Source organism: Macrotis lagotis, chromosome X, assembly GCF_037893015.1.
Source record: "Macrotis lagotis isolate mMagLag1 chromosome X, bilby.v1.9.chrom.fasta, whole genome shotgun sequence".
NCBI lineage: Eukaryota > Metazoa > Chordata > Mammalia > Peramelemorphia > Peramelidae > Macrotis > Macrotis lagotis.
Genome location: NC_133666.1, coordinates 631,569,456 through 631,695,859, shown reverse-complemented (window position 1 = coordinate 631,695,859; position 126,404 = coordinate 631,569,456). Strand labels below are relative to the sequence as shown.

General features: G+C 40.3%; 4 protein-coding genes across 4 annotated transcripts in view; 2 read left to right on the top strand and 2 right to left on the bottom strand.

Annotated features, from left to right (window-relative positions):
• The first annotated feature begins 4,892 nt into the window (after positions 1-4,892).
• LOC141500578 (disintegrin and metalloproteinase domain-containing protein 10-like) lies at positions 4,893-83,757 on the top strand. The gene is given in 17 exon segments (XM_074203883.1): positions 4,893-4,970; positions 4,972-5,059; positions 8,399-8,546; positions 10,582-10,700; positions 13,429-13,587; positions 16,059-16,150; positions 27,746-27,871; positions 29,873-29,965; positions 40,348-40,516; positions 44,558-44,718; positions 53,288-53,459; positions 54,303-54,447; positions 59,665-59,848; positions 66,826-66,925; positions 72,881-73,101; positions 79,003-79,099; positions 79,253-83,757. Coding segments are annotated over 17 exon segments (2,274 nt in total). The 5' UTR covers positions 4,893-4,913; the 3' UTR covers positions 79,396-83,757.
• A 10,197-nt stretch (positions 83,758-93,954) lies between these two features.
• Positions 93,955-99,145, bottom strand: MICOS13 (mitochondrial contact site and cristae organizing system subunit 13). The gene is made up of 4 exons (XM_074203881.1): positions 98,995-99,145; positions 97,657-97,831; positions 97,199-97,250; positions 93,955-94,203 (listed from the first exon to the last, which is right to left on the bottom strand). Exons 1-4 carry the CDS (start codon positions 99,021-99,023, stop codon positions 94,109-94,111), a joined length of 351 nt encoding a protein of 116 aa, XP_074059982.1. The 5' UTR covers positions 99,024-99,145; the 3' UTR covers positions 93,955-94,108.
• A 2,828-nt stretch (positions 99,146-101,973) lies between these two features.
• Positions 101,974-104,485, top strand: RPL36 (ribosomal protein L36). The gene is made up of 4 exons (XM_074203884.1): positions 101,974-102,073; positions 102,256-102,358; positions 104,129-104,263; positions 104,345-104,485. Exons 2-4 carry the CDS (start codon positions 102,266-102,268, stop codon positions 104,432-104,434), a joined length of 318 nt encoding a protein of 105 aa, XP_074059985.1. The 5' UTR covers positions 101,974-102,073; positions 102,256-102,265; the 3' UTR covers positions 104,435-104,485.
• A 375-nt stretch (positions 104,486-104,860) lies between these two features.
• The window catches only part of LONP1 (lon peptidase 1, mitochondrial), a 27,558-nt gene continuing 6,014 nt past the window's right edge, over positions 104,861-126,404 (bottom strand). Inside the window, exons 4-18 of the mRNA XM_074203882.1 lie at positions 125,251-125,485; positions 123,265-123,326; positions 121,685-121,814; positions 121,035-121,118; positions 118,401-118,621; positions 114,505-114,643; positions 113,370-113,548; positions 109,948-110,035; positions 108,735-108,857; positions 108,519-108,635; positions 107,507-107,647; positions 106,980-107,145; positions 106,048-106,256; positions 105,765-105,929; positions 104,861-105,227 (exon numbers count right to left, since the gene is read on the bottom strand). Coding sequence (XP_074059983.1) covers positions 105,057-105,227; positions 105,765-105,929; positions 106,048-106,256; positions 106,980-107,145; positions 107,507-107,647; positions 108,519-108,635; positions 108,735-108,857; positions 109,948-110,035; positions 113,370-113,548; positions 114,505-114,643; positions 118,401-118,621; positions 121,035-121,118; positions 121,685-121,814; positions 123,265-123,326; positions 125,251-125,485 — 2,230 coding nt within the window. The 3' untranslated portion in view covers positions 104,861-105,056. The remainder of the gene's footprint in view (positions 105,228-105,764; positions 105,930-106,047; positions 106,257-106,979; positions 107,146-107,506; positions 107,648-108,518; positions 108,636-108,734; positions 108,858-109,947; positions 110,036-113,369; positions 113,549-114,504; positions 114,644-118,400; positions 118,622-121,034; positions 121,119-121,684; positions 121,815-123,264; positions 123,327-125,250; positions 125,486-126,404) is intronic.

Genomic DNA, 126,404 nt, shown 5'->3' with positions numbered 1-126,404 from the left:
GAAATCCCATCCCTCCTGGTTTCTAATAGAACAATAGTGTTCCATGACATACATATACCACAGTTTGCTAAGCCATTCCCCAACTGACATTTACTTGAGTTCCAATTCTTTGCCACCACAAACAGGGCTGCTATAAATATTTTTGTACAAGTAATGTTTTTACCCTTTTTCATCATCTCTTCAGGGTATAGACCCAGTAGTGGTATTGCTGGGTCAAAGGGTATGCACATTTTTGTTGCCCTTTGGGCATAGTTCTAAATAGCTCTCCAGAAAGGTTGGATGAGTTCACAGCTCCACCAATAGTGCAATCATGTCCCAGATTTCCCACAACCCTTCCAACAATGATCATTATCCTTCCTGGTCATATTGGCCAATCTGAGAGGTATGACGTGGTACCTCAGGGAAGCTTTAATTTGCATTTCTCTAATAATTAATGATTTAGAGCATTTTTTCATATGGCTATGGATTACTTTGATCTCATCTGTAAATTGCCTTTGCATATCCTTTGACTATTTGTCAATTGGGGAATGGCTTTTTGTTTTAAAAATATGACTCAGTTCTCTGTATAGTTTAGAAATGAGTCCTTTGTCAGAATCATTAGTTGTAAAGATTGTTTCCCAATTTACTACATTTCTTTTGATCTTGGTTACATTGGTTTTATCTGTGAAAAAGCTTTTTAATTTAATGTAATCAAAATCATCTAATTGGTTTTTGGTGATGTTCTCCAACTCTTCCTTAGTCATAAACTGCTCCCCTTTCCATAGATCTTACAGGTAGACTAGTCCCTGATCTTCTAATTTGCTTATAGTATTGTTTTTTATGTCTAAGTCCTGTAACCATTTGGATCTTATCTTGGTAAAGGGTGTGAGGTGTTGGTCTAATATAAGTTTCTTCCATACTAACTTCCAATTATCCCAGCAATTTTTATCAAAGAGGGAGTTTTTATCCCAATGGTCTGACTCTTTGGGTTTATCAAACAGCAGATTACTATAATCCTCTCCTGCTTTTACACCTAGTCTATTCCACTGGTCCACCACTCTATTTCTTAGCCAATACCAAACAGTTTTGATGACTGATGCTTTATAATATAATTTCAGATCAGGTGGGGCTAAGCCACCTTCGTTTGCACTTTTTTTCATTAAGCTCCTGGCAATTCTTGACTTTTTATTTCTCCATATGAATTTACTTACAATTTTTTCTAACTCATTAAAGTAATTTTTTGGAGTTTTGATTGGTAGGCCACTAAACAGATAGTTTAGTTTTGGTAGAATTGTCATTTTTATTATATTAGCTCTACCTATCCATGAGCAGTTGATATTTGCCCAGTTATTTAAATCTGATTTAATTTGTGTGAGAAGTGTTTTATAATTGTTTTCAAAAAGATTCCGAGTCTGTCTTGGCAAATAGACTCCCAAATATTTTATATTGTCTGAGGTTACTTTGAATGGGATTTCTCTTTCTAGCTCTTTCTGCTGTTGAGGATTTATGAGGGTTTATTTTATAACATGCAACTTTGCTAAAATTGCTAATTGCTTCCAGTAGTTTTTTGGATGATTTCTTGGGATTCTCAAGGTAGACCATCATGTCATCTGCAAAGGGTGAGAGTTTTGTCTCTTCCTTCCCAATTCTAATTCCTTCAATTTCTTTTTCTTCTCTAATTGCTGATGCTAACATTTCTAATACAATATTGAATAGTAGTGGTGATAATGGGCACCCTTGTTTAACCCCTGATCTTATTGGGAATGCCTCTAGCCTTTCCCCATTGAATATAATGCTTTTTGATGGTTTCAAATAGATACTGCTAATTATTTTAAGGAACAGTCCATTCCTACACTCTCTAGTGTTTTTAATAGGAATGGATGCTGTATTTTGTAAAAAGCTTTTTCAGCATCTATTGATAATGATGATATGATTTCTGTTAGGTTTGTTGTTGATATAATTGAGTATACTAACAGTTTTCCTAATATTGAACCAACCCTGCATTCCTGGAATAAATCCTACTTGATCATAATGTATTATCCTAGTGATGACTTGTTGTAATCATTTTGCTAAGATTTTATTTAGGATTTTTGCATCTATATTCATCAGGGAAATAAGTCTATAATTTTCTTTCTCTGTTTTAACTCTTCCTGGTTTAGGTAACAGTACCATATTGGTTTCATAGAAAGAGTTAGGCAGAGTTCCATCTTTCCCTATTTTTCCAAAGAGTTTATATAGAATTGGAACCAATTGTTCCTTATATGTTTGGTAGAATTCACTTGTGAATCCATCAGGCCCTGGAGATTTTTTTAGGGAGTTCAATAATGGCTTGTTGAATTTCTTTTTCTGAGATAGGGTCGTTTAGGTATTTAATCTCTTCTTCATTTAACCTGGGCAACTTATATTTTTGTAAATATTTATCCATTTCACTTAGATTATCAAATGTATTGGCATAGAGTTGGGAAAAATAATTTCAAATTATTACTTTAATTTCCTCCTCATTGGTGGTGAGTTCACCTTTTGCATTTATGATACTAGCAATTTGTTTTTCTTCTTTCTTTTTTTTTAATCAAATTGACCAGAGGTTTATCAATTTTATTGGTTTTTTTATAATACCAACTTTTCATTTTATTTATTAATTCAATAGTTTTTTTGCTTTTAATTTCATTAATTTCTCCTTTAATTTTTAGAATTTCTAATTTGGTATTTAATTGGGGATTTTTGATTTGTTCTTTCTCTAATTTTTTTAGTTCCATGTTTAGTTCATTGATTTCCTCTTTCTCCAATTTATTCATGTAAGCATTTAGAGCTATAATATATCCCCTGAGAGTTGCTTTGAATGAATCCCATAGGTTTTGGTATGTTGTTTCATTATTATCATTATCTAGGATAAAATGGTTAATTCTTTCTATAATTTGATTTTTGCTCCACTCATTTTTTAAAATGAGGTTATTCAGTTTCCAATTTGTTCTGGGTCTATATCTCCTTGGCCCAGTATTGCATATGACTTTTATTGCATTGTTATCTGAGAAAGATGTATTCATTATTTCTGCCTTTCTGCAGTTGATCATTAGGTTTTTATATCCTAGTACATGGTCAGTTTTTGTATAAGTTCCATGTACTGCCGAGAAAAAGGTATATTCCTTTCTATACCCATTCAGTTTCCTCCATAAGTCTACCATATCTAATTTTTCTAACAATCTATTTACCTCCTTAACTTCTTTCTTGTTTATTTTATGATTCAATTTATCTAGATCTGATAGTGGGAGGTTGAGGTCTCCCACTAATAGAGTTTTGCTGTCTATGTCTTCCTGTAGTTCTTTCAGCTTCTCCTCTAAGAATTTGGACACTGTCCCACTGGGTGCATATATATTCAATATTGAAATGACTTTATTGTCTATGGTACCTTTTAGGAGGATAAAGTTTCCTTCCTTATCTCTTTTGAGGCTATCTATTTTTGCTGCTGCTTTGTCTGAGATAAGGATTGCTATCTCTGCTTTTTTTACTTCAGCTGAAGCAAAATATATTTTGCTCCAACCTTTTACCTTTACTCTATGTGTATCTCTCTGCTTCAAATGAGTTTCTTGTAAGCAGCATATTGTAGGATTCTGGTTTTTAATCCACTCTGCTATTTGCTTACGTTTTAAGGGAGAGTTCATCCCATTCACATTCAAGGTTATGATTACTAATTCTTTATTGCCCTCCATGCTATCTTCCCTCTGTTTGTATTTTTCCCCCTTCCCCCCCTTATCCATATTCCCCAGTATTTTGTTTCTGAATACCACCCCATTCAGTGTGTTTGCCCTCCTATATCACACCCTGCCCTTTCTTTCCCCTTTCCCTTTTTCCCTTCCCTTCCTTTTGTTATTTCCCCTTTTTCCCCCACTCCCCTTTCCTTTCTCCATCCCCCCTCCCCTTTTCCCCTTTTAATACTTGAAAGGTTAGATGTTTTATAAGCTAACTGAGTATGTGTAGGTTGACTTTAAGCCAAGTCTGATGAGAAGATTCAGGTGTTTATCCTCTGCTCCCTTCTTCCCCTCTATTACCATAGGCTTTTTTGTACCTCTTAGTGTAATGAGATTTACCCCATTCAATCCCCTCCTTCCTCTGAAATGATCTATTCTTTATGAAGCTTTGTTGACTCTTTGGAATCCCCATTCTCCATCTTAGATGTTTGCTCCCCAACTTCTAAAGTAGTTATGCCTCCTGTTATCAATTATCTTACTCCCATCTACTCCAGTGAGGAAATGTCCTATCTCTTTTTTTGATTTTTCTTTTCTTCCCAGTTCAGTTTAAAAGGAAATTCACCTTTTTTTGTTATCCAACTTAGCCAACTCTCCACATTCACTTCATTCTGAACTTTAACCTCCTGACTCACCTGTATAGTCATTATTTTTAAGCTAGTCTAATTTTAGAACATTTCTTTTTAAAATCTAAATTGGTTAATTATTTTTTAAAATTGGCTCAAAAGGACAGTACTCAAAGCATTAGAGTGAAGTTAAAAAGTGACAAATTTTGACTCAGTGTAAGCACAAACTTCCTAACAATCAGGTTAAGCCTTCCTAAATAGGTTAGGAGATAGTGAATTCTCAATTACTGGTGGACTTCAAAGACTGGGAGACCTTTGGTATTGTCCATAGGATTCCTGCTGAGTTATGGGGAGATCTAGGTGCCTTTTGTAACACTTTCCGTTTGGAAACTAGGATTCTAAGAGTTAATGAAGACAGGATTTGGAAAGAAAGGCAGGTAAGGAGTTCCTGGAAGGGGAGGAGGTGAGCAAGTTAGGACAGGAAACTAATCATCAGGGTGGAGGCAAATTCTTGGTATTGTCTTACAGAGACAGAAGGTAGATCCAGATAGTCATGGTGGGCCAGAGTCAAGAAGGTTGCTGAAGGAATGTCATTCCCTGCACTATTTTCAGGATAGGAGCATCCATGGTCTGCCTTAGTTGTGACATTGCAATAAAGAATCTTTCTTTGGAGAAAGCCAGCCCCACCAGAGAGATCATCCATGTCTGTGTTCCAGTCTGCCTCTTTCCTCTTGGTATTACACATCTCTGCATCACAAGTTGCAGGTTCAGGTGAGACATCTGGCTTCTTGACTTCTTTTTGATGGTTGGACTTGACAAAGGGCTTCCCTTTAGAACTCTTTTCCAGTTTTTTTCCAGAAATCTACTAGAGGGAACCTGATCTCAGTGCTGTCTCAGCTAGGGAAATGAGTCAGACTGAATTATTTTTACTCACTTGGGGAATGAGATACTTCAGGGCATCTCTCGGATTCCTGGAAGAGTTGTTGTTCAGTCTTTTTTTCAGTCATGTCTGACTCTTGGTAAATCCATTTGTGGTTTTCTTGGCAAAAATGCTAGAGTGGTTCACCATTTCCTTCTTCAGTTCATTTTACAGATAAAAGAACTATGGCAAACAGGGTTAAGGGACAAGTTAATAAATGTCTCAGGAGTCTCTAAAGACTCAGGAGTCTTCTTGACTCCAGCCTCAGGAATCTATCCACTGTGCCACTTAACTGCTTACTTCTGGGAAAGTAGAATTTCTTTGAGAATGTAGGAGTTGGAATAGCCAGTCCAATGATGACTGATTAATTCAAAGAAGTGATGTCCATGTGAAGGAGCAGAAAATGGGATGTTCATGTGGTATAGTAGAAAGAAAATAGAATTTGAGCTCAGAAGGACCAGGGTTCTAATTACTCTCCTTGTTGGCAAGTGGTTTCCCTCCTCTGGACCAGTTCAGTCCTCCAGAGGAAAGGGAGATTTGCATAGTAGAGGCACTGACTAGAAAATTTAAATCATGACTCATCTTCTAACTTTCTTTAATAACCTTGAGAAAAATCCTTTTCTTTTCTGGACCTCTGCTTCCCCATCTTTAAATTGGTAGATTTGGACTAAATGACTTATAAGGTCCCCCTCAGTGATTTAAAAGTCCCTCCTGTCTCTGAAGTTTGTGATGTAAGACTTCTCTTTCTGGAACCCTTGGGCTCAACCAAAAGTGATCCACTAAGTTGGGGTCACTAAGTTGGTGGCCACTAAGTTGGTTTGTTCTTGTCCTTTGTTATCGAAGAAGACCAAAATGACATCACTATTTTTGAGGCCAAATAGAATGTGTCCAACTGTGGTTGATTAGACCAATATGATCTCAGAATGCTCTACTTCAGGTCAGGCAAAAATAATCCCTGTAAACACCTGAGGTAGGAACTTTAAACTCATATATCACGTTTCTTTTGAGCTTTTTCAATTCTGCCTTCCTCATAGAGTGCAGCACCCTCACTGATGATGGCATGACATGCTGGGTGGTCCTGTGCCAGTGTCTCCCTTACTGTACAATCACTTCTACAGTTCTTTAATGAGACCTTCAGGATGTCTCAGTATCACTTCTTCTGACCCCCTTGTGAGTGCTTGCCCCGTGTCAGTTCTCCATAAAATAGTTTTTTTGGGCAAGCAAATGTCTGGCATTCTAACAATGTGTCTAGCCCATCATAGTTGCCCTTTAGTAATGTGCTATGGTAGAGTACTAACCAGTTTAGCTCCAGAAAGAACCTCAGTATCTGGTATCTTCTTCTGCCAAGTGATCTTCAGAATCTTCCTAGGACAATTTAAATGGAAGCAATTCAGTTTCCTGATGTGGTGCTTGTAGACTGTCTAGGTTTCACAGGTATATAGCAAATGAAGTCAGCACTTGGCTCTGTAGACCTTCAGTTTGGTAGTCAGTCTCACTCCCTCCACTTGGGTCTTGATTTGTAGCTTTTTCAAGTTGAAAAATTTTCCATCAATGTGGTAGCTGACTTTGAGGTCATGTTCATCCTCAGAAAAGAAATTTAATAACATGACTGAAAACATCATGCTAAAAGGTATGGGAGCAAGGATACACCTTGTTTCACTCCATTGGTGACTGGGAAATCTCAAGAACATTGTCCCCTATCCAGAACCTGGGCATGCATGCCGTCATGGAACTGACGTACATAATTTGATAATTATGTCAAAATTTGGTTGCCTGGAGAAGACCCACTAAGTACTTGCAATTCAAAGAAGAAATGTTTGAGAGGAAAGATCATATTGGTGATGAACCTATTGAGAGAGGTTATGATGGACTTGGGAGGTGCATTCTGTCACCAGATAGCAAATGTTGATGTTTACCTGGCTTTGATGATGTGCCACGATGCCTCTTGATAAGGGAGGAATAGAAACCCATTTAAGGCCAAGAGACTCCCATAGCAGCCAGACCATCTCCAATAGTACTGTTCCTATAAACCAGACCCTGGGATGGAACGATTCTGGTAAAGGTAATTGGTGAGTATCTTCCTCACTATAACATAATTGTGCAACTCATGTCTTCAATCATCTGGTTAGCTGGAGTGATCCTTTTCTAAACTGAAAGACTAAGTAGGCTCAACAGCAAGCAGGATAGAAGTAAAATATTCAGGAAGACTCAGTCCCTAGATTGGCCAATGGGATAGGCAAATAAAAAAAATTGGGGCTCAAAGTCAAGAGAAACAATTATAGCTCTCTCAAAAATAGAATAAAGTGTTTTGAGAGATAATTAGGTCTTGATCAAGTAAGGATAAGACTAGATGGTCTCAAAGGATACTTCTAAATCTGGAGTATTACAAAGGACCCTTCAGTCTTAGTCTGTGTTCTAAAGTCCCAAAAGAACTGGCATTCTATGTTCTAAAGTTCCTTCTAGCTGTGACATTTTTTGTCCCAAGAATCCTCCCAGCTCTGATATTCAATATTCTAGAGAAAAGAAAAGATCAAGAAGGGGGTGATCAACAGGGTCAAAGGTTGCAGAGAGGTCAAATACAACATAGATAGAGAAAAGGTCATTGGATTTGGCAAGTAAGAGATCATTAGTAACTTTGGAGAGAGCAGATGGGCTAACCCAGATTGAGGGTTACAAGCTACAAACCTGTCCTTGAACTAGGGTGATATCTATCCACAAGCATACAAAAACTGTTGTCAGAATGGGCAGCTGAGAACAATTCATGTCAATAAGCCATGAAGGTGGCTGAAGCAGATGTTGTGGAGTGCTTAGAGCATGGTCAGACATCAAAATACCAAGGTCATTTTTTGCAAACTAGGCCATTGTCAGTTATCACAGCTTTTGTCTTGCCACTGGACTTTGCCACTTGACTCTGGAAGAGAGAGTAAGGTTAATGACTTGTGAAACTCTGCCTCATTCAAATTCAATTCACACACACACACACACACATCAAGACATCACCATAAAATATTATAAGTCCTATTTGAACATCAACATCTAAGATTACTTTCAGTTCTGACATTCTGTATTCTACAGTTTTGCCCAACTTCCTTGATGTAGTATCCATGGTCCCTTCTGGCCCTGAAATTTTATCAATCTATGTCTGTAAACACTTTAAAAATTATTCCTTATATTTCCATCCTCATTATGAGGCCAGACAGAATGCTCCAGACCATTCATCCGATACCATGAGCAAGTCTCATACAACAGAGCTGCCTTGGATCAAGAGCTTTGGAGGACTCAGAGAGCCACTGATGGAGGGGAAGAACCAATCCTACTTGATTTCCAAGCATATCAAAGGTCAGTGGCACTTGAGAAAAAAAATCCCTAATATTCAAATGATTCTTTTACCTGAGTGACCCTATATGGTCCTCATTATAGGTACCCAGAAGCCCCTTCCTTCTATCAGGAGTGAATCATGGAATACTAGAACATCAGAACTACAAGAGATCTTAGAGAATGTCTAATTCTGGGGTACTTTGCTTGTTTTTATTATTTTGATAACTGTGCTTCAATAGAATTAGTTTCTTTTGTAATCATACTAATTTTATTTTGTGCATTTAAAAATGTTATTCTGAGAAGGGATACATTGACTTCATCACCATACAGGTCCTAAGCACAAACAATTTATAAATGAGGATAGTTAGGCTCAAAGCAGTCCCACAGGCTGGAAACATGTGTTATCTCTGACTCCTCATGCTCATCCCATATAGCTAATCATTTGCTAAATATTGTTATCATAATTGCTTCCTATTGTACAAAGGTAATATTTTTCTCATTGGTCCCCTTGTCTCCTGTCTCTTTCCACTTCAATCTATTCTGCACTCAATTGCCCAAGCAATTCTTTTAAATTACAAATAAAACCATGACAACCCTTTACCTCTCCTTCCCTTCCTGTTCCCACTATCACCCCATCCCCACAACAAACTTCAATAACTCCCTATTATCACTATCACTCAGATAGATCCTGTGCTTATAATTTTGCTTAACCAGGAGCTTTAGGTTTTCTCTTATCTCAAGGTGTAATGAATTTCAACTTGTTTACTCCTTTTTGCTGTCCCTTTGTGTATAAGAATGGCATTCCTGACCCACCATCAGAAGAAGAGTATCTTGAGTTCCTTTCCTAGTTCCAGTGGCTGTCTTGAGCCATGCACACTTTGCCAAGCTTACATGTGACTGAGTGATGCAGTTTAGGATTTGAACTCCCCTGGCTTCAATTCATGATCTCCATGCAGATGACTCCCAGATCTCTATATTCAATCCTAATCTCCTTCCTGAGCTCATCACCAGTTACCTATTGGACTGTTAAACCTGGATGTTCAGGAAACATCTCAAACTAAACATGTCCAAAACAGAACTTCTTTCCTCCAAATCCACCTCTTTTCTGAACTTCTGGGGAGTCAAAAGTCCTATATCCTTGCCATTGCTAAAAGGAACTTTAGAGACCAACTAGCCAAATCTCCTCCTTTTCCAGAGAAAATGAAGTATAGGAAAGAATCCTGACTTGTCTGAGATCATACATAGATAGAGACTGCCTTTTCACTTCTACCTGCCAAAATTCTCATCTCCTTTCAGGGTTCATCTGAGATGAACCCCTTCCCTGATCTCCCAACTCATCATCTCTCCCTTCTTAAATTGTCTTCTCTTGATATCTTTGTATATGAAACATCTTCCCAGTAGAATGTGAGTCCCTTCAAAGCAAGGCCTGTTTCATTTTTTTTATCTCTGTAACCCTAATTTTGAGCACGATGCCTTATACATATTAGACATTCAATGTTTGTTGAATTAAGTTGAACTGAATTGAACTGCACTGCCTCTGACCTAAGACTCAGCAGACCTGACCCAGTGTTCTTTGAATGAATAAATGAGAAGTTATTAATTAAATATTTGATATGTGTTAAAGTGCTGGAAATTTAAATTAAATTATAGAGATAGTCTCCACTCTCAAGTTGCTTACTCCCTCTGGAGTTGAGGGAAATAACACATAGGAGAGTTCAGCTGCAGGGCAGATAGAAAGCCCAAAGGTCTTAAGGGTACAGCAACAGGCTGATGGCAAAGTTCAGCAGTAGGCAGCTAGCTGCAAGACTCAGTGGAGAGCATTAACTTGGAGTCAGGAAGTTCACATTTGATCCCAGAAATTTCCTAGCTATGTAACTTTCGGTGATTACTAACCTTTGTTGGTCTTCATTTACTCATCCATACCTGAGTGGGTCCCTTCCTGCTCTTAAGGCTTATGAACCCTAGGATTCCACTCCAACCCCCAACCTCTGCCAAGAACTAGGGGTACCATGGGAAAAGCACTGACATTGAGGGATCTGTTCTTTGGGCTTTCCAGGACTTTTAAACTCAGTCTGAAACGTGATGACAGTATCTTTGCGGAAGATTTTGAACTCACTGGGGTGAGGCACATCAACTCTTTCAATGTGTCTTTCCTTTATTCTGGAGAACTGAGAGGTAAGAACTTTCTCTCATTAAAAGTCTAGTTCCTGAGCTCCAGCATAGATGTAAGTCCACCTCCAGAAACAACCATCATCAGTGCATAAGGAAGGAAGAGCAAAGGAGCAAAAGTTCTTGGAACTGGCAGCAGAAATGAAAAACTCTGTCCTACCTCATTTGTTGGAAGAGACTCCTCTCTTTTTAAACACCATACTCCTGGAAAAAGTCATCTATGCTCAATGCCTCCATTTCTTCTCCTATCACTCTCATAGAAACCCTTTGCTATCTGTTTCATCTGAAACAATGATCTTCTAACTGGCAAATCTAAAGACCTTTTCTCAGACCTTGGCCTTCCTGACCTTCCTGTTCCTCCTGGATATTTTCCTCTCATCTCTGGATTTTTCTCATTATCTCTGGCTGTCCCTACACCTGGAATGCTCTCCTTTCTTCACTTTGCCTACTGACCTCCCTGGCTTCCTTTAAGTACCAACTAAAATCCCATTTTTACTGGAAGTTTTCCTTATCCCCTTCTTAAAATTTTCAGGGCTCAGTTATGCTCACTAACTGGGTGAACCCCACCCCCCTTAGGACTCTGTCCTGAGCTCTCTTCCCTTCTTTCTCAACACTCTCTCACTTAGTGACTTCATCAACATCCCTGGATTCAATTCATGATCTCCATGCAGATGACTCCCAGATCTCTATATCCAATCCTAATCTCCTTCCTGAGCTTAAGTTCTTCATCACCAGTTACCTATTGGACAGTTCAACCTGGATGTTCAGGAAACATCTCAAACTCAAAATGTCCAAAAAAAGAGCTTCTTTCCTCCAAATCCACCTCTTTTCTGAACTTCTGGGGAGTCAAAGGCCCTATATCCTTCCAGTTCCAATGACCACCCTGAGAGAAAAGAGGGGGAATTCATTAACCTCCTTGGAACCCTATCTATGAAGTTACCCAAAGACTATCATCCTTATATAATGCTATCTGATGATGAACTTAAAGCATTATAAGGGCAAGACAAGTTTTCTAGCTTCCAGATCATTTGTCATCCTGAGTTTCTACTTAGCATAAGGGGAGATATCTAGGGATCCTGACACGTGTTATCCCTGACTCCTTATGCTCATCCCATATAGCTAATCATTTGCTAAATATTGTCATAATTGCTTCTTATTGTACAAAGGTAATATTTTTCTCATTGGTGAGTGTAAAGTGAAGGCTGAATATTGTTATAAAAAGAAATCAGCCTTTTTTACCAGGATGACAGTTTGAGAAATTTATTATACTTTGATACTATATACAATGATCTTCTGGTTCTGCTTGCTTCATTTTGCATCAGTTCATAAAGGTTGTAAGCAAATACAAATGTAAAATTCAATCCTGGGGCGGCTAGGTGGCACAGTGGATAAAGCACCAGCACTGGAGTCAGGAGTACCTGGGTTCAAATCCAGTTTCAGACACTTAATAATTACCTAGCTGTGTGGCCTTGGGCAAGCCATTTAACCCCATTTGCCTTGCCAAAATCTAAAAAAAAACCCAAAAAACCAAAAAAAAATTCAATCCTGTCAAGACTTCCTGTATATCCTTATTTAATCAAGGGTAGTGGGATGTTTCAAGAGCAAATCTCATCCACCTTGCTTCACAGGTTCTTTATTCAGAGAGATCAAAGGAATGCTTTGGAGGCTTGTAGAGATTTATACCTTTTTAGTGTACAACCTTGCTGATGGGAGGCTATAGGGTCAAGTCCACATATATTTGATTATTGGTTTTCCATATATTGCTTATTGGTTTCCCAATTTCCTAGTCTGTTTCTCCCCTTTGTCTGGTACATTCCATATCTTCCATTTCCTGCTGTCCACAAGCTCCTGTATGCACCTGTCTTCTAGGTCTGTCCCCTAGCCTGGACAGTTCTAGGAACATAGAATAAAGCTGGCATCATGCCAAATCTGAGGCTTATATAAGTATCATCAACTATAAACCAGGTGTGTAAACTGGCTACCTGGATTCCTTATAAAGACTATACATCCAGCCTTGATTATATAATCATTACTGAGAGAATCTCCAAATATGAGCCTTTTATTGGATCAAGCTGGACCATTGTGATTAAGGGGAATTATATTCACACCTAGGTCAAATAGTTTACCCCACATAGATCTTTTCAGTTTTTTTCTGAAAGTATCTACTTGTCTAATCTTATAGCACGATAGTATGTCATCATAGTCATTATGTAGACAAGAGGGGGAAGGGATTTGGAAGGATAAGTGGGGGGGGGGGGTTCGTTTATCAGTGAAGAAGTCACAAGACTGACTCAGGAGTCAGGAGTGTTAGAAAAGTCCTTAAATTTTAATTCAAAGCTACTGCAACACAAAATTATAAGTAAATTTAGAGTTCTTTAAGGAGGCAGAAGGGTTAAATAAAGAAGGAACTAGCTACAAATGAGAACATCAAAGACAGTACAAGCAGGGAAAGAGGAAGGAGAGAAGAAAAAGAAGAATGCACAATAGCTGGGCTGATTAGCTAAATTCTGCAGTCTTGGAGAGAATGGACAGATATTTTAAAGGTAGTATAGTCCACCTCCTATGTAGGGAGGAGTTGGGGAGGGGTTAGGGCAGTACCAGGAGGGAACATTTGTCTGAATTACAAATCCACTAGCTAGATATTCCCATTCTTATGGAGTTACTATGTCATTCACAAGCACTCCAGAAAACAGCATGGCAATAACATCTGAATTTCTCCAATGTCTCATAACAGATGAACCAGGCTCATCCTGTCATGGTTCCATCATTTATGGTCTCTTTGAAGGCATTATCCATGCCAAAGATGGCACCTACTATGTGGAACTAGCAAAAGCATTTTCTGGTAATGAAACAGGGCCAAGACTTCTCATCATTTACCATCAGCGGGAGATAGGTGAGTCTTAGTTCCCTTGCTAGTTTCACATCAACCCATCAGAAATGCTCAGAGACCCTCTGGACTGCTCAATCATGCACTCAATTTTAATTTGTCCTAGAAACTCCCTTAATCTGCTATCTACAATTAAATTCAATGCGATTCAATAAATATTGTTAGGCACTGACTGTATACACAATTGGAGCTCCCAGGGCATCCCGAATAAAACTATAGTTCACATCATATCCCTTTGCCCTCAAAAGTTGTTGGGAGAGGAAAGAATAGGGCTCTACAATTGGTGCCATCTCCCCCCCCCCCCAACCATGCCTATTCCTATAAAAGATCAGATAGAGCCCCAGCATTGGGGGGGAGGGAGAGTGGGAATGATGGACCTCATTGTCCAGTTGCCTCAAGCTCAGAGTGGTCTTCTGGACTTACTGCATTATAACTTGTTTTATAACTGTTTGCAGATATAGCTTACAGCTCTCCCCAAGTAGAATGGTCAGCCTTGGGAGGTAGTGAGTTCCTCCTAACTACAAGTGTTCAAAGTAAGGCTGACCATTTTTCAGAGATGATATAGAAGTGGTTTATAATTTGTGGAAGGGTGATCTAGCTGACCACTGTCCAAGTTATCTTCCCAACACCAGTTGCTATGATTCTGCAAAGTTCCTTGTTTTGCAAACTATGAAAAGCAACATAGTCCCTGCTCTTAAGGAGCTTACAAACTTACTGGGGCTAAAAAACATCTGCCATTAACTGGCAGTTTCTTCATCTGCAAAGAGAATTGCCTACATTTTAAGCAATTACAACTTTTGATCCTGTTGACTCAACTATTAAGAGTTCTGGGGGCAGTTAGGTGGCACAGTGGATAGAGCACCAGCCCTGGTCTCAGACACTTGATAATTGCCTAACTGTGTGACCTTGGGCAAGTCATTCTTAACCCCATTGCCTTAAATAAATAAATTTTTAAGTAAAAAAAAAAAGAGTTCTGGCAGCTCGGTGGTATAATAGAGCACTGACCCTGGAGTCCTGAGGACCTGAATTCAGTTTAAGCTTCAGACATTTATCAGCTATGTGATTCTGGGCAAATCACTTTGCTCGGTTGCCTCAAAAAAAGTTCTGAATAAGTTCATCTTAGAGGGTCTGTTCCTGATATCTTCATATTTCAAATATTCTACATGTCCTACACCTCTACTATTTCCTTTTCTAGTTCTGTTTATTTCAATGATTCAATGAATCATATTATGAAAAGAGCACATGACTTGAAATCAAAAGAAATTTGGGTTCAAATTGAAGATCTGAAACTTACTAGCTGTGTGATCCTGGATTAGCTCTCTAAGCCTCAGTTTCCTCATTTGTAAAATGGGAACAATAATAATACCAACACTACTTACCACACAAGGTTGGTGAGGGAAAACTACTTTGTAAAACTTAAAACACCATAGACATCTTAGATAATATTATTTTCTATGACGACGCCAATGCAGATACTCCCTTTACAGTCATAGACTATACCTTATCCAAAACTCCTCCTCCTGTGTAATTCTTGTCCATATCCTTTTTCTAGGTCTTCCTTAGACAGCTTGATTTGCTTTGCATATGCTCTTCTCTTAGTCTCCTAACACATCACGGACCCCTTTTAAACAGTAGGTTTCTCCACTTAAATTTCTCACTCTCATTCCATGACCATCTTGCCTACTGATCCTATCACACATGCCTTGATTACATGTTTTTTATGCTGTGTCTTCAGACACCACTGGTGGCATGCTACCACCTACCCCTATTTAGGGGTCTTTCCAAGATGTTAGAGGTCTCTTGAAATTGCAGTTCTTCAGTTGTAGCCATCCCTTCATTTTCCATAGGAGAACAGGGATGAGGGATTGGAAATAGACCTCTATTTTGTTAGTTTAGGGCATTCCTTGTTGAAAAGGCTCCTTCTTTTCCCATAGGTCATACCTGGTCTGAAACTATAGAGAGTCTATGTGGAACCAAATGACCTGTCCAGGGTCACAAAACCAGGATATGTCAGAAGTAAGACATGTAGGAGCAGTTTGTGTGTGCGATTTCCCAAATACAACCCCAGCTATTTCTTCATCTGTAAGATGGAGTGATTGGTCATGCTGCTGTCTAGGGCCTCTTCTAGTTTAAAAGCCTATCAGATCCAATGTCTAGGCTCAGTTGGTTTCAGGCCAGAAGTGTATGTTCCTGTTTCTTCAGAAGGAAAGTTTCATCTTAGCTATGGCCTGTCAGGTAAACAATAAACCAGTGAGAAGAGGAAAGCAAGGCTGGGAGAAGACAATATTCATTAAGCACTTCACAGACATTTCCCATTTGATCCTCACAACAACCCTGGTTTTTATCCACATTTTACAGAATCTGTGAGATAACATTTGAACTCAGATCTTCCCCACTGCAAGTTTAGGATTCTGGGCCCGCTGGCACCACCTGCTGGCCACCTGTCACCACTCCCTTTGTACTTTTTTCTACTTTAGATTATTCCCTTCTAAACAACTCGAACTGTCCTTGTTTGGCCTTAAAGATGCATCTGTTTCGGCAGTCTCGGCCTCTTGAGCTCAATTTGAAGGTAAGTTTAAACAATGTCTTGATGTAATAGAAATATCGCTGACCTGGAAGGCAGAGGATGACGATTTGGAGTCTGTACTCTGCTGCTCACTAACCCCTCTTGCAAATCATCACCTTCTTATAAAATTTTAAAAGTTTCCCCAATTGCCTATTAAAACCATTTTTATTACTTGTTTTTTTTTTAATTTTGAGTTCCAAATTATTTTCCTTCCTTTCCCTCTAATTGAGAAGGTAAGTTGTTTGATTCAGGTTATACATGTGCAATCATGCAAAATATATTTTCATATTAGTCATGTTGTAAAAGAAAAAACAGACCAAACAAAGCATAAGAAAAATAAAATTAAAAAAAGTAAATCTTCACCACTTTAGATTTTTTTGACCCTCTATTTGTCAAATGTGGAGTTGAACAACCTAAGTTCCAAAGTCCCTTACCCCTAGTCCTGACATTCCTTCCATCTTCTAAAGTCAATCTATCAATATGCTTTGGGATCCTTAGAAAAGGGGATTGAGAAATACAATTATTATATGAGGGACTGCCTCCCCAAATAGGGTTGCAAATTCTCTCTAATTTTATTTTAACATTAGGGTTATAAATATTAAAGGACAGCCATATATTTTTGGAACACTCAGTTAAGGGCTGGTGATACAAAGGGGAAAACAAGAAAGAAAGAAACAGTCCCTGCCCTCAATGAGCCTGCATTTTATGGGAGGAAGGTAACATGTATACATAAAGAATGTACAAAAGAAATATAAAGTAAGGGTTTGTCTTGCTAAATATTTAACAGTATGCTTTCCAAAGAAAATACTTTTAAATTTAATCTGCATTATTAACATTTTCTCAATCATTTTCTTAAGTCTCTATCCAGCAAAACAATAAATCAAGCCCTGGTTTATAACATTTACTGCTTTCCAAGGAATAAATGTTCTCCCTGAAAACTTAAGTTCTTACAAGGTTTTTATTTGAAACTGACTCCAGAACATATCTGTTAAATTTCAGCTGAATTTCAAGGATGGTTAAGGATTCTGAGTTAGATGGGAGAAGGGTTTGTATTCCAGACATGGGGAACAGGCCAGACAAAGACACAGAGGCAGGAGACAGAATATTGTGTGTGAGGAATAGCACAATTTGGCCAGGCTACAGAGCACATGAAGGTAAATGTCAAAGGAAAAACAATATAAACATGACTTTTATGCTCTGTGTTTTAGGCATAAGTCTGCCAGAAACCTTAAGTGATCGTTATTCTAAATCCAAGCATTTCTAGCTTTGAAGAGAAAGATTTCTGTCTGACATAGTCCCATCTTATCCTCCAGCTCCCTCATCTCTCTCTCTACCCCAAAACCTCATCTATGAAAGGAATTGAGAGGAAACCAAGTCAGTAAAGAACATTTTCAAAGCTAATAATAGTAATAACTAATGAAGAATGATGGTGCCTTCAGTAGCATTAGAAAAGTGGTACTTGTGGGGATGGAAGAAAAAGATTATGAATTCTGTTTCATACAATCATACATGTTGAGTTTGAGATACCTATTGGATAGATATCCAGTTTGAAATTTCAGAAATGTATGAAGTAAAGCCGTTCTCGGATTAAGTCCTTTGGTAGCCTTTGTTCTGTTCAGATATATTATGGCAATGTTTGCATATAGAAAGTCCAGGAATTCACTGAGCAGTTTGCAGGGGCATCTCACCTTTCAGAGGGGCTGTGCCTTCCCCAGTTGCCATTTTGTGCTTGAGGGAAGGAAAAGGGAACTCTGGCTGGATATGTAGATCAGAGATAGATTTGCATAGCACTTATAGTTGAACCCATGGGAGTTGAAGAGGATCATAGATATAGAAGTGGAAAGAATATTAGGAATAGATTGTTGAATCCTATTCTCCCTGTTTTACAGATGAAGAAACTGAGGCTCAGAGTGATTAAGTTACTTTCTCTTTTTCACACAGCTAATAAGTGTCTGAGACAGAATCTGAGACCAGGTTACCTGACTTTCTAAATTTAGTAATCTATCAAGAGAGTAAGAGATGGACAGAGACTAGGGAAGGAGGGAGAGGGATAAAAAGGGACACAGAGAGAGATAAAGAGAGGACTTCCAAGATACAGCCTTGGGGATACACTCACATATTTAGGGTTTAGGATATGGATGATGACTGAGCAAAGGTGATTGATAAGGAATAATCAAACTAGTAGGAGAACCAAGAAAAAGCACTGTCATGAAAACTCAAAGAAGAAAGAACAATCCAGTAGGAGATGTTGGTCAGGAAGGATGAGAACTAAAAAAAGACCAATATCAATAGATCTCACATTTGAGAGTAATTGTGGGGAGTACAGTTTCAACTGAGTGAAGAGTTCTGAAATAGATTGCAAATGGTTAAGAAGTGAACAAGAAGAAAGAAGTATAAATTTTTTCTCCCTGGGAGTTTGATTGGGAAAGGGAGGAAACATATAAGATGATAGCTTGAGGCAGAATCAGATGAAACTTTTTTTAGAGATGCAGGAAACCAAGAGTATATTCTAAAGACCCTCTTATCTCTAACTTCCCATGTTCTAAAATCCCTCCAATTCTGAAATTCTATGTTCTGTGTTCTAAGGATTTGATTTCTTTTTTTTTTAGATTTTGCAAGGCAATGGGGTTAAGTGGCTTGCCCAAGGCCACATGGCCAGGTAATTATTAAGTGTCTGAGGTCGGATTTGAACTCAGGTACTCCTGACTCCAAGGCCAGTGCTCTATCCACTGCGCCACCTAGCCGCCCCAGGATTTGATATTCTTTATCCTATATTCCAAATATTGTAACATTAGGTGATTTTCATTCAGGCAGCTCACAAGCTTTCATTAAGCATTTATTATTTGCCAGACATTGTACTGAGGAGTCAAAGAAAAGCAAAGACCAGTTCCCTGCCCTCAATAAGCTCACATTTTAATGGGGGAGAACAAATTAAAACTATAATGTAATACATACATATGTACCTAAACATACACACATAGATACATGTATATATACACAGATGTGCGTGTGTGTGTGTGTGTGTGTGTGTGTGTGTGTGTGTGTGTAAAGTGGATGGTAATCTCAAGGGGACTGGACTGGTCAAAGTCCAGAAAAGACAAACAGAAAGTAAGAATTGGGCTCAGTCATGAAGAAAGTCAGTGAGATCAGTAAATGGAGATGAAGAGAGAGAGCACAAGTTCCAAGGCAGCCATTGAAAAAAAGAGGAGAAAATGGCAAGAACACCAGTGTTGCTGGACCATAAAGTATGTGGAGGTAGGAAGGGCTTTAAATGCTTTTCCACTGAAGCCTTCTGCTTTCCACTGATAGCCTGCTGCTATCTTCATACTCTTAGGAACCCGGTTTCATTTAAACACTTAAAAAAAGGGATATTGTACAAGAAATGTGGAACCTACCAAGAGAGTAAAGCAAACTGGTTTTATCAAGGGGAAATACTTACTGAAGCAAGGGGTTGACAGGGATAATGGCCCTAGGACAATCTGCAAGTTTGCTGGATGAGTCAGATGCCTTGTTGGGGCTAGAAGGAATGGATCATCTTTTCTCAAACCAATAGTCCAGTGGGGTTTTATAGGAATTTTTACCTTGGTTGAGCCAGACTCAATTCAGTATTGGGGGGGGAAACCAGTGAGGAGTCTGCACCTGAGGCTGGTCAATTCATGCCAGTGAGCAGAGGGAAGACTCCAGGGAAATTGGTTGCTGATTGATCTTCAAACTCCCCACAAGTGCGTAAAGGACTTTGCGTGGTTTCTGTTGAACTTCCTTAGTTCTCTTTGTTTACTATGGTAGAAAGGCTTTTGAGTCTTCAAAAATCTAAATATAATATATAATAACAAATGTGCAAACATTTCCATACAATATCTCATAGTGTACCCTCCTCTATACCCCTTGTCTCTGAGAAAATGGGCTTAAATATATGCACTGTTGTTACATAGCTCCTACCAAGGTTATATCTAAATGGGGATTACTAGTCAGTTACCTCTGAACTGAATCCTGAAGGTCACTCCTTGCTCCTCCTAACATTTATGCTGAGCTGGGAAGCCTGGATGCCCAGAGTCTAACTTTGCTGATTTTTTGAAGCTTACATGGTGGGATACTCCAGATTATCCCACTTTACCTAAACAAAAGGCAAGATCCCTTATGAAAAAGCTCTAGGAGTGTTGGAAGGTTATGGTGCTGGATGCTTAACTGAGAGCCAGTAGTTCCACGAAAAGATAGCCCAGGGATCTGAAGACAGTAGAGCTCTGGTCTAGAAAACTTCAATGGGATCTGAAGACCATAGCAACAAGAGTTCAGGCACTTCCAGGTTGGAGGAGGAGAAGAGGGACTGAAATCTTTTAATTTTCTGAACACAGATACTTCAAGGAAAGTAGAGTGAGTATAAAGAGCCCAGGAAATCAATATAATTTCAACATCCATTGAATGAGTCCAGGAAGGGCCTGAACCTGGTCATGGCACAAAGTCCCAAAACAGAAACTGAGTCTAGAGATATAATAAATAAATGGAAGAAGACATCAAACATTATAAAGAAATATTGTGTATGGGTCAAGAGACATAAGAAAGTATCTTTATAGACAACTATAAGCAGAATTTTGGGGGTGGGGAGTAACTTGGTACAAGGTCTACAAGAATACTTGGAGTAAAAAAACAAGAGATACAGTTAAAAAAGTAAAATAAGAGTTCTGGATAGAAAGAAAAATAGAATACTAAATAGCTTTGAACAGAAGATGGAAAGCCTGACCCAAGTAGCAAATAGAATTCAGTGACATTAGGAGAAAATAAGAAATATTAGAACAAAATCAAAAGATTGAGAAAATAGATGTCTTCTATCAAAAATAACTAATTTGGAATCAGCAGGGAGACCTCTGCCAGAGCAAGCATGAAACCCAGGCCCTCAGCCAGTTGTGACACTTAGCAAGCCCAGATCCAGGAAATGGAGCTGACAAGCAGGAGCCTCTAGGCAGCCCTAAGTGCTCAGCCCACTAAAGGTAAGGGAGTGATGGGAGACTTCTGAGGTCTGTCCTCTATCCCTGCAACAGGACTCTGGGGCTCTGACCACATTCAGATCCTGATCGCAGTCTAAGCCCCAGATAAAACAGGGACCCCCCCCCCCACCTCAGCCCTGTGGCAGAGGGGTGTGCTTGTGGTCATTCACAGACCAGGAGAGCAGTCAGAGCCTCACATACTGAGATACTTGTGGGGGTGTCCCAATAAAACTCAAAAACTCAGGAAGTACCCCTAAAGCAGGCACAGACTGGGGAAATGAATAAACAGAAAAAAAAAAAGAAACCTGACCACTGACAAATACTTTGTCTATGATCCCAAGGAGGATCAAAATACTCAATCTGAAGATGAGGAAGTACCAGCTTCTGCATCTAAAGACTCCAAGAAAAATAAAAGTTGGGCTCAGGCTATAACAGAGCTCAAAAAAGACTTTGAAAATCAAGTAAGGGAGATAGAAGAAAAATTGGGAAAAGAAATGAAATAGCAAAAGTCAGCAGCTTAGTCAAAGAGATCCAAAAAATGCTGAAGGAAATAACATGTTTAAAACCAGCTTAGGCCAAATGGATAAAGCAGTTCAAAAAGTTATCGAGGAGAAGAATGCTTTAAAAAAAGCAGATTTGGCCAGATGGAAAAGGAGATAAGAAAGCTCTCTGAGGAAAACAAATTCTTCAGATGTAGAATGGAGCTAAAAGAAGCTGATAACTTTACAATAAATCAAGACACAATACTTCAACACCAAAACAATGAAAAATTAGAAGAAAATGTCAAATATCTCATTGAAAAAACAACTGATATGGAAAACAGATTCAGGAAAGATAATTTAAAAATTATTGGGATATATGAAAATCATGATCAGGAAAAGAACCTTGACCTCATTTTTAAAGAATTCCTATAGGAAAATTGCCCTGATATCCTAGAAGCAGAGGGCAAAATAGAAATTGAGAGAATCTACCAATCTCCCCCAGAAAGAGATCCAAAAAAAAAAACCAACCTCCAGGAATATTATAGACAAGTTCCAGAACTTCCAAGTCAAAGAGAAAATATTACAAGCAGCCAGAAGTACACACTTCAAATATCGTGGAGCTGCAGTCAAGATCACACAGGACTTAGCAGCAACTACACTAAGGACTCGTAGGGCTTGGAATATAATATTCCAGAAGGCAAAAAAGCTTGGAATGCAACTGAGAATCAATTACCCAGCAAAACTGAACATCCTCTTCTGGGGAAAAGATGGACTTTCAATGAAACAGGGGAATTTCAAATGTTCCTGTTGAAACTGCCAGAGCTGAACAGAAAGTTTGACCTTCAAGTACAGGACTCAGGTGAAGCATAGAGAGAGGAGGAGAAGGGTAAATTATGAGGGACTTAATGATGATGAACTGCATGTATTCCTGCATAGAAAAATGATACTGGTAATACTCATATGAACCTTCACATTTAATAGAGCAGGTAGAAGGAGCTTTTATAGATGAAGCATAGGAGAGAGCTGAATTTGAAGATTTAATATATTGTAAAAATAGAGTCAATGGCTAAAAGAGAAATGTAATGGGAGTAAGAGAAAGGAGAGGTGGAGGTGGAATAGGCTAAGATATTTCACATAAAATATTTTTTTTTGCAATGAGTTTTGCAATGATATAGAAGGGAGGAAGGCAAGGGGGAATGAGGAAACCTTCACTCTCATCAGAAATGGCTCAGAGAGGAAACAGCTTACACATTCAATAGGGTATAGACATCTAGAGTAAAAAGGAGAGAAGGGGAAACAGGGGGAAGGGGGGAATGTGGGTGACAGAGGAGAGGGTAGATCATAGGAGAGAATAGTCAGATATAACAAATTTTTTTTTTTTTTTACTTTTTGCAAGGTGCTAGGATTGGGTAGCCTGTTCAGGACCATGGGGCCCAGTAGTTGCTGGGTCTCTGGGGTGGCCTCTTGGCCCCAGGACTGGTGCTCTTCCCCCTGAACCTCTCAGCCACCCTACAGCACATTTTAGAAGAGGGACAGAGTGAAAGGAGAGAGAGAAAAAATAATATATGGTAGTGGGGAGGAATGGATGGAGGGAATTACAAGCAGCAACAGCAATTATGGAAAAATATGGAAGTAACTTCTGTGATGGACTTGCGATGAAGAATGTGATCCACCTGAGATAGAGCTAATGGTATCAGAACACAGCTGAAAAACATTTTTTTCTCTTTCTTTTACTTTATTTCTCATGAGGTTCTATATTTTTGTGGGGGAGGGGGTATTATGTTTACTCTTTTTTTTTTAGGTTTTTTGCAAGGCAAATGGGGTTAAGTGGCTTGCCCAAGGCCACACAGCTAGGTAATTATTAAGTATCTAAGACTGGATTTGAACCCAGGTACTCCTGACTCCAAGGCCAGTGCTTTATCCACTATGCCACCTAGCCGGCCAATGTTTACTCTTAAACAAGAATATTTTATTAATGTATTAATAAAGTGATATTAACCAAACAAAAAAAGAAACAAGGAGGGATGGGAATTCAGGGAAGCATGGAAGATTTTCATGAACTGGTGATGAGCAGGATGAGTGGAACCAGGAGAACATTGTGCACCCTAACAGCAACATGGGGGTGATCATCATCCTTGATAGACTTGCTCATTCCACCAGTGCAACAATCAGGGACAGTTTTGGGCTATCTGCGATGGAGAATACCATCTGTATCCAGACAGGGAGTTGTGGAGTTTGAACAAAGACCAAAGACTATTACCTTCAATTGGGGGGGGGATGTTATTTTATTATGTAATTTTGCTGTCTTAAGAGACTTTATTTTTCTTCCTTAAGGATATGATTTTTCTCTCATCACATTCAACTTAGATCAATGCATACCATGGAAACAATGTAAAGACTAACAGATTGCCTTCTGTGGGGGGGGGGGGGGAGCAAGAATAGGGGTAAATTTGTAAAACTCAAAATAAATAAAATCTTTCAAAAGGAAAAACACAAAAAAATAACTTAACTAATTTGGAAAATAAGAAGAAAGAAGAAATATTGAATCCCTGAAAACCATGACTGAACAATATGTGTGTATATGATATTTTAAGAAATCACAACTAAGCCCTGCCTATATCTATTTTAACCAAAGAGCAAAATGAAAATGGAAAGAATGTACTACTTATTGAGCTCAAAATGAAAATGTCCCAAAATATCCTAGCCAAAATCCAAAACCTCAGTTCAAAGAAAAAGTATTGCAGGCATCTGGAGAGAAAAAGTTGATAGACCTACCCAGGATCACTGGCAAGACTCGATAACAATTATAGTAAAGGAGAGAATATTGGCATACCACATTCTAAAATGCATCCAAGAATAACTTTAGCAGACAGCTAAGTGGTGCAGTTGATAGCACTGACCCTGGAATACGGAGGACCTGAATTCAAATCTGACCTCAGACACCCATTCAGACAGATACTTAAGCTATGTGACCATGGGCAAGTTACTTAACCACATTGCTTTGCAAAAATAAAAAAAGAATAACTTTAAAATGAATTATAAATAAAGAATGACAAATTCAAGACTATATCAATAGCTATAGGGGAAAGCTGTAGAAATATGTATTTTTCTTAGTTTGATCAATGGTATTTGTATAAAACTAAGAACAATCATTGAGAAATGCTAAAGACCTTTCCATTATATTAGGGATAAAGTAAGATAGTCCTTTATCCCACTATTTTTAAAAATAATTGTAGAAATAATAACTATAGAAACAGGATAATAAAGTGACTAAATACAGGCAAAGAGGAAAGCAAATTATTGCTTTTTTGCAGATGAGATGATAGTCTTAGAAAAACCTAGAGATTTGGCTAAAAATGATCAGAAAAATAACCACAAAATCACCCATTTTTCTATGTAATAGCAATCAGAAGGAAGAAAAAAAGCAAAATATGCCCCAGAATTATATGAATACAACTAAAAAATACTCTTTATAGAAATAAAGCCAAAACTGGATAATTGTAGATAAATGTTGGGCTGTGGCAACATAAGAAATTGCAATACTATCTGAATTTATTGTGCCATAACAATCAAAAATACCAAAAGGTTATCCTCATAGCATTTGAAAGTGGTAACAAGTTAATCTAGGGGAACCAAAGGTCAAGATTTTCAAGAGAAATAATGGAAAAAATTGGGAAGGAAGAGAGCTAGAAATAGCAGATATCAAATTATACTACAGAGCAGAAATCATCAAATGTACTTGATATTGGTCAAAAAGTCAAAAACTTGATCAGATCCAGTTACACAAAGTCCATAAGGAGATGAACACAATAGCATAGTTTTCTTTAAACACAAAGATACGTTCCCTACCCCCATTTCCCACCTAATGACTGGGAAAAAAGGAAATCAATTAGCCATAAAGTAAATTTAGAGTAAATCAGCACCTCATGACATATACCTCAATCATTGTTTGTCCTTTGTTTTAAAAGAGGACCAATGACATCATGGGCTATTATCTTGACTTTTGAGTGAATTGGATTAAAATGAAGCAGAATTGCAAAAAGTCATGGCCTCATTCTTCCAGAATTATCAAAGTTCATGGGCAAGGATGACTGGTGATGGTTTGGGATGCAGTGAATGGCCTTGACATCTTCTTTGCACAAAATGTACCTTCAACCTGATTTAGCTCATCTGTCTAAATAGTTTTCCTGGGGTGTAGTCACTGCACATGCTATGACTTCTTGGGGCCACATGTGAGAGTTGAATGCTATATGAACAAAGTATATACCTAAGGGAAGCAGCATAAAGACCCAATGAAGAGAAAAAAGGGTTCCATCCAATCAGGGTGCCATGTTCCCTAATCTGCCTCTCACTTTACACCAAATTCTTTATATATTTAGAGATTATGGCCTATATTTTTAGGGATGTTTCATACATCTTTTTTTTTTTAGTAAATACTTTCAACTAAAAGCTAAGTAACCTGAATTACCTGATCAATAATGGGGAGGGGTCTCATGAGGGGCTGTACTAGAAAAACACTCCCAACACTTCAAGGTTACTCCTAGAACATGGGAAGCTGTCAATGCAAATTGGGGTTGGGGGGAGAAGATCTTGGGCTGGGGGTCAGAGTAGAGGAGTATGGTTTACATAGTTTACAGTGACAAAATGCTTTCCATAGATTTATTTCATTTTATCTTCTCAAAAGACCTGAGGGAGAGAATGCAATTAACTTCATTTACATAGAAGGGAACTAAGGTTCAGAGGTTAAGTGACTCTCTCTCAGTAAAAGGGCTTGAAATGAATTTTAACCCAGACCTTATGATAAGTCTAATTAGTCCTCTTTTTACTGTGAGATGTTCAAAGAGCACTTCTACCTCTGGTGTGAGGGCTGCTGAGCCCTTTCCAGGGCTACTTACCCACCTTTGGTGGCAACCTGTTAACCAACTCTTACCTGTGGCTCCAAGAAACCATAACATGCTCAGTGGCCACACCCCAGTAAAACCATCTTGGCAGATGTACTAGACCAGGTTGAGGATAATTGACAGGCAGCAAACCTGTCAGTGAGTCAGGGGGATGGATACCCTGAGCAACTGAAGACTTTCCCTGCCAGAATGGGGACATGAGAACATTTTGTGCCAAAGGACCATGAAGGTCACTGAAGCAGGTGCTGTGTAGCATTTAGAGCTTGGTCCGACATTAAAGATGCCAAGGTCATCCATAGCATCCTAGACCATCACTAGCCATCCTGGCTTTTGTCTTGCCTCTAGACACTAATAATTCCAAAAGATTGCAGCTGATAACTTTGTGCAATTCTGCCTCATATTATCCAATTCACTTACAAGTCAAGCTATCACCCATCATCCACTATTTTTCTGCTTTACTATCAGGAAAGAATAAACTGAAAAAGATAAAGGTAACCATATGCTCAAAGACAACATAGCCAGGTGAGAGACAAGGCTGACAGCCCTCCCCCACTTCATTCTGTGGGCCAACTCAAATCGGTCCTTGCTTCCTTGATTGAAAAAGAAAAGAAAAAAAACCCTGCTTGTTAACTAATTGTTTCATCCCTAGGGCCTGGCACATAGCAGTCCTTAATAGGCCCTTGTTGATTGACTAATTGATGGAAGGGAAGATGGGCAGATTCTTTTGTATCCATAAGCAGAGGATACATAAACTCCTCTGATTCTTCAGTCAATTAAGAAGACTTGGTCAGCAATCACTGCCTCACTCTTAGTCAAATTCATCAGTAATATCTGGTCCTTAGGATCCCTATTTCCTTAACTCAAGCACCACCTTTACATGGAGACATTCCTGATCTCCTCAGACCCCAGTGTTCTTGCCTCCAAAATCACTTTGTAGTTATTGGGTTTATATTCTGTAATTACTTATATATGCAGGTACTGTCTCCCACAAAAGAACAGAAGTTCATTTCAGGCAAGAATGGTTGTATTTTAGTCTTTGTCCAGTGCAATGCCAACACAGAGCAAGTGCTGAATCAATGCTTGGTAATGCATGGGAAAAGGAAGAAATGGGAATAAGCATTTATGGAGAGCCAGGCACTGTGCTATCCACTTTACAAGTCCATGATAGATGAAGGTTCAGGGCCTAATGTGTACCAAAAATTCTTATTGACTAATTCATTCTCATCTCCCCAGGAGGAGAAAGCATTACCAAGACAGAGAAGGAACCTTGATGACTCCAGGACATCATGTCTCATGCACTTCAAAGCTGATTTTTTGTTTTACAGAAGATTTGGGAGCCTGGAATCTGTGGTTGCTCAGGTGAGCTCCAGGAAGGCTCATCTACCCCTCTGAGGCCTTTTAGAATCTGAGAATTGGGAGAGCCATCCCAAGGGGAGAAGAGAGCAGAGGGCAGTAAGATGGATCAAAAACACTAGGATGACGGGGGTGGGGGGTGGGGGAAGCTATGTAACGCAGTGATAGAGCACAGGCTCTGGAGTATGAGTTCAAATCCAGCCTCAAACACTTAATAATTGTCTAGCTGTGTGACCTTGGGCAAGTCACTTTTTTTTTAGGTTTTTGCAAGGCAGTGGGGTCAAGTGGCTTGCCCAAGGCCACACAGCTAGGTTATTATTAAGTGTCTGAGGCTGAATTTGAACCTAGGTCCTCTTGACTCCAGGGTGGGTGCTCTAACCAATGTACCACCTAGCCACCCCAAGGGCAAGTCACTCTTAACCCCATTGCCTTAAATAAATAAAATTTTTAAAAAACCCATTAGGTTAAGAACTGAGGAGACCTAGAGATCTGAGTCATGATGCTGCTATTTATATCTTTGTGACCTTCACTGTTTTCAGGCCCCACATCTGGTCCTTAATAGCTTTGTATCCCTAAGCAAACTGCCTTATCTGTCTCATATCCAATTTCCTATTTGGAGAAATGCTATAATATTCTTTGCTGAACTGACCTCACATGACTATTGTGAGGACAGCACTTTGTGGCCCTTTGTCCTACAGGGACAAGAGCTTTCAGTCTATTGTCTAGACTACATCTGTTACCTAAGGACCAGTCTGACCACATTTGGGGAGCTATGGTATTAGAAGGCTGGTCACCAAAAAATGGGGTTGGGTTGTTTTGTTATTTGTTTTTTGGCCACAGCTACCTATGAAGACCAACTACAAAAGTGTGGATCTACAGCAGAGAGTACTTATACTCCCTTTTTGAAAGGTAATGAGATGTAGTGACTAAAAAGTTAGCCTCAGAGCCAGGAAGACCTTGATCCGAGTCTCTCCTGACATATACTGATCTATGTAATCAGTGATCTAGGCAACCCTCTAATGTTCTAAGTTGTGAATAAGGTGCCTATCTTCAATGGTGGAAGGACTTTTCCTCCTCTGGGAGTTCCCAATATCACTGACATCATAGATCTAGTCCCTATCCCTATCCTCCAGTTCCGATACAGCTGGCATCATTGTTTCTGGGAATGTAACTATCACTTCAGCTGCTAAACTGGCTGATGTCTGGCTAAATCGTGTGGATAGCCTTATCACGGGACTGTAGAAGAGGGAAAGAACAACTATTTAATAAGGGTTCCTCATATTTATATGGGTGCTTACAGCTTGGCATTTTTTATTTATATTTTTTCATCTTATCCTTTCAAGAAGGTTTGTGAGTTTGGTTTTATCAATCAATTGACAAACTTTACTAAGTTCATGTGGGAAAAGTTGGATTTGGAGTCAGAGGATCCAGGTTCAAATTGTTGATGTACTATATTTATTAGTTGTCTGATCTTGGGTAAGTCACTTATTTCCTCTGGGTCTCAATTTCCTTATCTGTAAAATTAAAAGATTGGACTAAACGACCTCTGAAGTTCCTTCTAGCTCTAAATCTGCTTTCCTATGAGCTCTCCTAGATAGGAAGGCTAGGAAAGTATTATCCCAGACTTCCTAGTCTAGGAATGCTAAATTGGAGAAGTTATGTGAAGTAAGGAAAATAACCCTAAACTGGGAATTAATTGTGCTAATTCCTCTTCTGGCACTGCTTTCTGTATTACCTTGGGAAAGACATTAGCTTTCCCTGAACCTCATTTTCCTCTTTTGAAACATTAAAGAGTTGGAGTATCTGATGTCTAACATTCTCTCTAGCTTTCAGGTTCTTCAACTTATTTCATCAGATCTTTTAATGGCATAGCAAATATGCCAGAAAGTGGCAGGTCTGATCGAATTTCCTTAAAACAGAGCCAAAAGGATAACCTACTTCTTGAGTTTCTCCAAATGTTTCCTGTGGAAATGGTTTGGCGCTGCTAATTTTTTTTCCCTTTGGCAGATTGCCAGCTATGTAAAAGCTGTGAATACCATTTATGAAAAAGCTGATTTTGGAGACATCAAATACATAGACTTCAAAGTGAAAACTTTACATGTAAGTAATACTAGCTTGTTTCTATGGAGACCAACTTTCCTCTCCACCCTCATCCTGACCCTGTTCCTGACTTCTAGATCTTCTCCTCACCATCACCATCATAATTCATCAGCCTGCTTTGAAATATTCTCCCTTTGGATGTTTACATCCAGATTCTTGTTGCATCTCCTGGCTATGGGCCTTCTTTTTTTAAGGAATTCAGTACCCAGCTCAAGAGAGGCCTCCTCTCCATTCCACCTTTAATTTCATCCTTGGTGACTTCAGTCTTCAGTATATCCCTTTAGACATTCTGACTTGAGTTTATCAGCCTCTTTAACTTCTATGACAACCTCAATTACCTACAAGGATGGAAAGACCTTTGAGCAAAGCATCACCCCAAACTGTTTCACTTTTTAAAAATCTTGATCTCTAAAATTCTTCTTGATTATAATCTTTGGTCCTCTCTAATGATCCCACTCCTTCTAAACTAGGGCTCTATATTCCACACAGCTTCTAATCTATCTTTCCCTATTCTCCCACTCCATTATCCTCACTCTTGTATCACTTTGCTGCCCTTCAAAGTCTTCAAAGATACAAAGGAGGGGCAGCTAGGTGGCGCAATGGATAAGCACTGACCCTGGAGTCAGGAGTAACTGAGTTCAACTCCGGTCTCAGACACTTAATAAATTACCTAGCTGTGTGACCTTGGGCAAGCCACTTAACCCCATTGCCTTGCAAAAAAAAAATTTCAAAATTCAAAGATACAAAGGTAAAATGAAACATAGGGGTTACATGAGTAAAGGGAATTTCAAGCATGAGAAGGCTATAGGAATTTGGGGGGGGGGGGGGTAAAGATCACTCCTAGAGTGAGAAATCTAATGGGAATTGGTAGAGAAAGAATTCCAAAGTCAGAAGAGGGATACAGAGAGAAAAGAAAAGATGAATCACATGAAGGACTTTTTTAAGGTTTGGGAGACAAGTGCATGCTTATCCACAATGGAGAAGGACCTAGTAGACATGGAGATGTAGAAGATGAGATGGATCAAACTCCCAGAGGAAATCTGAATAGATGGGATCAAGATTCAAGTAACAGGTCTGGTCTTAGCAAAAAGAAAAAAAGCCAGATTATTTCCTCCCTAAAGGCTCAGTATATACCAAGGAAGATACTGAAGAGTTTTGAGGTTTAAAACAGGGCTGTCCAAAATATGGCCTGCGGGCCACATGTACCCCACAAAGAGATTTTATGTAGCTTGCCTGTGGGTTTTAATTTTCACAAAGGAAGGGAGCAGCTAGTGGTACAGTGGATAGATTACTGGCCCTGGAGTCCTGGGGACCTGAGTTCAAATATGATCTCAGACACATAATAATTACCTAGCTGTGTGACCTTGGGCAAGTCACTTAACACTTAAAAATTGCCTTGTAAAAAAACCTGAAAAATATTTTTCACAAAGGAAAAATAAAATAATAATTTGCATGGAATGTATATTAGATTTTTTAATTCTATCACTAATAAATAATCTTATTGATGTTCATTTTCTTTGGTGTTTTTAAGCTGCATTATGAACAGAACATATCACACAATTTTTAATCAATCCGTGGGGTGCGTTCTGTCTATATGACTAGAAAGTATGTACTTATCTTTATAATGTTGTGTTGTCTTTTTTTTGTTTTGTGTTTGCTTTCCTGCTTCGTGCCTTCGGGCATCATATTGATGATATGTATTTCCTCATTTTCTAAGAAATTAAAAGTACCATGACTTTTTATAGAGCTTGCTAAACCTAATTAAGAGAAGACTACAAATTAAATATTATATTAGTGTGCTGTACTTTTTTATTCTGGATGCATCCCTTGAATAATTATTTTAATGTGACCCTAAGATAACCTAAGGTTGGACAGCCTGGTTTAGAATAAGGAAGATCTGAGAGATTGTCCTTGATTTTCTTAGAAAATTAGGGAGTAAAGCTATCTGATGAGAGGACATGTCTAACTGCTTTTCCATTCATCTTCCTTCTTCCCTGTCACTGTCTTCTCTTCCCATCTATTACCTATTTAGCAATCTTCATGCCATCCCCTGTCCTCATTCTTAGGGGCTTCAGGATTCAGTTGATGTCACTTCAGCATTCAGTTCCACACCCTGAACTACCTTAACTGTGGGTGAAGGCTGAGCTCCAATTGTGATCCTAGACTATGTTCTTTTCTTAGTCAGTTAAGTCATACAATTGTGCTATTGATTACAAACAATATTTGAAGAATTTTCAGCCAATCAACAACCATTTATTGTGCCCACTATGTGTATAGCACTGTACTATGCACTAGATATACAAGAAAAGGAAAAAAAAAACATGATTCTTACCCTCAGGGAGCTCCCATTACAATGGGGAGGGGATGAAATGCAAGCACCTGTATACATACAACATACACACACACACACACACACACACACACAAACATACAACACTAGCAGTGGAGGAGGAGTAAGAAAGGCAAAGTCCTTAGCTGAGGTGATAAGTATAAAGGTGCTAGGGGAGACTTGAGGAAGGATGCAAAGGCTTGAAATAACCATTGTGGGGATAGTAAATGGATTAAGGATGTATACAAGGCCTGACTTACCATAGGGGGAGCCCAGGTGAGATTATCTAACATAAATTTGTGGGGCAGATAGGTGGCACAGTGGATAGAGCAGTGGCCCTGGAGTTAGGAGTTAAAATCTGGCCTCAGACATTTAATAATTACCTAGTCATGTGACCTTGGGCAAGTCACTGAACCCCATTGCAAAGTTAAAAAAAAATATTCCTCTAACATAAATTTGTAAGGGATCTATGCCCTCTGGTCATCTCTCTATCTCCATTCAGAAGCTCAAGAACAGATATGAATATGAATTCTCCACTTTGAGGAGACATGATCAGTCACTGATAGGATAAGAGAGAAAAGAAGTCTTGCAGAAAATGCAGAGTTGTCCACCAAATGATCAAGATAGGAAAAAGAAGAGAGTTTAGAAGCAATAGCTTGGGAAAGAGCTGAAGGGGAGAGGGATTGGAGGTCTCGTGAAAATGAAGAACAGTGCTAGTGTTTCTAAGGCAGAGAGAGATAAAGAAAGAGAGGGAAAGTAGCAAGAAGTACAGCTAATGGGGGCAGCTAGGTGGTGTAGTGGATAAAACATTGGCCTTGGAATCAGGAGTACTTGGGTTCAAATCTGGTCTCAGACACTTAATAATTACCTAGCTGTGTGGCTTTGGGCAAGCCACTTAACCACTTAACCCCATTTGCCTTGCAAAAACCTAAAAAAAAAAAAAAAAAAAAGTACAGCTAATGTCCACTCCACACTCTCACAACCCTAAAAAATGCAGCAGATCGAGGGGTGGAGCCAAGATGGCAAGAAGGGATCCAGTCTTAGGCACTCTCTGATAAAACTCATCAGCTAAGGACTCTAACTAAACTTTCGAGAGACAGAACCCACAAAGGGACCCAGTGAAGCAGTTCTCCTACTCAAGGTAACCTGGAAAAGAGCAGAAAGGCTCTGCTCCCTGGGGTTGGAGGGGTGGCCCACCAGAGGGGTGGCCTGCCAGAGCGAAAGAACTTAAGCCTCCTGGAGGCAGCCCCAGGGCGCTGGGAGTCTTAGCTCACAGCACGGGGGGAGTCTCCTGAGCTGCACCCCGAGGAGCACCAGGCACAAAGTGGGGGAACAGCGGGGGACCTCTGCCAGAGCAAGCACGTGGACCCCAGCCTTCAGGGCACACAGGGAGCAGCTTGGTCTTTCTGCAGCCCAGAGCCGGAAACAGAAGCAGGCAGAGCCAGTAAGCAGGAGCCTCCAGGGCATGAGCCCATTGAGCTGAGGGAGGGGAGTGAAGAGAGACTGCCTAGCTCTGTCCTCTGCCTCTAAAACAGGACTCTGGGGCTCTGACCACATTCAGATGCTGATTGCAGTCTAGGCCCCCCCATAGAACAACAGGGCCCCCCCCCCCACCTCGGCCCCGTGGTAGAGGGGGGCGCTTATGGTCATTCACAGACCAGGAGGGCAGACAGAGCCTCACACACTGAGACCCTTGTGGGAGTGTTCCAAAAGCTCAGGAAGCACCCCAAAAACCAGGCCCAGGCTGGGGAAATGAGCAAGCAGAGAAACAAAAAGAAGACTATTGAGAAATATTTTGCAAATGAGCCCAAGAATGATCAAAATAGTCTGAAGATGAGGAAGCACAAGCTCCTGCATCTAAAGACTCCAAGAAAAAAACAGAAATTGGGCTCAGGCTATGATAGAGCTCAAAAAAGACTTTGAAAATCAAATGAGGGAGTTGGAAGAAAAACTGGGAAAAGAAAGGAGAGAGATGCAGGAAAAACATGAAAATGAAGTCAGCAGCTTAGTCAAGGAAATCCAAAAAAATGCTGAAGAAAATAGCATGCTAAAAACCAGCTTAGGTCAAATGGATAGAACAGTTCAAAAAGTTATTGAGGAGAAGAATGCTTTAAAAAGCAAAATTGGCCAGATGGAAAAAGAGATAAGAAAACTCTCTGAGGAGAACAAATCCTTCAGACAAAGAATAGAATTCAGGGAGATTGATGAATTTAACAGAAATCAGGAATCAATACTTCAAAACCAAAAAAATGTAAAATTAGAAGAAAATGTGAAATATCTCATTGAAAAAACAACTGATATGGAAAACAGACTTAGGAAAGATAATTTAAAAATTATTGGAATACCTGAAAGTCATGATCAGGAAAAGAGCTTTGACATCATTTTCAAAGAATTACTACAGGAAAATTGCCCTGATATTCTAGAAGCAGAGGGCAAAATAGAAATGGAGAGAATCCACCGATCCCCCCAAGAAAGAGATCCCAAAAAACCAACCCCCAGGAATATTATAGCCAAGTTCCAGAACTCCCAAGTCAAAGAGAAAATATTACAAGCAGCCAGAAGGACAGTTCAAATATCATGGAGCTGCAGTCAGGATCACACAGGACTTAGCAGCAACTACATTGGAAGCTCATAGGGCTTGGAATACAATATACCAGAAGGCAAAAGAGCTTAGAATGCAGCCAAGAATGAACTACCCAGCAAGGCTGAATGTCCTCTTCCAGGGAAAAAGATGGACTTTCAATGAACCAGGGGAATTTCAAATGTTCCTTTTGGAATGGCCAGAGATGAACAGAAGGTTTGATCTTCAGATACAGGACTCAGGTGAAGCATGGAGATTGGAGGAGAGGGGGGAAATATGAGGGACTTAATGAGGATGAACTGCATGTATTCATACTGCATAGAAAAATGACACTGATAATACTCATATGAACCTTCTCAGTTAATAGAGCAGGTAGAGGGAGTTTTTATAGTTGAAGCACAGGAGAAAGCTGAATTCAAAGATAAAATGTGGTGTAAAAATGGAGTCAATAGAAAAAAAGGGAAATGGAATGGGAGAAAGAAAAAGGAGAGGGGGAATAGTCCAAGATATTTCACATAAGATTTTTTTTTTTATTACAATGAGCTATTGCAATGATATGGAAAGGGGGAAGCAAGGGGGAATGAGGGAAGCTTTGCTCTCATCAGAGATGGCTAGGAGAGGAAACAGTATATATACTCAATGGGGTATAGGCATCTAGAGTAAGAAGGAGTGGGGAGCAGGGGGAAGGGGTGGGGATGTGAATAAAGGAGGAGAGGATGGACCATGGGGGGAGAATGGTCAATATAACACATTTTCTTTCTTACTTCTTGCAAGGGGCTGGGATTGGAAGGCCTGCCCAGGACCATAGGGCCAGGTGGATTCTGGGCCTAAGGAGTGGTATGGGGGCTCAGGGCTTCTTGGCCCCAGGACCAGGGATCTGTCTGCTGAGCCAGTCAACAACCCTACAGCAGAGTCAGAGTGAAAGGAGAGAGAAAATAGAGTACATGGTAGTGGAGAAATAAGAAAGGAGGGAGTTGCGATCAGCAATGGCAATGGTGGAAAAATATGGAAGTAACTTTTGTGATGGACTTATCATAAAGAATGTGATCCACCCATGACAGAGTTGTTGGTGTTGGAACAAAGACTCAAGCACATTTTTTTGTTATTATTATTTGGGGGAGGGTGCAGGGCAAGTGGGGCTGGATGGCCTGCCTGGGGCCACATAGCAGGGTGATCTTTGGGTGTCTAGGGCCAGATTTGGACCCAGGTGCTCCTGGCTCAAGGGCCAATGTTCTGTCTGCCACCCAGCCACCCCTACTATTATTACTATTTTATTTTATTTTGGGTCTTTTTTATTTTTCTTCTTTTTGGTTTTTGCAGGGCAGTGGGGATCGGGTGGCTTGCATGTCACACGGCTGGGTGATTGTTGGGTTTACGAGGCTGGATATGGGCTCAGGTGCTCGTGGCTCCAGGGCTGGTGCTTCATCCATTGCGCCACCTGGCCATACCTACAATTATTACTATTATTTTTTTAAATTTTTTTCTCTCCCCTTTACTTTTTTCACCCAAGCAAGTCTATCTATATTCATGGGGGAGGAGGGGTATTTTGTTTACTTGTAAACAAGAATATTTTATTAATGTAAAAAACATTTGTACAAAATGAGAATAAAAAAATAAATTAAAAATCAAAAAAAAAAATACAGCAGATCAAAGAAGTCCATGGACACTGTGAGCAGGACTTAGCCAGGAGTCATAGAAACAGGAAGACTCCACTGGTCTCTTCCTGAAATCCAAAATAATCCTGAAAATCCAAAAATGTGCTTCTAGGTCAGGCTAAAAAATACTGCAAGTAGTCAGAAAGAATTTGAATCCTGAAAAACCACAATTAGGTTTGAAGCCACCACTATATAGAAGTTGGGAACAATACTCAAGAAGGCAAAGGATATAGACACTTATAACCAAGTTTAACTAATCCCATTTAATTCCACAGGAAAAAAGTAAGAAAATAAGTATTTATTAAGCCCCTATTCTGAGTCAGACACTACTAAGCGCTTTACAAATATTACCTCATTTGGTCTTCACAACAGTTCTAAGAGATAGGTGCTATTATTCCCATTTTCAGTCAAGGAAACAGACAGGCAGAGGTTGACTTGTCCAGTGTCACATTACTAGAAAGAGTCTGAGACTGGAGCTAAACTCACATCTTTCTTGGCTCCAGGTCAGTATTCTATCCATGTGTCACTCAGTGAAAGGAAAACACTGACTTTTAGAAGACTTCCAAGCATTCCCAATGAAAAGACTAGAACTGCATAGAAACTTTGTAACACAAATCCTGGAGTCAAGAGAAACATGAAAAGGTAGACATGAATGAACATTCACAAAGGACTAAGCAAAGATAAATTGCTTATCTTCTAATATGTAAAGATGATTCATGTTGCCTCTGAACTTTGGATCATGAAAAAATTCTAATTGATCAAAAGGTCTTAGAGTGGCTCTGTTATATTTTAATGATCTTAGAAAACTGAAAAGAGAGGAGAAAAAGGATACACTTGAAGGGGAGAGAGGAAAAAGATTGGGAGTATTATCTCACATCATCAAGGTGTAAAAGATTTAAGTTTAAAAATGAAGAATGATGGGGGAAGTGTGTGAGACTTGAACCTCACCTTCATCTGCAATGGTCAAAGGAGGAAGAATACACACATACAAGAGCTGGGTACAGAAATACATTTAACTCAGTGGGGAAATGAAAGGGAACAGAGAGAAGGGAGACTGTGCAGACACGGAAGGAACAGGAAACAGCATGAGCAAGGTATGTCAAACCACCGACTACTTTGATCACCACCTCTGAAACTCTGGTGAAGAAAGGACAGCACCCTGAATTCAAGAGCCTTGGAACAGCAATGCTTCCAAGCACATTGCCCTGAAGCATTCATCCTGAAAACCACACTATGGAAATGCATAGGTCAACTATCTCAGGCTACAACCACATGTACTGAAGACGCAGAACATAAAGTTCTTGTCATCAAAGTACTTGGCACTGTCAGATGGTTTAATATCAGATACCAATAAGGTCTTATTAATGGAAATGACACTGAAGAAAAAGCATCTACTTTGTAGCTGTACCCTAAGGACATGAGACCTGTCCATCTGTCTGACTTGTAATTAAAATCTCCCATCTGTATTGATTCCCCTATTAGAATGTGAAGAACCTGAGAGCATGGGATGTTTTAATTTTCTTTTTTGTATACCCAGGGTTATATAATAAGACTTAATAAATGTTTCATTCAGTCATTAAGGATTCAGTTTGTAACAAAAATATTTGTAACAGTTGTTCTGGTAGTAGTAAGTATGGGAGTCTGTCACCTAGGAGAGCTGAAATTTTACTATAATATTCCTGGCAGTTTTCATTTTAGGATCTCTTTCAGGAGATGATTAGTGAATTCTTTCAATTTCTATTTTACCCTCTGCTTTTAGAATAACAGGGCAGTTTCCTTTATGTTCTTGAAAGATGATGTCTAGACTCTTTTTTAGAACATGGCTTTCAGATAATCTAATAATTTTAAAATTATCTTTCCTGGATTTATTTTTCAGGTCAGTTGTTTTTCCAGTGCAATATTTTACATTTTCATATGGTTTTTCATTCTTTTAGTTTTCTTTTATTGATTCTTGACTTCTCACAAAGTCATCACTTTCAATTCTATATTTTAAAGAATTATTTTCTTCAGTGAACTTTTTTATCTCCTTTTCCAGTTGGCCAATTCATTGGCTTTTTGGACCTCTTTTTTCCATTTGGGCCATTCTGGTTTTTAAGCTGTTACTTTCTTCAGTATTTCTTTGTATTTCCTCCACTACGCTGCTGATTCCATTTTCATGGTTTTCCTGCATCACTCTCATTTCTCTTCCCAATTTTTTCCTCTATCTTCCTTACTTAATTTTGAGCTCTTCCATGACCATATTTTTCTTGGAGACTTTGGATGTAGAAACTTTGACTTTGTTATCTTCTTCTGAGAGTTTCTTCATCTTCCTCTTGATTATAGTAACCAAACTATAGTAATGACCTATGTTTAGATATTTTTCTCCTGTTGTTTGCTCATTTCCTATAACAACCTATTATTTGATTTCAACTCCTTTGTTAAGGTGGGATTCTGCTTCTAGGGTGGCTAACTTACTGTCCCAAGCTTTTGGGGGTTTTGCAGCAGTTTTCAGAGTTACTTCTAGGGATCTGCTAGTTTTCAATACTTCCAAAGTCTTATGATCTAAGGAGAGATTTGTACCACTCTCCAGCCCTGTGTTCTGGTCTGTAGGTGACCACAAACATTCCTTTCTGTCTTGGAACTATGAGGAGGGTCCCTGCTCTGCTGCAGCAGTAAGCTCTGTTCTGCAACTCAGATCAAAGGATGAGCAATGCAACTGTCTCAGTGATAGCACCTTATTGTCCCTGGGCTGAGAACTCTTAGAAGAAGCTGAAGGCCTGGTCCTTTGACCTTAAAAGCACAGACTGTGCTCCTCTTTCAACCCTGTGTAGCAGACTTTTCATGCTGACCTTCCAAGATATCCTTTGCAATCTCTGGGTTGAGAGTTGTGGAAACCACCACCACTGCCACTGACCTAGTCTTCCCATTGTCTCTTCCTGGATTTGGGGGCAGGTTCACTTTGGTGGGGTCAGCGCTGTTCTATACTCTTCCCTCACCTCGGAACAACTGCTCTTCCAAGTTGTCTTGGACTGGAAAATTATTTCATCAGTCTTTTTGTGAGTCCTGCTATTAAAGATATTTAGAATGGTTTGGGTGAGAGCTTGGGAGAATCCCTGCCTATACTCTGCCATATTTGTTCTGCCCCTCAACAATATTGTTAAGACAAAAATTTTGAGAACACTGATCAAAACAATGATCAACCACAGTGCCAGAGGACTCATCCTGAAATATGCTGCCCACCTCCTAATAGATGATGGGTTCAGAATGAAACATATTTTTGGGAAACTTTTTTTTAACATGGACAATGCAGAAATTTATTTTGCTTGACTGTAGATGTTTGTTTTTCTTTCTTTCTCAATGGAAAGGGTAGAGAGGTAGCAGGGAGAGAAAGCATATTTTCATTGAAAAAAATAAAATTTACTATTTGAAAAGAAATGATAGAAGATTATAATACAATTAAAGAATTTCAGAGTTCATAAATATAGAAATGGAACACTTGTGAGTGATAGCAAGATCATGTATTGACTTTGATGGAGTGGAAGAATAGATCATGAAAAAAATGAGTAAACTGAGTAGCTAGGAAATTTGTATGTTTGAGGAAGTATCAGTAAATAAGTTGAAGTTTCCTATTATGAAAACAAGAGTTAGGGAAAGGGTAAGACTATCAGTCAGGCACTGAACTCAGAACCAGTAGATAACAAGCACCAGTATAGATGGCTTAGGCCAAAACCATCTCACCTGTAAGGGATGGCTTTGATGATCAGAACCACAAGTGTGCCTCAACCCTTTAATAACACTCTGGAGGAGGGAATTATCAATGTCCCTTCTTTGTTTTCAGGTTGTAGAGGAAGATGACCCCACCAGCTCCATGTATTCACCCTTCATTGGTCCAGAGAAGCTCCTGATGCTACATGCTCAGTCCAACTGGAATGGTTACTGCCTGTCCTACCTCTTAACAGACAGAGACTACAGTGGAATCCTTGGAATTGCCTTTAATGGCCAAGCTGGTAAGCTGAGTCAAAGGATTCTGGGGAGATGGGATGGTAAGGAGCTTGACTTAGATAAAACAAAATGCGATATAAAGAGGAAGTGGTAGATAAAGTGATTTAGTGGAAAGAGCATGGAGTTAGAAAAAGTAGATTTGAAACCAATTCCGCTATTTATTGCCTAGGTGACCTTGGGTTGATTACTTCCCATCTATGGACCTCTCTTCTTCCATCTATAAAACAAGGGGGTTTCTAGCACTCAGTCCTATGAAATTTGAATGGCTAGCCCTTGATACGACAAGTAATATGAAACTATTGAAGATTTCAATGCAATGAAATGAAAAAATCAGAGTTGAATCTTTTTTTTATTTTTTTTTATTTTTAGCAACTTTTTAATTTATTTTTTTAATCTCATTTTGTACAAATGTTTTTTTAACATTAATAAAATATTCTTCTTTACAAGTAAACAAAATACCCCTCCTCCTCCCCCATGAATATAGATAGACTTGTTTGGATGAAAAAAGTAAAGGGGAGAGGAAACAAATTAAAATAAAAAAAATAATAATAGTAATAATTGTAGGTATGGCCAGGTGGCGCAATGGACGAAGCAACAGCCCTTGAGCCACGAGCACCCAAGTCCACATCCAGCCTTGTAAACCCAACAATCACCCAGTCATGTGACATGCAAGCCACCCGATCCCCACTGCCCTGCAAAAACCAAAAAAAAAAGAAAGAAAAAAAGACCCAAAATAAAATAAAATAGTAATAATAGTAGGGGTGGCTGGGTGACAGAGCACTGGCCCTTGAGCCAGGAGCACCTGGGTCCAAATCCGGTCCCAGACACCCAAAGATCACCCCGCTATGTGGCCCCAGGCAGGCCATCCAGCCCTACTTGCCCTGCACCCTCCCCCAAATAATCATAACAAAAAATGTGCTTGAGTCTTTGTTCCAATACCAACAACTCTGTCATGGGTGGATCTCATTCTTTATGATAAGTCCATCACAAAAGTTATTTCCATATTTTTCCACCATTGCCATTGTTGATCGCAACTCCCTCCTTTCTTATTTCTCCACTACCATGTACTCTATTTTCTCTCTCCTTTCACTATGACTCTGCTGTAGGGTAGCTGAGTGGCGCAGCAGACAGATACCTGGTCCCGGGTCCAAGAAGCCCTGAGCCCCCATACCACCCCTTAGGCCCAGAATCCACCTGGCCCTGTGGTCCTGGGCAGGCCTTCCAATCCCAGCCCCTTGCAAGAAGTAAGAAAGAAAATGTGTTATATCTGGCCACTCTCCCCCCATGGTCCATCCTCTCCTCCTTTATTCACATCCCCACCCCTTCCCCCTGCTCCCCACTCCTTCTTACTCCAGATGTCTATACCCCATTGAGTATATTTGCTGTTTCCTCTCCTAGCCATCTCTGATGAGAGCAAAGTTTCCCTCATTCCCCCTTGCCTCCCCCCTTCCATATCATTGCAATAGCTCATTGTAATAAAAAAAATCTTATGTGAAATATCTTGGACTATTCCCCCTCTCCTTTTTCTTTCTCCCATTCCATTTCCCTTTTTTTTCTATTGACTCCATTTTTACACCATATTTTCTCTTCGAATTCAGCTTTCTCCTGTGCTTCAACTATAAAAGCTCTCTCTACCTGCTCTATTAACTGAGAAAGTTCATATGAGTATTATCAGTGTCATTTTTCTATGCAGGAATACATGCAGTTCATCCTCATTAAGTCCCTCATATTTCCCCCCTCTCCTCCAATCTCCATGCTTCACTTGAGTCCTGTATCTGAAGATCAGACCTTCTGTTCAGCTCTGGCCATTCCAAAAGGAACCTTTGAAATTCCCCTGGTTCATTGAAAGTCCATCTTTTTCCCTGGAAGAGGACATTCAGCCTTGCTGGGTAGTTCATTCTTGGCTGCATTCTAAGCTCTCTTGCTTTCCGGTATATTGTATTCCAAGCCCTACGAGCTTCCAATGTAGCTGCTGCTAAGTCCTGTGTGATACTGACTGCAGCTCCACGATATTTGAACTGTGTTCTTCTGGCTGCTTGTAATATTTTCTCTTTGACTTGGGAGTTCTGGAACTTGGCTATAATATTCCTGGGGGTTGGTTTTTTGGGATCTCTTTCTCGGGGGGATCGGTGGATTCTCTCCATTTCTATTTTGCCCTCTGCTTCTAGAATATCAGGGCAATTTTCCTGTAGTAATTCTTTGAAAATGATATCAAGGCTCTTTTCCTGATCATGACTTTCAGGTATTCCAATAATTTTTAAATTATCTTTCCTAAGTCTGTTTTCCATATCAGTTGTTTTTTCAATGAGATATTTCACATTTTCTTCTAATTTTACATTTTTTTGGTTTTGAAGTATTGATTCCTGATTTCTGTTAAATTCATCAATCTCCCTAAATTCTATTCTTTGTCTGAAGGATTTGTTCTCCTCAGAGAGTTTTCTTATCTCTTTTTCCATCTGGCCAATTTTGCTTTTTAAAGCATTCTTCTCCTCAATAACTTTTTGAACTGTTCTACCCATTTGACCTAAGCTGGTTTTTAGCATGCTATTTTCTTCAGCATTTTTTTGGATTTCCTTGACTAAGCTGCTGACTTCATTTTCATGTTTTTCCTGCATCTCTCTCTTTTCTTTTCCCAGTTTTTCTTCCAACTCCCTCATTTGATTTTCAAAGTCTTTTTTGAGCTCTATCATAGCCTGAGCCCAATTTCTGTTTTTCTTGGAGTCTTTAGATGCAGAAGCTTGTGCTTCCTCATCTTCAGACTAAGTATTTTGGTCCTTCTTGGGCTCATTTGCAAAATATTTCTCAATAGTCTTCTTTTTGTTTCTCTGCTTGCTCATTTTCCCAGCCTGGGCCTGGTTTGGGGTGTTTCTTGAGCTTTTGGGACACTCCCACAAGGGTCTCAGTGTGTGAGGTTCTGTCCTCCCTCCTGGTCTGTGAATGACCATAAGCGCCCCCCTCTGCCAAGGGGCTGATGTGGGGGGGGGGCTGCTGTTCTATGGGGGGGCCTAGACTGTGGTCAGGATCTGAATGTAGTCAGAGCCCCAGAGTCCTGTTTCAGGGGCAGAGGACAGAGCTCTGCCGTTTCTCTTCACTCCCCTCCCTCAGCTCAATGGGCTCATGTCCTGGGGGCTCCTGCTTACTGGCTCTGCCTGCTTCTGTTTCCTGGATCCGGGCTGGGGAAAGGGGATGCTGCTTGCTGTGTGCCCTGAGGGCTGGGCTCCACGTGCTCGCTCTGGCAGAGGTTCCCCGCTGTTCCCCCACTTTGTGCCCGGTGTTCCTTGGGGTGCAGCTCAGGAGACTTCCCCGCTGCTGTGAGCTGAGACCCCCAGCACCCTGGGGCTGCTTCCGGGAGGCTGAGGTTCTTTGGCTCTGGTGGGCCACCCCTCTGGCGGGCCGCCTCTCCGACCCCGGGGAGCAGAGCCTTTCTGCTCTTTTCCAGGTTACCTTGATTAGGAGAACTGCCTCACTGGGTCCCTTTGTAGGTTCTGTCTCTCGAAAGTTTAGTTAGAGTCCTTAGCTGATGAATTTTATCAGAGAGCTCCTAAGACTGGATCCCTTCTTGTTGCCATCTTGGCTCCGCACCCCCAGAGTTGAATCTTAGAAAGATGAATTTGATTGCCTACATAGTGTGGATCAGGGCAGAGAAAGTGAAAGGAGAAGGATTACCTGGGAGTAAATTCAAAGAATAGTGGTATAAACAGAAGACCCAAGTTCAAGTTCCATCTTTATCACTTCCTAACTGTGGGACTGTAGACAAATCAATTCATCCCTATGAACATTAGTTTCCCCATCTATAAGTTGAATAGGAATAGATGACATAGAAGGACCTTTCTTATTCTAACACTCAATAATTTGGGGGTTATGGTAATAGTTCAGATAAGATGTGATGAAGGCTTTGTGATGGCCAAAAGGTGGAAGCAGCAGAGTGAGATGCTGACCTGAATGTGGCAAGAAAAGGAAGCAGACAGAGAGGTTTTGAATATTACCTGTAAATTTCTTCTTGGTACCACAAAGGAAGACTCTAACCTGTTTCTGCTTCATTCTAGGGGACCTGGGTGGCATCTGCTCTAAGTACAGGAGTTTCCGAGGGACACAGAGGTCTTTAAACACCGGGCTGATCACAATTCAGAAGTACAGTCATTACCTCCCACCCCGCATCATCCACATCACACTGGCTCATGAGCTGGGCCACAGCCTAGGGGCCTATGTGAGTAGACTTTTATCTAAATCTCAAAGATCGGTTCTTCAGAAGCTTCCAATCTACCTTTTCCTTAAGAGGCTCTAAGTAGAGAAATGAGCAAAACCAAACAACAAACAAAACTTTGTTTAGCATGAAAACCTAGTTTCTGGGTGAGAAGCCAAAAGGATCAGGATCTAGTTCCATCTCTAGTTCCAACTTTAGCACTGAGTTGGTCAAGTCTCTCTCCTGAACTGGATCTCAATTTTACCTCAAGTAAGATGAAAAGGTCAAACTCAGGTGATTATTTCTAAGCTCCCTTCAATCTCTAAAATTCTAGGATTCTTGAATTTTCCCAGCATAACTCTTTTTTTTTTTTAGGTTTTTTTGGAAGGCAAATGGGGTTAAGTGGCTTGCCCAAGGCCACACAGATAGGTAATTATTAAGTGTTTGAGGCTAGATTTGAACTCAGGTACTCCTGACCCCAGGGCCGGTGCTTTATTCACTGCGCCACCTAGCCGCCCCCCGGGCATAACTCTTGGTATGAATAAGTATAGTTAGGGTTACGCTAGAATTAGTTCTAATCATCATCCATCCCCCTCTTTACAATCACAGTGTTGATGCTAGTTTAATAATATAGCCAATATTAATAGCCAATAATAGCCAATATTAATAATAGAGATTACAATGTTACACTTTAAAAATATTCTCTCATTTGAACCTCACAATAACCCTGGAAGGTAGATGTTAGTATTATTATTATCCTTATTTTACAGATGGGAAAATAGAAGCAAATAGATTCATTGGCTTGCCTAGGATCATACAGATCATAAGTATCTGAGGCTAAATTTGAATTCAGGCCTGGTGCTGGATCCACTGACCTTCTAACTACCTCAGTTCAAGAGAGATCTGGTTCCAAGAGAGTTTGTTTCCAATCTTTTCTCTGACACTTTATAACTATTTGACCTCTCTGTGCCTCAAATTTCTTTATCTATGAAAAAGAATTGTTGATCTCACATAGTTGTGAGGAAAAGATGTATATAAAACATGTTGGGAAAACTGAACCTCTTTAGAAACATTAGCTGTAGTTTTTATCATCCATCTTGCTACTATTCAAGTTCTCATTTCTCACGTGAACTATTGCAATAACATCCTAATTGGTTTTTCTACCTTCAGTTTCTCCTTCCATTCACTGACTTTCACAATTGCCAAAATAATTTTCCAAAGATCTGACCATGTCATTCCACTAGCTCAAAAATTTTTGTTTTTTGTTAAGCAAAGGAGGTTAAGTGACTTGCCCAAGGTCACATAGCTAGGTAATTATTAAGTTTCTGAGGCCTAATTTGAACTCAGGGCCTCCTGACTCCAGGGCTAGTACTCTATCCTGCACTACCCTGCTCATGAATTTTGAGTGCATCTCTACTGCCTCTGAGAAAAAAGTACAAAATGCTCACCTTAGCTAGTATTTAAACCACCCTCAAGTATCATAATTTGGCTATGACCTTCTTTTCCATCCTTCATTCATGGTAATCTTCTTCCTCACTCTCTATTTTGTAGCATCTTACTAGCTGCTCCCTAAACTCATTGTTCCATCTTTTATCTTCATGCATCTACACATCTAGTTGTTGAAGTGGGATTCTGATTCCAAATGAATTCATCCTCTGAGCTCTATCCGGCTTCACCATCACCAGAAGCCTTCAAGCAGAGATCAGATACTTATTTGGGAGATTGGCAAGGAGATTCAGGCGAGGTGCACTGGATAATACTGCACTTGGGGTCAGGTCAAAAAATACAAGTTCTTTTCCCATCACAGACACTTCCTAGCTCTGTGACCCTGAGCTTAACCTTTATACTTAATCTCTCTCAGTCTGTTTTTCATCTGTAAAATAAGTATCATAAAAGCACCTACCTTCTGGTATTATTGTGAGGATCAAATGAGATCATAATTATAAAGCATTTTGCAGCCAGATGGCACAACAGATGAAATGCTAGGTCTAAAGTCAGGAAAGCTCATCTTCATGAGTTCAAATCCTACCTCAGACATTTAGTAACTGTGTGACCCTGGGCAAGGCACTTCACCCAAAGAGGATTTTCTCATCTGTAAAATGGAGAAGGAAATGTTCCATTCTAACATCTTTGCCTCAGTTTCTCATCTGAAAAATGAGCTATAGATACACTTCCAGGATGGAGCCAAGATGGCAGTGCAAAGCTAACATGCTCCTGGAGTCTTTCCTTACAAAAGATAAATGAAGATCCCACCAAGAAAAAGAGAAGATTCGAAGAAGTTTTCAACTATAATCACTGAGGAAGGTCTTCTGCGAAGGTCTCTCTTTGAGGGAAAGGGGGAAGTAAAGTCCAGGAGGCAGGAGAGTGAAGGAAAGCCAGCAGGAGGCTTTTAGACACAGTACAATCCAGGTCCTGACAGCTTAATAATAAAAGGGGTCCTAGCAGCTAGATAACAAGCCAGCAGGGAGATCTCAACCCTAAACAAAGTCTGAACCCTGAAAACACCAGGGTAAAAGACAGGACTGGTTTGGGAACAATCCTCTGTTAAGTCAGAACCTGCAAATAAAGGAGGGAAAAAAAACAAAAAAACCTTTGCAAAGTCAAGGTCTGGCCTGCATAGGCAATATCTTGGCCAACAAAAAGCCAGGAATCAGACCCCAGCCCCAGCAAAAAAAAAAAGCTTGAATCTATACTCCATATACCCTGGGAACGAAAACTAAAACAGTAAAGTTGAACAGAACAGCTAAAAGAGCATTCTCTATAGAAAACTATTTTATAGACAAAGGCCTGGAGAAGAAGGCAGTGAAAAAATCACTCACAGGGAAGTATCAAAAAGCCTACAAATTGAACTCAAATACAAACAGTCATCAAAGAGCTTAAAAAAGAATTTAAAAACCAAAGAAGAAAGGAAAAAGAAATGAAAGTCATGCAGGAAAATTGCGAAAAGTTGACCAAAGAAATCAGCTCTGTTAAAAGTAGCTAATTGAAGAAAATAAAATCCTAAAAATTAGAATTGAACAATTAGAAACAAAAGAATCTACATGACTACAAGATTCCATCAAACAAAAAGGATGAAAAAATTGAGGAAAATGTGAAATACCTTCTAGGGAAAATGAATGACCTAGAAAATAGATCCAGGAGAGACAATCTATCTTTTGTATCAACAAAAGAACCTGGAAAGGGGTGGCTAGGTGGCACAGTGGATAAAGCACGGACCCTGGAGTCAGGAGTACCCGGGTTCAAATCCGGTCTCAGACACTTAATAATTACCTAGCTGTGTGGCCTTGGGCAAGCCACTTAACCCCATTTGCCTTGCATAAAAACAAAAAAAGAACCTGGAAAACATCATGCAGGAAATTATAAGGGAAAACTGCCCAAATCTACTAGAACAAGATAACAATATAATCATTGAAAAAATCCACAGAACCCCTCCAGAAAGAGACCCCAAGATAAAAACTCCAAGGGCTGTAACAGATTCCAGAACCCTCAAATAAAGGAGACAATATTTCAAACAGCAAAAAGAAAATAATTCAAATATAAAGGGAACACAATCAGACTAACACAGGACCTATCATCCTCAATATTAAAGAATCAGAAGAATTGGAATAACATATTTCAGAGAGCTAAGGACCTAGGATTACAACCCAGAATGTACTACCCTGCAAAATTCAGCATATACTCTCAGGGAAAAAGATGGATGTTCAATGAAATAGAGGACTTCCAGAATTTCCTGACACAAAGACCAGAACTGAACAGAGAATTCAATCACCATATATATGTGACTGAAGAGTTGCATAAAAAAGATAAATGAAAAGGGAACTGAAAAAACAAATCTGTTTTAAACAAATGTTGGTCGACTATCGAATTGTATACAATCCTGAAAGAGAAGATATAACACTTCTAACTCTTTAGAACTTTACTTCTCTAAGGATAATCAGAGGGTAGAATATAATTGAAGAGAATGAAACTAAACACGTATGCACCTAGTGATATAGCATCCAGATTCCAAGAGGAAAAGCTGAGTGAATTGCAAGGAGAAATAGGCAGCAAAACTTTAATAATGGGAGACCTCAATCTTCCTCTTTCAGAACTAGATAAATGTAACAACAAATAAAAAGAAGGAAATTAAGAAGGTGAATGGCATATTAGAAAACTTAGATATGATAGACCTCTGGAGAAAGCTTAATGGGGATAGAAAAGAATATACTTTTTTCTCAGCAGTACATGGCACCTTCATCAAATTGACCATATAATAGGGCACAAAAACCTAAAATCAAATGCAGAAAGTCAGAAATAAGAAATACACACGTCTTAGACCATGATGCAATAAAAATTACATGCAATAAAAGGTCAGGTAAAGATAAACCAAGAACTAACTGGAAATTAAATAACTTTATCTTAAATAATGGGTGGCTCAAACAGCAAATTATAGAAATAATCAATAATTATATCCAAAAAATAATAATAATATTATTAATAATTTATGGGATGCAGCCAAGGCAGTTTTGAGAGGATGCTATATCTCTAAATGCCTGTATGAATAAAATAGAGAAAAGGGAGATTGATGAATTGGGTATGCAGTTAAAAAAGCTAGAAAAAGACAAATTTAACATCTCCTATTAAATACCAAATTAGGAATTCTAAAAATCAAAGAGAGAGGGTAATAAAATGGAAAGCAGGAAAACCATTGATCTCATAAATAAAACTAAGAGTTGGTTTTATGAAAAAACCAATAAAATAGACAAACCTCTGGTTAATCTGATTTAAAAAAGAAAGAAAATAAACACATTACTAGTATCAACAATGAAAAGGGTAAACTAACCAACAATGAGGAAGAAATCAAAGAGGTAATTTGGAGCTACTTTGCCAAACTGTATATCAATAAATTGAACAACTTGAGTGAAATGGATGGATATTTATAAAAATACAAACTGCCCAGATTAACAGAAGAGGAAATAAATTAATTAAATAACCCCATTTTAGAAACAGAAATTGAAGAAACCATCAATAAACTCTCTAAGAAAAAGTCTCCAGGTCCAGATGGATTTATGAGTAAATTCTACCAAACATTTAAGGAACAATTAATTCCTATTTTACATAAACTATTTTAAAAAATAGGAGAGCAAGGATTTCTGCCAAATTTCTTTTATGAGGTCAACATGGTGCTAATACCTAAACCAGGAAGAATCAAAACAGACAAAATTATAGACCAATTTCCCTAATGACTATTGATGCAAAAATCTTAAATAAAATTTTGGCAATGAGACTGCAGCAAGTTATTACTAGGATAATACAGCATGATCAGGGTGAATTTATACCAAGCAGGCAGGGATGGTTCAACATTAGAATAATACTCAACATAGGGGCAGCTAGGTGGCATAGTGGATAAAGCACCAGCCCTGGAGTCAGGAGTACCTGGATTCAAATCCGGTCTCAGACACTTAATAATTACCTAGCTGTGTGGCCTTGGGCATGCCACTTAACCCTGTTTGCCTTGCAAAAAAAAAAAGATTAATACTCAGCATAAACATATCAAGAGTAAAACCAACAGAAATCATATGATTATCTCAATAACGAAAACGCCTTTGTAAAATACAATATCCATTCCTTTTAAAAATCCTAGAAAGTTTAGGAATAAATAGAATTTTCCTTAAAATAATAAATAATATCTATCTAAAACCATCAACAAATACTATATTTAATGGGAACAAACTCAAAGCATTTCCAGTAAATTCAAGGGTGAAACAAGGATGCCCATTATCACCATTACTATTCAATATAGTATTAGAAATGCTAGCAGTAGCAATAAGAGAAGAAAAAGAAATTGAAGGAATCAGAATTAGCAATGAGGAAGCAAAACTTTCATTCTTTGAAGATGATATGAAGGTATACCCAGAGAACCCAAGAAAATCATCTAAAAAACTCCTTGAAATAATTAACAAATTCAGCAAAGTAACAGGATATAAAATAAACCCACACAAATCATCAATATTTCTATATATGAACAACAAAGTTCAGAAACAAGAGATAAGAAGAGAAATTCCATTTAAAATAACTTTGGATGACATTAAATACTTGGAAATCTACTTCCCATGACAAACCCAGAAACTATATGAACACAATTATGAAGCTCTCCTCACCCAAATAAAGTCAGATCTAAATAATTGACAAAAATGTCAAATGCTGATGGATAGGTCGAGCTAATATAAAAAAATGACAATTCTACTCAAATGAAATTACTTATTCAGTGCCATACCAATCAAACTACCAAATAACTACTTTACCAAGCTAGAAAAAATAGTAACAAAATTCATTTGGAACAAAAAAAGGGCAAGAATAGCAAGGGAACTGATGAAAAAAAATGTAAAGGAAGGTGACCTACCTCTCTACCAGATCTAAAACTATACTATAAAGCAGCAGTCATTAAAACTGCTTGGTTAAGAAATAGAGTAATGGATAAGTGGATTAAGATAGGTTCAAAAGAAACTGCAGTAAATCACTACAACAATCTACTATTTGACAACCCCAAAGCCTTTGGGATAAGAGCTCACTATTTAACAAAAATTGTTGGGAAAACTGGAAAATAGTATGGCAAAAACTAGGCATAGATCCACATCTCACATCCTATACCAAAATAAGGTCAAAATTGGTACAAGATTTAGACATAAAGAGCAATACCAAAGATAAATTAATAGACTTTTCAAAAAACTATCTGATCTATGGAAAAGGGATAAATTTATGACCAAACAAGAATTAGAGCACATTATAAACTGCAAAATGAATGATTTTGACTATATTAAATAAAAAGGTTTTGCACTAATAAAATCAATGCTGCCAAAATTAGAAAGAAAAGCTGGGAAACAAACTTTACAACTAGGAATTCTGATAAAGGTTTCATTTCTAAAATCTATAGAGAATTGCATCAAATTTATAAGATCATAAGTCATTTACTCAATTGATAAATGGTTAAAGGACATAAACAGTTTTTGAATGAAGAAATTAAAGTTATATATAATCATATGAAAAAATTCTCCAAATCATTATTGACCAGAGAAATCTAAATTAAAACAACAATGAGGTATCATCTCACACTTATTAGATTAGCTCAGATGAGAAAAAGGAAAGATGATCAGTGTTGGAGAGCTTGTGGGAAGTTTGGGACATTGATGCATTGCTGATGGAATTGTAAATGAATCCAACCGTTCTGGAGAGCAATATGGAATTATGCCCAAAGAGCAATAAAATTGTTCATACCCTTTGACCCAGCAATTCCAATTGTAGGACTATATCCAGAAGAAATTGCAAAAAATGGGGAAAGTCCTACTTGTTCCAAAATATTCATAGCAGCTCTTTTTGTAGTGGCAAAGAAATGGAAATTGAGGGGATGCCCATCAATTGGGGAATGGGTAGACAAGTTATAGTACATAAATACTATGGAATATTATTATTCTATAAGAAATCATAAATGGTCAGACTCAAGAGAAGCATGGAATAACCTACAGGATCTGATGCTGAGCGAAAGGATTAGAGCCAAGACAAGAATGTACACATCAACAACATTATGAGATGAACAACCTTGATGGAAGCAACTCCTCTCGATAGTCCAGAGAACTAGGACAACTGACTGGTTATGGACTATATTATCCCCAATCAGAGGACAAAAAACCAGAACAAAACAAAACACACAGAAAAAAAAAAACAACCCTTCTGAATCTGATGAACATTTTATAAAAATTATCTCTTATGTATCTCTTTCCCTTAATCCTAATTCCTCATGCCAAAAATTACTAATTTGCAAATGTGTTTAACAAAATATGCAAAATGCTAACCTGTCTATTCCCTGCTGAGGGAGGGAGAGTGGGAAGGGAGGGTAGAGGAAAATTTTGTAACATGGAAATAGGCATGTACAAATGGATGAAAATAAATAAATAAATATTTTTTTTTTAAAAAAATGAGCTGGAGAAGGAAGTGACCCATTTTTGACCCATCTTTGCCAAGACAACCCAAAATGGGGGTCACAGAGAGGGACATGACTATAAAATGACTAAACAACAAAATGGGAAATTTTCTAAGGGCCCCTTCTTGTTTGGGGGTTTGAGAATTCAATAATGAACTGAAGAGGAGGGCGAGATCAGCATCACGCATTTACTCATTTCTGTGTGAAATGAAGAAGTTGGGGAAACTTCCATGGAGGAAGTAGGGTTGGAAAAGGGTCTTGAAGGAATGAGCAAGTAACTGCTGGTAATCTGGGGTTCAACTTTGGGGGTTTGCATAAGACTTTCTTCATTGGGGACTCAAGTTTTTTTAGATTACTGAGATGAATAGTGGGGAGGTCATTGTGAGGAATAACTAACCATGGCTATTATCATGATTCCCATTTTTATACAACATGCCTTTTTCATGGAGAACAAGTCTCTGAGGTAAAGTGGGCAAGGATTGCCCCTACCTTACAATCGAGAAAATAGACTTGGAAAGAGAGAGAAGAGGAATTCTCAGTGGGTGACCCCCATTGGCAGGGGCCATATTGAGGATTAGGAGAAAAAGGGGAATTGTTATTTTGATCTAAATGTGGAAATGTGTGTCACCATTTCAGCATGATGAGAGCCAGTGGTGTGCCCACTTCAGTATGGATACTGCTCATGGGAATTTCCTGATGTTTGCCCATGCCACCAATGGCGACCAGCCCAACAATGACAGGTTCTCTCCATGCAGTATAGCCTTCATTGGGAAGACCCTCCAAGCCAAGAAGGAGCAGTGCTTTGTGGGTGAGCAGAACAACTGCCCTGGAGCATCTTCTATAAGCAATCAGGGATTCAGGTAGGGCCTGGTGGAGTTAGGAAGCATCATCTCCCCCAGGGACACAAGGCTCTTAGTCTGAAGCCACTTATAAATGCCCTTTCAATCAGCCTTTATGTCTGAGAGGACCTGAGAAGACCCTGAGGTCAGTGAAAACCCAGCCTAGAAAGACTATCTGAGCCCTTCTGTTTTCTCCCAGCGTCTCTAAGGACCCCTACCCTTTACTAGTGGATTTTTTTTTTAGATTTTTCAAGGCAATGGGGTTAAGTGGCTTGCCCAAGGCCAGGTGGCTAGGTAATTAAGTGTCTGAGGTCAGATTTGAACCCAGATACTCCTGACTCCAAGGCCGGTGCTCTATTCACTGTGCCACCTAGCCACCCCTACTAGTGGATCTTGATTAGAGGTCAATTCTAATTCTTGTGAAATGAACTTAATGAATAGAGGCATAAAAATAGTGTAGCTAACATTTCTATAGAATTTTATATGTGAAACACTGTGCTAAAGATGTTATAATTTTTTATCTCATTTGATCCTCACAACTACTCTGGGAGGCTGGGGCTGTCATTATTCCCATTTTACACAGGAGGAAACTGAGGCAAACAGAAGTTCAGGGTCTTGCCCAGGATCACGAAGCTAAATATGTGTCTGAGACTAGATCTGAACTCAGGTCTTCCTAACTCCAAGCCCATTGCTCTATCCACTTTACCAGCTATGTCCTGATGGTACGGCAGGCATGGTCAAAACAGCAACCTCTCTGCTCTCTTCCCTCTTTCTCCACTTCCCACCCCTCTTCCATCTGCTTTGTTTACCAGAAACAGATAGGCCCATCTGTGGAAACCATGTGCTGGACCCTGGAGAGGAGTGTGATGTGGGAAACAATACCACTGACCCTTGCTGCTCTGCTGCCAGTGACACAGAGGGACTTCGCTGCCGGCTGAAGGCGGGCATGCAGTGCAGGTGGGGGCCTGGGGTGCACTGGGCATGGTGGCCCCTCAGTGGCCATTGTGGCACAGGGAGGGACACCTTGAGGTGCCTGTCTTAACTTCTACCCCGTCTCCCTCCCAGGGGAAAAAAACCTAAGACACGGAGTCCAGAAGAATGCTTACTGAGCAACTTCAGGTGTCCCCCTACCACTTCTAGGCTAAAAGAGGGTAGTGGATTTGTTGAAGATAAGAGGTTTTAGTACTATGTTCTGCATTTTAGGCATAAGTCTTTTAGAAACAATTCTATTTAAGAATAATACTTTTTTGTTGGGTTGTTTTTTTTTTGCAAGGCAGTGGGGTTAAGTGGCTTGCCCAAGGTCACACAGCTAGGTAATTATTAAATGTCTGAGGTCAAATTTGAACTCAGGTCCTCCTGACTACAAGGCTGGTACTCTATCCACTGCGCCACCTAGCTGCCCCCAAGAATAATTCTAATTGTTGTTCAGTGGTATCCAACCCCATTTGAGGTTTTCTTAGCAAAGATTTTGGAGCAGTTTGCCATTTCCTTCTCCAACTCATTTTACAGATAAGGAAACTGGGACAAACCAGGTTAAGTGACTTGCCCAGGATCACATGGCCATTAATTGTCTGAAGCTGGATTTGAACTCAAGAAGATGACTCCAGGCCCAGTGTTCCATCCACTTGCACCATTTAGCTGCTATTAATATTGATAGTTAACATTTATATAGTGCCTACTGTATGCTAAGCTCTGTGCTAAGAACTTGCTCCTTGCTTTAATGTATCCCTGGAATGAGTGGCCAATGATTGACTGAAGGGAAGTACTTTCCATTTCAGTCCAAGGGAAGCACTGTCTTCTATCACTCAGAAGATAGCAGCATTTTCTAACAGCCAAACATTTCTAGCCAAGAGAAAAAAATGTCCAAACTGACTCGTCCTCCCAAACCTTGAACATGATTCTCCCCCCAAGCTAATTTGAGTTAACATGTAGAGGAATCTTAAACAAGGAAAAGAACTTAATATGTGAAAATAGTCTGAGGTTAACATCCTATAATAGTCCCTAGGCAACTCCTTGCTGGACCATTCCCCTTCAAGATTTAAAAGAGTGCTCCCTCTTTTCAAATGGTGAACCTCTTCTGAGTGATAGAAGACAGTGCTTCCCTTGGGCTGCAGTAGAGGGCACTTCCCTTCAGTCAAACACTGGCCACCCATTCCAAGGATGTTTTAAAAGGGGTCCTCTTGGTTCCAATGAAATATCCACTCTGCTTAACAATGTTCCTAGGAAAGGACCTACCCATTATCCAGTTTTCTAGGGAGAACAAGTTCAGAATGGGCTTTTAAGATCAAAGAAAAGATGATTTCTTAATATTTTCAGTTTTACTTAAAAGAAAATTTTAAATATGCTCCTACAGCCTAAATAATAAGGTAGAAGAGACCTTGGGGCTAATTTAGTCCAACCCTTTCAATCCATAGGCAAGTACCAAAAGTAAGAGTCAAGATATCTGAGATCCAGACCTCTCTCTAATATCTTAACTTTCTGAGCCTCAGTTTCTTCAACTTTAAAATAGGGATAGTAATCCTTGCACTGTTCTCTTCATGGGGTTTTGGCGAAGAAAATGTTTTATAAACCTCAATATATTATGGAAATATGAATAAAAATAACCATCCTCATTATTATTTTACAGATGAGTAAATTGAAGCCCAGTAGTTAAGTGATTTGCCCAAAGTCCCACCCATAAGAAGGGGTAGAGCCAGGAGCAAAGAACTCCATCACCAGTCCAGAGCTGCCTCTTAGCCCTGACACACTTGGATGATTCTGAGAGTCACTACACGAGGGAGAAAAACTTCAACATGCAAGTGAACTTAAAGGTCACCTTGCCCAACAATCTTGGTGTTTCAGAAGAGAAACTTGAGGTCCAGAGACCTATTCCACCTTACTCAACTAGGAGGTCACAGAGTTGGGATTCAGTCCTACATTTTCAACCCCAAATCCTGTGCTTTTTTTTTTATTATACACATAGTTATCCATTTTTTTCTTTTCTTTTCAAAGCAACACAGTTAATAAGTATCTGAGGCCAAATTTGAACTCAGATCCTCTTGATTCCAGAGCTGATGCTCTTTCCATGGCACACCTAGCTGTCCATTATCAAGCTTTTAGTGACCCCTTCTTAGCATTAAGCAAGGTCATGTACTGCCTCATTAACAGCTTTACTTTTAGTTTCTTTGATAGAGAAAATACATGATAACAAAAACTACTCTGAAGTCATTAACACTTTTAAATGAATTTATATTTTCTTAAAAACAACAACATCCCCATATATGATGTTGGTGTTTGTCCTTCGATCTCAAAGAAGACCATGACATCATATGATGCCATAACAAGCCCATGAATTGGAGTAAGGGGGACTGTGCTAGTTCATCTCACTGTCTCCTTCAGAGCCATCTGAGTTCAGTGGTCAGATGTGAATCAGAAAACTGGAGATGACCCTGGATGTGAGGTAGTCAGGGTTACAAGACTTGCCCAAGGTCACACAGCTAGTAAGAGTCAAGTGTCTGAGGTGGGATTCAAGCTCCCATTCAAGCTCCCATTCTCCTGACTCAACTCACTGCACCACTTAGCTGCCCTTGTGTGCCCTTAGAGACAGGTCCAAGGGGTAATGGGAGCATTGAAGGAAGGACCCCAAGGCAGTAAATGGTCCCAAAAGCTCCCTACATATATTTGAGAAACAGGAATGTATATGGAACTTCAAATGCTGTATCAAGTAAAGGCTTAAAAGATTTTAATTCAAATATGGCCTCTGATGGGGCAGCTAAGTGGCCGAGTGGATAGAATACTGGTCCTAGAATCAGGAAGATTCATTTTTCCAAACTAAAATCTGGTTTCAGACTTAACTGTCTGACTCTGAGCAAGTTATTTAACTCTATTTTCCTCACTTTCCTCTTCTTTCAAATGAGCTGGAGAAGGAAAGGGCAAGACACTCCAGTATTTTTGCCAAGAAAACCCCAAATGGGACCTTGAAGACTCAGACCCAACTGAAACAACTGAACAACAACTGGTCTCTGACACATACTGTGTGACCCTGGGCAAATCACTTAAACTCTCTGTGCTCTTAGTAATTTTCCAGTCTATCCAATCTAATTAATTGTCTTCTCTGAACAGTGCAGCTGTCCTAGTGCTGGAGATTCAGAGACAAAAGAGTCACTATCTTCAAGGAGTTTACATACTACTGGATGGAAATTGAGAGACATAGTTTATTTAGTTTATGGAAGGTATATTTACTACATAAAAAATGATGTTTTGTGCTTCCTGGCCCCCTTTCATTGACTCCCAGACTCCTCCAGGTCTGTGGATTGTGGGTAGGGGTCTTTTGCCGTGTCTGGTCACACAAGGCAGAAGATACCTCAGCCTTCTCAGGGGAAGCATGATCCCTGCCTTGTTCCAGCCCCAGGAGCTGCAGCTCATAAAAGGGAAGTGGCCAAAGTCCCAGACCTGAATGTAAGAAAACCCTGATCCTCTGAATTAAGGAATTAACCCCTGAATTACTGTGGGCACACATTATCTGAGCTTGGGGAGAGGAATTTCAGCTGGACCCTGAAGGAGAGATGGGATTGAATGACAAAGAGGAGCAAACAATGGAAAGTGCAATAAACTATAGTGTCTGGATTAAGGGTCATTGCCTGGCAAATTGAGGAAATATTTCTAGATTCTGCTCTAGTAACTATGGGTACTGGCTAAGAGATCAATAGAACAGAGTAGACATTTAATACACAATAGTAAATTATTATAGTAACCTCGTATTTAACAAACAGTGAGTTTAAGCTTGTGGGATAAGAACTCACTATTTGGTAAAAATTGCTGGGAATATTATAAATCAGTCGGGGAGAAATTGGATATAGATGATTATTTTACATCATTTTTCAAAATAAGGTCAAAATGGATACATGACCTAGACATAAAGGGAGTTGTCACAAGTAAATTGAAAGAATATAGAACATTTTACCTATCAGACTTATGAATAGAAGAATTTGTGAGCAAACAAGAAATAGCATTATGGTATATAAATGGATAATTTTGATTACATTAAATTAAAGGGTTTTGTACAAATAAAGCCAATATAACCAAGATTAGAAGGAAAGCAGAAAATTGGGGGGGAAAATTTTATAGGTAATTTATATCTCAAATACATCAAGAACTCATAAGAATATGAGTCAATTCTCCAATTAATAAATGCTCAAAGAATATGAACAGGCAGTTTTTCAGTGATAAAATCAAATATATATATATATATAGTCATATAAAATGCTTTAAATCATTAATGACTAGAGAAATGCAAATTAAAACATTCTTGGACATATCTCACACTTATCAGATTGTCTAAAATGTTAGAAGGAGAAAATGACAAATTTTGGAAGGGGTATAGAAAAATTGGGACACTGATGCACTGGATTTTTATATTTTTATTTAATGCATTGTTGCTGGAACTGGTCTTACCATTTTAGAGAGCAATCTGGAATTATGCCCAAAGAGTTATAAAACTGGGTATACCATTTGACCCAGCAATACTGCTATTAGGTCTGTTTCCCAAGATGATCAAGGAAAAAGAAAATGAACCTATATGTTCAAAAATATTTTTAGTAGTTCTCTTTGTAGAGGCAAAGAATTGGAAATTCAGGAATGACCTTCAATTGGGGAATGATTAAACAAGTTATGGTGATGGAATACTACTTGCTGTAAGAAATGATGAACAGGTTGATTTTAGAAAAACAGATTTGCATGAAATAATGAAAAGTTTTCGAAATGAGCAGAATCTACTATAACAGCAACATGATTTGAAAAATAACTATGAAAGAGTGAGTTATTCTGAGTATTATAACTACTCAAATCAACTACAGAGGACCTATGAAGGAAGATGTTACCTATTTTCAGAGAAAGAACTGATAAATAGATGTATGTATCGTGTGTGTATATGGGCATATATGTATATATACATATGTGTGTATGTCTATGTATTTGTGTCAAAGGGTGGCCTTCTTTAGTGTGGGATGGGGAGGAAAGAAGATAGTTCAGAACATTTTTTAACAAAGAACATTTTTAAAAATACAGCAAAAAATTTGAAACTAAGTAGATGCCCACCCATTAGGAATTGGCTAAATGTCCTCCAATTCTAGGACTGGCTTTAGCAGGGCTTGTACCTGGCCCCCAGGGAACAAAGTGACAGATTTCATCTTTCAGTCCCAGCCAAGGGCCCTGCTGTCGCCCAGATTGCAAATATTTCTCAACGGGGACGTTGTGCCAAGCCGAGACAGAGTGTCTTTGGGGAAGTGCCTGCCTGGGAAACACAGCCTACTGCCCTGCCCCTGTACCCAAGGCCAACTTTACTCCATGTCTCATGGGAGCTCAGATCTGCCTAGAGGGGGTAAGTTTGACCTTAACTCTGTAACAGGGAGAACCTTCCTGTCTTCATTCCCTCCTTCTCTAATCTATCCTTACTATAGCTACCAAAATAACTTTAATGCACCATATCACAACTTGACTCCAAAATCTTAAGTGGTCTTCTATGATCTGAAAACAAGCCAGTCACTGTGTTAAGCACCTTACAAATAATAGCTCATATGATCATCATAAGGTCTCTGAGGGGCACAGATGAAGAAACTGAGGCAAACAGGGTCACCCAGGCCCAGGTCCTAGCCCTCAGATCACCCAGCTGCCTAGATCTAAGACCCTCCATCTCCTGGGCCACCGTCTTCTTTTCTGCCCTTGTTTCAATTTTCTGCCTTCACCTGCATTGTGCAGCCTCACTGTTACTTCTAGATCTTGTCTCCTGCTTTACCCAGACCCTTCCTTCTACTTCTTCCCCACCATCCCCTCACCCCCTTACTGCCTTGTCATGGGCTTGCATAGCTCAATGAAACTATGAGCTCTGTCATACCCAAGATGGAGAGGTCTTAGTAAAAATTCTGACAAAAGAGGACTCACTGGAAAAGGAAATTATATAAAGTCCTTATAAGTACTAGAAATAACACTAAAATATGTCACATTCATCATAGGGGATTAGAGTGGTAAAGTAGAAAATCAAAAAATAAATGGATAAACAGACAAGTTTGGCATTGGAGTACAAAATGTAGCAGGGCAGAGTCTAATGGAGTTTTCTCAAGCTAACTCACTGGTCATAACATATGCTCTTCTTCAACAACCTAAAAAAGTGACTTTACACATGGTATCAACCCTAAAATCTGTAGACCTTAAAAATATAGGACTAATGGGGGCAGCTAGGTAGCTAGATAATACAGTAGATAGAACACTGGCTTTGGAGTTTAGAGTTCAAATGTGATCTCAGACACTTAATCCTGACCTAACTGTATGATCTTGGGGAAGTCAAGTAATCCCATTGCCTTGCAAAAATCAAATATTTTTATATAGGGTTAAAGTGACAGAAAATATGTTACCTCAAGGTGGAGGCTATTGTGGTAATGACCATACTTGTACTGGAAATTAGTTGAATTTTTAAGCAGAAGTAGAGAATAGGGGAAATCATTAATCTTTTTTGTGACCTAATCATGAATAGTTGCACAATATCTCTAACCAAAGCTACTCCTCAAATTATCATCTTTGTGATGTGGGGAAATTGTTGGTGCCATCGTGAAGATGAGTTCTTTGAAGTGAAAAACTCAGACTAGCCCTGGAATTGGGAAAGCTCAAGATTTACTTTATTTCACAAGCCTGCAAAGTTCACAGATTAAACTTTTTCCTGGAGAAACCATAAACTGCTTGAGGACAGATTGAATAACAAAGGTCTAGAGTGCCAGAGGGAAAGAGAGAAAGGAAAGCAGCCATAAAAACTGGCTGGGCTTAGACTCCAGTGAGTCGGACCACGAGCCAGACTTTTATAGTCTTATCCACTTCCTGGGCAGGGAAGGGGGAAGTGGGGGAGAGGAAGCAGAAAAAGGGAAATCCCACCCCCCACTACATGACTGAAGTCAGGTACCTATTCTAAAAGGCTAGAAGCTGGAGAAGGGGTAGATAGGCACAAATAACATTTTCTTAATGTTAAAAACTAGATAGATAATTCTTTTTCTTTTATTTGTATGATACTGTCTGAATTTCTACAGTCTCTTCTTAGCAGGACAGTCTCCCAGCATCCTGCTCATTGTTTTCCTAAGTTTGCAATTAATATAGGAGTCTTAATTTCTAAATGTGAAGGCTGAACACTCTCTAAAGAAATTCATCTTTTACCAGGATATAGTTTTGAGAAATTATTATGCTTAACAATGGATATCACCAGATGTTCAATATTGAAATTAGCTTGATTATATACTTTGCAACTAAAGGTGGAGAAGTTTTATACAGTCTGTTAAAACAAGACCGGGAGCTAACTGCAGCTGGGATCATAAATTTCTTCTTGCAAAATTCAAACTTAAATTGAGGAACGCAGGGATCTCATTTGGAGTTTTCTCGATATGGATACTAGAACAGTTTGAACTAAGGACGATTTGAACTAAGGAAAGTGAATCTTCCTGACTCTAGCCCCAGAACGCTATTCCCTTTGCCACCTAGCTGCCCCATATCAGACCATATAGGGATAAATTAAATGGCATCCCTTATGAATATAAAATGAAAATAATGAATAGATTTAATTAACTCTCCTAAGGGATAGAATGCCTAAAGAACTAAGGACAGAGTTTTGCAACAGGAGGAAACAACAAAGAACATTCCAAAGAAAAAGAAGAGCAAGAAAGCAAAATGGTTGTTTGATGAGAGGTTTACAAAAAGCTGAGGGGAAAAAAATAAAACACAAATAGCTGAGGAAAGAAGAAAAGTGAAAGGTAAGGGAGAAAAGAAAAGATACCCCCCAAATGAATGCAGAATTCCATAGAATAAGAAAGTGAGATAAGTAGGTTTTCTTAAATGAGCAATACAAAGAATTATAAGAAAAAAAAAGAATGGGAAAGAGATCTCTTCAAGAAAATTAGAATTAACAAGGGAACTTAAATGCAAAAAAGACAAAAATTAGTGGCAGGCATTCACAAAAGCATTAAATAAGAAAGATAACCATTAAAATAACCACTATAGCCCCAAAGGCATTGTTACTGATCTAAAACCAGACATTCTAAAAAATGAAGTCAAGTAGGCCTTAGGAAGTATTGTTAACAAGAGGACTAATGCAGTAATGAAATTCCAGCTAAACTATTTAAAACCTAAAAATATGATACTGTTAAATAAGCCACCAAAGTTGGAAAACTCAATAGTAACCACTAGATTGGAAAAGATCAATTTACATCCCAATCCTAAGGAAGTGCAAGGAATGTCAAGTTACTGAGAAATTACACTTATTTCACATTCCACCAAGGTTAGGCTTAAGAGTCTGCAAGCTAGGCTTCAACAATCTGTGAAATAAGAATTACCAGAAGAGCTGAATGGTTTTCAAAGAAACAGAAATTAGAGACCAAATTTCCAACATTCTCTGATTATGGTGAAAGCAAGAGAGTTCCTGAAAAAAACATCTAGAATTATCCCTTCCACATTAAGGGGGAATATGGATGTGGTGTCCCATGATCTGTAAATTCTTGTAAAATTTTTTGGTCCTTCTTTTATACCAGAGAAAAAGTCTGGATTTTTTTATCTTGTGTAGAGTATTTACTTTATTATAAAATTTGGGTTAAGTATTTGGTCATAGACTCTGTATCATCTGTGGCTCCTACAAAATTCCCCAAAAATTCCCTCTTAAGTTCATATGCTGACTCATGAGAAATCAAAACTGAGATTGGAAAAGTTGCAATGTGGAAGGCATAACTACTACCTCATTGACTACACTAAGGCCTCCAACTGTGTGGATCACAACAAAATGGCAAATTCTCAAAGAGATGAGGATACCAGATAGTCTTGTTTCCTGAGAAACCTGAGGGCCAAGATGCAACAGTTAGAATCTAACATGTTAACCTTAATTATTTTAGGCTAAAAATGAAATAACAAAGAGTGAGATTATATATGAAGTTTCATTTTCTAAGTTCTTACCTAGAAACCTATAGATGGAAGATATCATTAAAGATATCAACTAAGAGCTTGATGAGGGAAAAGTATTTACAGAAATTTCACAAAGTCATAAAATTTTGATGGCCAACCAATCAGGTTACATATTAGTACTTAGAAGTGTCATATTACTTTATGATTCCCTAACCCATCCATAAGATTTTCTTATGTCAGAATTGACTAGAATTCGATTAACAACAGATCTACTGTCTCCTATTCTGACTTCATATTTTGTTATCAGTTATGATATAGATATATAAAATATTGGGATTTCTCCTTTTCCAAAATGTCATAAGTATAAGAATTTAATCAGCTCTCTTACAGCGATAACCAGATCAGTTTCCTGCCTTCTCAGGAAGATCTTTGTTTAATTAATGACAGAAACTCTGAATGCCAAACTTGCAGATGCAATTAGAGATGGACCAGGCTGCTTCACACAAACAGAGCCTGCCTTCAAATATATAACTGGTAAGACACAGACTTTGAGGAGGGCAAAGGTTAACATTCAGGTTTACAAACCCTAGTTAGAGATTGAGAAATTATTTTTTGATCAGAAATATAGGATTAAAGACATTAAACTTTTACACTTGGAACAACAGATTTAAGATTGAAAAAGGAATATGACAAGGCTGTATGCTGTCACCTTGGTTATTTAACTTAAATGCAGAATATATCATGTGAAATACCAGACTGGATAGATCAAAAGCTGTATTTAAGGTTGCCAGGAAAAATATCAACAATCTCAGATATGCAGATGATACCACTCTGAAGTGGAATTAAGAAATTTTTTGATGAGGGTAAAAGAGGAGAGTGTAAAAGCTTGCTTGTTGGGACAGCTAAGTGGCACAGTGGATAGAACACCGGCCCTGGAGTGAGTAGGACCTGAGTTTAAAACTGACTTCAGACAACTTGATACTAGCTGTGTGACTTTGGGTAAATCATTTAACTCCATTGCCTTACCCCCCCCCCAAAAAAAAAAGCTGTATTGAAACTTAACATCAAAAAAAACTAAGAACTTGGTTTATCACTTCATGGCAGAGAGAGGAAATAGAAGCAGTGTAAGATTTTATATTCTTGAATTCAAAGATCATTGAAGATAGCAACTGCAGCCATGAAATTAAGACATTTATTCATTGGAAGGAAAGCTATATTGGGGCAGCTAGGTGGTGCAGTGGATAGAGCACCAACCCTAGAGTCAGGAGGACCTGAGTTCAAATACAGATTTTTTTTTAGGTTTTTTCAAGGCAGTGGGGTTAAGTGGCTTGCCCAGGGCCACACAGCTAGGTAATTATTAAGTGTCCGAGGTCGCATTTGAACCCAGGTATTCCTGACTCCAAGGCCAATGCTCTATCCATTATGCCACCTAGCCACCCCTCAAATACAGATCTTAATACTCTTAATAGTTACTAAGCTGTATGACCTTGGGCAAGCCACTTAATCCCACTGTCTTGCAAAAATTAAAAAAACATATAAAAGTTATAGCATATCTGGTCAGCATATTAAAAAGCAGAGACCTCATCATATAGCTAAAGCTGTTGCTGTGAGAACTGGACTATAAGGAAATATGAATGCTGCAAAACTGATGCTTTTGAATAGTGGTACTGGAGTTCCATGTTCAGCAAGGAGATAAAATAAGACAATATTTAAAGGCTTTTCACTGGAAAGTCAGATACTAAAAGTGAAGCTTGAACACTTTAGCCACATAATGAGAAAACAGGACTCAATGGAAAAGACCCTGATGTTAGGAAAAATTGATGGCAAAAGGGAAAGAGGATGTCAGAGGATGAAATGGATAGAGAATGTCATGGAAATAGTGCATGTAAACTTGAATAGGCTTCAGGAGATGGTGGAAGATAGAAGGTCCTGGTGTTCCATGGTCCATGAGGTCTTGAAGAGTCAGACACAACTGACCAACAAACAGCAACACTTTACACAGACAGTCCCCTAGTCAGAACACACTCCTTGCTCCTGTCTGTTTTTCAAATTCTTCTCTTCAATTAGTCAGTCAGTCAACCCATATTTGAGGCTCTCTCTTCCAAGGTCAAATATAAAATCCTGGTTGGCATTTAAAACAGGTGCCCCTTCCTACTTATAAATAGTCTTCTTACCCCTTATTCTCCTGTGAATACTCTGGGATCCAGCACTGTTCCTCATATATAACATTCCATCTGTTATGCTAAGTGTTGGGTATGGAAAGGCAAAAGTGAAAGTCTGCCTTCCAGGAGCTCACATCTAATGAGAAAATAATATGTACATATATAGAGAACATATAAATAACACATGCAAGAATGTTTTGGGAGAAAGTGCATTGAGAGCTGAGGAGCAACTTCATGCAGAAAGGGATACTTGAGGCGAATCTTGAAGGGAAGCAGATATTCTTAGAAGCAGTATAAGATCAGTTTGGCTGGACTATTATAGAGCACATGAAGGGAAATAATATATAACAGGTCCAGAAAGGTAGGTTGGGGTCTGGCGGTGAAGGGCTTTAAATGCCAGACAGAAGGGAACCTTACTGGTGGTATGACTATGGACAAATTGTTTTACCTTTCAGTGATCAGTTAGAGAGCATCCTGAAGAAGGTGACCAGGATGGTAGGAGTCCTCAAAATCCATGTTCCTTGAGTTAGGCTAAAGGTTGACCTTGAATGTGAGCAAAAAGTAGTCATCTTTAAACATCTGAAGGATCTTCCCACCACAGAGGGAGAAGAGTAGTGTCTAGGGATGAAAAGTATAAGGAGGAAGATTTAGTCTTGGGGTCAGAAAAACCCTCTCATAATGAAATGTCTCCCAAAGTGGGATGGATAGCCTAGAAAATGATGGGTCTCCCTTACTGAAGGTTGAGCAAGGGCAGGCTGACCACCTGGTAAAGTGAGGAGGTCAGTCATGTCCAATTGCCCTCTGAAGTCCCTTCCAGCTCTGAGATTTTGATTCTGTACACTGATTGGCAATAATGTCCCAAAGGCTGCTGTTCCCTCTCTGTATGTTGTCCCCTTTGCCAAGTCCAGTTCAACAAGACTTTTCTGAATCCATTCTCAAGATGTGACTTGGTCAGACAATACTGGGTGGGGAATACAGGAGGAAATCACCTGGGGCTTTGTTCTTGGGAGATATCAATTAGGGTGGACAAAGTTCATGGAGGCTATAAGGGTGGCTAAGGACTTTGGACTTGATAGTTTGGCATTAATTAAGAAGGTCCTCAACTGTGTGAATCTGGAGTTTGAAAGTGAGTCTGAATCCTTTCTCTGTTACTGCATAACCTTAGGCAGGTCAGTTCCTTTCTCCTGGGCTCCATTTTCCCCAATGTAAAATGACCTAGATCTCTGAGGTCACTACCAACTCTAAATCCTATTATCTTCTGTTTCCACAGAGCTGCAGAGGCTCCCTGTGCCTCAGTCATGGCTTGGAGCCCTGTGAATGTGTCAGTAGCTCTCCATGGGAGCAGTGCCACCTTTGCTGCCAGAAACCAGGTATTTGTTGGGCAGAGATATCCAGGCCCATCTTGGGCAGAATGGCATAGACTGTAGACACTAGAGCCCTGGAGGTGGGAGGAAGAGGCCTGAATTTGGATAAAGGGGATGTGGGTCCAAACCTTGGTTCTGCTGCTTACTAGTTAGCTAACAGTCATTTCCTTTCTCCTCCTTCAGAAACTGGAAAAATTAATACCAGCAAAACTTCTTTCATAAATTTATAAACATAATAAGGTGAAAGCTATAAGAGCTAAGAGAACCCCAGGTAGTCTGACTAGCCAAAGGAGGCATCCTTCAGTGTGTGATTCCCATTCTTTTCAGCAGAGGTTGAGGGCTGGGTGCGAGGCATTAAAATGGAGCCAAGTGTGGGAGCAGTGGAGGAGAGGACATCTGTAGTAATCTTAGGGCTTACTCTGCATGGTCACCTATTCACCTTTTACCAGTGCAGCCCCTTGAGAACTAAGAAGCCGAGTGGATGCAAGAAAGGGAAGGATATGAGAGTGGGGTATGGGAGAAGATGGAGAGTCATACCAGGTAGAATCTTAGTCCAGGATTCAGGAGGAGAAGCCCAGGTCTCAGATCTTAGCTCTGTATTTTACTACCCCGAACAAGTCACCTAATTTCTCCAGAATTCATTTCACTTTATTTCATTCTCTTAAGAACTCATCAGACCAGTTCCAATTTTAAAAGCAAATGTACAAAAGGTGGAAATATGGTCTGATAAGAGAGGATGAAATCAAAGAAAAGTCCTCATCCTGTAAGAATAAATTCATGATCACAGGAGACTCAGAGGGGAAGGAGCAGAGAGAGGAAAGAGCTCTGGGTGCAGGAAGAGGAATTCTGCTTTTGAATTCTACCCCACCCCAATACTAGCTGCAGGACTGTGGCTCCTTGTATCTTCTTGACCTTATTTTCCCCAACTTAAAATAGGAATTGTGATATTTTTAAAAATCGACCTCACAGAACTGTCTTGGGAACAGTGCTTTATAAATCTTGGAGAACCATGGGCTAGTGGAGATGAGGAGGGTATATTGGTAAAGTGCAATAAGGGGTGTAGGTGTGTTCATGGAAGACTAGTACCTCTAGTGTGAGGGCCATTTTCCACCTTGTATGTCCACCTGAGCTACTTAACTCTCACCTGTGTCTCCAAGAAGCTGTAGCATGCATAGCGACCATACCCCAGTAAACTGTTTCAGGATGGGCTAAAGTAGGTTAAGAGTAACTGAGGGAGTCTCAGACTCATTGATGAGTTGGGGAGGGTGGTGTATACCCCAAGCATGTGAAGTCTTCCACTGGTGGAATGGGCAGAACACTTCATTCCAACAGCCATGAGGACAGTTGAAGCAAGTGTTATAGAGAGCTTAGAGCTTTTTAGACATTGAAAACACCAAGGTCATCCACTGCATTGAGAGTTGTCTTAACTCTATCTTGCCACTGGACCACGATGATTTTGGAAGGAAGAGTGAAGCCAATGACTTCGGGCAACTCTGCCTCACTTAAATCCAGTTTTTGCAAGAATCAAAAGATATTACCCATACCTTTTTATCTCAAAGTCCTGTGGAGAAAGGCAAATGAGGAAGCAGCAGGTGCAGATACATAGGGAGCTGTAGTCATAACCCTGCATACAGGCAACCCAGGCCTCCTCATTAGAAGCAGTAATGGGATTCAGCAGCCCCCTGGTATCCTGAGCAGCCTTGGACTCACTGCTCACTTCTTGAACAAAAGTGTCCTAAAAATTACCCAATTGTGTCTCGAGGCAGATGAGAATCCCACCCTGAAGTCAAAACACAAAAAAAGTGTACAAAAACTTGTTCAAAGAAGATTCTGCTCAGCATCAGTGAATAGAATGTGTGCACACTCATAGATAACTCAAAATCTAATAGATCTGAAAAATGAATGGTTTTTGTTGCAAAGAGAACTCAACAGATATCCTATCCAAATAGCAGCCTGAGTAAAACAAACCTAGCAAATGAAAGTCAGCCTTCTGAAGTTGGAGCTCAATACACATTTCTCTGAAGTGGGAACACCATGGAGCTGGTGTAGGTTTTGCAATCAAAACTAATGTAGTCAACAAGCTTGAATGCCTACCAAAAGCTGTGAACAACAGCTTTCGTGAGGATGAGTTTGTCACTTGCAGGTAAATGCCACACCACATTATCAGTTTCAATGCTCCCATGAGGAATCCTGATAAAGTCAAAGAAAAATTTTATGAAGACCTGGAGACCCTTATCATCAATGTACCAAAAGATGATAAGCTTATAATTCTGGATGATTTTAATGCTAGAGTAGGCTCAGATTACCAGACATAGCAGGGAGTCCATGGGAAATATGGAGTTGGATTTAGGAGCAGCAATAGTCACTTACTATTGAAGACTAATGCCTCTCATGACCATCTATCACATCACAAATACTGCCTCCCTTTACCTAAATGCAACAAAACTTCCCGGATACACCCTTGTAGCAAACATTGGCATGTGATAGACCATGTGATTGCAAGGAAAAGAGACAAAAGTGATGTGAGAATGACAAAGGCAATAGGTGCTGAGTGCTGGACTGATCTTAGACTTATCATTTCCAAGATAAATATTCACATTCAACCAAAACAGTGACCCCAAAGCAACCAAGAGAATTAATGTCAAGAAATTAGAGTGCTTCTCTGAGTAGGAACAGTTTATTGCTAACTTGAAGTAGGAATTTTTTTTAGGGTTTTTTTTTCAAGGCAATGGGGTTAAGTGGCTTGCCTAAGGCCACACAGCTAGGTAATTATTAAGTGTCTGAGGTCAGATTTGAACCCAGGTACTCCTGACTCCAAGGCCAGTGCTCTATCCACGGTGCCACCTAGCCGCTCCTATCACTAACTTGAAGAGAAAGTTGACTCAACCCACAATTGGTAAGAGTAGGAAAAAGAGTGGGTAACTTTCAGAGATTTGGTGTACAGCACTGCATCTATGCATCTGGGTCAGAACACTCTCAAACACTGACTGGTTTGTTGAAAATGGGGGCAGGGGGAATATAGAAATTGCTAAATGAAAAACAAGAATTCCACAGAGTTTAGAAACAGGATAGCTCATCCATTTCTAAGAAGAAAACATTTAATTCCATCAAAAGTAAAATATAGTGAAGCCTGGAGAGATGCAGGATCATATAAGGCAGATGAAATTCAGTTTTATGCAGATAGTAACTATCTAAAGTGCTTTTATGATGTGCTGAAGGCTATTTATGGGTTAAAGAGATATGATGTATCTCAACTATGCAGTGCTGATGGAGCCACAATGATTAATGGTAGGAACATGATCCATAGTGTTCTTAACAGACCATCATCAAATAATGCAGAAGCCATCAACCCTTTACCTCAAGTCATTCCATCCTGATTTGAAGTCTCCTTTCATGTGACAAAGCACCTGGTACTAATTCTATTCCAGCTGAGATGTACACAGTGGAAAGTCCATTCAAAAGCTGGCTGAAATTTTCCAAGTTATTTGACATGAAGGGGCTATCCCCCAAGAATTCAAGGATGCCTCCATTGTCCATCTCATAAAGATAAAGGGAATAAATTATCTTGTGACAATCACAGGGGTGTTTCTCTTTTAGTCATTGCTGATAAAACTCTTGCCAGAGTCCTTCTCAATAGGTTGATCCTTCAACTTGAAGATAGTCATTTGCCTGAGAGTCTGTATCACTTCAAAAAGGATTGAGGAACAATCAATAAGATGTTTGCTGTCTGACAAACACAGGAAAAATGTCAGGAGCAGAATGAGGTCTGTATACAATGTTTCTAGATCTGACCAAGGTCTTTGATGCTGTCAGTCATGAGGGCTTTTGGAAAATTATACCAAAATTTGGTTGCCCGGAGAAGTTCATCAGTATTGTACATCAATTACATGAAGGCAATTGGATAGTGGATGATGCTTTCAGGATTTCCCAGTTACAGTGGAGTGAAACAAGGATGCGTCCTTGCTTCCATGCTTTTTAACATGACGTTTTCAGTCATGTTATCAAATGCCTTCACTGAGACATCAAGGTGAGGAACCTCACTGCTGATAAATTCTTCAACTTAAAAAGGCTGCAAGTCAAGACCAAAGTGGAGGGAGTGCTGGGGCATGATCTTCTGTTTGCAGATGATTGTGCCCTCAATGCAGCTGAGATACAACAAAGTATGGATCAGTTCTCTGCTGCTTGTGCAAATTTTGGCCTAACAGTTAACACCAAGGTATTTCATCAAACAGCACCACATCATCCATATATGAAACCATCAGTTACAGCAAATGGAAAGGTTTTGAAAATTGTGGATAAGTTCACTTACCTCAATAGTGTATTTTACAGGGAGGTACACGTTGATAATGAGGTTGACACAGGCACTGCCACAGCTAGCTCAGTATTTGGGAGACTCCGAATGCAAATATGGGAGAGAAGAGGTATGACTGACTGCCAAACTGACCTCATTGCCTGTGAAACCTGGATAATCTACCAGTGCCATACCAGGAAATGAAATTGTTTCCATTTAAATTTTCTTAGGGAGATTCTTAAGATCACCTGGTAGGATAAGATACCCAACACTAAGATCCTATCTCAAGCTAAACTGCCAAGCATTTAAACATTAATACAGAGAGCTCAACTTTGATCCATCAGCCACATTGTTAGAATGCCAAACAGACACTTGCAAAAGAGACTACTTTATGGAGAGCTCACACAGGGCAAGCACTCACAGGAAGGTCAGAAAAAAGCATTACAGGGACACCCTAAAAGTCTCTCTTAAGAACTTTAGAATTGATTTACAGCATGGGAGACACTGACACAGGACCGCCCAGCATAGCATGCCCTCATCAAAGAGGGTACTTCACTATGAGCAAGGCAGAATTGAAACAACCAAAGGAAATGTGCATACATAAGTTTAGAGTAAGCACCCAGATGTTCACATGGACTATTTGTGCTTGACATGTGGCAGAGCATTCTGAGCTCATATTGGTCTTATCAGCCACATTGTATTGTCTCTATAGTGATGATGACATTTTGGTCTTCTTCGAAAACAAAGGACTAGAACCAACCAAGTTGTAAAAGATACCACTAAGGGGAGAGATGACTGTAAAGGTCCATATGAGTAACAAAGGAGCAACATAATGGATGGATAGACTCAGTGTGGCGCTGGCATCTACAACAACAGCAGCAACAACAAAGCAAGCCTGACTAGGTCTTCTATGGTTTATGAAAATAGGGAATTCTACAGGGTGAGAGGATATGTTTTGGATTGGTATCTGCACGAAGATCTACTATTTAATAATAAGAGCTAACATTTACGTAGAGCTGGTGACGTGGCAGGCATGGTGCTCACTGCTTTACAAATGTTTCATTGAATCCTCATAACAACCGAGGTTGGTTTATCCCCATTTTATAGATGAAGAAACTGAGGCAAACATGTTCAATGACTTGCCCAGGGTCAAACAGCTAGTAATTTTCTGAGGCTGGATTGAACCCAAGTCTTCCTGATTCTAGGCCCAGCACACTAACCAATGGTCCATTTAGCTGTTGGTAATAATGATGACAACTATGATGATACAAATGGGATACTGAAGCCCAAATAAGGAAAACAATTTTTTCAAGATCAAATAACAAGGAGTGGCTAGTTGGCACAATGGATAGAGTGCTGGGCCTAGAGACAGGAAGACCTGAGTTCATCTAGCCTCAGACATTGACTAAGCTATATTAACCCTGAGCAAGTCACTAAACCTCTGTTTGATTCAGTTTCCACATCTGTAAAATAAAAATATTAATAATCCCTCCCTTCAGTGCTATAAAGTAGCTATTATAGCTAGTAAACAAGATAGGAGCCAGGATTCTACCCAGGTCTCCAGATTCCAGGGACCAGACTACCACAAACAGTTCCAGCACATGGTGATGAGGGAAAAGGACGAGGGAGCTGGAACCTCAACAAACTTTGTTCCCTACCCATCTCAACAGGTCAGCCCAGAACCTGTGCCAGCACCACATCTTCCCTACTGAAGTCTGAGTTCAATGGTACCCGGGTCCCACTGATTCCAGGTACACCATGCAAGGCCCACCACGGCTACTGTGACAAGTTTCATATCTGCCGCCTGGTGGATGAGGATGGACCAATGGCCAGAGTGAAGAATGCCATTGTGGGCTTCATTGAGCAAGAAGACATAGCTGCCTGGTTGAAGGTGAGGGCTCCCAGGAGTCTGCTAACTTGCTTTTGGCCTATTCCTAAGTTCTCTTCCCTGCTCTAGCATAAAAATATTTGAAGAGAAGACACAGGGGAAATACAGAAGTCACCCTTGTGTATCTGAAGGACTAGCTCAGGGAAAGGTGACAATGTCCCAGATCCCATCAAAGGGTGGCTATCACACTTCTCTCTCTTGGCCTCCCTTCCCATTGGAGTAGATTGCTCCTGATGAACTACCAGAAGTAATAACATGCACCATGTGGAAAATAAGGGTCCAATGAAAAGGCAGCACCCACCAGCTGTCACTTCTGATACTATTCAGCTCTTTTCCCAGAAGCTCTTCTCATCTGCCTTCCCTTTATCTCTCTGGACACTTCAGCAACAGTGCCTGCTCCTTCTCCTACACTTCTGACATATAGGAGCAAAAAATTGTGCCTTGCTCCCTACTATCACTTTCAAATCCTCTCTCATACCATCCCTTAAAGTTTATTCCATCCTCTCCAGTGATGTGTGATGCTCTTTGATAGACCTCCCCTTTGCACCTTTCCCTTTCCTACAATAATTTCAGCATCTGGCCCACAGTTTTCTTCTCATCACCTTCACCCTATTCTCCTGTTATCACCTTCCTCAACTCCCATGACTTCAGGCTCCAATCTAGCCTAATTACTCACAAGAAAGGTTACACTTTAGAACACTTAATGAACATCTCTGGAAGCAAAATACAACTAAATCCACCAAGTCTTTTATTTGTCTCTACTAGTAGAAACTGAGAAACATCCTTCCTTGAAGATGTCACTCCCCATTATCTCTGCATTTTAGGCATAATGAGAATGTTAAGATTAATATTATCTCTGTTTCTGCAGTAGTATTTCCAGTCACATGTAGAATAACAACAGCTAAATTCATATTTAGAAATAGTCTAAAAATAATGTGGGTTTTTTTGCACCCTCTTTATATCACTCTGCAGAAGAAAACATGGACTACACATGATGGAGATCCATTTTGTATTTTTTTTTTTCATGAATTGCAATGACCAAAAGTTCAACCCAAGTTTTGTTTTACTAACTAAGGATGAACTTCTCTATAGGTATCTAGGTTGATCCTATTGCCAGGTCTGTTCTTGAAGCCTTTCCGACATGGTAAAAACTGTTGGGGTTATAACTATACTGGAATAATCTTCCAGCACCCATTTGAGGATGAAGCACAGGAAGAAATTTATGGAGGTAGTGGATCCCAAAAGAATGGCTATGTGATTTCCTCCAGTAGTGTCTAGCATCTAGAGCAGAAAGCAGGGGTAACTATACAAGTTTGAGGTATGATCAAAAATAGAAGCAAGGGGCAGCTAGGTGGTGCAGTGGATAGAGCACCGGCCCTGGAGTCAGGAGTACCTGGGTTCGGGTCCAGTCTCAGACACTTGGTAATTGCCTAGCTGTGTGGCCTTGGGCAAGCCACTTAGCCCCATTTGCCTTGCAAAAACCTAAAAAAAAAATAATAGAAGCAAGAAGTGATGTAACTGAACTAGTTAGCTATATGGTCAAGAATATAAAGGGTGCAAAATGAGACGAGAACAGGGGTGATGGATGGGGAGAAAGTGGAAAGCCTGGACATGGAGAAAATAGTACAGAGCAGGCTTAGGGATGAGGGAGAGTTAGAGAGAGATGACAAGGATTTTAGGATGGAGAAAACAATTCCAAAGTTCTGGACCAGGGAACTGGAATATTTATGGGTGAGGGTCAGAGCAAAGTGTGGCTGTATGCACTTAATAAATGATTACAGATTGACTATTTGAAGTGGACATGGAAAGCATGCTAGTTGAGAAGGTGGGTCACCTGGAAGCCCAGAGGGTTTGATACATATTGAAAACTGAACTCAATGGTAAGGGCAGGTTGATTAGGGGAGAGAGGAAGACTTGGGACCATGAACTGTTTAAGAAAGGAGGGTGGGGTGGAGTCAAGAAAGCAGAGTAAAGGCAGGAATTCCCACAATCTCCCCCCCACCTCCCGCCACTCCAAATACCTTTAAATAATGACCCTAACCAAATTCTAGAGTGGCAGAACCCATGAAAGACTGAGTGAAATAATTTTCCAGCATAAGACAACTTGGAAGATATGTGGTAAAGATCTGTTAAACTGAGAATAGAAAGGACCACAGCACAGTCCAAGTCATGCTAGTATAAACTGGCTTCAACCATCCAGAAACAGCCTTTGGGGTGCCTGGGTCCCTGGGGGCACCTGAGTCCATGGCAGTAAGGACAATTTTCAGACCTCTCAGACCAGGGATTGCCCAAGCCAACTTGGAAGCCCAGCAAGAAAACTCTGCTGCACCAGAGTGAGTTCAGAACCCAGTCCAGGGCAGACTTCAGTGTAGACCCAGTCCTGGGAACCAGGAGTAGGCCTGGAGAGTCATCCAGCAGCTCTTCCAGAGTGCTCAGCCCACAGAAAACTAGGGAGTCCGGGGACATTGCAGAGGCCTCTTTGCTCTCCCTGAGTACAGCCCAGGAGAGCAGACAGACCCTTTCCTAAGATCTTGAAGGAATTGAGGTCCCTGGGGGATGTCCCTGCAAAAACCCTCAAAAGCTCAGGAAAGTACATTCTCCATTCTGGAAACAGAGCTCCACCATAACAAAGAGTTAAATTAAGTCATTGGCTGAGGAAATGAATAAACAATAGAAGAAAAAAGTCCATCATAGATAATTACTTAGGCCCTAGGGAGGATCAAAATACACACTTAGAAGATAACAACATCAAAGCTTCTATATCCAAATCCTCCAAGAAAAACAGGAAATGGTCTCAGGCTATGCAATAGCTCAAGAAAAGATTTTGAAAATCAAGTAAGGGAGGTAGAGGAAAAATTAGAAAGAAGTACTAAAGAAAATAACATCTTAAAAGTCAGTTTGGGTCAAATGGAAATAGCAATGCAAAAGGCCAATGAGGAGAAGATTGCCTTAAAAAGCAGAATTGGCCAGATGGAAAAGGAGATAGAAAAGCTCTCTGAAGAAAATAATTCCTTCAAATGTAGAATGAACCTAAGGGAAACTGATAACTGTGGTGAGAAATCAAGAAACAATAAAACAAAACCAAAAGAATGAAAAACTAAAAGAAAATATGAAATATCTTATTGGGAAAACAAGTGGCCTGGAAAACAGATCCAAGAGAGATTATTTAAAAATTTGGGGGGCTATCTAAAAGTCATAAACAGGAAAAGAGCCTAGATTTCATTTGTCAAGAAATAATTCAGAAAAAAATGCCCTGATATCCTAGAAACAGAAGATAAAATAGAAATTGAGGGAATCTGCCAAACACATCCTGAAAGAAATCCCAAAATAAAAACTCCCAGAAACATTACAGCCAAATTCCAGAACTCTCAAGTCAAGGAGAAAAATATTACAAGCAGCCAGAAAGAAACAATTCAAATATCACAGAGGTACAGTCAGGATAACACCAGATTTAGCAGTATCTATATTAAAGGCTCATAGGACTTAGAGAATACAATATTTTGGAATGCAAAAGAGCCTGGATTACAACTAAGAATCAACTACCCCACAAAACTGAACATCCAAAAAGATGGACATTCAGTGAAACAAGGGACTTTGAAACTTTCCTGTTGAAACAACCAGAGCTGAACAGAAAGTTTGATCTTCAAGAATAGGACTCAGGTGAAGCATAGAGAGGTTGGATGGGAAGAGAAAATTAAGAGGGACTTAATGATGTTGAACTGCTTTTATTCCTGCATGGGAAGATGATACTGATAACTCATGAACCTTCTCATTTATTAAGGTAGTTAGGAGGAGTATAGATAGACAAGGCACAGGAGGCAGCTGAATATGAAGGTATAATATAATGATGGAATTAATGGGCAAGAAAGGAATGTACTGGGAGAAAGGGAAAGGTGAGGTAGAATGGGCTAAGTTAGTTCACATAAAAAGAGGCAAGAAAGTTTTTACAATGGAGTGGAACAGGGGAAGGCAAGAGGGAATGAGTAAGCTTTCATTCTTGTCAGAAATGGCTCAGAGAGGAAATAACATACACACTTAATAGGGCATAGAAATCTATCTAACCCTAGAGAAAAATGAGAGAAAAGGTATGGGATAAGGGAGACAGGAGGGGGGTGGGGAGTAAGTGATGGAAGAGAGGGAAGATCATGGGAGAGGGTACTCACATACAACACACTTCTGAGCAGGGACAGGGTGAAAGGAGAGAGAGAATAGAATAAAAGGGAATGGGGAGGAATAGAATGGAAGCAAATACAGCTAGTCATGGTAACTGTGGGAAAAGATATTGAAGCAACTTCTCTGATGGACTCATGATAAAGAAGACAACTCATCCCAGAGACAGAGCCATTGGAATCTGAACACAGACTGAAGTACTCTTTTTTTTCTCTCTTACTGTTCTTGAGGTTTCTTTGTTTGGAGGGGGGGACAGGGGTTTATGTTTACTTTCACAACTAGATTATTATAATAATATAAAATAAATAAACCATAAAGAAAAAACCAAAAACCAAAAAAAAAAAAACTCATTATGCTTCTTTAGAGGATTCTAGGAGACAAGCTGAGGCTTTCAAGGAGAGAGTTACTGGCAGGTATATTGAATCCGACATAGGAAAAGTTGACCCACTTTACTTGAAGAAAATACCATACTATATGTCAGCCCCCACTAATGAATTCTTTCCATGTTCTCCGTGGACAGTCTATTTGCCCAGCTGCCTAATAGCCTACCTTCTTGTCCCTCCAGGAATTTGGTTAATGGCTATGGAGACTGAGATCATTAGGGGAAAATTATAAAACAGTTTTGCTTTGCTTCAGGTTGAAGCTCTTATGCTTCTAATGAGGCTCTGATCTTCTGATCTCCCCAATGGAAAGTTCCATTTTTAATCTCATCTTTTTTTTTTTTCAGCATTCTGTCCAGACCTCTCCTTTTCCTCCTTCACATTCTTCCTTGTGTGCACACTTATCCTGTTCTCTCTATTAGATTATAAGCTTCTTGAGGGCAGGGACTGTCTTCATCTTTGTGTAACCTCTCAAAAATGAACCTCCTTCCAATCAATAGATCATGACTATGGTGTTGCAAAAGCACTGAAGAGCTAACAAAATCACTAAGCATAGACTATGTTTATTTAAAGGCAGTAAATAGGGGCAGCTAGGTGACTCAGTAAAAAGAACACCCACCCTGGAGTCAGGAGTACCTGAGTTCAAATCCAGCCTAGCTGTGTGACCTTGGGCAAGTCACTTAACTCTGTTGCCTTAACTTTAAAAGAGGGTAAACAGAGAAAGGATTTGCTGAGCACTTTTAAAAAAGCAGTAGTCCTAGACCCCCTTCTATGCCAGGAATGAACACAATTTCCTTTCTTCCCAGAGATAGTTATACAAAACAACTCCCAATATCAATTAGTGAAGTCCCTGCTTCCTGCCCTGTGAGTCCCAATTCAGTGTCAGTCACTGAACTTTCCTTTAAGGTCTACACACTTCCTAGGTTCAGTGCCTCCATCTACCCACTATCTATCCTATCCCTTGATCTGTGCCACCCTTCCCGAATCTTCTGCAGCTTGGCCCTGGAGCTCCTTGGTGTGAACTTCTGCTAACCAGCTCTGCAAGTCATCTCCCTCTTGTACCTCAGCCCTGAAGAGAGGCTGTTTTCTTCAGCCCAACTCCTGGAGAAGTTAGGTGATGTAGTAGACCTGGAGATAAGAAAACAAGGCTCTGACACTTACTACCTAGATGTCTCTGGGCAAGTCACAATCTCTGTTTGCCTCAGTTTCTTCATCTGCAAAGTGGAGATAATACTTGCAGAATCAATCTCCTGTGATGGTTATGAGGAAAGCATTTTGCAAACCTGAAAGTACTATATAAAAATTGATTAGTATAGATTTAAAAACATTTTTAATCTGAATGCTTTCCTTTCAGACTCGCTGGTGGGTCATTCTTCTGATCATCCTGACCTTAGCAGCAATGATGTCCTTCACTGTGTTTTTCTTTGGAAGGACTGTAGACAGTGAGAAAGGTAACAAAAAACCCCAAATCAAACCAAAACAAAAAGGGCATGGGTCTGGTTTGGAAACACAATTTGTGGATGAGGATTGGTAGTAATTGTTCTTCATACTTCCAACTTCCAAACCTATATACCATCCTTTTTTCCCTCTCTCCCTCCTCTAAGGAATAGAAATGACAAGCAGGACCAAGGAGTTGGACAAACCACAGCCCCACCTGACTGTGACCCACTGGGAATGGACTGAATTCTACATGGAGACCACTTGTCTGGAGGAGACGAGGATTGAGCGAGTCACAAGGGTCCAGTGAGCCTCACCTTGTCCCATAGTGCCTATTTGCAGTGGAATGACCATTCCACTGTCTCATCAAGGAAAGAAATAAAGATTTGTCTATAGCAATTAAATCAAAGCATAATAGCACAGTAGAGAAAAGTAGACATAGGGTATTACCTAGACTCTTAAATTCTCTAAGCCTCAATTTCCTCACTTGTAAAACAAGGGGGTTTTAATCTCATTGGATTTTAAAGGTGTGTCCAGCTCCAACATTTCCTGAAATTCTCTACATTTTTGAGATCTGTTCTTTCCCTTTGGCTTTCCCCAGACCACCCTTTAATTCTATCAGGACAAGAAACCTGGGCTAGTGGGATGTAAAGATGGTAGTATTTAGGGAACAGAACCCTTGGGGTCACCTTTCCTTGAAGCCTTCTTTAATCACAAAATTTTCATAGGATTTAGACACTAAATACAACTTTTACTATGTTCCAGAACTAAGGGTCAATATACAAAAAGAGACAAAAGACGGTCTTGCTCTCAAGGAGTTCACAACCTAAGGATTTAAATTAAGATCTGGGAGGGCCCTTAGAATAGAGAATAGCAGAACTAGAAGAGACTAGAAGGTTCCTTAGGACACAATATCAGGGCTTCTTAGAATATAGAATATCAGAGCTGGGATGGTCCTTAAAAACACAAGTTCAGAGCTGGAGGGTCATCAGAGCACAGAAAATCAGAGGTGAGAGGGTCCCTAGAAGGCAGAAGATCAGAGGTAAGAGGGCCCCTAGAACACAGAAGATCAGAGCTGGGAGATTCTTTCAAACATAGATTAGCAAAATTGGAAGGCCTTTAAGATCAGCTTCCTTCAATAAGGATTTGCTCAGGATCCCAATGATAGGCCTAGATGGCAGAGACAATTCAGAGAAGGTCAACCAGGAAGTTGTCAACTACTCCATACTGCCATACTTATTTCATCCTCATGCTTAGTGTATAAAAATCTTGTCCCAGAGCTGGACCCTTGGGGAAGAGTCCAAATCTCTGACTTCTTGAGTCTCTCTCTAGGGCCACTGCTGGGTACACAGTAAAACACACACTTGGTGAAGTAAACTGGATCTAACTCAGATTCTGTATAGTTTTTGTTACAAGTGAGAGGAGCACCTGGTTCAAATCCCAGAAGAGTCTTTCCTTTAATCTTGGGAAAATAGTGCTGTGAACAGGGAGCCAGAAGGCTTGGTTTCTAAACTCCAGCTCTGTCTCAGATCCTGACCTGGGGCATTCAGTCCTTCCCTTCTCTCTTCTCTTTAATTCTTCACTGTGTATAATGAGGGGACTTGAACCAGGTTTCTGAGGACTCTGATTTCATCCATCCAGGAAATTCAAACTGAGCAGCACTTGCTCTGCAATGGGCACTGGAAGGGCCTTGTGACTTTCCTTGGGACTCACACAGTCAGTGGGGAAGACTTAACCCCTGGGTCTTTTTGACTCCATGGAAAGCTCTCTGTTGAATAGGGCAGTATCTTCTGTATAATTGCATGTATGTTCATAATCAAGGGTGAGGAAAAGTTAATAGATCACTACTATGAATGCCTCTCATAGGAACTCATGGGTTTTGTTCTTTACAGTTTTTTATTTTTTAAAAATTCAATTTCATTTTTTCAGTTGCAGATTCTTTCTTTCTTCTCCCCAACTTCTCTCTTACTCATTGAGAAGGCAAGAAATATAAAATTAGACATAAATATTAAGTCATGCAAAACAAATTCTAAAAAAAAAACACATTCTAAAAAAAAGAGGAAAATGTTTCACTCCTACTCTGAGTCTATCAGTTCTCTCTCTGGAGGTAGATAGAATTTTTCATCATAAGTCCTTTGGAACTGTGGTGGGTCATTGAAGTGTGTTGAAGACTTAATTTTTCTTTAAATCTTTATAGATTGGCTTTCCTCTATAAACTGTTCTCTGCACACTTCACATCAGTTCAAACAAATCTTCACAGGGTTTTCTGAAACCTTCCCCTATTTTTTCATCTTCCTTCCCACATTTGTCAGTTTTCTTTTTTTTTTTTGTCATGTTAATCAAATGTATGTGAGGTGGTCCCTCAGAGGTGTTCGAATTGCATTACTCTTACTAGTAATTTAGAGCATTTTTTCAGAGATAGTTTTGATCTCTTCCTCTGAAAACTGTCTGTTCATATACTTTGACCATTTATCAATCAGGAAATAGTTCTTATTCTTATAAATTTGGGTCAGTTCTCTATTTTAAAAATGAGATCTTTATGAGAAAAATTTGTTGTTCTTATCTTCTTTTTGTTTAGGTAAAAATATTTTAATTTTATGTAACCAAATTTTGCATTTTACTTCCCATGAAACTTGTCCATGTCTTGTTTGGTCATGAATTCTTCCCCTCTGCAGAGGTCTAACAAGTAATTTCTTTTATGTTCATCTAATTTGTTTACACCGCCTTTTGATCTTACTATATTTCCCCATGTATAAGATGCACCCTTTTTTGGAAAATTTAGGGTTTAAAAACTGGGAGCATTTTATACAGTGGTTGTAGATTGTTTTACTTGCATTTCCTGCTTTTTTTGTACTTGTTGTCTTTGCGCTCATTGTTTCACGTTTGCTACTGGTATATTAGGTTATGTTTTGACACATTCTGCCCAGAAATGGCTCAGAAAGATTTTTGAACAGTGCTGAATTCAAATAAAAGTGATTCAGTTTGCAAAAGTGAAGGGAATTAAAGTATTTGTTCAGTACTTTACCAATCAAACTTCCAAAAAAATTAATGAGCTAAAAAAAATTGTAACTAAATTCATATGGAGAAACAAAAAATCAAGAATATCAAGGGATTTAATGAAAAAAAGTACAAAAGAAGGTGGCTTAGCCCTACCTGATCTGAAATTATATTATAAAGCATCAGTCATCAAAATTGTCTTGTTGTGTCATATATATTCCAGGCTAAGAGCTATGAAGGGTTAACACAGAAATAGTTATGTGCTTTAACCAGCAAGATGTACTTCAGAGCTTAGATAAGGGAGTAGCTGCATGTCTGAGCTAACAAGGTGTATTCCCAGGCTCAGATAGATGGCGCATTCTGAGATAATTACCTTCTGCACTTTATCAAATCACTGTTTGGTTCTCAAAACAATCTTCATTCTGTTTATCAAAACACTGTTTGGTTCTCAAAACAATCACCTAAGACATACACAAGGATATGCATGTGAAAAAAATGCTTGCTAAAACACTTATGTAATTGGTTACGTAAATGTAGAGTATAAAAGTATGTATCCTGTGATCAATAAACGAACCAGCTTATGCATCATATTGATGTCAGCCTGGGTTCCCTCCTCCGGACTTGACATTGTCTGGTACTAGCTAAGAAATAAAGTAGTGGATCAGTGGAATAGACTAGGTGCAAAAGAAACAGCAGAAAATGATTATGGTAGGCTGCTGTTTGCTAAACCCAAAGAACCCAGCTTCTGAGATGAGAACTCTCTCTTCCATAAAAACAGTTGGGAAAATTGGAAGTTAGCATAGCAGAAATTTAGATTAGACCAACATCTCACACCCTATATCAAGATAAGATCAAAATGGGAGCAGGATTTAGACATAAAAGACAATATTATAAGCAAACTAGGAGATCAAGGAAGGAATAGTTTATCTCTCAGATCTATGGAAAGGGAAGCAGTTTATGACCAAGGAAGACATGGAGAACATCATTAAAAACAAACTGGATAATTTTCATTACATTAAATTAAAAAGCTTTTGCACAAACAAAACCAGTGTAACCAAGATCAAAAGAAATGTAGTAAATAGTGAAAAAATTTTTACAACTAGTATTTCTGAGAAAGGACTCATTTCTTTTTTTTTTTGTTTGTTTTGTTTTTGTAAGGCAATAGGGTTAAGTGATTTGCCCAAAGTCACACAGATAATTAAAAGTGTCTGAGGCCAGATTTGAACTCAGGTCTTCCTGACTCTAGGGTCAGTGCTCTATCCACTGCACCACCTAACTACCCTCCAAAGGACTCATTTCTAAAATATATAGAGAACTGAGTCAAATTTATAAAAAAACAAATCATTCCCCAATTGACAAATGGTCAAAGGATATACAAAGGCAATTTACAGATAAGGAAATCAAAGATATCCATAGTCTTTTGAAAAATTGCTCTAAATCATTGCTGATTAGATAAATGCAAATTAATGCATCTCTGAGGTACCACCTCACACTTCCCTGAAGCTAATCCCTCATTTATTGAGAAGGCAAGCAATATGATACTTTATTCATATAAATCGTTCAAAAGTTTCTATATGGTGGTTATCTTTTTCTTTTTTTTTGGCCTTTCTAGTTTTAAGTATAAAGAGTATAATTGGGCCATAAAAGGAATTTGATAGGACATCTTCTTTACATATTTTTTCAAACTGCTTATGTATTATCAGATTTAATTATTCTTTAAATATTTGGAGAATTATTCTAATTATTCCATAATTCCAAATTCACTTGTAAATCCATCTAGTCCTGGGATTTTTATCCTGGGGGGGTTTCATTTATGACTTATTCAGTTTTTCCCCCCAATTTTGAAGACTCATCCAATTTTATTTTTTATTTTATTTTATTTTTTTTCAAGGCAAATGGGGTTAAGTGGCTTGCCCAAGGCCACACAGCTAGGTAATTATTAAGTGTCTCAGACCGGATTTGAACCCAGGTACTCCTGACTCCAAGGCCGGTGCTTTATCCACTACGCCACCTAGCCGCCCCCTCATCCAATTTTAAAAACTTCTCTTCCTGAACTCAAATCTGACCTCAGACACTTGGTTGGTTCTTGTCCTTTGTTACAAATGACATCACTATGTTAAAGACAAGTTATAATGCATCTTCATATAATGTATTCATATAATGTGTCCATGATTTGAAGCTCAGAATGCTCTACCACAGGTTGGGCACAAATAGTCCATGTGAACACCTGGGGTGAGTACTCTAAACTGACATATGTCATCTTTCCTTTTAGCTGCTTCAATTCTGCCTTCCTCATAGAGGGCAACACCCTCACTGATGAGGCATGCCATGCTGGATAGTCCTGTGCCAATGTCTCCAGTGCTGTATAATCAGTTCTAAAGTTCTTCAGTGAGACCTTCAGGGTGTCTCAGTATCATTTCTTCTAACTCCCTTGTGAGCATTTGCCCTATGTGAAATCTCCATAAAATAGTTTTTTTGGCAAGTGTATGTCTGGCATTCTAACATGTCCAGCCCATCATAGTTGCATTCTCTGTAGTAATATTGGAATGCTAGGTGGTTTAGCTCAAGAAAGAGCCTCAGTGTCCAGTATCTTCTCCTGCTGGGTGATCTTCAGAATCTTCCTAAAACAATTTAAATGGAAATGATGCAGTGTCCTGACATGACACTGATAGACTGACCAGGTTTCACAGTCATACAGCAATGAAGTCAGCACAACAGCTCTATAGATCTTCAGTTTGATAGTCAGTCTAAGACCTCTTTTCTCCCACACTCTCTTTTGGAGTCTCCCAAATTCTGAACTAGCTCTAGCAATGCCTGTGTCAATCTCATTGTTGATGTGTACCTCCCTGGAAAGGACACTTGCCAAGGTAAGTGTCCTTGTCCACAGTACTCAAAACTTCTCTACTTGCTGTAATCAATGGTACCACATACAGATGGTGTGGTACTGGCTGATGGAGCACCTGTGTTTTCTTGTTGTTCATTGTTAGACCAAATTAGCATGAACAGCAGAGAATTGATCCATATTTAGTTGCATCTCAGCTTCAGAGGCTGCATTGAGGGCACAATCATCTGCAACAGAAGATCATGTCCCAACACTCTCTCCCCATTGCCTTGCAAAAAATAAAAATAAAAAAAAGGATAAGAATTAGAATAGGATAAAAGGAAGAAGAGGATAGCTTGGCTTGTAGCCTTTTCAAGTTGAAGAATTTACTGGCAATGCAATAGTTGACCTTGTAGTAGTGTTCATTCTCACTGAAAGGTTTGACAACATGGTTGAAAACATGATGCTAAAAACCACGGGAGCCCTTGTTTCATTCTGCTGGTGACTGGGAAATCTCAAGAGCATCATCCACTATCCAGAACCCAGGCATGCACGCCATCATAAAATTGACATACGATACTGCTGAACTACTACTAACAATCAAATTTTGACATAATTTTCTAGAAGCCCTCACGACTGTTGGCCTTGGTCATATACTGACCTCTGTTGGTTATATACTGACCTCTGTTCTTCTCCTACCATTTTTCCTGGAGTTGTCAGGCAGCAAATATCAAATCAAGTGTTCCTTGACCCTTTCTGAAGTCACACTGGCTCTCTCAGGGAGGTACCATCTTCCAGGTGAAAGATCAGACTATTGAGAACAAGAATCTTATCAGCAATGGCTAAAAGAGAAAAACACCCAGGTGATTGTCACAGAAGTATAGGGTGTGTTTAAGAAAAATCAGTATCTCTGGTGTGAGGGTTGCCAAGTCCTTTTCAAGGCTGTTTTCTACTTTTGATGTCTGCCTGAGCCACTTAACTCTCACCTGTGGCTCCAAGAAGCTGGAGGGGCCATACCCCAGTAAACTGTTTCAACAGACAGGCTAAACCAGGTTGAGGGAACTGAGGGTTCTCAAACCCATGGATGAGTTAGGGGATGTCTACCCAAGCATGTGAAGTCCTTAGGTCACTTAATCCTGTTTTCTTTATAAAAATGAGATGGAGGGCAGCTAGGTGGTGCAGTGGATAAAGCACCAGCCCTGGAGTCAGGAGTACCTGGGTTCAAATCTGGTCTCAGACACTTAATAATTACCTAGCTGTGTGGCCTTGGGCAAGCCATTTAACCCCATTTGCCCTGTAAAATAAATAAATAAATAAAATGAGATGGAAATGACAAACCACTTCAGTATCTTTGCTGAGAAAATCCCAAATGAGGTTGTGAAGAGTTGGACACAACTGAAACAACTCAAAAATAATCTCCTCCCCCCCCACATTTAAGTATTCTATTTCTCAATCTGTTAATCTCGGTAATTTATATCCTTATAAATATTCAGCCATTTCACTTAGATTGTCAGTTTTAATTTTTTTGGTTTGTTAGTATATATATATATATATATATACTCAATGGTTGCTTTTATTTCATCTCTATTGATTATGGATTTTTCATTTTTCATTTCAACTTTTTCATTTTAGGTTGGTAATCTGGTTTTCTTTTTTAGAAATCAAATTAACTAATAGCTTAGATACTTTAGGTTTTTTAGTTAGCACCTGATTTTATCAGTTCAGTGCTTTTTTTCTTTCAGTTTTATTAATCTTTTAATTTTCAGGATTTCTATTTTGGTGTTTAATTGGAGTTTTAAAATTTGTTCTTTTTATTTGAACGCCAAATTAATTTATGTTTTCTTTTTTTATTGATAACCATTTAGAATTATTCCCTCTAAATACTATTCTGGCTACATCCAACAAATTTTGGTATATTGTCTCATTGTTATTATCTTTAATGAAATTATTTCTATCATATATTTAGACTTACCCACTTTTTAAGATTGTTATTTAATTTTCAATTCATTTTAAATCTATAATTGAAGGACTCTTTGCTGACTGTAGTTTTTATTGCATTAGGTCAGAAAAAGATACATTCAATATTTTTACTCTTCTGTATTTGTTTGTGAAGTTTTTATGCCTTCAAAACATAGTGGATTTTTGTAAAGATGCCAAGCAAAACTAAGAAAGTTATAATCCTTTCTTTTACTATTTAATATTTTCATCTCCTTAACTTCTTTCTTGTTTATAGTTAAATTTATCTAATAGATTTATGGTTAAATTTATCTGAGAGCAGTAAATTGAAGTCCCCTACTATTATAGTTTTAATGTCAATTTCCTCCTGTCACTCATTTAATTTTTCCTTCAAGAATTTAGATGTTATGATATTTTGTGTATATGTCTAGTATTGATAATAATTCATTGTCTATGGTTATTTTTAGCAAAATATAATTTTCCTGATTATTTCTTTTAATTAGGTCTAATTTTGCATTTGCTACCTCTGCCTTTTTTACTTCATCTGAAGCATAATAGCTTCTGCTCTGGGCCCTTAACTATTTCTATTTCCAATGTTTCTTATAAACAACATATTGTTGAATTATAAGTTTCTAATCCATTCTGCTATCCTATTCTCTAATTCTTATACTTTTTTTTTGAGTGTCTGAGGTCACATTTGAACTCAGGTTCTCCTGACTCCAGGGCCAGTGCTCTATCCACTTCGCCACCTAGCGGCCCCTATCCTTTTCTTTTTTTACCCCCAAGAGTCTGTTTTGCTTTTGACCACTATCTATCTATCTATTTATCTTTCTTTTTCTTTTTTTAGTTTTTGCAAGGCAATGGAGTTAAGTGACTTGCCCAAGGCCACACAGCTAGATAATTAAGTGTCTGAGGCCAGATTTGAACTCAGGTACTCCTGACTCCAAGGCTGGTACCATATCCACTGTGCCACCTAGCCGCCCCTCTTTCTTTTTTTTTTTAAAAAAAAGATTTTATTTATTTTGAGTTTTAGAATTTTTCCCCCCTAATCTTGCTTCCCCCCCACAGGAGGCAGTCTGTTAGTTTTTACATTGTTTCCATGGTAAACATTGATTTAAGTTGAATGTGATGAAAGAAATCATATCCTTAAGGAAGAAAAATAAAGTATAAGAGATAGCAAAATTACATAACAAGATAACAGATTTTTTTTTTCTAAATTTAAAGTAATAGTCTTTTATCTTTGTTCAAATTCCACAATTCTTTCTCTGGATACAGATGGTATTCTCCATGGCATATAGCCCCCAAATTGTCCCTGATTGTTGCACTGATGGAATGAGCAAGTCCATCAAGGTTGATCATCACCCCCATGTTGCTGTTAGGGTGTACAGTGTTTTTCTGGTTCTGCTCATTTCACTCAACATCAGTTCATGCAAATCCTTCCAGGCTTCTCTGAATTCCCATCACTCCGACCACTATCTTTCTTAATCTGACATCCCTTTCCCCATTCTCATAACCCCTTTCTTTTCTACTTTCCCTGAAAGCAAAATGAATTTCTATACACCTAACTGTATGTGTGTGTATTATTCCCTTCTTGAACCAATTCAGATGAGAGTAAGTTTCAAGTATTACCCACTCATCTCCTACCTTGTTTAAACTCTTTCACTCCATGAATTTTCTACCTTCTTCCTCTCCCCTTTCCCAATTATTACTTTTGAACTTTTCCATTCTTCTTTTGAGATTATCTTAATAAAACCATACCTATGCATTCTACTCCTCCAAACAGCCCTGGTAATGATAAAATTCTGAGGGGTAATATGTATCATCTTCTCACATAGGGATGTAAATACTTTAGCCATGTTTGGTTCCTTATATTTCACTCATGTATTTATTTACCTTTATATTCTTGTCTTGAGTCTTGTGTTTGACTTTCAGATTTTTCCATTCAGCTCTGCTCTATTTCTCTGTCTGTCTCCCTCTCAATCTCTTTTTAAATAAGGAATACTTGACAGTCCTCTATTGCATTAAATATCCACTCTTTCCTTTGAATCCCTCTGGATTATACTCAGGATTTGTTAGGTAAGTTATTCTTGGTGGAAATCCTAGCTCTTTGCCTTCCAGAACATCAGATTCTTCTTTTTTTATTTAATATTTATTCTCATTTTGTACAAATAATGATTTTTTATACATTAATAAAATATTCTTGTTTAAGAGTAAATGAAATACCCCTTCCCCCCAATAGATATAGACTCACTTGAGCAATAAAGTAAAGGGGAGAGAAAAAAATAAAAAAAATAATAGTAACAATTGTAGGTATGGCCAAGTGGCTCAATGGATGGAGCACCAGCCCTGGAGCCATGAGCACCCAAGCCCACATCCAGCCCCATATACCCAACAATCACCCAGCCGTGTGACATGCAAGCCACCTAAACCCCATTGCCCTGCAAAAAACAAACAAACAAAAAGACCCAAAATAAAATAAAATAGTAATAATAGTAGGGGTGTCTGGGTGGTGGAAAGAGCACTGGCCCTTGAGCCAGGAGCACCCGGGTCCAAATCTGGCCTCAGACACCAAACAATCACCCTGCTATGTGGCCCCAGGCAGGCCACCCAGCCCCATTTGCCTTGCACCCCCCCAAAAAAATAATAATAATAAAAAATGTGCTTGAGTCTTTGTTCCAACACCAACAACTTTGTTGAGGGTAGATCACATTCTTTATGATAAGTACATCACAAAAGCCTAGTCAAGGAAATCCAAAAAAATGCTGAAGAAAATAGCATGCTAAAAAAACCAGCTTAGGTCAAATGGATAAAACAGTTCAAAAAGTTATTGAGAAGAATGCTTTAAAAAGCAAAATTGGCCAGATGGAAAAAGAGATAAGAAAGCTCTCTGAGGAGAACAAATCCTTCAGACAAAGAATAGAACTCAGGGAGATTGATGAATTTACAAGAATCCAGGACTCAATATTTCAAAACCAAAAAAATGAAAAATTAGAAGAAAATGTGAAACATCTCATTGAAAAAACAACTGATATGGAAAACAGACTTAGGAAAGATAATTTAAAAATTATTGGAATACCTGGGAGTCATGATCAGGAAAAGAGCCTTGACATCATTTTCAAAGAATTACTACAGGAAAATTGCCCTGATATTCTAGAAGCAGAGGGCAAAATAGAAATGGAGAGAATCCACCAATCCCCCAGAGAAAGAGATCCCAAAAAACCAACCCCTAAGAATATTATAGCAGAACATCATATTCTAAGCCCTCTGCTACTTTATCATGGAAGTTGCTAAATCTTGTTTGATCCTGACTGTGGCTTCAAGGTATTTGAATTCTTTCTATCTGATTGCATACAATATTTTCTCCTTTACCTAGAAAGTTCTGGATTTTGATTATACTTTTTGGGGGAGTTTTCATTTGGGGATTTTCTTCAATTTCTATTTTGCCTTCTGATTGTAAGGTATCTGGGCAGTTATCCTTTATAATTTCTTGAAATATGATGTCTAGACTCTTTTGTGCATGTCTTTCAGGTAGTTCAATAAATTTTAAATGATCTCTCTTTGCAAGTCAGTTGTTTTTCCTATGAGATATTTCACATTTTCTTCTATTTTTTTTGTCTTTTGATTTTGTTTTTGTTTCCTCATCTTTCATGGAATCATTAGTTTCCACTTGGCCCATCCCAATTTTTAAGTATTTACTTTCTTCAATATTTTTGTACTTCTTTTTCCCTTTGACCTATTCTGATGCTTAGGAAGTTATTTTCTTCAGTATTTCTTGTGCCTCTATACCAAGCTGTCAATCCTTCTTTCAATTTTCTTATTTTCATTTCTTTTCCCAATTTATCTTCTACTGCTCTTATACAATTTTTCAAAACTTTTTTTTACTTTTTATCTTTTAAAAAACTTTTTTTTTAATAATTCTTATTGAGCTCTTCATTTTTCTACATGTTTCTCTTTTGCTTGAGATAGTTTCAAGTCATTATCTTCTGAGTTTGTTTCTTGAGCTTCCCTTGCCACTGGGTTTTTATGGTCAGGTTCCTTTTTTTATATTTTGCTCATTTTTCTGGCATAGTTATTGATTTTATACCTTGTTTAGTGTTGGGTTCTGCTGCCTCTGAGAATGTCTGTTTTGAGGTTTTTTTTAATGCCCTCCTGATGCTTTCACAGTGCTTATAAAGGGGAGTTCAAGGAAGAGGTCTGTGCTCTGCAAATTCCTGACTGTACTTGAGTCTTGTCGGCTTGTGCACGGTTGTTTCCTCAGCCTGCTCCTGGCCTCAATCAGTGTGCTGGGAGGCTCTGTGGGTTCAGGGCTGCTGAACTGCTGTCTTCCCCTTGGATTTGATCTCCTGCCCTGGTTTATTCTTCTATAAGCTGTACAGGACTAGAGGTTAGGACTCTTCTGCTTCGGGGCTGAGCTGCTTAGCTGTGGTTCTAGAATCTGCCCCATGCTCTTCAAACAGGTCCAGTCCTACTCCTCTCTGCCCTGGAACTTCGCCCAGAACTGCTGCCAGATGGAACCTGTTGCTGGTCCCTGTGCTACTATAGGGGTTCCTTGAGATACCTAATGCTCAGTCCTGTCCCCAAGTGCTGGGCAGCTCGCTCCCTGGCAATGCTACTGTCTGCTCCCCAGCCAGCTGCCAATTCTGCCCGTTGCCACACTCTCTCCTGACCAGCTGTCACCCCAGTGTTTGCAGGCTTTTCTATCTTCCTCAGTTGCCCTGGGCTGAAAAATGACCCATTGAGTTTTTCTTAGCTTTCCATATCAGAATTCAGCCTGGTGCTCTTTATGGGTCATTGGGGAGGAGGTTATGAAGGAGTTGAGACAAAATTGCTACCTCTCACACTACCATCTTGACTCTGTCCCCTCTAAAAATTTCCAGGAAAGACTATGCCATCCTTCCTCAAGGATATTGAAGAGGGGGGTAATGGGCATGGACTAGAGGTTTTCCTGCTCTAGGATTCTTCCATCCTGTAAGTTATCTCCAACTGACATGCCAGTCATCCAGACAAATTCCCTAGAAGCTTGACAAATTGTAAAGTATGCTTCAGGAATTCCTTCTGATGTGGTGCAGACCATGCCAAGCAAAGGGAATCTTAATAAAAACTCAGAAATGAACAACTTCATATGGAACCACACACCAGGTTAAGCAGGCTGCAAAAGTCTGCCTTGTATATGTGTTAGAAAAGGACCAGAGGGAGGGATGAAGAGGACCATGGCACGAAGAGGACCACGGCACTCCCTTGAAGTCTGAAGGTCAAAAGGTCCTTCAGTCTTTGGCATTATTCAGTCAATACTTGAACTAGATTCCTTGCTCTACTGATCTAGTCATCCCACTCTTCCCCAGACCCTATTGCCCAATATTCCCTCTCTAGGACCTGACTAAAGCCTGCAGAGCTGGGGTTTCCCAAATGGAGCCCAAACCCTTACCCTACCAAAACAAAACCTTCCCTGGAAGCCCTCCTCAAAACTGACCAACTAAATTTCACATTAATTCTACAGACCCATAGAGCACTGCCTCTGGAATCAGGAGGACCCAAGTTCAAAGCTGGTCTTGAGACATTAATACTTAGCTGTGTGACCTTGGGCAAGTCACTTAATCCCACTGCAAAAATCCCCTCCCCCCCAGATTCTATAGATCCCAGGATATTCTTGGAGCACATACAATGTCTACATAGAGGGACCTTTTCCACAGCCCCAGCTTGTAACATTTATAGTCTAAGCCTAGGCTACTAATGATCTCTGATGGCCTTATGGCACCCCAGCTGGTCAGTGGAGAGGAGGAACAAATTTTCTTCCTCTCACATCGTGTTTTGACTTTGGCTTTTTCTGATTCACTTATAATAATAATGGCTTACATGTAGGGGCTTTAAAGGTTGCCAAGCTCTAATTTCCATAGAATTGTAGCTGATCCTCACCACTCTAAGTTGGGTACTACTGGGAAGAACGTCTATTTTATAGATGGACTAAGTGATGTGCCCAGGGTGCCACAGTTAGTGTCAGTGACAGGACTTGAAAAAAAGTCTTTGCTGGCTCACAAGGCCAGTAATTGATGCACAATTTACCCCATGACTACATCCTAGGCACCTATGCCTGCCTCATCATCCCCTTACCAAGCTGTGAGGTCCATGAGCACAAGAGCTCTAAGGCAGAGGTAGCAAACTAGCAGCCAAGAAAATTCCTGAGCAGACCTGAACTGGGTTAAAACTGTGGAACAAAATAAAAATGCAACATAGGGAACATCCACTTACGGCTTTCCAAGTCAATAGGCAGCCTGCAGGGATCTATTTCTATTTTCAAGATCACAGAACGGCACAGGGGAGTCCTGGGTTTGAATGCCTGTATAAAACTCATTAGTTCTGTGTACCTATGAACCAATTTCCTGGCAATAAAACAGGAACAGATTTCTTGCGATTGTGAGGAATGCACTTTATAATTTAATGAACAGCTGCCATTTGTACAGGGCTTTAAAATTTCAAACACTTTATGTAAGCAGTAGAGGACACTCCAATGATGACAGCCCCTGGGAAAAGAAGCTGGCCCAATGACATAAGGGGAGCAGATATACTGCTCAGGTGCTGTGCTACTCTCAAGTCCCAGAGGAAGGTCTTGGCACGCTGGGTGGACTCTCCAGAGGTCTGCCTGACAAATGCTCCTACTGTGGTATGCAAGGACTAGCAAATGGGCAGGTTCACTAAAGTATTCCCGTGCCCCCCACCAGGTCTCTAGGGGCCTCTCTGGACCCTGATTCATCTGTGAAGGGAGGGAGCTGGACCAGACTAGAAAATTTTGTTCTGTAATCAAGCAGCAAGGAAGGACACCAATCAAAATCCCCCACCCCCCACCCTATTCAGCTGTGGTGGGTGACACAAGAGCAATGGGGGCAGTGATTCCATGGAAGGCCTTCTCTCCAGTGGTCAAAGTTCAAAGGCTGATCTGGTACTGTAGGTCTAGAACCTACCAGTCCTAGGATTCCCCAGGGACTTAAACCACTGAAGCCCCCTTTGCCCAAGTTCCATCAAACTGGGCATCCAGCACAAAAGTGAAGATGCTGGCTTCTGATACAAGCTCCCATCCCAACCTCATCAGCCACACTCAGGTTAAGAAGAAAGCAGTTTCAAGTCCTTTATTTGGGCAGGGTCTAATCACAAGCTGCCTTTGGGGGGACAGATGTCATTCCACAGCTTTGGGGTCCCGAAATCCAAGTTCTTTTCACTGTTGTGATCCCTGACAATGTGCCTGAGGGTTGAAGCTTCACTTCTGGCCCTTCAGGTAGTTCCAGCCATCTTGACTGTACTCCTGGATTGTGGTGGGAGCAGCAGACAGTGACTGCATCAAGCTGCTGATTCCTGCAGGGGAAGAATTACTGGTTAACTTTAGGGTAGGGGGGAACCCCAAGATTCCACTGAAACCCAGCCCAGCCCATGGTAGGGTCAGAAATGCCCCCCACAGCAGCCTCATCCAGTGAGGGTTCCAGCAATTCTGCCTGTCTTAAGGAAGCAGATTTTTGGGTTCTAGAAGTTCAGAAAGTACCTTGAGCCCCCCATCCCCCATGTCTGTCCTCCCTAGGTCCCTTTAATTCAAGGCAGAGCCATTAAGCCAGGACCTCAAGGATCATTCAGTTAAATTCCTAGATTTGACACTAGAGAAAGCTGGGTCTAGTAAAGGGAAGGGACCTGTGCAAGGTCACGCTTCAGCCCAGACTGGGCCCTCCCTTAGCCTCAGCAAACTGGGATTTGGGGAAGGCCACATTCCCATCCCTCAGTAGAGGGGAGGGGGGCAGAAGAGGGTCTGGAGCCCACTGCCACCACTTAGTAGCTAGCTAAGGCATGCTGTCACTGCCCCTCCCCCATAAAGGGACTCTTTCTGTAATTTCTTCTGTAAAATGTGAATCTATCCTGGCTACCTCTTAAGTATCAGAGAGCTGTTATTCCTAGCCCCTTCCTACAGCACAACACTCCACTCCCCACACTGAGGACTCTCTAGAGCAATGAATGGACCTGGCAGCTCCCAGATGGAGCTAGAAAGGCTTTCGGTCATCACCCAGGCCCATTTTCCCTTTGTAGAGATCACTAAACTGAAGCCTAAGGAGGGGAAGTCACTTGTCTACGATCACAGAGATTCAAACCCAGATCTCTGGACTCCAAAAGCATCAGTTTTCCTTTTGGCGCAGAAGAATCTTTGATGTAAAAGGGGCTGCTACCAGTAACGATCAATCAACAAGCATTTCCAATGTATGCCATCTGATGCCTACTGTTACCCTGGCTGGGTTATCTGTTTTCATGGTCTCTTTCCTGGTCCCCCTCTCCTCTTCCCTAAGGGAATGTCATACAACAGTTCATATCATTACAATTTTTAAAAGTTTGACAAAGTGCCTTCCTCACAATAGCAACCTGGTAAGGCAAGAAGTAAAAGGATTATCATTGCCATTTTATTGATGTAAAAACCAAGGCTCAGCAGCAACATCTATATAATGGGTCTCTAATTCAACTGCAGGCCTCCTGAATCCCAAGATCAGTCCTCTTCCCACTCTTCACATGCCATTGCCCTACTTGCCCAGATGAGGCAAGTTTTGCCAACAGGTTTCTTGACCAACCAGGCCTCGGCCTCATCTGCCTAACTTGAAATGCCACAAAACTCATGAATTCAAATCTGTACCAAATGAGACAAGTCCTGTGTTTGTTCTCACACTGGGGATGAAAAGGGTTACCTGAATGAATTAAGACAAGCATATCTGCTAATTATAAATTATTCTTGCACATTTATTAAAGTACCCTCTAAATATCTGTAGCAGGCAATCTGATGAGGCCAATTGGTGAGTTGTAGATTCTCAGAGGTAAAAAGAACTTTGGACTACATCCAGTCTAATTCATACCTGATCAGGCATTCTCTTTATGACATTCCCAATCAAAGGCTTTGCTCAAGGACCTCCAATGATAGGAAGGGAAGGTTGCCAACTGCAAATGTTTGCTATTCAATTTTTCTTTATGCTGAGCCAAAATCTGCTTTTGCAATTTGCACTCATTCCTGCTAGGGCCAAGTAGAAGCTGTTTAATCCCTTTTACCTAAAACAACCTGTCAAATATTTAAAAGATATTCATGTTTTCCCTAAATTTTCTCTTCTCTAGGCTAGCTGGCCCCAGTTCCTTCAACTGATTTTCCTAAGCAACCCAACTAAGTTTTATTTTCTTTCTTTTGGTTTTTGCAAGGCAATGAGGGTTAAGTGACTAGCCCAAGGTCATACAGCTAGATAATATTAAGTATCTGAGAGAAGATTTGAACTCAGGTTCTCCTGACTCCAAGGTTAGTGCTCTATCCATGGCACCACCTAGCTGCCCCTCCAAACCAATTTTTTTTAATGTAATTCAGACTTCTCTTCCTTCCATTGACTTAGTGTCAATTCATGAGGCCTACACAGCATTTGATAATTTTTATTTCCTTTAGCTTCTTACTGCCTCTAAACTCCTTAGTACGGCATGTAAAGTCCTCACAGTCAGCTTTCAATTCCTCTTTCCAGGCTTACTATTTATGGTACTTCTTTTTCTACATACAACATTCCAAACTGACCTTCTTGCTATTCTTCACAGTATCTCATCTCTTAACTCTATGCCTTTCACCAAACTACTCTTCTACTCTTCATCCTTGACCTAAGGCCCTTCCTAATTCCTTCTCCCTCTCCAAGGATCTTGCACTGATTTTGTACACTATATAGATATACACACACACACACACCTCTGTATATGTGTGGCATGCGTGTATTTGTATGTGTATCCCTTTGGGGGCAGGAACTGTTTCATTTCTGTCTTTGTGTCCTGAGGGCCTAGCATATGGTAGACAATAAATGCTTGTCCTTTGGCTGCATCTTTCTGACTCCATAACCAAGCCCATCATACCTTCACAACTACACCGACTTTTCCCTGAGGTGGTTTTTGCAGAACATGGTATTCCAGGTGACTGGTGGGGGCTTCAGCAAGTTGCGCTTTTGCCAAGGACACACAGAAGACATCAAGTCCCTTCCCTCTACTGAGCCTCCTGTTCCCAGCCCATAAAAATGGGTGGCTCTGGACTCCATGATCTCTGAGGTCCCTTATGGTTTGGACAGCCCATTCTGGGGCTGTCCCACCCAGTGTTGGTCCCACGGCTAGTCAGCTGTCCTTCTGATCATGCCAATGAAAGGAGATCCTGAACTGGATGGACCACATCCAAGGGAAAACTGAAGGGATGGAGTTAAGAGATATGGGGCTCTGGGCTAGGGTGGGTGGTCCAGAGAGCAGGGGAGCCCCTGAACAGCAGCATTCTTTTTCAGTAAAAGGGACACTGTTGCAGTAGAATCCATGGTCTTACCTGAGTTCCAACTGTCTCTTAAGTTAAAGTTGAAACGTGGAAGGGATGGGACCTGAGCAAAGAGGAAAGGAAGTATGAATCACATACTCCCAACATTAGATGAAGTGAAACAAGACTCAAAGTCAGGGCTACATCTGAGTCCTGACATTCAAAATGAGCCTGAAATCTGGCCCCAGACAGAGTGCAGATCACAAAAGCAATGCCTTCCATCACCAAATGCTTAATGAAGTTTTGATGTCCAGCTAACTCAGGCTAGCTTGTCTCCCCCTGCCCTCCTCCTTCAAAGAAAGCATCCCACTAACCAGAAAGATCAGGAAAAATGATGGTGTGCTATTGTTTCCCAGAAAGGGCCCAGCACTTTCCCTCTTCCTAAGAGTTCATCTCTGCTGCCTCAGGCCCATGAAGTTTTGAACCAATCCCCAGCCCTAACCTGCCTACTCCCCCCAGGCCCCTCCTACCTCCAAACGGACGCCCATGTGCTTCCAAAGTAAGCCTGTGTAATGGTTGAAGGCTTCAGGGATGGTTTCCTGTGCCCTTCTTAGGGCAGCCTGACTCTCATAACTGGACCCCAGCAGCCCTTGATTGCAAATGAAGTACACTGACCCACCAGCCAAGCCGGCCTTAAGGAAAAACCTGGGGTGGGGAGAGAAGCAGCTTGGAAAAGGTGGAAAAAACTGTGAGGTGAGAGTCCAAACATCTAGATTCAAATGATCAATTTAATCACCTACTCCCTTGGTGACCCAGACCATTTGAAGACAAAACCAAACACAAAACAAGAGGCTTGGTTAGTTTTTTTTTTTAGCTTTTTGCAAGGCAAATGGGGTTAAGTGGCTTGCCCAAGGCCATGCAGCTAGGTAATTATTGTCTGAGGTCAGATTTGAACTCAGGTACTCCAGACTCCAGGACTAGTGCTCTATCCATTGAGCCACTTAGCCGCCGCCCCTTGGGGTTAGCTCTTGCAACTCTTTTTCACCAATCTGAAAAGCAGGCCTGCTCCCCTGTTAGCAGTCCTCTCTACTTTTGGGTCGCCCCCCCCCATGGATACATCTACCTCATGGAGGAGGGGGCTCTGGTCAATTCCCTGCTTCGACCCCCCACACTTCCTCAGGCAGTGCCCTCCTCCCCTCCCTTTCACAAAGTTTCCAGGGCTCCCTCCTGTCCCCAGATCTAGAGTTGGAGGGGCCTTGGAGGAGAGACAGGAAAGGAGGTGCGCATCTAGGCCAGGGTCCTGGTAAGGTGCGCATCTGGTCCCGGTAAGGTGCGCCTGTAGTCCAGGGTCCTGGTAAGGTGCGCATCTAGTCCAGGGTCCCGGTAAGGTGCGCATCTAGTCCAGGGTCCCGGTAAGGTGCGCATCTAGTCCAGGGTCCCGGTAAGGTGCGCTTCTAGTCCTGGGTCCCGGTAAGCGTTTCAGCTCGGGGCTGTTCCAGGAACTCCTGAAGCGCTTTCAGAAGCCCTTTACGGCGGAATCTCACCCAGATCTCTATCGTTATCAGTTGCTCGTTGGCAACTTCCGTGACTAGAAAAAGTTTGAAAAGCCCCCTGCGGGCACGACGTCATCCGAGTCGGGGGGGGGGGGGGGGGGGGGAAGACTCATAGCGCTTTCAAGTTTGCAAAGCGCTTTGCAAGCCCGCTTCCGTTTCCTCCCTCAGGCCCCTAGTCTAGGCCCGGGACCCCGTCGTCCGGCCGGTAAAGCGGCCCCGCGCGCTCGGCCCGGCCCGCTCCCCGGCCCCCCGGCCCGCTCCCCGGGGCCCCCTCCCCCGCCCCGCGTGACTCGGGGACCGGGCGCGTGCGCTCACCCAAACAGGGGCCGCAGGCGGGCAGCCATGGTCACCGAGCTCCGCCGCTCTGCGACAGCGCAAGGACACGGAGCTCCGCCCGCCGCCCGCCCGCCGCCGCCGCCGCCGCCGCCGAGCGGGTCCCCGCGGAGGCCTGGGCGGGCCGGGGCAGAGCGCGCGCTCAGCACTCTGGGAGCTGTAGTGCCGACCAACCGCCGCCGGGCCCGCGCCCGGGGCGTCTGGGAGTTGTAGTCCTGAGGCCAGGAGCCCTGCTCGGCGGGCCGGGAGCTGGAGTCTGTTCTTTTCTCCCCTGGGCTGCTACGGTCCCTGGGAGGGAGAGTCGAGCTCGGGGTGCAGCTCTGCTAGGCCGGGAAGGCTGACCTGAACTGCTTAAATCCGTCTCTAAATAGCCAGAGCTAATAACTGGAGAATTGAGAGGATGACGACGACGATGATGATGATGATAGAGGATAATAGTCTGTAAAGTATTTGCAGATTTGAAAAGCCTGCTATCGGTTTGTTATAATGGCTAATCCGGGCCTGGGTGCCACAAAGGCCGAGGGGAATTCATAAAAGATTAAGAACGGTTTAATACTTAATGCTTCATTTAATCCTCTCAAGTTGAGTTCTGGTGAATTTGGTGGGTGTTGTCATTTCCCCCATTTTACAGATGAGAAAACTGAGGTTGAAAACTGAAGGCAGGATTCTCATGGTCTATCTATTGTGCCAACTAGCCATCTCTGAAGTGTTTGTCCTTACTCAAAATGAATAAAATATTTAATTTAAAAAAAAGGGGCTTGTCTTTTCTGGGTCTTTGGAGGAACCATCCTAATCAAGGGAACCTGGAAGGCCACAGAGTCGGGGACCACCTTTTTCTCCCACCCTGCCTTCTACCCTATTTCTCCCCTCTTCCTGTGATGGTGTTTTTTTTTTTTTGTATCTCTGTTCCTGGTGTTTTTTTTAAATTTATTTTTATTAAAGATATTGAGTTTTACAATTCCCCCTCCAATCTTGCTTCCCCCCCCCCCCCCCCGGAAAGCACTCTGTCAGTCTTTACTTTGTTTCCATGTTGTACCTTGATCCAAATTGGGTGTGAGATGGTGTTTTATAGATGGAGAAACTGAGTCCCAGGGATGGGAAGCTTCTTTAATATTTGTTTAGTCATATCTGAGTCTTTTTTGATCCATTTGGGCTTTCCTTGGCAAAGATACTTGAGAAAAGATTTGCCATTTCCTTCTCCAGGTCATTTAACAGATGAGGAAACTGAGGCCACAAGGATAAGTAACTTGCTCAGGGTTTCACAGCTAATAAGTATTTGAGGTCAAATTTGATTTCAGGTCAGGTGCCCTCTCCACTTCACGAGATTAATAAATTAGTCAATGAATCAAAAAGTATGAGCACAGCAGCCCCTCACTCAAATCCAGTTCAACTACTGGTCATGGTCTTCTTTGAGAAAGAAGGACAAACATCATCAATCTATCAACAAGCATTTATTAGGGGAAGGGAAGGTTAAGAGCTGGGGATGCAAATAGGAAGAATGAAATAGTTTCTCCTCATAGAGTTTACATTCATTCTAAGAAGAGAGAAAAGGAATAAGTGTCTAAGTGTGAGGATACCATTTTGAAGAGGAGGCCTATGGCCCTGGGTAGTGAATTTACTTGGCTGGGAACCCACAAAGAAAAGAGTATAGATGATGAATCTGTAAAGAATAAATACAAAGTAATTTAATACCAGGTAGTGTAAGAGGCAAGGCACTTTAGTTACCTCTTAAAGAGGGATCATTAAGAGGCTCCAGGGTGTTTGCAGAAGTTGTTGGCTAGAAGAGCAAGAGGTTGTAATAAGTATTTTAAAAATGTATCTGGGGGCAGCTAGGTGGTGCAGGAAATAGAGCACCAGCCCTGGAGTCAGGAGGATCTGAGTTCAAATGCAGCCTCAGACACTTAATAATTACCTAGCTGTGTGGCCTTGGGGAAACCACTTAACCCCATTTGCCCTACCAAAAAAAACCCCCAAAAAACAATATCTGCATGTGGTGGCAATATAATAAAACTAGGACCTAAGTCTTCTTTAGCAAGGTAAAAATTCAAAAAAAATGCACAATTTGGTGTGGAAATATGTTAAGATCAACAGGGAAACTAGCAGCGATTGGGTGGAAGAAATATTGCAAACAAAACAAACTTCCTGATCCTAAAGGGGAAATTCAAAGAAAAAAAATATGACCTGACAACAGGAAACCATTTCTATAAGGACAACAACCCTGAAAAGAAAAAATACTTTGTCTTTCATTTTTTAAATCTTTTTCAAAGATTTTATTTATTTTCAGTTTTACAATTTTTCCCCTTATCTTACTTCCCTCCCCCAACAGAAGGCAATTTGTCAGTCTTTACACCATGGTATACATTGATCCAAATTGAATGTGATGAGAGAGAAATCATATCCTTAAGGAAGAAACATAAAAGTATAAGAGATAGCAAGATCAGACAATAAGATATGTTGTTTTTTTTTAATTTAAGGTAAGTCCTTGGTCTTTGTTGTTTCTCTGGATACAGATGGTGTTCTCCATTGCAGACAGCCCCAAATTGTCCCTGGTTGTTGCACTGATGGAATGAGCGAGTCCAGCAAGGTTGATCGTCACCCCCATGTTACTGTTAGGGTGTACAGTGTTTTTCTGGTTCTGCTCATCTCACTCAGCATCAGTTCCTGCAAATAAGAAAAAACACTTTGAAAAATTTAAGAACCTTGATGACCTATCACGTTTCAGAGGCTCTTTGGTGAAAATCGTTGTTCTGCAACTCAGAATTCAAGGGATAAGCTCGTCCCTTCTAGTCAAGTTCTCGGAAGGGACCAAGTCCTTGCAACGCCCAAAGACACCGTGCGCATGAGCAAGGTGGAGGGACGCCTGCGTTTTGGAATCCGGGATCCCGATGGCCTCCAGTAGGGGGCAGTCACCAGGGCGGCTAGAGCGTCGCGCGCGTGGGGGGGAGGGACGCTCTACCCTTCCTGACTCGTTGCCTCTGAAGACCCGGAAGTGGAGCTACATATCCCAGAGTTCAACGCGCTCTTCTTCCTTCTGTTGTGGCTGCCGCCAGGGCTACGCTTGGTGAGCCGGGGGGACCTCCGGGGAATCCGCGGCCATCCGCGGCTCAGACCCCTTCCCCAGCCCGTTCTGGAAAGCGGCCTGAAGGGAGACACGAGGGGCCTCGGGGCTTCGGGCCTGGGGTGGTGGGTGGGTGTCCGGGAGGCCTCTAGGAGCTCGCCTCGATTACTCTCTTCCCTTCACAGCGCCGCAGCCATGGCCATCCGATACCCCATGGCCGTGGGCCTCAACAAGGGCCACAAAGTTACCAAAAACGTGGCGAAGCCGCGACACTGCCGCCGCCGTGGGGTGAGTGGAAAGCCGAGTCCGGCGAGAACTCGAGGGGCTGCGGGGGGTGGGGGGCGGCGGGACACCGGCCCCGGCTTGGCGGGGGGCACGTGGACTGGGGAGCTGGGGGCGGCGGGGCCCCCCAGGGGGGCTTGTTGCCCTCGGCACACGCGGCCTGGCTTAGCGTAATGGTTTTGGGGCGTTTTATAGCAGTTCCCCGAGGCGTCGCTCCGGGCCTCCTGGCGGGTGTTGCAAGGGGTGCGGAGGCTGGAAAAGGCTGGTGCTGGGTGGCGCAGTGGATAGAGCACCGGCCCTGGAGGCAGGGGGACCCGAGTTCAAATCCGACCTCACTTACAATGACCTAGCTGTGTGGCCTTGGGCAAGCCGCTTAACCCCATGGCCTTGCAAAAAACTTGGAGTTTGCCTAATCACTAGTGTGCTTTCAGAGCCAGAAGGGTGGCCTTCGTGCTTGGTCAGTGAATGAATGGGCCCGGGACCTGTTGGGACTCCTCCAGCCTTCCTCAATGATTTTTTTTTTAATAACACACTGAATTAATGCTGTCTTCACACTTAGCCTGAGGCAGGGAGTACATTTTAGAGAACGAAGCAGGCTCCGGGGATACCTGATCGCTCCCTGGGCTTGGGCTAGCCTGTGGAGATGGATTGCCTGGTGTTTAGTGGTAATCTAACAAAGACTTCATGGTGCTGCGCATCCTTAGCAGGAATACAAAAAGAAAAGTACTTGCCAGTGAGGGTCTTTGTTTTATATTGGTGGGAAGGGTATAGGTGTAGTGTAGTGGGGATCTGTGTAGAACACTGGTGATTAGAAAAACCACCAGACCTCACTTATGTAGGGAATAGTCCCTAAGCTCTCCTCCTAAAGAAGCTAGCTGCTGTTCTCCGCAAAGGCCCAGTGGAAGCGGAACATTGAAAAATTAGGATGGTGCTAGATTAATTGATTTTAAAAAAAACTGAATGGGAGGCAGCTAGGTGGCGAGGTAGTGGACAAAGCCCCACCCCTGGAGTCCGGAGTACCTGGGTTCAAATCCAGTCTCAGATATTTAATAATTCCCTAGCTGTGTGGCCTTGGGCAAGCCACTTAACCCCATTTACCTTACCCAAAAAAATGCAGTTTTTAGTTTGTCCTGGAGAGCAAGAGGGGATCTACTAAAGCTCGAGCGTTTGGGGGAGGGAGGAAAGAGTTGTGGAGTGAAAGTACTGAGGAGCTAGATCAAAAAAGCTGACAAAGGTCTGAATTAGGGTGATGGTTATGAGAGAAAAAACAGAGTGTAATGGAACTTGGGGATAGTGTGATAAGAGCAGAAGGCTCAAGAAAATCAAGTTGATAGCTACATAGGTTGTAAAATTTAATAGAGAAATTTGGGGGAATTAAAGTTAAAGGGAGTTTTCCTAAAGGATTACCTTGGGCTCAGGTTGAAGTTCATATTGGGGCAAGGCTGCTCAGGATCTGGCAAAGAACTCTTTCTTCCCTTTAGTAAGAGACTGGTATGGAATATAAGGATTATGAAATTTAGAACTTAAAAGGACTCTGTTCCTGTATCTCTATATTCTAGAGGAAATTAAATACCAAAAAGGGAATTTTACACATCAAAGCTATCCAGGAAATAAGTAACTTAAAATTAAACAACCATTTTACTTATTTTTCCAATGTAAATCATTGTGTTCAGAGATAACAAAAATGAAGTTTTTCTGTCCCTCAGCAGTCCCGTCCAGCTTTTTTTCTCTGGGGAAAGACTTTTTGGGCCTTATCACATCTTTGTCTTTTAACAGCGGTTGACCAAACACACCAAATTCGTGAGAGACATGATCCGGGAGGTGTGTGGGTTTGCTCCTTATGAGAGGCGGGCCATGGAATTGTTAAAGGTCTCCAAGGATAAGCGAGCCCTTAAGTTCATCAAAAAAAGGGTAGGTTTGAGCTCATGGGGGTAGATGGGGGTGGGTGGGTATGCAGAACATTCCCCTTAATTATGTCATTTTTTCTATTAGGTGGGAACTCACATCCGTGCCAAGAGGAAGAGAGAGGAGCTCAGCAATGTCCTAGCTGCCATGAGGAAGGCTGCTGCCAAGAAGGATTAAACCTGGTCCCTGCTTGCCTTCCCCATTTACCCAATAAACATTTGACAAATAGGCTTGTGTTCTAGACCTGATCTGTTCTGATGATGAACAAACTTTGTCAGGTTTCCCTTTGGGAAAATGAGAGAGAAAAAGCTGTTGGGTCTTGGTAATATAGTATAAATAGGTAGAGCACAGAAAATTGGGCTTGTCAATAAATTGGATTTAAATCCTGTTTTTGCCAGGGCTTTGAGCTTTAAATGAATGAGTAAAAAGAAATGTAGAATATATGAACCTAAAAGGACAATGGTTTAAGGATAATTTCTTTGGGTGGGCAAAGGCCTCAACATGAGCATTTAAGTGCTTTATTGGCTATGGACTGTTAAACCCTGGAAATAATGGATTTTTGAGTGTGGGTCCTTAGCACCTTTAGTCTGATTTTACTGTATTCAAGAAAAAAGACAGTAGTAGTGGAAATTATTTTTATCATAAATACATTTTCAAGCATAACAGGCTTTGTCTAAATTGTTAAGTATATATTTATATGTATGAAACCAATACAACACAAATGGGCTACCTAGCAGCATTACAGATCCATGTCCATGTTGTCAACCTTTGGAATTTGCTACCCTTACAGTCTGAACATTCATCGTTCCAATCGTTCCACAGTTTCCTGGGAAAAGACAATGTCAAAGATTTCATTGTAGTGCTCCACAAAGTGGGTTTCCAGTCCTTCGGTGATGAAGCTTGCAAGGTCATAATAATCCTTCTTGTTCTCTGCAGGGAGGATGACACAGGTGACCCCTGCTCTTTTAGCCTACAAGAGTAAGGAACAAAATCAAGAATAAGACTGATGGTAGCTGGCAGAACCCTGGCCACTTCAGGCTGACACTTGGGTCTCTGATGCCCCAGACCCCGAGAATAAGAGGCACCAAACAAGATAAAGTCAGATGCACAGCCCCAAATCTAGACACATTTCTTTTGTGGGGAACTGTGAATGTTTCTAAGGTGAAAAAAGTGAATAGTTGCAAGACTCAGATAAGCATATAAATAATATCGGTTAAAAAAAACTACCACAAGATTTTGTAAGCTTTAGGACCATGATTGATTTCTTGTTCTAATCCATGAGGCCCTGCCTAATTTATTAAATGTTTCTACCTGCTAAAGGCAGAAGACTGCTAAATGGCTTAAGAGAAATAATGTTCCCATTTCAATGGGGCTTTCAAAACCCTTGATCCAAAACCACTCAAGTACAAGTAATTTTTGCAGAGAAGAGGTAATGGAATGGGAGTTGGAACCAAAACCTGAATTCATGGCTTTTGAGTTCAGCAGTCTCTGTCTCTAAAGCACTTACTGCAATGGTTTTCTCCTTAATGCCTCCCACAGGAAGGATCTTGCCAGTGAGGGACACCTCCCCAGTCATGGCCACATTCTGCCGAATAGGCTGGTTCAAGGCCAAGGAGAGCAGTGCAGTGACAATGGTGCACCCTGCACTGGGGCCATCCTTGGGGGTTGCACCCTGCAAAGAAAAGGATGGAGGCTTTCAAGCTGGCCCAAAGTTGGGATAAAGGCAAGTTTGGGGGTTTGAGGACAAGAGATGGGGGGGGGGGGGGAAGCAGAGCAGGCTGTATGCTTACCTCAGGTACATGTAGGTGGATGTGTGAGGCCAGCAGGAAATCATTGGATGGGTCCTTATGCATCAAGAATGCCCGGGCAAACGTGTATGCAATCTTGGCACTTTCTTTCATAACTTCCCCTAGCTGACCTGTCACTTCAATGCTCCCATCTTTGCTGTCTTTTTCCTTGGGGCGCCGTGGTGAGGTCTCAATGAATAAGGTAGAGCCTCCTGAGGCAGAGATAAAGATCATTTGACCAGGCAGACAGGTCACTTCTGCGGCACTGGGGGACCTTCAATGGCTTCTTCCTGCAGTTTGCTTTTTTCTTTGGTTTTTGGTTTTTGTAAGGCCCAAAGTCACACTTAAGTGGCTGAGGCTACATCTGAACTCAAGTCCTCCTGACTCCAGGGCTAGTGCTCTATCCACTGGGCCACCTAGCTGCCCTTGCAATTTGCTTTTTGAACTTGACCTGTGTTAACACAGTACGGGGAAAACTCCCTTCAAATTAGCTTCCCTCAGGAGTGCAGACCAACTTTTAACTCTGGAGCAGGACTGACCACACTGCAACCAATACTGCCCACTACTCTGGGTTCACTCTCCTTACCTTTTGAGTATGCAAAGTTCCTCCTCATTTCAAAGCCTTCCCCCTCCCCAAATACCAGTCAACCTGCTCCAAGTGCTTCATTAACAGACTGCTCTTAATCCTCACCTCCATACTTCAATTCCTACTCACCTTTTAAAGCCCAGCTCATACCTTATCTTCCAAGCCTTAATTTACACCTCTTACTTCAGACTTCACATCAGCTCTTTCCACCTCTAATGGCCATGATATACATTATAATCATTTGTGTGTATTCCCTTCTACTCAAAGGGTTCCACTCCACTTCCCTAATGCCTGGACGGTACATGACAAATGCCAGGCATGTCACAGAGGACCTCTTTCCCTGTCTTACCCATGGCTGTCCATGCCAGACCCATGACCACGCCTGGTGGTGTCACATCATACATGCGCTCCACAGTGAAGAGGGGCTTTCCTACAAAATCCTGTAGGTTTTCAGGTGTTATTTCCACAGACTCCATCTCCCCACTGACTAGCTTGTAGGCAGATTTTCTTAACATCTGGAGAAAGGAAGAAGAAAGAATTTCAGCAGTTAGTCTGATACACGTATGTTGTTGGATTTGGGGAGATCTGATCAGGTTAGTCCACTGCTCAATAAATTGTTGTGTCTACTGCCCCTGACAGAGAAAACAAAACAAAACTCAACTCCCCCCACCCCTTGCTGTGCCCTCATGTGGGTAATTCCTCCAAGTTCTGATTATCTCTCCTTTGGCCAAATCTGGTCGGGGTCAGTTCCAAGGATCTTCCATGATCCCTCAGATGTTACCCCACCATACAAGATCAGCAGGAGTTGTTCTATTTCTTCCCACACAAGTAAAACCTTGATCAATTCTGGCAGAACTGAATGACCTCACAGCTTACCTTCTCCACCTGCTTCTGGAGGTTTCGGACACCACTTTCTCGGCAATACTGCTTGATAAGAAGAGTCAACACATCTGATGAGACTTTGGTCTTGCTTTCATCTAGACCACACAGGATTCGAGCCTGAGGAACCAAGTAGCGCTGAAAGGAAAACCAAGTCATAAATTCAACAGCTGTGTTAGGGAAACAACAAAGGAAAGAATCCTTCTTTCTTTTATACTTTCCCCCCCATTTCACATTTCATTAAGAGTTGCAAATTTATTATCCCTTTCTGCCTAGTGCACTGCTCTTCCTTACAAGTGGCCAGTGCTGTTTTTAGTTCACAGCCCTAAGCCCACCTCCTTCAGGTATCTGAAGACAGTATCACAACTGGTGTCAGAGGGAGCAGGCTGGGCCTGAGGAAAAAGCTTACTGTCTCACAGGAATGAAATTTTTATATTTCTATGGTGCTTCAAACTCAGTGGCTCACACTGCAGTTTTACTTTATGCACAACAAACTTCTAAGACAGTACAAGTATTTTCATTTTACATCTGACAGAAAAGAGGTCACAAGTGGGGAGACCTGCCCAGGCCAACAGCTGGATGGGAACATGTGGAAAGTCACAGTGCACTCTTCAGCACAATGCCCAAAATGACCAAACAGTCAATTATTAATATTCATGGAATGATTCTCTCATTTCACTGATTATACAAAATCTTGGGTACCAGACTAGAAACTCAAAAGCTATCAAATCTAATTCATATTCAAGTGCATGAATCTCTTGTACAACATCTCTGATAAGTAGCTGGCTGGAAGATCTTCAATTAAGAGTGAATTCATATCCTTATGTGATAGTTTGTCCCACTTCTTGGTAGTTTGAAAACAAATATCTGTGCATAAATACTGTAATACCCATCAAGATACATAGATGTGGAACAGGATAAAAAGTGAAACTGGGTAGCTGTCAGTTAAGAGATGGTAGCCCTGGGAGCTGGGCAGGAAATAAAAGCAAAGGCTCAGAACTTTTCTCACCTCTGCAATGGCGAGTTTCTCCTCAGCCACATAGCCAGAGACGTTGATCATTTCCATCCTGTCTCTCAGAGGCTCAGGGATGGTTTCTATAACATTGGCTGTGCAGATGAACAGAACCTGGAGAAAACCAGACCAATGAGGTAGATAGATAGTAAACTGTGCTCATAGGCCCATTAGGTCTCAGTGGCCTGTGACCCACAGTAGAAATATAAATACCTTGGACAGATCCACTGGGACATCTAGATAATGGTCCAGAAAGTTGGAGTTTTGCTCGGGATCTAGAAGCTCAAGCAATGCAGAAGAAGGGTCTCCTTGGTAGCCCCGCCCGATCTTATCCACCTGAAGCACATTGCAGAAGATCTAATTGGTACCTTTCTCCACATCTGAGAAGCAGATCCTAAGATTTAGAACTGAAAAGAATACAGAGTATCTAGTCCAAACTCCTCAGTAGAGATGGAGAATCCTGAAGCTCAGACAGCTTATAGAACTTGCCCAAGGTAACCAAGAGAAGTGCTGGTAACTCCACTCCACCCAATCCATTTTCCTACTGCTTGCTAGCCGTACCCCACTTTCTCTGCCATCCCTCTATTTTCCCTGATAATTATGCACTAGGGCTTAAACCACCAGCCTTTACTCTAACCTAATAGGGCAGGAGAGCAGTTCAACTAGATCAGAGATTCCAGGGTCGATGATGCTATTTCTACTCTAAAATAGGGATATTTAGGCACATGAAGCCTCGTAGCCTAGGGTGGCATCCAGACTACCCTTTCATTGAGGAATGCTCCTCTCTGATCCCTATTTCTTTGTGTTACAAGAATAGGGATGGGGAGGGGGGAATCTTGTCTATAAGTGGGCCAGTCTGGCTTGTGAGTTAGTCATTGGGCTCATTTTAAGACAAAGATTTCTTTTTTTAACAAGTCAATCAGGGTTAAGTGACTTCCCTAAGGTCACATAGCTAGTAAATACCAAGTGTCTGAGGCTGGATTTAAACTCAAGTCCTCTAGACTCCAGGGGAAGTGCTCTAGCCACCCAACCAAGGTTCTGAGGCAGACTTCTGGATCTAAGTTATAACCCTTATTTATAACTCCACCCCAAGGGCTAACCGGATACTGAGGTTTCTGTTAAAAGAAGTATTTGAAGAGGCTGCCCAACATACAGAGATGAGCTCTTAGGAAATGATGGCCCATACAAAGTGTCATGGTTGTCTACTAATGAGGAACAACAGGGACTCAGAATCCGATCAAAAGTACTGGTGGTAAGATCACTACTCCAATTTTCATAGTCTTTGCTATATATAGTTACTAAATTGAACCTGGTGAAAAATACACCCCTGGGCACCTGGCTATTTTCACAGGCTCAACACAAGTTTCTGAGCAGGCTCCCCAGATGGGACAGAACAAATGCCTTCCAAGGGGGGCAGACACACGACCTCATCTATTAGAATCAGGGGGTTTTCCGTCTTAGTTTTCTTCAAACACTGGATGATCTTCCCTGGCATGGCCCCAACGTATGTCCTCCTAGAGAAGAAAAGTCACAGCAGAGTTACAATTTAAACAAAGGTTTGTTGAACTGAACTGAATTTCTGGGGAATAACAGGGGAAAAGGGTAAAGAGGAGCCAAAAACATTCAAAAGGACTGTTAAATATACAAAGTAGGCTCAAGACAAATGTTTCCAATATTACCCAGTTAATTTCTTAGATGTTACAGATCTTCATATTGCCTGAAGATAAGGTTAGTCTGTGGTTCTTTGCGATTGTCTCCAAGACTTTCCAAAGTCAGCCTCAGGATAGCAGTAAGAATAATGATGTCAAGAAGCCCTAAATTAAACCCTGTCTCTCAAATTGGTGTACTTAGGCAACTCCTTTAGCATTCCTGTACCTAAGTTTCTTTTCTTTTGCAAATCTTTTAATTGTTTGCATTTCCTAATTTATCAGCTTGAGACTTTTGGATGGTAATTCATAGATTTAATTAATTCACACCCAAAAGTACAAGACCTAAAACCAATTATCACTTACAACATTTAATCTTTAATATAAAATGTCTTATTTCTCTCCAAAGAACTCTGCAAGATCAGAGTTATCTTATAGAGAAGATTGAGGTTTCAAAAGGAACCAATCTTAGCAAAGGGAACAGAACCAAGAGAACACTACAAATTAACAGCATTGTGAGTTGATCAACCTTGATGGGTGCAACTCCTCTCTGCAGTTCTGAGTTAGGACAACCCTGGGAGCCCTGTTATGAACAATGCTATACATATACAAAGAAAGAAAAACAAAACAAAACAAAAACCCTACAGAGTCTAAATGAACACTATATTCAGTTTAAAAAAAAATTTCTCTTAATTCTTCTTTCCTCTCTCATGGTTTTCTTTCTTTTCTCTTAGACCTAATTCCTCATACAGAAAATGACTAATCTCTAAACATGTTAAACATAATGGATATGGTACAATATCATCAGACTATTCACTGCTGAGGGAAGGGAGGTGGGAAGAGATGGGAAGGAAATTATGCAATATATATATATATAACATACATATATGTATATACATATATATATATGCATGCATATGGATGAATGTTGAAAATCTTTCATAACATGTAATTGGAAAAATAAAATAAAACAATTGGGCAAAAAAAGGGAAGCAACCTGTTCAAGGTCTTGTGAGCAACAGGGAAGAGATTCAGACTCTAAAACCAGGATCCCCCCACTACTTAACAAGTCTTTAATCCCTGCCAATTCAAAACTGAATCCACCCCTAATCCAGATGGGCAATAGCTGTACAAAATTAACAGGAAACAGTTACAAAATGGGACTTATCTCATTTAGGAATAGGGTAAAGTAGTTCTCAATGTTGAATTTTTTCAAGGACTTTGCCTCAGTTATTTTGTCAAAGCAGTGGGGTAATTTCCTCAAAGGGTTATTTTCCCACATCCTCTCAAAAGGTCATTTTATCAAACTAGAGGTTTTGGGTTTATTTTATTATAAATAAGACAAGTCAGGACAAGCCTGACCTCCACAATGTTTCCTTTTCCTCTATTCTCAACTTCCCTTCTTTTTTGGGAGCAAAGAATGTCAGAGGTAGAAGAAACTTTAAAAGTTCATCTAGTTCAGGTCTCTATCTCAAAGAGATCATAAAAAGAGGAAAAGAAACCACACATATGTGAATATCTGTAACAACTCTTTGTGATGGCAAAGAATTGGAAATTGAGAAATGACTGAACAAATTGTGGTATGGCAATGTAATGGAGTATTATTGCTTTTTAAAAATGATGATCAGTAAGATTTCAGAAAAATCTAGAAAGACTGACATGATCTGAAACTGATACTGTACATTTTAACAGCAATGTTGCCTGATGATCAACTATGACAGACTTAGCCCTTCTCAGCAATATAGTGATCCACAACAATTCTAAAAGATTTGTAATGGAAAATGTATGCTGTCCACATCCAGAGAAAGAACTATGGAGTCTGAATGCAGACTTTCACTATTTTTTTGGTTTTTTTCTCTCTTGTAATTTTCTCCTTTTGTTCTGATTCTTCTCTCATAATATGACTAATGTGGAAATATATTTAAAATGTATAACCATTATCAGGAAGGGAGAAAAATTTGGAACTCAAAATCTTACAAAAATGAATGATGAAAACTATCTTTACATGTAATTGGAAAAGAAATTAAGTTTTTTAAAAAAGGAAAAAAGAGTCCATTTAGTTCAGAGGTACTTAGTTTTCTTTGTGTTGTTTCCCCAATCCTCTTCTGGCAATCTGAAGTCTATGGATTCTCAGAGGACTGAGAAATTTTTAAATGCATAAATTAAAATATGGAGACTTATAAAGGAAAAAATTACATTAAAAAATGTCCTCATAATTTTTTTGGGGGGGGCAAGGCAATGGGGTTAAGTGACTTGCCCAAGGCCACACAGCTAGATAATTACTAAGTGTCTGAGGCCACATTTGAACTCAGGTTCTCCTGACTCCAGGGCCAGTGCCTTATTCAAGTCCTCATAATTTTTTAAAAAGCTCATAGATTGCAGATTAAGAACTCATGATATAATTCATGCCTGTTATTTTACTGATGTGAATCCCTAAATGAAGCAGACTGATCTTCTGTTCAAGAATACCAGGAAAGTTCTCACCAGTCAAAGCTCAGCAAACCCAGATTCCAATGAATATTCTCTCCCTCAACAAGACTTAAGGGAAGACTTAAAGGAGGATCACAGGTTTAGAAACAAACAGGACTTTAAACATTCTCTTCAAATCTTCTCTAAGATACAGCTTACTGGGAATCTGAACTCCTATTCTGACTCCAAACCCAGTGCTTCCAATTGTAACACACTATCTTCTGTCATAATTTGTGTCCACAACCCATGTCTTGGCACAAAGGAGGACTCTCAACATTAGCAATAACTGGAGTTGAGTAGAAGTAGGCTGCATGGCAGTACCAATGCCATCTGCATGAAGGCTATCGAGGCAAGGAAGACCAACTCTTCACTGAGCTTCCAGTTCCCCAGTTCAGTGGCAGGTGTCTTGGGGGACATGGGAGGAGACAAGACAAACCTTGGACAAATAATCTTTCCTTTCTGAGCCTCAGTTTCCTCATCAGCAAAATCAAAGTCAAATCAGAAAGCTGACACCCTGAGGTCTAAATGTTCTGAAAGCCTCAGTGGATTAAGACACCACTGTGTCCAACTCTATCTTAACAGTGTGGCAGACTAGAAATGCCATAAAGGTTAGAAGTTGAAAAGAACAATGAAGCTTAAAATGGAACATGAGCTGAGTCTTGAAAAGATGTAAGAGGTCAAAAAAGTGGAGTCTTCTCAGTGGCCTTACTGGCCTCAGATCTGAGGGACTTACCTGTGCCCCTTGATTTCTGCCACGTCAGTCATGCCTCCAACACTGAATCGGAAATATTCTCTATTCAAAGCTCTCGCAATGGAGCGAGCAATGCTTGTCTTGCCCACTCCTGGAGGACCATAGAAACAAAGGATCTTCCCTTGTGTTGATCCTCGGAGTTGGCTCACAGCAATGAATTCCTGACCACAGGAAGGAAGTATTATGGGTCAGGAACACTCAGACTTGTCCACACAACAGCTAGCACCCCATCTCCCCAGACTGAATTGCAGTAGAGAATGTATGAATCCTGACTGCTTGACTCCTCACTCCCTGATACCTGAATACCAATAGCGTACAATCTACTATTAAATGTTATCTTCTACAACCTTGCATTCTACTTTCTATTCTTAGGATCTAGCACAATGATATATGGTGGGTGCTTCATAAATGCTTATTAATCAAATCAGATTGAACATTATCAATTGAGCTATTTGTACAAAGTGCCTAGCACAGACCAAGAGCCACATAGAAATGTTTATTCTCTTTCCTTCCCCTCATAAGTTGCTGGACTGTATTGGTCTGACCACAGGAGAGCTCAGTAGGTCTCTTGCCACTCTGGTATTAAAGCAGGAAGGGCTGATGACTTGAAATGAGGCTGCATTCTGCTAGAACCTCCAGAGGTCTGGTAAGGGAACTTTTGTCACCTCCCCTCCCCAATCCTGTACCTGTGAAGAGGATCTTATTTACCCTCAGGGTTATTTATTAATTTCAATACTGTGAGATTCCACCCAACACCTGGATTCCTGTCAAATATATTAAGTTAGTCAACTATCCTGTCATCCAAGACCCTGAATACAACATCTCAGACACTCTGCTGGTGGCCTCCCTCCAACCCACTGATGACAATATAGCTATTTGGGTCTAATTACTCAATCAGTTACTTATCTACTTAACTGTACTATCACCTTGTCCTCAAGGATGGGCATGAGAGACTATGTTAAATGTTTTGCTGAAATCCAGGTATACTAAGTCTATGTCCCTCTCCTGAGTTTAGTAACCCTGTTAAAAAAAAGAGAAGGAAATCAAGGCTCTAAAACTGGAGTCTGGGTCCGAGTTACAGTAGGAGGCTTCAGAGTACAGAAAACAGGGGCCCTACCAAGATGCGTTTCTTGACATCCTCCATGCCATAATGATCTTCCTCCAGGACTTCCTTGGCTCGTGTCAGATCCAGATTCTCATTGCTTTGTTTCCCCCAGGGTATGGAAGTCAACCAGTCCAAATAATTTCGGGTGACACTGAATAATACACAAAGTCAAAGAAGTAACTTTAACTTAACAGAAGAGTCTAAACCAGAGATGTCAACAATTCTCAAGTGCAGCTCTAACCAGATGAAAATGAAATTGAGAAATATTTAGCAAATGAAATAGAACCACAATGTTAATGTGATATTCTAAATTGGTATACAGCCTATAGATGTTTTCAATTTGGGTTTGATACAACTGGTCTAAACCATACAATATTGTCCAACCGATCTGATCTTCTTGATGTTTTTTGGTGTCTCCTTGCCTTTGGGCAGGCCATCCCAATGGACTAGAATGTTCTTTCTCCTTACCTCACAATCCCTGGATTTCCTTCAAAGCTCCACTTAAAGCTACCTCCTACTAAGAGGTCTATCCCAATCCATTCATACCCCCACTCCCCCAAGCAGAAAAATTATCTTTTATTCACTTTTTGTCTTCTTATATGCATACCTATTGTTTCTCTTGAAAACATGTAACCCCCCTTGGAGGAAAGATACTGTTTCTGTATCTCCAGCACAGCATGTGGCATGTGGCAGCTATGTTACAAAGGCTTGTTGATTTTTTAAGAGAGGAATTGAAGAGACTAGTTGTCAGTGACTCTTCCTCATTGAATAGGAATGTCTTTAGGTCAGGGTATGGATTGTTGCTGGGCTATGATTTCATATGGGCCAAGGGTCTGGGGCATTCTGTTTGTAGGTCAAGGTACATTTGAGATTGATATATGGAAAAACTTTCTAACAATTGGATGAAAATATAGTTATCCCTTCTACATCCTGGGTTTAGGGGTGCAGGACTCCCACAACGTGGAAAATCCACATACAATTTATGGCCCCCCCCTTCGTACTAGAAGTCTGAATTTTTTCTCTTTCTTTTATGGGGTGTCTATAGTACCTTATTGTAAAATCTGGGTTGATATTATATACTACTTTACATGTAATTTGTACATTTCTGAATTACAAAACACGTTCTATAGATCTGCTGGCCGTCACATACTGTCTTGTGACTTCTGCAAAATTCTCCAAAGAGCTCCATTAATTTCTTATGCTGACCCATGATGCAAACCAAACCTCAACAGGGAACATCATGATTTGGAAGGGATAACTATATACCATTGTGCCTGGCATTTTAAATACCTTTACAGTCTGGTTTTAATTTGGTTCTAAAACTGATTTTGCAGTCTCCTCTCTCTCATAGTCTTTATGTTTGAGACACATGAGTCTAATTCACATCTCATAATTTCTTGCCATCTCCTGTGCCTGAAATACCTCAGATTCTCACACCTCCACCTCTTTTCAGGAGTTGAGTTTAAAGAGCACCTCCCACATAAAACCTTTCTTGATCTTATGGATCCCAGAAATGACTCTTTGTTTGTTTCCCCAGAGTAAAATATGAACAATCTTCTTGAGGAAAGATATGATTTTGAGTCTCAGTTTCCTTAGGAATAAGGTCTCATACAAAACTAGTTATCAAATCCTTTCAAATCTACCTGCAACATCTCATAAATCTCTCCCTTTAAGTCCTTCTGGTATTACAAGGGGCAGGGGACAAAACAACAGTTCTTTAACAGGTTTTCCCACCTCACTGCAATTTAGCCTTCATACTGCTTACTATCAGAAAAGCCAGAGAGAGAGAAGGGGGGGGGGGGGAGAGGGAGAGAGAGAGAGGAACAAACAATCAAGAAAGCTGAAGACAATTGGAGCAGAAATGCGACTGGCAACTTCCCCAGGGTGGGCATCAAGTCCTGAAATACACCAGCCCAAGCTTCTCGACTTCTCTCAGAGCCAAGAGCAGGTCACTCATGCTCAACTTCTTCAAGGACCTCAAGGTTGTCAGCAGGATACATTCTTCTCCAAGACACTAATAGCTATATCAATTTTAGATCACCCTCCTCAAAACCACATTGACTCATTCATTAGGTTCTCTCCTTCTGCTAGATTAAATGATCATCTCTTAAGGGCATTTTCGATCCTCACATTCTATAACATGAAATTTTTTAAAGGAGGTCAAGGAGTATAAGACAGGAGAAGGGAACAGGAAATTTCAAGAGAGATACAGGCAAAGCCCAAGTCATTCAAGTATCTTTATTAGAGCAGAGGTTCTTAATCTAGGGTCCATAAACATATTTTTTAAATTTTATTTAAGTGACAATAGGGTTAAAGTGACTTGCCCAAAGTCACACAGCTAGACAATTATTAAGTGTCTGAGTTCAAATTTGAACTCGGGTACTCCTGACTCCAGAGCCAGTGATCTATCCACTGCGCCACCTAGCTGCCCCCATGAAGTTATTTTTTAAAATTATTCTGATAACTGTATTTTGATATATTCATTTCTTTTTTAAGCCCATGAATTTTAAAACTATTCTGAGAAGGGGTCTGGTTTAACAAGATTGCACAAAAAAGTTAAGAACCCCTGCCTTAGTGGGAACCTATTTCAAGTATGTATAAATCACAACTATAATGTCCTCTCCCTGACCATCTCTGGTGATATAGGATTCACTACTACAGAAGCTGCCCAAATCCTACATGCTACTAAAATTCACCATCTTTTTGTTGCCTCAATCAAGGCTTGAGGTGAGTAAGCTCAACTGTTTAATAGTGGGGCACGTTTGTGTTTGGGTGGGCAGAAATTAATTCATTCTTGGATGAGCTACGTGATTTGTTTTTATGATTATGGAGCCTCTCTAGAGATCTAGTCCCTGAACAAAGAGAAGTACATCACAATGTCACCTAGTTATGAATAAGATTCTTGAGGGCACCTCTCCCTTCACTCAACAAATTTATGAAAATAATTACCATCTATCCTGCAGTTTCTGAAAGTTAAAATTCTTTCCAGGAAAGGACAAGGTTTCACTAGTTACAATTCTGTTCCTGTGGCCTTGGACACTGCCAGAGAATTCCCACAAAATTCCTGATAGGTTAGCAAATACCCTAGAGCTTTGATTTGTTAGATGTTTTGCTCACCACAGTCAGATTTCTCCTCTGACAAGGTAGAGTCAATATGATAGAGGCATGACGCATTGTGCTGTAAGAAGGCCTTGAAATTTCACATGAGATAACTGACTTCTCTGTCGTCTCTCAAGGGCAATGGACAAAAGACATACAAATTCAACTCCCAGCAACCCGGATCTGAGGTTCAGAATTACTGACCTATTAACCAGGGATTGGCACCTCTGGCCACGAGGAAGATTCTATGGACATTAAGGCTTTTGCCTTGGGATGCCAATTCCCTCAACCTCTTGGAATTTTGAGGACCATGTCCTAGACTGAACTATTAGCAATTTGGCCTTTCCAAGTTTAGAACAAGACTGGGAGAGGCTGTGACTACCAAATGTATTGCCAAAATGGTTCCCAAAGGTAGGAGAAATTCACTAGACCCTGCTGTCTGGACAGACTAGCAATAGCTGCTGCCCACATGTATAAGCTGATGTAACCATCAGGTGCCTTTCCCCTATATTTATTTTTTTAGTTTTTGCAAGGCAATGGGGTTAAGTGGCTTGCCCAAGGCCACACGGCTAGGTAATTATTAAGTGTCTGAGGCCAGATTTGAACTCAGGTCCTCCTGACTCCAGGGCCAGTGCTCTATCCACTGCACCACCTAGCCGCACCCCCACCCATATTATTTCCTTCACTTCAACCAGAATATTATCCATATGGCAAGATCATCTGCCCTCTGCTAAATTTCTGGGCTCCAGAGACTGAACTATTTCTCCACCCTCCTAAAATTATAAGACCCTTAGTTGTTAGCTACTAACTTGAACTCTGAGGAATGATTGTCCAACAAGCCCAATTTGCTCAGCTCTTCATCAATCACATCCATGACATGCTTGGGAACAGTGAGTTCCTTTAAACGTTCTCGGAATTTCTCCTCAATGGCATCTTTGTCCTCTTTCTCCAGGCCCAGCTCTTTCTTGATAATCTTTAGCTGCTCTTGCAGAAGGTACTTGCGGTGAGTTTGTTTGATCTTCTCTTCTACCTAGAACAAGCAATAGCTGACCACTATGTAACATGGCAGATAGGCATGAAATTCATATGGAACATGCAGGTCACATGCAGCCATCATGAACTCTTCCTTTTAGAATTATCAACACACACACACAAACGTGCACCAAAAATTGGCTCAAAGTCAACTTTCAGTTGTATCCCTTTGAAAGGCTGCCAACACAGCATAGACTAAGAAGTATTCAATGATAGCTCATCACACCCAGCTCAGTTCTATCTACTAGAGAAATCTGAGAGAACAGTGTTGGGCTCATCTAGTTCTTAATATCTCTTTAGGGAAACCAAGTCAGTGCTTCCTTATTTAAAGAATGCTCCTCAGATTCTAACTCTTCCATTTTTTTCCCCCCTTATTCTACCGTCAGAAAAGAGATCACTGGCTAGTACTTTCTTAAGCCATTATCCCCATCATGGCTTTTCCTACAGCTACCTGAAACAGATATGAAACAGAATTTGGCACAAGGCTAAAACACTAACATAGCTCCAATAGCTTTCAACATCAAATGTTGCTAATATAATGTTAAAAATAATCCCTTAAACATTTTTTTTCTTATTCCTTTTAACTACTGTCTCTGATATGTCTTCCTCTGATAGCTCATCCTGGTGTCAGAGTGACCCAGGACTCTTGAAGACCACGTGGCAAATCCAAGCAGGTTATAAATTGCCAGCCTGACAAAGGATAGTGTGGCTTTCATTATACAAAGACCAGTCTAGCTTGGACTAAAGAATTCATCACCAGAAATTTGGCCACAAACAGCTCAACTCTAATTTACTCTGATAGGGACAGAAATGACCACCAGGATAAAGCCATGACTCCTTGGAAGTGACTAAGGAAAAGCATACGAGTCAGCAATTTGAAAAGCACCCTTCTTCACCTTTGTATTCCCAGTTCTGGTATCTAAGTTTGGGGAAGAGTTGGCTAAGCCAGGAGAAGAGGAATACAAATGACTAATAGAAATATGTGGGTTGGAGGGAGAGATATGTGTTTAAGAGATCAGACAGAACCCAGAAAAAACTGAACTACTCTTCTTGCTTGCTCTCTGGACCTTGGAAACTTTGAGGAAGAAGAGCATGGGTTGCTGTCACATGGACAGTCATTTTGATTTATGGGACCTTTCTCCAGAAAATTAAGTTTTTCAAATACCATTCTTCCCTTGAGAGTCCCTACAGACTTTGTTGCCTGGTTGAGTGGCCTTCAGGAAGTCAGGCAGATATTGGACTTTTTTGCTGAGAATTTATGTAAAAAATTCCCATTCAGAGACTGGCACCACAAGCTCCTTACCACGAAGGTATTTCACAGATTGTAAGTGAGTCCTGCTCTCTCCCCTCACATACTCATTTGCTTGGATGCCATGTTTAGAAGTGAGACTTCCCTCTCTCCAGTTCATCTTCCAAAGCTGCCCCAAGGATATTCATGAGTCACAGGTCTTTATATGTCACACCCCTGGTTAAAAAAACACTTCAGGGCACTCTCCTGCTTCTAGAACCAAATTTAAATGCTTCTGTTAGGCTTTTAAAATACTTTCCTATATGGCTCCAACCTCTTACTGAGCTTCTTATTCCTGCTTTCAACCAAGCTAACTAGGTGTTTTGCAATCCTCCATATTACATTTATCATCACCAAGCCTTTGCAGAGGTAATGCCCCATGCCTGAAATGCATTCATACTTCTGCCTCAGAATCCAGAGCTTCTTTCAAAACTCAGTTCAAGCACCACTTTCTTCTACATGAGGCCTTTCCTGATCTAGCATTTACTTTATAGATAATATGTACAATTTACTGTATAGAATATAAGTTCCTGGAGGGCACAGCCTTTTTTGTTTTTGCCTGCCCAGCACCTAGCACCTGGTCCATTTGGTAAATGCTTAAAAAAACACTTATTCTTGATTTTTCTGGATCCTCTTCCTCCCCCTGAACAGTTCTTCTTGTGGTCTTACTTGAATGTGAACTCCAGGAGAACAGAGACTGGCTCATTTAATCTCTGAATCCCCACCAGCACTTCACACAATGCTTGTACAAAGCGTGCCCTCACTATACCTCTGTTCAGGTGATTTTAACAATTAATTCAGACAGTTCACTGTCTCTCAGTTACTCTATTTATAGATATTAAGCAGAGGGCAAATCTTGAGCCTCTATTTTCTCATCTATAAAATAAGAATATACATATGTATATATGTTTGGGCATGTTATGAAGAAAATATGTAGTACAATTTAAAGTGCTATAGAAATATGAGCTATTTTACAGCATTTCAAAAATATAATTTAAAAAATATTTTCATCTTAATCTATTTCAAAAAGGGCCATGGAGAGAAGTTGGGTCTTATTTGCAGTAGTCCCTCTGGCTCCCTCCAAAATTACATCCCAAGGACAGGTTCCAGAAAAAGACCTTACCTCCCGGCCCAGACGCTGCTGCAATTTGCTCAGCTCAAATTCTTTCTTGAGGAGAGAAAGGGCCTTGTAGAGTCGTTTTGGAATCTGTCAAAGAAAAAAAAAATCAAACCAATTTTCAAAATCTCAAGTATAGTAAGTATTAGCAGAGGATGATGACTAAACTTTCCCTATTCCTGGATGGGAAAACTAAAACTGTCACATCATTTCCAGGTATGTTAGTTCCCTACTATAAGACTTGGATCCAGATAACCTGAGGTTTGGTACAATTCAGATTCTAAAATGTGTCCCAGTAAGCTGCCTATCTGATTCTCCTATTGCTTTACATGTGGGTTTTCTGTTCCCCAAAAGAACATGAACATCTGGAGGGCAATGTCTGAGTCTCAGATTCCTTTGTATTCACCCCCTACCCCCATCCTACCCCACCCCAAAGTTTGGCACATAGTAGGAACTCTCAGTAATTAATCTTTTTAAACTATTCTTTATATTGAACTGAACCACAAATATCACATGTATAAAGCCACACTAGATAAACTCAACAGGGTTCATAAAGAATAAGGAAATCCATCTTACTTGCTTCAGGAGGCAGATACACCCTATAACAGGTATACAAACAGGTACAAACATTGAGCTTTTTCAGAAACCAAACTCACATTTGTTTCTTCCAGAACATCCTGCAGCTCATGAGATTCAGCTCCTGTCAGTGCTGCCCCCATGTCACTTAGATAGATGGGATTGTCTACAACCCTCTGCCCAGCCTGCATCATCTGAAGCACAGACTCTCTGAAAGGAATAAAGAAAATTTAGATCCAAATGCCCATACCAGCAGCAAATAATATTCCAAGAACAATCAAGTAAAAACATTTAAGTGCCAACTATGTGCTAGGAAGTGAGAAGACAAAGAAAAAGTTGCCCCTGTCCTCATGGAGCTTACATCCTGACAGAATATAGAAGATAAATGCAGAGTGATGAAAGGTAATCTTAGATAGGGGTATCTAACCTTTTAGCTCTTCCAAACCATATCACCCAACAAAAACTTGTCAAGGGATATATATAGAGAATTTAAAATTTATTCATTTATTCATTCATTTAAGTGACTCGCCCAAGGTCACACACAACTAGGTAATTATTAAGCGACTGAGGCCGAATTTGAACTCAGGTCCTCCGGACTCCAGGGCTGGTGCTCTATCCACTATGCCACCTAGCTGCCCTGAATTTAAAATTTATTTATGAAAATGTGATAATGCCACAGAAATTACTTTGAGGATTGCACAGGGCCCATAGCACACAGCCCACAGACAGGATACACCTGCCTCAGAAGCTCAAATACACAGTTGGTCTATAAGGTCCCTTCTGCCTTCTCCAATGTGGCACCTTTCTTTCTCATTCAAGCTTGGTTTTATCTTCATTTTAGTCCAATTTCATGTGTATAAAAATGTTGGGGATGAGTCAGTTGCCAGTGTCAATGGCCGTCTAACACTGTCTAATCTATTAAAGGGACTGGCCTCTTGGGTTTCTGGTTAGGCTGAATATGATGATGATGAAATAACAGGAAAGCACTGTAAAAGTAACATGCTGATGACATACTTAATACTGGGTCTGCTTTAGAAAAGACAAAAACTATTAATCCTCCATTTCATACATTAATATATTTCAAAGGTTTTAATTACAATATGGCAACTGCTTCCATTCAGACCACATCTTCTGCTGTTCTTAGTAAATGATCTTCACTTAACTGCTATGGTCAAATAGAAACCACCAGCACCTGATAACCCATCAGTAAACCTTTCATTTCTAGTCCTCAAAAGCCTGTCACAGTTCATCACTGAACCTGGTCAGCTCAGACGTTCAAGATAGGATCTGCAGCACTTTATTAGCATAGATTTTGAGAAACTAAGGCAATTCCTTTTTCACCAAGAGGAAGAAGACATCAGTAGAGGAATCTTCACTGATAATGACTGCCATACAAGAGAAATAAGGACAAGACTCAGCCATCCTAGGTCCATCCCTTCAGACAGGACCACTTCTCTGCACTTTGGCCTCTCATATAATTAAGTTTTTCACCAGGAAAGAACTCTGAAAATCATGTCAACAAAGTACCAGAAATGAAATCCCAACCCAAACAATCCAACTTATGCAGGCCTCTAGTACAGTTTAAAGGTAGTAAGGAGGATTCACAACAGTGAGAAGGAACAGTTAAAAATGTAACAGAGACAGGGTCTAGGTAACATACCTATAGAGGGGATTCAAGGCAATGATATCCCGAATTGTCTTCACAATTTCTGCAGTAAGAGCCTGTCAAAGAAAACATTTATGGATCAGTGTTTTGAAGTTCTCTTATTCTCCCAGTGGAGATAATTGTTTCCAACTCTGGAAGTAGTGTTCTATTTCCAAATGTTCAGTTTCACACTATGCCTCAGTGCCACAGTGGTTAGGCCTAAAAGCATACCATCTGATGAGAAGAAAAGGCAGATTTCCTGTATGCTGTTAGTAAAGGGATATGATACATTAAAATGCAAAATCAAAATTCGGCTTGGCTAGAGAAACTTCATATGTGGCTAAACTATATTTCAGGATTTGGGGGGAGGGGGGTTTGAGGCAATGGGGTTAAGTGACTTGCCCAAGGCCACACAGCTGGGTAATTTTTTAGTCTGAGGCCACATTTGAACTCAGATCCTCCTGACTCCAGGGCCAGTGCTCTATCCACTGCACCACCCTATATTTCAGGTTTTTTTTTAAATCACCACCTTTAATCATAGTATTAATTAATTTAATACACTGAATGAAACTCCTCTTACTCTCTTGATTTTATTACATTAATTTAGGCCTAAAGAGAGGAAGGAACTTGCCTCATGTTACTTAGTAAGTTACAGATAAGTAAATCTAGTACTCTTTCTTCCATCTACTTCTACTTAATGATCATTTCCCCCACCCCCTCTAGATCATCACAGAAAATTCTAAAAAAAATTCTAAAGAACCACAACATGGAGATGTGGGAGCCTGGGTCAGTTCTCAGTATTGTTCTCTCTCTTCAGAAATCAAGGCAAGTGGAGGTTGACAACATGGATCGGATATACCCAATCTGCCCTCACAACGTTCCTATCCCTCCCATCAGATTATTAGCTAGCCTCAATCCTCATGTAACACGTGAAGATTATTTTTTCACACTTAATTTTATTTGAGTGTCTGTGTATAATAATAATGTTTAGTCATCATCATCATCTTTGTCCTTCATTTTTTTTTTTTAAGATTTTTCAAGGCAGTGGGGTTAAGTGGCTTGCACAAGGCCACATGGCTAGGGAATTATTAAGTGTTTGAGGCCGGATTTGAACTCAGGTACTCCTGACTCCAAGGCCAGTGCTCTATCCACTGTACCACCTAGCCGCCCCTGTCCTTCATTTTCAAAGACCATAACATCAGGGAGGTGATGCCAAATCAAGCACAAGTCTCACTTTCTCCTCCAGAGTCACGTGAATGCAGTGGCCAGATATGAATCGTGATGACTGGAGATGACCCTGAATGCAAGGCAAGCAGGGTTAAATAACTTGCCCAAGGTCACACAGCTAGTTAAGAATCAAGTGTCTGAGGACAGATTTAAACTCCCATCCTCCTGATTTCCAGGCCAGTGCTCTATCCACTGCGCCATCTAGCTGTGTATAAAACACCCCTACTAGACTGTTAGCTCCACAAGGGGTAAAGACTTTGGTCTTACCTCTGTGTACTCCAGAGCCTAGAACAGCATTTGTACACAGAAGCTTAAAAAGTGCTTGCATAATAGAAAGAAATTGCTCTTCCAGATGGAAAAAGTTCTGCCTATATACTTGGGTGAGCAATTATTGTTACTTATGCTTCTTCCCTGGAGAAGGAATAGCATTCAAGTCCCTCAAATCTGACCCAGCACTCCTTTGCTGCCACCAATCTTTTCATAAAAGAAGCTGGTTTTAATCACAAAAAAAAAAAAAAAAAAAAAAAAAAAAAAAAAAAAAAAGGAAACTAAAAAGGCCTGGGCTAGAGATAGTGACCTGGGAACAAGCTGAAATGTTATTTACTCCATTCTAAGAGTATGGTAGACATATGTATTCTTTCATTCCAACACTGAAAAAAAGGTCACAAGATTTAATGAAATAGTTCTAGGCATTACAGCAGGACTTACATATTTGTAGCATCAAACCCAGGCTACTTTGCCACCATGTGAGATTCACCTGGGTTCTGGACTTACTTTCACTTCTTCAGTGACCTGGAAGTCCTCATGGACTACATTTTCCACTTCTACCATGAGTACTTCATCTGGAGAACCAGTAGAAGCTTCTATCACCAACTCTACCACTTGGTCCTTGGCACCTTGCTCCTCCTCAGCCTCTTTCTTGGCTCTCTTGGGTTTTCTCTTTGTTTTTTGTTTGTTTTCTGGCTCCAGTTCTGCAGGTTCAACATCTAATTGTTTGTTTATACGAATCCTGTAGAGATGTATACCACAGAGATAAAGAGTCAAATTCAATGACTAAGCCAATCCAATCACATACATCCCAGAATAGTTTTCTATTTCTCTTCTTTGGAAATTAAAACAGTCAAAGATTCTGAATTCTAAACTTCCTGAATCCTACTTGTGTAGAAGCTACGTTAAACTAAATTATGGTTACAGTACCCACACTAGGATGAGAAATTTCAAAAATATAAATACAAAAAATGTAAACATCATTACAGGAAACAGAATCTATAGAGAGGTATGGAGACAAGGCAAACCCATTCACTCCTAAACCTTTTTTTGATTGTTTAGGGTCATCTAGTCCATAGAAACTAACACTCATTTGAGATATGTGAGGAATGAGGTTATTCCAAAATTTCTTCATCAGCCATATCAAGTAAGTTGTTCAACTGAGGCTCAGGAGGACAAGAATTGTTTTTCAATCATCTTTATTTTCATACTAACGAGTAGAGTGCCCTACATATAGAAGGCCCTAATAAATGCATACTGAATCATTGACTTGTGAGCACTTATCAACAGGTGACAATAAAATGATCATTTATTAAGAATTACTTTACACAGCAAATTTTTTTAAATTTATTTAAGGAATGGGGTTTGAGTGACTTGCCCAAGGTCACACAATTAGGCAATTATTAAGTGTCTGAGGTCACATTTGAACTCAGGTGTTCCTAACTCTAGGGCCAGTGTTCTATCCACTGTATCACCTAGCTGCCCCAACAGCAAGGTTTTAAAGCAGTGGAAAATGCAAAGTTAAGTCCCTGTCCTTAAGTAGCTCTTAGTCTAGGATGGAGATAAACCACTGACAAATACAGCTATGATAAACAACATTATAAAAGTACATTTCAGTGTTGCAATAATATCTGAAGGCTGAGGTTGAGCAAGGAAGAGGC

Coding starts and splice junctions, on each gene's coding strand:
- MICOS13 (XM_074203881.1), bottom strand. CDS start 99,023: ATGGCTGCCCGCCTGCGGCCCCTGTTTGG. Junction 97,832..98,994: donor CGCCTGCGGCCCCTGTTTGG/GTGAGCGCACGC, acceptor TCCCCACCCCAG/GTTTTTCCTTAAGGCCGGCT. Junction 94,204..97,198: donor AAGAGACAGTTGGAACTCAG/GTAAGACCATGG, acceptor CTTCCCCTGCAG/GAATCAGCAGCTTGATGCAG.
- RPL36 (XM_074203884.1), top strand. CDS start 102,266: ATGGCCATCCGATACCCCATGGCCGTGGGCCTCAACAAGGGCCACAAA. Junction 102,359..104,128: donor GACACTGCCGCCGCCGTGGG/GTGAGTGGAAAG, acceptor GTCTTTTAACAG/CGGTTGACCAAACACACCAA. Junction 104,264..104,344: donor TTAAGTTCATCAAAAAAAGG/GTAGGTTTGAGC, acceptor TTTTTCTATTAG/GTGGGAACTCACATCCGTGC.